Below are 144179 nucleotides of genomic sequence, written 5' to 3'. Positions count from 1 at the left end.
AGCTCCTTCCTTGCTGAGCGGCCTTTCAGGTTATGTCGATATAGGACTTGTTTTACTATGGATACAGATATTTTTGTACCTGTCTCCTCCAGCATCTTCACAAGGTTCTTTGCTGTTGTTCTGGGATTGATTTGCACTTTTCGCACCAAAGTACGTTCATCTCTAGGAGACGGAATGTGTCTCCTTCCTGAGCGGTATGACGGCTGTGTGGTCCCATGGTGTTTATACTTGTGTACTATTGTTTGGACAGATGAACGTGGTACCTTCAGGTGTTTGGAAATTGCTCCCAAGGATGAACCAGACTTGTGGAGGTCTGCAATTATTTTTCCTGTGGTCTTGGCTGATTTATTTTGATTTTCCCATGATGTCAAGCGAAGAGGCACTGAGTTTGAAGGTCGGCCTTTAAATACATCCACAGGTACACCTCTAATTGACTCAAATGATGTCAATTAGCCTATCAGAAGCTTCTAAAGCCATGACATAATTTTCTGGAATATTCCAAGCTGTTTAAAGGCACAGTCAACTTAGTGTATGTGAATTCTTACCCACTGGAATTGTTATACAGTGAATTATAAGTGAAATAATCTGCCTGTAAACAATTGTTGGGAAAAATTACTTGTCATGCACAAAGTAGATGTCCTAACCAACTTGCCAAAACTATAGTTTGTTAACAAAAAATTTGTGGAGTGGTTGAAAAACAAGTTTTAATGACTCCAACCTAAGTGTATGTTAAATTCCGACTTCAACTGTATACTGCCAAATACTGGCCAGCACTTTTAGTTAGGGCCCTGAATTTTTAGTGAACATGTGACATGTCATGCAAAAACCCTGGGCACTATTTATCAGCTATATCTAAGGCACAGAGTTTTTCCTGGTCAGTACTGTTTTGGTTTAGTGACTACCATTAGACTAGAGACTTAAATGCTTTCCCTAACTTGGTGTAAACAAGATGATTAAGTTGTGGATGGCCTGAGTGAGTCACTGCTTAGATAAATCAAGGTTAGGTGGAGTGAAAGAAGAAGAGGAACCTCTGGCAAAGAAAACAACCAGGAAGAGCAATTAACAGAGAGAAAGTGAGGCGAGAAGAGGATGAGTCAGCCATAATTAATGGAGATTTCCTCTGAGATAGACAGCCTCTGTTCTTCTAGAGGACATGGAAACCATTAGCCTGTGAGCTCTCTGGGTACATCAGCATCTCACATTTAGTTTCTTTGTCATACAGGCGATGCCACAGTGCGGAATGAGACTGGAGATATAATTGTAGGTAAGTGGGACAATACTCTGTTCTACATTTGAAAACCGATTGTGTCAAATTTTGTTTGAGGCTCTTTTAACCTGATTTTAAGCGTTGTTCTTTTTTTAACTTTGACACATTTTGCCAGATGGTTCTAACAATGGCTACCTGAAGGTGTTGTCAAAGAGTGGAAACATTGATGCATATGTAGGAGACAATGGCAGTGCAGAACTCCACTCTCAGCAAGGTAAACATAACATTCTGGGTGGATGTACTGGGTATAGAATGCTCAATAGGATGAGCCACATCTGGTCATCCTTCTGAATTGACTCTTTCTCTCTCTCCAATGTTACACCTCTGACCCAGTCTTCTCCTGTCACTGTCTTCCCATCACTATTTTCTCCCTTTTGCTTTCTATTCCCCCCCCTCCTTCTTCCTCCATCTCTCTCAGGTGCAGTGTCTGTGCGTGTCCCCTCCTCTATAAGAGCAAGAGTGCAGCTGTGTGGAATGTCAGTAGAGATCAGCCCAGAGATAGTCCTTCAGCAAGCAGAGAGAGATTCCAAAGATAGCATGACTACTGTCACTGGTCAGTCATCCCTATAAATACTACTGGGACTAAACTCACCAATGAGTTACACTTACTCCTACTATGTTTACTCACCCAGTGAGTATAGTACACAACTGCTACTGTTATTACTAAACCCACCCGATTCCATTTATTCTGCTCTCCCTGTAGGCCATATGAATGGGCAACTCCAGGGTGACCAGTGGATCAGGGCCCAGGCAGACAGAGGCTCCATCACCCTGAAGGCACAGAGCTGGTTTGAGTCTCTGAAGCTAGGCAGCTGAGGCTTCACTGCTACGCCCCATTCCAAAAATGTCCTACCTACCTCCTCTCTACCTACTGAACTAAGTCCTCAGGGACAAGAAGTGTAGACAAGAAGTGTACACATCTCATTGACTGTGACTGTTGGGCAGAGTCCAACCACAGTTGTCTTTCTCGGTTACTGCTGAGCTGACATAGGAGAGGAGAAAAAAAAGAAAAGAGAAAGTTGCCAATGTGGAACTGGGAGACAGATCAGTGATACGATGAAATGAATCGCCCTCTGGGAGCCTTGACACATGCAGACGGAGAACCCCATGAGAGCAGATTTAAACCAAATAAAATCTCATTGATTTCTGTTCTTAATCAATAGTTTTTGTTGAATTTCATGATCAAGTTTAAATCATATCTGTAGCATTGACAACGGCTACTAGGCTTTATTACGTGTCTAAATGCAGTTGCAAAACATGATCACGATCATGTTTCTGCTTTAGCCAACTGTTGTCATGAAATGGCTCAAGCATAATTTACATTTTTTTCACATTTACCTTTATTCAACTAGGCAAGTCAGTTAAGAACAAATTTCTTATTTTCAATGACGGCCTAGGAACAGTGGGTTAACTGCCTGTTCAGGGTCAGAACAACAGATTTGTACCTTGTCAGCTCGGGGATTTGAACATGAATCCTTTCGGTTACTAGTCCAACGCTCTAGCCACTAGGCTACCCTGACCCCCCATGAATCTAGTGGCAGCCAGGCTATTTCAGTCATTGGCTGTTTCTGAATACCCGCGCTTGCGTTTTAAATACTATGCGAAAATAGAAAGTTTGATAGTATGTGAAATGTAAATGTTTTAGCTTTCTTTTAATGGCAGGATGTATATTCATTTTGGCTTTTCATCGAGTAGAATTCATTACACACTATTGAGGAAGATAATTGTATTGTTTGTTATGACAAACCAGGAGAACCTCACTCTTAAGACTTTCTGACCGTAGGGTTGAAACTGCATAATGTACAAAATGTTTTGGGATGCTTCGTAAAAGAATGACAAGTGTTTGTTGTTGCCTTTTATTTTAAACTATTCATGGGGGGTTCAATTTACTTTGAATAAAAAATACTGGGAAAAGTGTTGACATGAACACTGACAATGAAATAATTGAGGCAATTTTGTTTTTTGAATATTATTTCATTGCAAAACTGTTTTGCTGTATGATGTAAATGAAATTCACTAATCTGTTGTAATGCATATAAAAAATCTAGATCCTTTCTCCCACTGAGTTGAAATGTTTTGATGTAAAAGCTTTACATAAATGTATATAATGCATTGATGTTCTGCTAAAAATTAAACATTTCCTAGCCTAAAAATAATCTGTTTTGTGGTTATTCATCTTTGGTCATTCGAGTCAGGTGCTTGACATTGAGTTAAAGGTGCAGTGAATGGTAGGGATTTCATTTACCTTAAATTGGTAGTTGGAATGTATATATAAACTGTATAAACTCAGTCCTGGTGTTTTTGTTTGTCTGCATGGACTGTGTACTCATGTTGTGTAATTGTAGTCCTCTCCACAGGCCTTTATCAAATTCCTATTTTTGTTATTTCTACTTTGTGCTGGCTCATCTTCCTCCTAGGTGTCCTTGCTCTAGTTGGATCATCTGATTGGATACAGCAGTCATAGCCAAACTAGTAGGGGGCTACATTGTTACTGTGCTCCCACTGCTCAGGACTGCAGTCTCATGGCCTGGAAACACGAGTCAATTTTTGGGGGTGTTTGACATGGCTAACTGTAATTCTACACACATATACAGCAAGCTATGGAAGCATTACCTAGTCCATGATGTTGCGTTGACTGATGTCTAGAGGGAGGAGAGAGGAACTGCTACTGAGCCACTCCAGACCAGAATCAAACATGTTATCACAGTAAAATAGATCAGGTTTTGGATGGCGCCCATAGACTTGACTGGCCTCAGTCATTCTGGGGCAGTAAGCAGCATGGTGTGTAGCGAGGCCTGGAGAGCTATGACACAGAGCTCTGACTGCTACCTACAGGAACACACAGATATACTGTCAGAACAACACACACCATAACAAACTATGTGTTGATAATGCCCCTGAACCATCATCTTGACTAATCACATCTTCAGAAACAAACTGACTATCTCCTTTGGCTGAAGAGCTATAATCATTGGCTGATCACTTAACAGTGACCTGTGCCAGATACAGCACTGTATAAGGCCAAAAATGTGTGGATTTCCAAAGTTCCAGGGTTGACCCACAACATGGCCCACAAGATGTTTCTCTCCATGCTGCTGGATGCTGCATCATGGTTTGATGTCACAGACCAATCACATGAAATAAGGCCTGTAGCTTGTCACTTAGTCACGCAATCAGATTCCCTGCAAACATCACCCCGGCAATGAGACTCACCACAACGATAGTTGCCAAGACAATCAACGAAAACTTATACACAGATATGGAACATGAGTCGTGGCACACACACCCTCACCATCCACTCTGAACTTGGTGAGGTTGTCCATCTCAGAGATGGACAGAGTCTGAGAGATGGGCCGTGTTCCATAGGGAGATGGCAGATAGAGAGTGATACTTAGAGTCTAGCTCCAACTGGAGGAAACCAGACAGTGACAGGCAGAGGTCCATTAACTCATTCACTCACAAAATACACAGGTAGCCAATGGTGGTTAAAAAAGATGGTACTACTCCCTAGAAAGAGAACAACTATTGGCCAGAGCCTAAATTAGTTGTCTGGTAGCTCCATACGTACCAGCACACAGTTGTCTGACAGAGTGGGCATGTCATTGAAGACTTCTGCTGCAGCAGACGGCAGCCCGCTGCTATGTACCTGAAACCATCCACTGAGATCTTTAGGGACAAGACACGAGCACGCACACACACATACACACACACGCACACACACTACATTAGAACATTAGAGAGCAGTGGGGTGAGAGAGGGAGCGGGTGAATATGGACATGTAATTTTCAACAAACAAGTTAGCTGCAACCTTTCTGTCTCTCTCTCGCAGCAAAGTACAACCACTTAACCAGCTGGAAAAATGCTGGCCCTGGTGAGAGTCCTTGTTCATGCTGGAGTACATGTGCATGTGGGTGTGTGTGTTGTAATTTAAAACCAGTGCGTAAGCTGGAGCCCCCTCCTTCTCTCTCTCTCTCTCTCTCTCTCTCTCTCTCTCTCTCTCTCTCTCTCTCTTTCTCTCTCTCTCTCTCTCTCTCTCTCTCTCTCTCCCTCCCTCCCTCTCTCCCTCTCTCCCTCTCTCTCTCCCTTTCAGAGCCAGAGAGAGAACCTTTCTCATTCCCCAGGGTCAACATACAGACTTGGAGAGGAGCACACAAACTGACTCCAGTGCAGCCAGGGGGCAGAGGACACAGATGTGTTGGAAAACTGATCTGGATATAGTTAAAGCAGATAGAAGAGGAGACATTTGGATCAGAGAGGACCGCAGAAACTGAACTGAGTGCAGCCGGAGAGATTGAGGTGGATGAGCTTGTGGCAGCCCTTCCCTTTGGCCAGGTACTGTAAGCCTTTAACAGTGAATCTACCTTCCGATAGCTCCTGGACATACAGACAGAGGGGGTTTAAGATCAATATGTGAACAGTGCTGGGCCACAACTGGCTGTGTGTTAGCTTCATATTCATACTGGATGTTCTGAAGGCACCTCTAAAGATCTATGATTTGTAACAAGTAATTTGACAAGTAATACTCCATAGTATTTATAAAGACAATGTGTTCTTTTATCACAGCTCTGCACCTGCAGCCTGTTATCAGCCTGATTCCACTAATTCAAGTCTTCTCACTTTCTTCGATTTGTGTAGGTGTGGGTTTTGGGGTTATGACAATATATGACTGATTATTTGACTTCTGGTAGGGTTTCCCCAGGTGAACGACCAACGTAGGAGGGCAAGAAAGGGGTGAGCGGGTTGGTGGAGGGATGTGAGGTAGGCAGTCGTAAATTGACTGTGGCATTTGATTGGGAGAAGCTTTTTAACCTGAGTTTAGACCTTGATAATCAGGAGGAATCCCAAAAGAACAGCAGAGGAAGGACGGACAGAGAGAGAGAGGAGGAGAGGAGGGACTACCAGAGAAAGAGGGACGTGTAGGTATGTGTTGACAGCAGCACTGACAGTCAGATGGTTAAAAGTCTTTGGAAATGAACTGAAATAAGACTTTATTTCTGCAGATTCATTCTTAGCCAGCTCTGTGAAGCAATTTCCAAAAATGTATTCTCTATGAGCTCATAGGGTTTAACAGAAAACAAAGCCTATGGAATTGCTTTCAGGTGTAAAATGTTTTGGAATATAAACACTAATGGAGAGGGTACAAAGACACATGGTCAAGGTCCCTGTTAATCGAAGGCTGTTCGGGTCAGTAGACAGCTCGTTATTTAACGTCTTAATTTTGACACAAAGACCTGAACGGCCTTCCATGCCTTTTGGGTTTGACAGACAAAGCCTGGTTTGGTTGGTTTTTCTCTCTCTCTGTTTCTCTCATTCATTGTTTCAGCTTGCCACATTATCTCACTACATAACTGGGTTAACAGTATTGGGCAATCATAACTGGCGTACGGTTGAAGTCGGAAGTTTACATACACCTTAGCCAAATACATTTAAACTCAGTGTTTCACAATTCCTGACATTTAATCCTAGTAAAAAAGTCCCTGTCTTAGGTCAGTTAGGATCACCACTTTATTTTAAGAATGTGAAATGTCAGAATAATAGTAGAGAGAATCATTTATTTCAGCTTTTATTTCTTTCATCACATTCCCAGTGGGTCAGAAGTTTACTTACACTCAATTAGTATTTGGTAGCATTGCCTTTAAAATGATTCACTTGGGTCAAACATTTCGGGGTAGCCTTCCACAAGCTTCCCAAAATAAGTTGGGTGAATTTTGGCTCATTCCTCCTGACAGAGCTGGTGTAACTGAGTCAAGTTTGTAGGCCTCCTTGCTCACACAGGCTTTTTCAGTTCTGCCCACAACCTTTCTATAGGATTGAGGTCAGGGCTTTGTAATGGCCACTCCAGTACCTTGACTTTGTTGTCCTTAAGCCATTTTGCCACAACTTTGGAAGTATGCTTGGGGTCATTGTCCATTTGGAAGACCCATTTGCGACCAAGCCTTAACTTCCTGACAGATGTCTTGAGATGTTGCTTCAATAGGTCGACATCATTTTCCTGGTCCTATCACATATCACACTCATATAGCATTATAAGACTAAATAAGCATGCATATACTGTTCCTTGCAAAAGTCTTCACCCCCTTGGCATTTGTTAAATTTTGTTGCCTTACAACCTGGAATTAAAATAGGTTTTTGGGGGGTTGTGTATCATTTGATTTAGACAACATTAAAAAAACTGTAAACTTGAGCATGCATAACTATTCACGCCCACCCCACCAAAGTCAATACTTTGTAGAGCTACCTTTTGCAGCAATTACAGCTGCAAGTCGCTTGGGATATGTCTCTATAAGCTTGGCACATCTAGCCACTTGGATTTTTGCCCATTCTTCAAGACAAAACCGCTCCAGCTCCTTTAAGTTGGATGGGTTCCTGCTGGTGTACAGCAATCTTTAAGTCATACCACAGATTCTCAATTGGATATAGGTCTGGGCTTTGACCAGGCCATTCCAAGGCATTTAAATGTTTGCCCTTAAACCACACGAGTGTTGCTTTAGCAGTATGCTTAGGGTCATTGTCCTGCTGGAAGGTGAACCTCCGTCCCAGTCTCAAATCTCTGGAAGACTGAAACCGGTTTCCCTCAAGAATTTCCCTGTATTTAGCGCTATCCGTCATTCCTTCAATTCTGACCAGTTTCCCAGTCCCTGCCGATGAAAAACATCCCCACAGCATGGGGATGGTGTTCTCGGGGTGATGAGAGGTGGGGTTTGTGCCAGACATAGCATTTTCCTTGATGGCCAAAAAACTCAATTTTTTGTCTCATCTGACCAGAGTACCTTCTTCCATATGTTTGGGGAGTCTCCCACATGCCTTCTGGTGAACACCAAATGTGTTTGCTTATTTTTTCTTAAAAGCAATGTTTTTTTTCTGGCCACTTCCGTAAAGCCCAGCTTTGTGGAGTGTATGGCTTAGGTGGTCCTATGGACGTTTCAGCTCCTTCAGGGTTATCTTTGGTATTTTTGTTGCCTCTCTGATTAATGCCCTCCTTGCCTGGTCCGTGAGATTTGGTGGGCGGCCCTCTCTTGGCAGGTTTGTTGTGGTGCCATATTCTTTCAATTTTTGAATAATGGATTTAATGGTGCTCCGTTGGAGGCTCAAAGTTTCAGATATTTTTTACAACCCAACCCTGATCTGTACTTCTCCACAACTTTGTCCCTGACCTTGCTTGGTGGTGCCCCTTGCTTAGTGGGGTTGCAGACTCTGGGGCCTTTCAGAACAGGTGTATATATACTGAGATCATGTGACAGATCATGTGACACTTAGATTGCACACAGGTGGACTTTATTTAATGAATTATGTGACTTCTGAAGGTAATTGATTGCACCAAATCTTATTTAGGGGCTTCATAGCAAAGAGGGTGAATACATATGCACGCACCACTTTTCCGTTTAAAAAAAAAAGTTGAATCTTTTGAAACAAATCATTTTTTTCATTTCACTTGACCAATTTGGACTATTTTGTGTTTTTCCATTACATGAAATCCAAATAAAAATAAATGTAAATTACAGATTGTAATGCAACAAAATAGGAAAAACGGCAAGGGGGTGAATACTTTTGCAAGGCACTGTAGTCCCTTATAACAAACAAGCCCTCAGAGTTCATTAGATGGTTCATAAAAAATCAAACAGGGCCACTTAACAAACAACAATATGTACAGTGCCTTTGGAAAGTATTCAGACCCCTTGACTTTCTCCACATGTTGTTACGTTACAACCTTATTCGAAAATGTATAAAATATTTGATTTTTTTCAGCAATCTACAGACAGTACCCTATAATGACAAAGTGAAAACAGGTTTTTGATTTTTTTTAAAAATGTATTAAAAATGAAAAACATAAATAACTTATTTACATAAGTATTCAGACCCTTTGCTATGGGACTCACAATTGAGCTCTGTTACATCCTGTTTCCATTGATCATCCTTGAGATGTTTCTACAACATGATTAAATTCAGTTGATTGGACATGATTTAGAAAGGCACACACTTGTCTATATCAGGTCCCACAGTTGACAGAGTAAAACCAAGCCATGAGGTCGAAGGAATTGTCCGTAGAGCTCCGAGACAGGATTTTGTCAAGGCACAGATCTGGGGAAGGGTTCCAAAAAATGTGTGGAGCATTGAAGGTCCCCAAGAACACAGTGGCCTCCATCATTCTTAAATGGAAGATGTTTGGAACCACCAAGACTTTTCCTAGAGCTGGCAGCCCGGCCAAACTAAGTAATCGGGGGAGAAGGGCCTTGATCAGGGAGGTAACCAAGAACCCAATGGTCACTCCAACAAAGCTCTAGAGTTCCTCTGAGGAGATGGGAGAACCTTCCAGAAGGACAACCATCTCTGCAGCACTCCACCAATCAGGCCTTTGATGTATAAAATGTGTCCCTATTTTTTTACAGTAATGACATGTTATTTAAAGAATGTAGTGTTATCGGTAAAGATGAATGGTGACTGTAAATCACATTATGCGACAAGCAGTTTCCCCCTCCACCCGAGTCCCCATGTGGTACTGATTTCACTGTAGCTTTACACCTAAACAGTATTGGGAAGTATACAACAAATGGAATAAAGGGAAAAGGAATGATTCCCTGTAGTCCTCTTAATGTCATGTTGTAGATAATAGTAGTGGTGCTGTATAATCAAGCAATGTCTAGTTTTAATAATCTGACTCCAACTGTCAGTCTGAGTGGTGATGAGCTTCAGAACAGTGGCATTCCCATCAAGGCTAAGCACTTGGTTTACAAAGGTGTTTGTACCTGTGCAAAGTTTGCACCCATTATCAAAAGGGAATGAATGAAAAGCATAAACTAAAGATGTTCTTCCTGTTCTACCGTTAATTCCCCCCCTGGAAGATAAGAGGGTAGTTTGTACCCGTGACAGGATGTTGCCGTTACTCATGTTAATGTTGGAACAGTGGCAGGTTCAGCTCCTGTAGGTTTCTGCATTCACCTCTGAAAGAGGGGGATACAGAAAGAGAGAGAGGTGAGATGGAAAAGCAGCAGAAGGAACATAAGAATGTTTCCAGATGTGTGTGCTTTATTTGAAATAATATACTCAGGAGCAAATACATATAAACACACACCAACAAACAAATCCCTGACTGTGATGAATGTTTACAGGGAGGGACTGGTTTCTGCCAAGACTTGTCTCATCAAGTTATACAAAGCTGTTTTTATCTGGGTAATCTCACCCACATTGATTTCATGGTTTCAGCTGAATTTACTGTCACGTGTAAGTAAAATAAGCAACTGCTAAATGCAGAAAGAATGACAAAACAATATTCGAAATGTTGAAATTTAACCATTGTGTTGCTTTAATGCCATCTCTCAACTTTTTCTCTGTCCCAGTCACTCACACTGTCTGTTTTCTCTCTGTCCCAGTCACTCACACTGTCTGTTTTTTCTCTGTCCCAGTCGCTCACACGGTCTGTTTTCTCTCTGTCCCAGTCACTCACACTGTATGTTTTCTCTCTTTCCCATTCTCCCTCCCTCTCTCTCTCTCTGCAGGAACAGCAGCTGAATCCCATTATATCAGACACTGTCAACATGCAATCCTCCACTCCCATTTTCCAGTAAAACCTCCACTCCACCCACTGCTTCGCTCCAGCTACCCCGAGCGAGAGGCAGCCCCAGCTGGGCTGAGGATGCGTGTGACCTCCCCTCTCCTCCTGGCTCTCCTAGTACTCCTGCTGCTCCCACCACCCTCCCAGCTGAGGAAGGCAGGCCAGGGCAGGCGGCTCAAAGTAGGCAGACGCCTCCTCAGACGGGACAGGTATGGATGGATTCTAGGTGGTTTCTCTCATTTTATATCTGACTCGTTTGAACCACAATGTTTTATTGACTTTATTAGGTGTTATACGTAAGTCTATTTAGCTTCAAATATTATCTACATTAATTATGCTAAAATGTATTGTTCTCATCATTAGGGTGAGAGGTCAGGGGCGCCAGGGCAGGTCAGGAGACTCCAGGCATCAGGTCCCTGAATGCTCAGAGTACAGCGACTCTGAAGACCTCTTCGTGGACTGCCAAGGGCGAAAACTTTCCTCCATCCCCACTGCCTTATGTAATTATAATGCGCTGGATTCTAGCTTATTTACTTTATGATTTTACTGCCTATAAAGATCAAATCGGGACAGATTTAGCCTACTCCTGGACAAAACATCACTTTCAATGGGGATTCTTCACTGAACACGGTTTTTAGTCCAGGACTGGATTAATCTAGTATCAGGTCACTGGCGAGGGCCGAGTGTCTTGAAAAGTGCTTACAGTATCTGTCTTTTTGGCGCGCAAAACGTTTTGTGGATGGTACTGCGCTGCGTACAGAACCACCGCGCACTCAACGTTATGGAGATACATTGAGTTTCCTTTTATATCCACAGAGGGTACTTGAGAAGACTCATGAGACCATATGCCTACTGGTAAAATGCACACGAGGGGCTACTTTAGGGCTACTCTGGGAAGAGCAACATTAAGTTAGTGGTACAGTAACCGAAAAAGGTTGGGAATCACTGGCCTAGGTTATCCTACATAATTGCACACAGAAGCCTAACTCTGTCCAATCTGAAGCACAGAAACATGTGAAAACATTCACTCATTATCTTGATACTTTCGGTTAAATATTTTAGACCCTGCTGTTAATCAAGCAACAAAACAAGCAGAAAACAAATGTAGGCATATTGGATTGGATCCAACGTGGATCAAAGGTCTTCACTGGTGCAATGAACAAAACATCAACATATTCTGGACATTCTTACGAACACCATTTTCCTGCACTGACGGTTTTTGCATCAGGTGCTATAACACAACAGCTGCTTGTCATTCAGAAAAATATTTCCTGGATCAACTGAAGATGGTCGACAATATCACTAGGCCTAACTAAACACCTGGATATAACGCACATCCAACAAGTAGGTATATTAGCCTTGCATAGCGTACTGAAGAACCACGCAAATTAGGTGACTTTCGGTTGGAAGCATTCGATTTTGCAAATCGCATACACAATTTTGGATTTGTGTGCCCATAAAAACTGTTTTTGTCGTAGTCTAAAATACTAATATAAATGGATAAAGTGGTGCTGCCGTTAATAGCGCAACATCTCTTAGACTCAGCAATACTTTTGTCCCGTTGATGGCCCAGTCTATTGGTCAATCAGCTCCCAGTGGTCTGGACACGTTCCTGTCTGCATTGCAGGGCAGTCAATTTTTAATTCAGTCTCCTTTTCATATAAAAAAAATTGCAACTGGTTGCCTGTTGGTACCCCAGCTAGCACAGTGGATTTGGGCCGATTCCGGCTGAGAGTCAGCGCACTCAGCTGAGAGTCAGACCCGGCCGACGTCATGTGGCCGGAGTATGGGTCGCCTTTGGCAGTATTACTTATGGCTAGAATGCGGGGATTGAGCTCTGGCAGATTCCAGTGTGAGTTATCTGGCCCAAATGTATTACTTGGGGCTCGGGCCGATTCCGATATGAGTTATCTAGCCCAAATGTAGTACTTGGGGCTCGGGCCGATTGTGGCTACTCTCTGGCAGATGATTACACAGGCTACTTTATATAATTATCATTTCATTATTGATTTATTTTTCCATATTTTCTGTCATCAGAAAATAAAATTAACAAGTCCTGTTTAAGAAGGATTTTAGTATTTGGATACATTGTGCGAGGCAGTTGATAAGCATTAAAACCTTTGTGGATGGGGCCTCCCGAGTGGTGCAGCGGTCTAAGACACTGCATCGCAGTGCAAACCTCGTTGCTACTGATGCTGGTTTGATACCCATGCCGGCGGGAGACCCATGAGGCAACGCACAATTGGGTAAGGCCGGACGGGATGTCCTGCGGGCCAGGCACATGCACGCTTCCTCCGACATATGGGTGCGGCTGGCTTCCGGGTTAAGCTTGCATTGTGTCAAGAAGCGGTGCGGCATGGCGGGGTTGTTTCGGAGGACTCATGGCTCTCGACCTTCGCCTCTCCCTAGGCCGTACGGGAGTTGCAGAGATAGGACAAGACAATTGGATATGACGGAAAGGGGGTAAAGAATAAACAAATACAATTATTTAAAAAAAAAATGTGTGGATGGGGGTAATTGTGTAAACATTTATTTCAAATTGTATTCTGAGGAGATTCTGGTAAAATGCCGACAAAGTCGGCTGAATTCCGGAACACTGAAACTGCCTGATGTACTTGGGCCGATTCTGAGCAGTCATTCATTTTGATTCCAGGCCGAGTCCGACACCCGATTCTGGGCCAATTCAATCAGTCCCGGTCCCCCGGGAATCAGTTCCTCATTGCTAACTGGGGCAGACTTTACATAGCTAATTTATGCCGATCAATGTATTAGTAGGATTATGGATTACATTTTTCAAGTTATTCATCCAACCCTGTTTTATTTATTCCATCTAAAAGGAAGGCAGCGAATTTGTATTTATTTATTTTATAAAATGTTCTGCCAATATGAACAAATGTATTTTTTGGCATCAGTGAACACCTTCCTAATATTGAGTCGTCGATAAAGGAGTTTACTTCTGCTGCAACCTTCACTTGTAACAAAATATAACACGTTGCGCCTGTGCTTTGCTTGAAAAGTGTTATGGAAATGAAACATAATATCATGATCATTCTTCTTGTCAGCCTGGTCACGGGCTCCAGACCACCTCCTGCTGGCCCGTAACCGTATCCGGGCCCTCCACGACGGGGCCTTCTCTGGCTTTGAGGGCCTGAGGAGCCTGGACCTGCAGCAGAACCGGATCTCAGTGTTGGAGGAGGGGGTGTTCCTGGGCCTGATACACCTCACCACCCTTCTGCTGCAGCACAACCGTCTGGGCACGCTCAGCGAGGAGGCTCTCATCCCCATGCCAGCCTTGCGCTACCTGCGTCTCCATGACAACCCCTGGAGCTGCCGCTGCACACTCGACAGTCTGGTTCGCACCCTGCAGGTGCCCAGCAACCGTAACCTGGGGAACCATGCCAGGTGGGTGGGAATAGAATGTGACACAGGGCTCAACAGAGGTGTCCCAAATGACATCTGTGGGCATTGGTCTAAATAAGTGTACTATACTTTATATAATGGACAACAGAAATCTATGTTCTCATCTTCATGTTGCTATAGCACCTCCCTGTTTAAAACAAATGCTCTACTGAACACAATCTAGGTGTGCGGAGCCAGTTGGGCTGAGGGGCAGGAAGCTGAGACAGGTGGACCCAGAGCTGCTGTGTGTGGAGCTGGAGCCTCCCAGCGACCCCCCAGACCCACAGGGGGAGGACCAGAGGGACTCCACATACCCTCTGCAGCCCATCCCCATCAGGGGCAAGCCTGACGCCACCACCTCCTGCCATACCTACCTGTTCCCCACACCCCGACTGGACTGCAGAAGTAGAGGTGAGGTCACAAACTATCAGACCCAACTGGTTCAAATACTTGAGGTGCGCTTTATTTACACTGAACAATAATATAAACACAACATGCAACAATTTCAAAATACAGATATGCATGTGTTGGTCACAGATGCCTTAAAAAAATGTAGGGGAGTGGGTCAGAATACCAGTCAGTATCTGGTGTTACCACCATTTGCCTCACGCAGCTTGACACATCTCAAGATGTTGCTTGTGGCCTGTCGAATGTTGTCCAATTCCAATTCAATGGCTGTGTGAAGTTGCTGGATATTGGCGGGAACTGGAACACGACATGTCTGGTGAGTATGCAGGCCATGGAAGAACTGGGACATTTTCAGCTTCCAGGAATTGTGTACTGATCCTTGTGACATGGGGCCATGCATTATCATGCTGAATCATGAGGTGATTGCGGCTGATGAATGGCACAACAATAGGCCTCTGGATCTTTTTTGTTCAGTGTAGCTTGCTTGACCAGCATGTAGGGTGGGTGGTATTTGCACTTTTGGAACTATTCCATTGGTTTCATTGTACCATTTTATCTATCTATGTGTAGGCAGACCTGTTTACAGACTGGTTGCTTTTACGCTAGGAAGCGAAGCAGCAGGAGCATTAACAATTGGCAGCTGTAGGTTGTGAATATCTTAACCCAATCAGCATGTTTTATCCAACCTTATGTTTGTGTTTCTCTGGAAATTCACTACAGATGTGGATTACCATAATTAGATAAATTTACTTTGTCAGAGGGCAGGTTAGAATGAAAACAAGAGAATGTGTACATGTGAGTTTGTGTGTAGAGATTGGTATTTGGTATTTTATTGGTATTTTATTTGGATCCCCATTAGCTGTTGCAAAAGCAGCAGCTACTCTTCCTGGGGTCCACACAAGACATGAAACATGACATAATGCAGAACATTAATAGACAACAGCTCAAGGACAGAACTACATAAATACATAAAAAATGAATAAATTATCATTACGAAAGGCACACGTAGCCGACATGTCAATACATATACACAAACTATCTAGGTCAAATAGGGGAGAGGCTTTGTGCCGTGAGGTCGTTCTGTCCTTGAACAAGGCAGGTCAATTTGTTCTTAACTGACTTGCCTAGTTAAATAAAGGTTAAATACATTTAAAAAAAATAAAAAGGTGTTGCTTTATCTGTTTTTTTAAGCCAGGTTTCCTGTTAACTTGAGCAATATGAGATGGAACAGAGTTCCATGCAATAATGGCTCTATATAATAGTGTACACTTTTAAAAATTTGTTCTGGATTTGGGGACTGTGAAAAGACCCCTGGTGGCATGTCTGTTGGGGTAAGTGTGTGTGTAAGAGCTGTGTGTAAGTTGACTATGCAGACAATATGGGATTTTCAACACATTAATGTTTTTTTATAAAAAGAAGAAGTGATGCAGTCAGTCTCTCCTCAACTCTTAGCTAAGAGAGACTGGCATGCATAGTATTTATATCAGCCCTCTGATTACAATGAAGAGCAAGACGTAGCGCTCTGTTCTTAGCCAGCTGCAGCTTAACTAGGTCTTTCTTTGCAGCACTTGACCATATGACTAGACAATAACCAAGATAAGATAAAACTAGAACCTGCAGGACTTGCTTTGTGGAGTGTGGTGTCTGCTTTATTACGGACAGACCTCTCTATCTTTTCAACCATTGAATCTATACGTTCTAACAATGACAGTTTACAATCCAAGGTAACGTCAACTCTTTGTTAACGCTTTCTGTGACTTTATTAGCTGTGTTTGCTGATGCGAATATGGTTAAATCATCAGCATACATGGACACACATGCTTTGTTTAATGCCATTGGCAGGTCATTGGTAAAAATAGAAAAGAGTAGAGGGCCTAGAGAGCTGCCCTGCGGTACACAACACTTTACATGTTTGACATTAGAGAAGCTTCCATTTAAGAAAACCCTTTGAGTTCTATTAGATAGATAGCTCTGAATGGCAGAGGTTGATTAAGCAATAAGGCCCGAGGAGGTGCGGTATATGGCCAATATACCACGACTAAGAGCTGTTCTTGGGCACAACGCAACACGGTATATTGGCCATATATCACAAATCCCCAATGTGCCTTATTGCTATTATAAACTGGTTACCAACGTAATTGGAGATGTAAAAATAACTGTTTTGTCGTACCCTTTGTCAGCCAATCAGCATTCGGGGCTCGAACCACCCAGTTTATAAAAAGCCGTAGCACATACGTTTTTTCAACAACAGGTTATGGTCAATAATATCAAATGCTTGACTGAAATCTAACACTACAGCTCCCACAATCTTCTTATTATCAATTTCTTTCAACCAGTCATCAGTCATTTGTGTCAGTTCAGTACATGTTTAGTGCCCTTCTCTATAAGCATGCTGAAAGTCTGTTGTTAATTTGTTTACAGAGAAATAGCATTGTATTTGGTCAAACAACATTTTTTCGAACAGTTTGCTAAGAGCTGGCAGCAAGCTTATAGGTCTGCTGTTAGAACCAGTAAAGGCCGCTTCACCAGTCTTTAGTAGCGGAATGACTTTGGCTTCCCTCCAGGTCTGAGGACAAAGACTTTCCTCTAGGCTCAGTTTAAAGATATAACACATAGGAGTGGCTATATAGTCAGCTACCATCCTCAGTAGCTTTCCATCTAAGTTGTCAATGACATGTTTGTCAATATTGATCGATAACAATCATTGTCCCACCTCTCCCACACTAACTTTACAACATTCAAACTTGCAATGCTTTTCTTTCATTATTAGTTTTTTTTATGTATGAATATGATGGCTCACTGTTCATTATTGCCATTTCCTGCCTAAGTTTGCCCACTTTTCCAATGAAGTAATCATTAAAATAATTGGCAACATCAAATGGTTTTGTGATAAATAAGCCATCTGATTAGATGAAAGATTGAGTTGAATTTGTATTTCTGCCCATAATTTCATTTAAAATACTCAAGTTTTTTTTCCATCTTTCTTTATATTATTGATCTTGGCTTCATAATATAGTTTATTCTTCTTTTTGTTGAGTTTAGTCACAATTTCTCAATTTGCAGTAAGTAAGCCAGTCAGATGTACAGCCAGACTTATTAGCCACTCCTTTTGCCCCATCTCTTTCAACCATACAGTTTTTCAATTCCTCATCAATCCATTGAGCCTTAACTGTTCTAACAGTCAGTTTCTTAACAGGTGCATGTTTATCAATAATTGGAAGAAGCAATTTCATAAATTCATCAACTGCAGTGTCTGGATGCTCCTTATTAATCACATCAGACAAACAAATATTTTTAACATTATCCACATAAGAGTCACAGCAAAATATTTTGTATGATCTCTTATATACTATTTTAGGGCCAGCTTTTAGAACTTTGGCTTTCCTGGATATAGCCACTGGATTGTGATCACTGCATCCAATGGGTACGGATACAGCTTTAGAACAAAGTTCTGCAGTATTAGAAAAAATGCTATTGACACATGTGGATGATCTTGTTCCTGCAGTGTTTGTAAACACCCTGGTAGGTTGATTAATAACCTGAACCAGATTACAGGCACTGGTTACTGTGAGAAGCTTCCTCTTGAGCAGACAGCTTGATGAAAACCAGTCAATATTCAGGTCCCCAAGAAAGACCTCTCTGTTTACATCACATACACTAACTATCAAGCATTTCACATATATTATTTAGATACTGACTATTTATTTAGATACTGACAGATGTGCCAAGTGAACCTGTAACCACAACACTTCAATAACACTTGACATAAGATCTTCTCTAAGCATTACAGGGATATGGCTCTGAATATATAGAGCAACACCTCCACCATAAGAATTTCTGTCTCTTCTATATTTGTTATATCCTTGTATTGCTACTGCTGTGTCATCAAATGAAATATCTAAGTGAGTCTCAGAAATGGCTAATATATGAATGTTATCTGATGTTAGCAAGATATTGATTTCATGAACCTTATTTCTAAGGCTACATATATTAATATGGGCTATGTTCAGCCGTTTCCTGGGCAGCTTATCAGAGAGAGACATAATATGGAAAAGAGCAAACAAAGCAAGAAAAGAATAGACATTCAGCAGTCTATTAATCAGTTAGTGTGTGTGTGTGTGTGTGTGTGCGTGCGCTGCAGGGTTGAAGCTACGAACCCATATGCTTGGCTCCCTCATCCCTTCCAGACTTCTGAGAGGAAGGGTGGACAATGAGCCTGTTATAGCGGATATAAGCAATGTCCCCACACGGTCTGGCAGCTTTCATGGCTGAGATAAGTTCTTTCCCCTTCTGGCGCACAGCTTCAGGATGGTCCTGGTTGGCTCTTTACAGAACAGCTATCTTGTCCTTGAACCTCAGGAACTTGACCACTATCGGCCTGGGCATGTCACCTGTGCCGGTGGTGGGTTTTCCAGTCCTGTGGGAACGCTCCTCCTCAATATTCCTGTGGTCTATCTTCAATTTCTCAGTGATCATTTCCCTCACTTTGTCCTCAGACTCCGTCCAGATCTCATATGGAGATTCTGCAATTCCGTCCACAAGCATGTTATTCCGCCTTGATTGTCCCTCAAGTCTGATTTATCCGTCATTGTTATCATGGATTCACAGACAGAACTGATGTCCTCTCTCAATGACTTACAGATTGCTGTCATCTTGCCATTCTCCTGTTTCACCTCATCGAGCTGACCCTGGGAGAACTGCAAGCCTGGATCTCAATCCAAGATGGCGTAGCAGTTGGACGTGTGTCTTTGTCTTGTCCCGTGTATATATATTTTTCTTCATGTATATTTTGTAGATGTTTTAATCTAATTTTCCATCTATGGACTGAATATACTCTCCTGCAAACCGCCTCACCCAATGTGGTACGGATCTGCTATTTTTATAGTTTAGAACCGGAACCCACCTCAGGAGCTAGCCAGCTAACTAGCTAGTAGTCAGTTAGCCACTGCTAGCGGTCCTAACAATTAACTCGGACATCAGCCAGTCTCAACTCAGTCAATTCCTGCCAGTCTGCACAGCGCGATATCAGCCCAGAGCATATCGGACTGCTTTTTCTCTACCACATCTCTGGATTTCTACCTCAAACTCTGAACCTTTACACCAGATCATTGCAGCTAGCTAGCTGCTATCCGAGTGGCTACTCCTGGCTAATGTCTCTGTCCCGAAGCAAGCACCAGTTAGACTGGAGCTAGCCTTGAGCTAGGCCCATCTCCCGGCTAGCCAAAGAGGTCCACCAGCCATTTCTTGGGCTACAATACCTCTTTTGCCAATTGGCCTGGACCCTTTACTGCTGACACAGAGCCCCGCCGATCCATCACGACTAGTCTGCCGACGTAACCGTCCGAGGTGGTCTCAACAGGCTCTTCCGGCCCGCTAGCTGTCTGAATCACTGTGTCTCCAGCTCGCCTAGCATAGCAGCAACTACGGAATTGGCTCCCTGACTTGTCTAGTGCTACTCATTGGACCCTATGATCACTCGGCTACACATGCCTCTCCCTAATGTCAGTATGCCTTGTCCATTGCTGTTTTGGTTAGTGATTATTGTCTTATTTCACTGTAGAGTGCTTAGCCCTGCCCAATATGCCTTAAATAGCCCTTTTGTTCCATCCCCTCACCTGGCTTAACTGGTGCCTCTAGAGACAAAACCTCTCTCATCGTCACTTAATGCCTAGGTTTACCTCCACTGTACTCACATCCTACCATACCTTTGTCTGTACATTATGCCTTGAATCTATTCTTCCGCGCCCAGAAATCTGCTCCTTTTACTCTCTGTTCCGAATGCACTAGACGACCAGTTCTTATAGCCTTTAGCCGTACCCGTATCCTACTCTGTTCCTCTGGTGATGTAGAGGTTAAGCCAGGCCCTGCAGCCCCCAGCACCACTCCCATTCCCCAGGCACTCTCATTTGTTGACTTCTGTAACCGTAAAAGCCTTGGTTTCATGCATTATTCACTGCTTTAGCACACTCTGCCAACCCTGATGTCCTAGCCGTATCTGAATCATGGCTTAGGAAGGTAACCAAAATTCCTGAAATTTCCATCGCTAACTATAACATCTTCCAACAAGATAGTATAAGGGCACAAGGCGAGACACAGATGCAGACATAGGAGGCAGATGATTAGTCCAAGATGTTTATTAACAATCCAAAAGGGGTAGGCAACAGAATGGTCGTGGACAGGCAAAAGGTCAAAACCAGTTCAGAGTTCAAGAGGTACAGAATGGCAGGCAGGCTCGATGTCAGGGCAGGCAGAATGGTCAGGCAAGTGGGTATGGAGTCCAGAAAACCAGGCCGAGGTCAAAACTGGGAAGACTAGTAAAGAGAGTAGAACAGCAGGCGCACGGGAAAAATACGCTGGTTGACTTGAACATACAAGACGAACTGACACAGAGATAGGAAACACAGGGATAAATTCACCAGGGAAAATAGGCGACACCTGGAGGGGGTAGAGACAATCACAAGGAGATGTTAAACAGATCAGGGCGTGACAGATAAAACCGCCTAAGGGGGCGGAGTTGCAATCTACTACAGAGATAGAATTCTGCAGGCTGTCATACTATCCAGGTCTGTGCCCAAACAATTCAAGCTTCTACTTTTAAAAATCCACCTTTTCTAGAAACAAGTCTCTCACTGTTGCTGCTTGTTATAGACACCCTTCAGCTGTGCCCTGGACACCATACGTGAATTGATTGCCCCTCATCTGTCTTCAGAGTTCGTACTGTTAGGTGACCGAAACTGGGCTATGCTTAACACCCCGGCTGTCCTACAATCTAAGCTAGACGCCCTCAATCTCACAAAGACAGTACTGTGCAACTGTCTTCATCGACCCGGGCAATGCTTTCGACTCTGTCAATCACCACATTCTTATCGGAAGACTCAATAGCCTTGGTTTCTCAAATTACTGCCTCGCCTGGTTCACTAACTACTTATCAGACAGAGTTCAGTGTGTCAAATCGGAAGACCTGTTGTCCAGACCTCTGGGAGTCTCTATGGGGGTGCCACAGGGTTCAATTCTCGGACCAACTCTTTTCTCTGTACATATCAATGATGTCGCTCTTGCTGCTGGTGATTGTCTGATCCACCTCTACGCAGACAACACCATTCTGTATACATCTGGCCCTTCTTTGGACACTGTGTTAACAAACCTCCAAACAAGCTTCAATGCCATGCAACACTCCTTCCGTGGCCTCCAACTGCTTTTAAATGCTAGTAAAACTAAATGCATGCTCTTCAACCGATTGTTGCCCACACCCGCCCGTCCGACTAGCATCACTACTCTGGACGATTCTGACTTAGAATATGTGGACAACTACAAATACCTAGGTATCTGGTAAGACTGTAAACTCTTCTTCCAGACTCACATTAAGCATCTCCAATCCAGAATTAAATCTAGAACCGGCTTCCTATTTTGCAACAAAGCCTGCTTCATTCATCCTGCCAAACATACCCTCGTAAAGCTGACTATCCTACCGATACTTGACTTCGGTGGTCATTTACAAAATAGCCTCCAACACTCTACTCAACAAACTGGACGTAGCCCATCACAGTGCCATCCGTTTTGTTACCAAAGCCCCATATACTACCTGTAGCACGCGCTCCAGCTGGTATATTTCACTGGTCATCCCCAAGCCAACACTTCCTTTGGCCACCTTTCCTTCCAGTTCTCTGCTGCCAATGACTGGAACGAATTGCAAAAATCACTGAAGTTGGAGTCTTATATCTCACTCTCTAACTTTAAGCATCAGCTGTCAGAGCAGCTTACCGATCCCTGTACACAGCCAATCTGTAAATAGCACACCCAACGACCTCATCCCCATGTTGTTATTGATCCTCTTGCTCTTTTGCACCCCAGTATCTATCACCCCAGTGTTAATGCTAAATTATTATTTCACCTCTATGTCCTATTTATTGCCTTACCTTCCTACTCTTCTACATTTGCACACACTGTACATATTTTTCTAATGTGTTATTGACTGTACGTTTGTTTATGTAAACTCTGTGATGTTGTTTTTGTCGCACTGCTTTGCTTTATCTTGGCCAGGTCGCAGTTGTAAATGAGAACTTGTTCTCAACTGGCCTACCTGGTTAAATAAAGGTGAATTAAAATACAATTAAAATAAAAGCTGTTCTTTAGGTCCTGGACCTCTCTGGTCAGGTCGTCCATTATTTTATTAGTTGAATCCACCAGTATTTGGACAAAACACATGAAGCCATTTTCTTGGTGTTATGACAACTGCTTGTAGAACTCTTTTTGATTGTTTAAAAGATCCTTCACCTGTGATAGAGAGACACCACTGTCCTCAACAGTACTCCTGTTGGCTTTGGTCTTTGTCATGGTAGCTAGCAATGTAGGTTACGTTGTTACTCATCGCAGATCCAGACAGGGCAGGTCACAGGAAAGACTGAAAACAACAAACAGCAGGGATCTAGACAGCCACAAACCCGGGACAATCCACGGTCCCAGCCACAATGGCTAACCGCGTCACGGGCTGCATTCAAGCCCTCAAGAACCCCGCTAGCTTGATAGGCAGTTAGCTAGCAGCTAGGCTAGCTGCTTTGTCAAATAGCTCCTCAGACCCGGCCTTGGTCGCCAGGATCACTGGACAGAGTAGCAGTCCCAGCAACTGATGCCAACTGCTTTGCTGGATCCAAACTAAAATGTTAGCAAGCTACTAATAAACTTTCCAATACACTTTCCAAAACAACAAACCGAGCTCTCCCTCATTCAACAGGAAGTGACGAAAAGAGCTATGTCTTGACGTGGGTTCATGGTTAGACACTATGGCCATGCCTGGTACATGTGTATCTGCGTGTGTATGTTTAGTACTTAGAACCCGTGCTACGAACACAACAGGACAGATGAAAGAAATCACTCCATGTTGCATGTCAGAGAACACGTATCTTTGTGAAAATCTTACTAGACCATGTTACACCACAGGAATGACAAACCCCCATTCCTCTGAGGATTCATACAATTAGAGACAGAGCTGGAGAGAGGGAGATCACGGCTGGCATGTGTCCTATTTTTCAGTCTCTATCACTCTCTTTGACTTAATACCACGGTTTTATATACAGTCGTGGCCAAAAGTTTTGAGAATGACAGAAATATTAATTTTCACAGTCTGCTGCCTCAGTGTCTTTAGATATTTTTGTCAGATGTTACTATGGAATACTGAATTATATTTTCCTCTCTCTCTTTATAAGGGATCAGCGATCTATATGCCAAATTAAAATCAAATCACATTTTATTGGTCACATACACGTGTAGCAGATGTTTTTGCGGGTGTAGCGAAATACTTGTGTTTATAGCTCCAACTAATATCTAACAAGCAATATCTAACAGACTACAATCCCTCTGAAACAATAACGTCTTAATTTTATTTGGGAATAAAGTAAACCACTATAAATCCAGGACTGAGCCATTGTCAGGGCACCAGGGGATGCTTTGCACAGGGCAATCAGAGGAGTTTCAAACTGTCCCCCTACCAGGTTTCCATCTGTCCCAAACATTGGAATAAAACAAGCCTATATTTGGGGTTCTGATGGGGTTCGACAGTTGAACTAAGCTCATGAGGCATTTGGAAGTTATATTCTTCAAGAATCAATGGATACAATTAATTCACAAGTCCAAAAAATGTATGTATGTAGCAATTGCAGATTGCCCCTTTAACTACAGGCATCTTGTTCCATGCCGATCTGTTAGAGGGGAAACTTTGGAAAAACAATTGCGACAGAGAATGACTATCATCCATAAACTCTCTCTGTTATCTCCCTATTCCCCTCTCGGTCTCTAGATCTGGCGGAGGTTCCTGCAGACATCCCATGGGACATGGTTCACATGGACCTGTCCCAAAATTCCCTCCGGTGCCTGAAGGCCAGAGACTTTGTGGAGGCCAGAAGCCTAAGGTCACTCAATCTCAGCGACAACAACTTGGAGGACATGGACACAGGTGTGTGTGTAAGTGAGAGAGAGAGAGAGAGATAGAAAGGGGTGGAGAAACAGAAAGCCTAATTATAATATCAACCTGTTATGAGTGGGAGTCAGACAGGTAGAATATTCCTTAACCAGATCATGGATAAATGAAAACCATATGTTTACTATTCACTGATATCCAGAAGAAACCTATAAACACAGTTGTGTATCCCATCAGCAGATGAATAACACATGGGAGGGTTGAAGCATTTGCATTGCCAGAGAACTAATTCTGTTTGAATCCACAGGACAGTCTTGGAAGTACTTAAAAAGTGAAGAAAATATTATATTGAACTAAAATATAAATTGTAACATACAACAATGAAGATTTTACTGAGTTACAGTTCAAATAAGGAAATCAGTCAATTGAAATAAATTGATTAGGCCCTAATTTATAAATTTCACATGACTGGGAATACAGATGGGCATCGGTTGGTCACAGATACCTTAAAATAAATAGGCCTCATGATCTCGTCACAGTATTTCTGTGCAAATTGCCATCGATAAAATGCAATTTTGTTCATTGTCCGTAGCACATGCCGGCCCATACCATAACCCCACCACCACCATGGGGCACTCGGTTCACAAAGTTGACATCAGCAATCCACTCGCGAACACACAACCGCAGACCACGTGTGGCTTTGAGGCCAGTTTGACGTACTGCCAAATTCTCTAAAACGAATGAACATTCAATTCTCTGGCAACAGCTCTGGTGGACATTCCTGCTGTCAGCATGCCAATTGCACTCTCCCTCAAATCTAGCATTGGGAGAGATATCTGTAGCATTGGGTGGTGTGACAAAACTGCACATTTTAGAGTGGCCTTTTATTGTCCTAAGCACAAGGTGCTCCTGTGTAATGATCATGCTGTTTAATCAGCTTCTTGATATGCCACACCTGTCAGGTGGGTGGATTATCTTGGCAAAGGAGAAATGCCAACTAACAGGGATGTAAACACATTTGTGCAGAAAATTAGAGAAATAAGCTTTTTGTGTGTATGGAACATTTCTGGGATCTTTTTATTTCAGCTCATGGAACATCGGACCAACACTTTACAGGTTGCATTTATATTTTTCTTAAGTGTAGTTTGACCTTGATAATCACACTTCTCTGCTTCTCAGCCTCCCTGTCTGGCCTTCTACACCTCCATGAGTTGGACCTTTCCAACAACAACCTGCACTTCTTCCACTATGGTGTTCTAGAAGACCTCTATTTTCTGTCCCTACTAAGGTTGGGGGGAAACCCCTGGGTCTGTGACTACAGGTGGGTAGAACTACTTTTGGGTAACTCCTAATTACAGGTACAATGCATTTGACCGTGAATCATTCAATGTGTCAATGTTTCAAATGGGCCTGTCCCTCATAAATAAACCATGAAATAAATGGATCAATTAATATTCCAGCATCCACTACCTGGTGTACTGGCTACGTCTGCACCCAGGGGTGACCCACTCTGGCCTGCTGTGCCACTCCCCTCCTGAGCTCAGAGGAAAGAGTGTGGAGGACTATGTTCACTCCTACAACAGAGCCTGCAGCCAGACAGAGCACAGTCAGACGGAATACGGCCAGACAGATCCAGAATTGTGGGTCACATCTATGGAGCTGCAGGAGGAGATGGAACCGGCACATCTGAGAGGACCGCAGAAATACCACGTCACCAGGTTGAATTAACAAACTACCCCAGGATGGAATGACTGACATATTGAACACCTTTAAATTCGTTGTCTTTTTATAAAGCATTCAAATTAATTCTGTATCAGATGGTAAACTTGAACTTTGTTCAATATTGTTGTTCCTGCTTTGTCCCAAAAAACAAGAAATAACAATCCAAGTAGATATATTGGATTGAGCATATGTGAGAATCCAGAATATAAATGTGGTGTGTATAGACCGTATATAATTTGGGAAAGAAAATGGTATGTACAGTATTAGGATGAGCTATATCTAGAATACAATATATACATACACAGTGAGTAAACAACAGTATATAAAACAGAATGAGGTGACCAGCATTCAATACATATTTTTGGGGCGGCAGGTAGCCTAGTGGTTAGAGCTTTGGGCCAGTAACCCGAAAGGTTGCTGGATCGAATTGACAAGGTAAAAAATCTGTCCTTCTGCCCCTGAACAAGGCAGTTAACCCACTGTTCCTCAGTAGGCCGTCATTGTAAATAAGAATTTGTTCTTAACTGACTTGCCTAGTTAAATAAAAATGGCTCTACATAAATGGGGCATTAGTCTGTAGGCCTTGATTTACTGCAGGTCTACTCAAACTTTTCACCCATACTGTTTATGCCATTTGCACTCCCATTGTGAGTCAATCTGAAGCCATTTCATTTTGAGAGCACACAGCAGAACAATCTCTCTGCCCCCATTCCTCTTGCTATTTCCCACAATTATATTAAGATTTTGCCTTCAAAAAAAAAAATACTGAACAAACTGTCAAAGCATTTAGGAGCCCTGCTCCTTTCCCAAACATAGTCATGGCCCAGGAATATTTATTTGGCAAGATGTTTGATTTAAAAAAAAAAAAAGCATAGTAATCTCTGCCAAGAAATACGCCTTTGTGCCATAGCTACTCTGTAACTGCTAGATTCCCACAGAATGGTCCCAGACAAAACAGTCCTGTATAATACTATTATAGGTATGAATTTATTTTATATCACCCATTTCCTAGCATACCCCCACACTAAACATGAACCACTGCTGATTAGTTTCCCTGCGGTTACAACACCCCTGGCCCTACAAATCAAAAACAAGTCACTAAAAATGTCCTTTGCTAGCAGACATAAAACATACAGGGGTACTTGTTATGGGGTAACTGCTTTCAGAAATGGGTCCAATGACACTATCATCCAGAGAACGAGAGAGCCATTCCATCCACATAAACCCAATTCAAAATAAAATTAAAATTAAAGTGCGCGAAGGCTGGAAATAGAATGCATATAGTGTGTGATGACGGCCCATGTACAATTAGCACAAGATGCTGCGCGGTGAAACACCACTTCCCATTCATTTCAATGGGGGGGAGCGGTGAGAGGTGAGAACCGGAGAGTTCTTGGGTCCTTTGGGCGGTGCAAAGGTGGCGTGGGAGGCTAAACTTTTCCCAAATGTATGGAAAGTCGGCAGCGGTGACCAATCATATCGAGTGGCTCCCATGACGAATTTGACACTATGCGACCCAAGGCTGGAGACTTTCTTTAGCAAAGACGGCTGACAAAGATACTAGGATGGAAGCAAATGTAAGTGATTATAACGCCATAACAAATCATGCAAAAAAAAAAAAGTTAATGTAGAGACAAACGATTGATTTTTTTGTCAAAGTTTATTTACGAAAATCGCGATTTGACTGTAACATTCGCCAGCTAGCTGGCTAGCGTTATGGGTGTTGTGACATGAGTATGAAATTGTCATTCTGGCTGTATGGACTCCTGAAACAACCAACAAACCAGGCTGTCGTCTTGTGAAACAGTGGATGTAAAGAATCTAGCTAGCTAAAGCATTTACTGCACATTTAATGTACAATTGTGTAAGCTTGCCTTGCTGATATTTGCCATGCAATACAGATAGGTGAAATAAAGTAGCTAGTTAACTAATTTCTTGCTTATTGTGCAATGGAGAATAAAGAATTTTTAAAAACCTGTATGCCTATGGATGTGTAGCTAGCTATGTAGCTGATCTGTGTATGGACCCTAAAACGTTTGGTATACATATTAGTTCAGAACCTAGCTATGAACCTTGGGCTCCCAGTCGACCCGAAGGTTATCTTAAGAGCGGGTGAGGTGGCGATGACGGGACTGGGGATTGGCATCCTCTCTCACATATAAAAACATACCTTAAGACGAGAGACAGATGGAGAGATGTTTAAGCCTTGTTTTTAATTTTTTTATTCTAACACTGTCAGTTATCAATCATCAGGAGGTGAAATGCAAAACTGACCTTGGATCATTAACTCTGGAACTACTGCATCTCTATTTCAATGTAAAGCATCTCTTTAATAATACTTCCTGTTGACCTGACCAAGTGACCGACAGCTGATATAACCTAGAGGATTTAGGGAGAAGGGGAGAGCGGGATGAAGTGAAGGAGAGAGACTGTTAAGAAAATAAGGTAGTTAAAGAGACATTGTTCAACAGGAATACCTGCTTGTGGCCTCACCTGGTGTCCACACTAAGTGGCTGCAGAGTACTTTATACTGAAAAACATGCAGACACGAGGACAAACAATATAGCATAGAAATAATGAAGTGTCTTACTGTTCTCCATGGTTGGCCCTCTTGCCTATTCTTTGAAGGTGGAAGGAGCCACAGTTATACACCTGAGCCTGCTTACTGCACAACAATCAGATCGATACATGAGTGTGTAGGTGTGGGTTATAGGGTGTCTTGTTCTACATTTTTTTCAATATCGGTGACTTAAAATAACCTGTTTTGTTTTTGTACATATATCACACCCTTACCTACACAGCAACCTCACCTGAGAAGTAGAAATCAAAGGGAGAGAAAATGGAAATTGAAACTGCAGTTGACATAGCTAAGTAAATGGAAGAATACTCTTATTGCAATGTGGATGGGTCTTAAAAGAGCCTTTGGTTGTGCATAGTGTATTCTATGGTGTTGCCAGGGAACAGCACCCTCTTTGAAGAAGTAGGAGGTGAAGATCTCCCGCACACAGATTGCCTCTTGCTGCGTTGTTGGACACCATCCTTGAAACATCCTGCAGAGCAGCAGACTTCTCCTCTGGCACATGGCGGTGAGCTGCAGATCTTCTGGACCTCGTGTTCATCCTCATGAAGTTATGAAGGACATAGGTAGCCTTCACACGCCTGAATTCCTCCAGGAGACAGTCCCAGGTGGCCCTGGTCACCCAACCTTGCAGTGCCCTACACGGTAACTGTAGGTCATTGTTTTTGAAATAATCACCAGTTACAAGGTATCTGTAGGAAAATGGAAGATAAAAATCTAATAATGACATTACATCACCAGGTAATTGTGGATTACTAAAGTATAATATCCCTTATAACAAATCTGTCCTCTAGCGTCAAGTGTAATCGCACGTAAAATTAGTAGTCTATTTTTCTCCAGTCTACACGGAGCAATGCTGGTAAAAAGATACCTTGCGTGGGTCATTTGTACAAAGGAAATTAAGCCGAAACCACACCATCAACGGGGTCAAAATTGCGTGGAGAGTAGTGTCAATTCACATACACCGTGTAGCGTTTGCCAACCTAATTGTTATGAGAATCCATAATAAACAGTAGTATTTATGTTCTCTATGTAGCCCACATTGTGTTCCTTTTGACTCACCTTATAGGGGGACTCCTCAATCTGCAGGGGGCTCTGCCCCCCCAGGAAAAAAACTCAACATTTCAACTAATTTCCGGCAATTCTAAAATATTTAAAAATACACTAACACATGGGATGAATATTTTTTATTTATTTATTACAATTTTTCTGTTTTTTCTTGACCTTTTCTTGTATGTAATGGCAGAGATTAGGGATTAATAAAGTACAACCATGACCATAATAAACAAATCTATGCATTGTTATGAAGACAAGTACAAATATTGTGTCCAAGGTTACGCAATCTGCTGTTTTTACTTACATATTTACAAGTAAACTTGGGTGGGCAGCAGGGGCATTTGCTCTGCTCTGCAGCCCTCCTATATTCTCCTCTCCAGTCATCTCTTCTCCGATCCTCTCCCCTGCTCTCCAGTCATCTCCTCTGCTCTCCTCTCATCTCCTCTCCAGGCAATGACATGTGTTTTGACTTGCCATTCTTCAAGCAAAGGATCCAAAGGCCTTAATGTGCTTATTGTTGACACTAATAAAATACTGGCATATTCCTTCAAGGTCCAGTCTGTCCAGTTGCATGTGACACATGGCCACATTATTTAGCCTTGTTTGACTCATCGATGATCTAAGCCGCCATGTCTTAAGTCTCCTCAGGGCACTAAAACTCCTCTCAGCCTCTACAGAGGAGGCAGGGACGACCAGCAGAAGCCTTAATAAAGCTTCCACCTGACTGAAGAGACCTCTGGCTCCATTTCCTGAATAATGCTAGCAACATCCGAGCTCGTTTGATATGTGTAATTAGCCCCAAACATGGCCAGCTGCACCTGCAGTAGTCTTGAATTAAATTCAGGATACTCATCTACCACCTTGTCCATGTCTCCGCGTAGCAGCACATTTTCAAGCTGTTGCAGCTTGTGGAATCCAGCTTGATCAAACCTCTGAATTGAGTTTTCACTGTGTCCAAGGCGTTGTAGAATTGGGCTCTGTACAGACTGGGCATCCGGATGGATATGGACTGCAGCCTGACTGGTGTAACGCTTTGTAGGCTTGCGGATAGAAGACTCTTAACCATCAATATTTGCACAATCTGATATCTTCGTCTTGGTGTTGTTCCTAAGACAATGTTTCTCCTGGACCATCATTGCAACTGACCTGTAGTTAGTTGGTTACCCCAGTCCAAAGACAGAATATTCCCTAGCACCCCACCCTTTGACCTAACCCTAACCTCAGGTTAAAGCACAGGTGCCAGCCACTAAGCTCAGTTGTGCCAACATTTATGTCGTAGGAACAACACCAACATAGAGATATCAGATCAGTCATCAATATTTGCTCCTTTTCTCACTCACCTCCATGTCATCTGCTCTCCCTGCCCTGTTAGCATCCTCATGCTTTCTCTTTACTCTGAATGCACCAGAGTGACCATGAAATAAATATCAGTAAACAAGTGGTGTTTCTTGCCCTGATGTTCAGGAATGGATTACTAAACATTTCTGATCTGAATGGCAATGATTATTATATCAAGAAACATTGACTCTTCTCTTGTACTACTGTATACTTATATCATCTGTTTGTACTCATTTTCTCAACATACTTTTCTGAGGTCCAAAAAAAAACTGACGAATGTCACTGCCACCCTTCCTCTTGCTCATGATGACATCACTGTGAATGAAAGCTGGGGGGGGGTTGTATCATTTGATTTAAACATGCCTACCACTTTGAAGATAACATGACCTGTTTGACGAGCTCCTTGGCCTTCATAGTGCCGCTTGCTTTGTGGTGCATCTTGCTTAGTGGTGTTGCAGACTCGGGCCTTTCAGAACAGGTGTATATATACTGAGATTACGTGGCAGATCTATTTGACATATTATGTCACTTCTGAAGGTAATTGGTTGCACTGAAATAAAACAACCCAGAAATGTTCCATACACACACAGCTTAATACACACTCATTTTGTGCACACATTTGTTTAAATCCCTGTTGGTGAGTATTTCTCCTTTGCCAAGATAATCCATCCTCCTGATGTGGCATATCAAGAAGCAGATTAAACAGCATTATCATTACACAGGTGCACCTTGTGCTGGGGACAAAATGCCACTCTAAAAGGTGCAGTTTTGTCACAACACAATGCCTCTGTGTCTCAAGTTTAGGGAGTTTGCAATTGGCATGCTGACTGCAGGAATTTAATTTGAGAGAATTTGGCAGTACCTCCAACTGGCCTTACAACCGTAGCCCATTTGTACAATGGCTTGAGAAAGTATTCTCCCCCTTGGCATTTTTCCTATTTTGTTGCCTTACAACCTGGAATTAAAATAGATTTGGGGGGGGTTGTATCATTTGATTTACACAACATGAATACCACATTGAAAATGCAAAATATTTTTAGTGTGAAACAAGACAAAAACAACTTGAGTATGCATAACTATTCACCTCCCCAATGTCAATACTTTGTAGAGCAACCTTTTGCAGCAATTACAGCTGCAAGTCTCTTGGGGTATATCTCTATAAACTTGGCGCATCTAGCCACTGAGATTTTTGCCCATTCTTCAAGGCAAAACTGCTTCAGCTCCTTCAAGTTGGATGAATTCTGCTGGGAAAAAGCAATCTTTAAGTCATACCACAGATTCTCTTTATGATTGAGGCCTGGGCTTCGACCAGGCCATTCCAAGATATTTAAATGTATCCCCTTAAACCACTCGAGTGTTGCTTTCGCAGTATGCTTAGGGTCATTGTCCTGCTGGAAGGTGAACCTCTGTCCCAGCCTCAAATCTCTGGAAGACTGAAACTGGTTTAATCAAGAATTTCCCTGTATTTAGCGCCATCCATCATTCCCTCAATTCTGACCAGTTTCCCCAGTCCCTGCCGATGAAAAACATCCCCACAGCATGATGCTGCCACCACCATGCTTCACTGTGGGCATGGTGTTCTCTGGTTGATGAAAGGTGTTGGGTTTGCGCCAGACATAGCGTTTTCCTTGATGGCCAAAAAGCTAAATTTAAGTCTCATCTGACCAGAGTACTTTCTTCCATATGTTTGGGGAGTCTCCCACATGCCTTTTGGTGAACACCAAATGTGTTTGCTTATTTTCTTCTTTAAGCAATGTTTTTTTTCTGGCCACTCTTCCGTAAAGCCCAGCTCCGTGGTAATTTCCGCTGTGGAGCTGTGCAGCTCCTTCAGGGTTATTTTCGGTCACTTTGTTGCCTCGGATTAATGCCCTCCTTGCCTGGTCCGTGAGTTTTGATGGGCGGCCCTCTCTTGGCAGGTTTGTTGTGGTGCCATATTCTTAAACATTTTTTATAAGGGATTTAATGGTGCTCCGTGGGATGTTCAAAGTTTTGAATATTGTTTTTGCCCAACCCTGATCTGTACTTCACAACTTTGTCCCTGACCTGTTTGGAGAGCTCCTTGGTCTTCGTGGTGCCCCTTGCTTAGTGGTGTTGCAGAATCAGAGACTCTTTCAGAACATATACTGAGACCATGTGACACTTAAATAAAGTCCACCTGTGTGCAATCTAACTAATTATGTAACGTATGAAGGTAATTGATTGCACCAGTTCTTATTTAGGGGCTTCATAGCAAAGGGGGTGTATACATATAAACGCACAACTTTTCTGTTTTTAATTTTAATTTTATTTTTTTAAACAAGTTATTTTAATTTCACCTTAATTTGGGCTAATAGTATGTCCACTACATGAAATCCAAATAAACATTATTTAAATTACAGGTTGTAATGCAACAAAATAGGAAAAACACCAAGGGAGATGAATACTTTTGCAAGGCACAGTAAACGTCAGCTCAGGAACTTCGCATCAGGCTTCTTCACCTGGGGGATTGTCTGAAACGAGCCACCCGGACAGCTGATGAAGCTGTGGGTTTGCACAACCAAAATCATTTCTGCAGAAACCGTCTCAGGGAAGCTCATCTGCATACTCGTCATCCTCACCAAGGCCTTGGCCTGACTGCGGTTTGGCGTCGTAACAGACTTCAGTGGGCAAATGCTCACCGTTGATGGCCACAGGCATTCTGGAGAAGTGTGCTCTTCATGGATGAATCCAGGTTTCAACTGTACTGAGCAGATGGCAGAGCGGTTAGTGGGCGAGCTGTTTGCTGATGTCAACGTTGAGCAGAGTGCCCCATGATGGCAGTGAGGTTATGGTTTGGCAGGAATAAGCTACGGACAATGAATACAATTGAATTTTATCTATGGCAGATTCAAAGCACAGAGATACAAAATCCTGAGGCCCATTGTCGTGCCATTCATCCACCGCCATCACCTGTTACAGCTTGATAATTCACAGCTCCATGTCGCAAGGATCTGTACACAATTCCTGGAAGCTGAAAATGTCCCAGTTCTTCCATGGCGTGCATACTCCCCAGACATGTCACCCATTGAGCATGTTTGTGATGCTCTGGATCATCGTGTTCCCAGTTCCTGCCAATATCCAGCAACAACAATCTTTAATGATTGTGCGAAGTCACAACTTGCAGACTTGTTTCCGTGTTGCTGTGCGTTTTGTTGCCAACCTTACGTCAAGGACCTCAGGACCTCCAACAGCCGAAGCTAAGTAGTAACATTAACATGATGCCTTCTAATTGCAGTCGCTGTATTCATAATATACAGGAGAACGATCACCTTACGGCGAGGATAGCTGTGCTACAAGCCCAGCTTCAGACGCAATCGTTAGGAAAGGGTCATTTCAGTGTAGGAAAGAATGAAAAAGCGTCTGTGCCACCAGTAAGTACAGATAGTAACGTTAGTATAAATCCCCTCACACGGTCCAAGGCAGCCGGACAACTTTCTCATGGTTTCTGGAGGGAAATGCTGTAGGAATGCTCAACTGGTGTCGCTCATTCAGCCGACAGAAACTTTCAACAGGTTTTCCCCATTAAGCAAGGAGTTGGAGTCAGAGGCTGAGCCTTCTCTTGTCTCTACTCCTCCTGTTACGGGGTCTGAGGGCCGAAGCTTCCCACCATTAGCTCTGACCAATTAAAAACTCTAGTCATTGGCGACTCCATTACCCGCAGTATTTGACTTAAAACGAATCATCCAGCGATCATACACTGTTTACCAGGGGGCAGGGCTACCGACGTTAAGGCTAATCTGAAGATGGTGCTGGCTAAAGCTCAAACTGGCGAGTGTAGAGAGTATAGAGATATTGTTATCCACGTCGGCACCAACGATGTTAGGATGAAACAGTCAGATCACCAAGCGCAACATAGCTTCAGCGTGTAAATCAGCTAGAAAGATGTGTCGGCATCGAGTAATTGTCTCTGGCCCCCTCCCAGTTAGGGGGAGTGATGAGCTCTACAGCAGAGTCTCACAACTCAATCGCTGGTTGAAAACTGTTTTCTGCCCCTCCCAAAAGATAGAATTTGTAGATAATTGGCCCTCTTTCTGGGACTCACCCACAAATAGGACAGAGCCTGACCTGCTGAGGATTGACGGACTCCATCCTAACTGGAGGGGTGCTCTCATCTTATCTACCAACATAGACAGGGCTCTAACTCCTCTAGTTCCACAATGAAATAGGGTGCAGGCCAGGCAGCAGGCTGTTAGCCAGCCTGCCAGCATAGTGGAGTCTGCCACTAGCACAGTCAGTGTAGTCAGCTCAGCTATCCCATTGAGACCGTCTTTGACTCGACCTAGGTTGGGCAAAACTAAACATGGCGGTGTTCGCCTTAGCAATCTCACTAGGATAAAGACCTCCTCCATTCCTGTCATTATTGAAAGAGATCGTGATACCTCACATCTCAAAATAGGGCTACTTAATGTTAGATCCCTTACTTCAAAGGCAATTATAGTCAATGAACTAATCACTGATCATAATCTTGATGTGATTGGCCTGACTGAAACATGGCTTAAGCCTGATGAATTTACTGTGTTAAATGAGGCCTCACCTCCTGGCTACACTAGTGACCATATCCCCCGTGCATCCCCCAAAGGCGGAGGTGTTGCTGACATTTACAATAGTACATTTAAATTTACAAAAACAAAAATGACGTTTTCGTCTTTTGAGCTTCTATTCATGAAATCTATGCTGCCTACTCAATCACTTTTTATAGCTACTGTTTACAGGCCTCCTGGGCCATATACAGCGTTCCTCATTGAGTTCCCTGAATTCCTATCGGACCTTGTAGTCATAGCAGATAATATTCAAATTTTTGGTGACTAATATTCACATGGAAAAGTCCACAGACCCACTCCAAAAGGCTTTCGGAGCCATAATCGACTCAGTGGGTTTTGTCCAACATGTCTCTGGACCTACTCACTGTCACAGTCATACTCTGGACCTAGTTTTGTCCCATGGAATAAATGTTGTGGATCTTAATGTTTTTCCTCATAATCCTGGACTATCGGACAACCATTTTATTACGTTTGCAATTGCAACAAATAATCTGCTGAGACCCCAAAGAAGGATCATCAAAAGTCATGCTATAAATTCACAGACAACGCAAAGATTCCTTGATGTCCTTCCAGACTCCCTCTGTCTACCCAAGGATGTCAGAGGACAAAAATCAGTTAACCACCTAACTGAGGAACTCAATTTAACCTTGCGCAATACCCTAGATGCAGTTGCACCCCTAAAAACTAAAAACATTTCTAATAAGAAACTAGCTCCCTGGTATACAGAAAATACCCGAGCTCTGAAGCTAGCTTCCAGAAAATTGGAACGTAAAACTGGAAGTCTTCCGACTAGCTTGGAAAGACAGTACCGTGCAATATCGAAGAGCCCTTCATGCTGCTCGATCATCCTATTTTTCCAACTTAATTGACGAAAATAAGAACAATCCTACATTTATTTTTTATACTGTCGCAAAGCTAACTAAAAAGCAGCATTCCCCAAGTGAGGAGGGCTTTCACTTCAGCAATAATAAATTAATGAACTTCTTTGAGGAAAAGATCTTGATCATTAGAAAGCAAATTACGGACTCCTCTTTAAATCTGCGTATTCCTTCAAAGCTCAGTTGTATATTATATGTAAAAATATATTTTTATTTGTTTAACACTTTTCTGGTTACTACATGATTTCATATGTGTTATTTCATAGTTTTGATGTCTTCACTATTATTCTACAATGTAGAAAATAGTAAAAATAAAGAAAAACCCTTGAATGAGTAGGTGTGTCCAAACTTCTATTTCCAATATAGTCACATTTTTAGACAAAAACTAATTTGTGAAATGGTATACATGCCATGAAAAGCTTTGGCATGTAAACTGCACTGAGACATCAAAGTTGTCAGTGGGCTGTAGTTTAGAATTACTCAGCAAATTGCTGCACAAAGACACATTTTGTCATGTTGCATATGACTGGATAAGTAGAGTAGAGGTTCTCCACTTTGGTCTCAAAACATAATTCACTAATGCACTGTCTAATGCAAGGAATGTGAATTTCTCTCAACGTAAAGACATTCCTAAGCCAACTCAGAGAAAACTGTCTTCACTAACCGCTGAGGATTTTGATTCTTTATGTGTTTATGAATTTATGTGTTGCTTGATCTTGTAAACTCTTATTTGGAGGATCACTTTGAGTTGATGTGCCCCACTTATTTTGTTAGCCAACAATTACAGAATCTCTGTTCTGAGAGGATAGATGTTCTGCCTAAGGTACCTAGAATATCATGCAATTGGCAATGTTTGAGGAAAAGATCATGATTATTAGAAAGCAAATTACGGACTCCTCTTTAAATCTGCGTATTCCTTCAAAGCTCAGTTGTCCTGAGTCTGCACAACTCTGCCAGGACCTAGGATCAAGAGAGACACTCAAGTGTTTTAGTACTATATCTCTTGACACAATGATGAAAATAATCATGGCCTCTAAACCTTCAAGCTGCATACTGGACCCTATTCCAACTAAACTACTGAAAGAGCTGCTTCCTGTGCTTGGCCCTCCTATGTTGATCATAATAAACGTCTCTCTATCCACCGGATGTGTACCAAACTCACTAAAAGTGGCAGTAATAAAGCTTCTCTTGAAAAAGCCAAACCTTGACCCAGAAAATATAAAAAACTATCGGCCTATATCGAATCTTCCATTCCTCTCAAAAACCCTATCATAGCACTGAGACTGCACTTGTGAAGGTGGTAAATTACCTTTTAATGGCATCAGACCGAGGCTCTGCATCTGTCCTTGTGCTCCTTGACCTTAGTGCTGCTTTTGATACCATCGATCACCACATTCTTTTGGAGAGATTGGAAACCCAAATTGGTCTAAACGGACAAGTTCTGGCCTGGTTTAGATCTTATCTGTCGGAAAGATATCAGTTTGTCTCTGTGAATGGTTTGTCCTCTGACAAATCAACTGTACATTTCGGTGTTCCTCAAGGTTCCGTTTTAGGACCACTATTGTTTTTTATTTTTTATTTTTTTATTTTACCCCTTTTTCTCCCCAATTTCGTGGTATACAATTGTTGTAGTAGCTACTATCTTGTCTCATCGCTACAACTCCCGTACGGGCTCGGGAGAGACGAAGGTTGAAAGTCATGCGTCCTCCGATACACAACCCAACCAAGCCGCACTGCTTCTTAACACAGCGTGCATCCAACCCGGAAGCCAGCTGCACCAATTTATCGGAGGAACCACCGTGCACCTGGCAACCTTGGTTAGCGCGCACTGCGCCCGGCCCGCCACAGGAGTCGCTGGTGTGCGATGAGACAAGGACATCCCTACCGACCAATCCCTCCCTAACCCGGACGACGCTAGGCCAATTGTGCGTCGCCCCACGGACCTCCCGGTCGCGGCCGGTTATGACAGAGCCTGGGCACGAACCCAGGGACTCTGATTGCACAGCTGGCGCTGCACTACAGCGCCCTTAACCACTGTGCCACCCGGGAGGCTGGACCACTATTGTTTTCACTATATATTTTACCTCTTGGGGATGTCATCCGAAAACATAATGTTAACTGTCACTGCTATGCGGATGACACACAGCTGTACATTTCAATGAAACATGGTGAAGCTCCAAAATTGCCCTCGCTCGAAGCCTGTGTGGATGGCTGCAAACGTTCTACTTTTAAACTCAGACAAACCAGAGATGCTTGTTCTAGGTCCCAAGAAACAAAGAGATCTTCTGTTGAATCTGACAATTAATCTTAATGGTTGTACAGTCGTCTCAAATAAAACTGTGAAGGACCTCGGCCTTACTCTGGACCCTGATCTCTCTTTTGACGAACATATCAAGACTGTTTCAAGGACAGCTTTTTTTCATCTACGTAACATTGTAAAAATCAGAAACTTTCTGTCCAAAAATGATGCAGAAAAATTAATCCATGCTGTTGTTACTTCTAGGTTAGACTACTGCAATGCTTATGGAATGGTCTACCCATGTGAGAGACGCAAACTCGGTCTCAACCTTTAAGTCTTTACTGAAGACTCATCTCTTCAGTAGGTCATATGATTGAGTGTAGTCTGGCCCAGGAGTGTGAAGGTGAACGGAAAGGCTCTGGAGCAACAAACCGCCCTTGCTGTCTCTGCCTGGCCGGTTCCCCTCTTTCCACTGGGATTCTCTGCCTCTAACCCTATTACCGGGGCTGAGTCACTGGCTTACTGGTGCTCTTTCCTGCCGTCCCAGGGAGAGGTGCGTCACTTGAGTGGATTGAGTCACTGATGTGATCTTCCTGTCTGGGTTGGCGCCCCCCCTTGGGTTGTGCCGTGGCGGAGATCTTTGTGAGCTATACTCGGCCTTGTCTCAGGATGGTAAGTTGGTGGTTGAAGATATCCCTCTAGTGGTGTGGGGGCTGTGCTTTGTCAAAGTGGGTGGGGTTATATCCTTCCTGTTTGGCCCTGTCCGGGGGTATCATCAGATGGGGCCACAGTGTCTCCTGACCCCTCCTGTCTCAGCCTCCAGTATTTATGCTGCAGTAGTTGGTGTCGGGGGGCTAGGGTCAGTTTGTTATATCTGGAGTACTTCTCCTGTCCTATCCGGTGTCCTGTGTGAATTTAAGTATGCTCTCTCTAATTCTCTCTTTCTCTCTTTCTCTCTTTCTTTCTCTCTCTCGGAGGACCTGAGCCCTAGGACCATGCCTAAGGACTACCTGACTCCTTGCTGTCCCCAGTCCACCTGGCTGTGCTGCTGCTCCAGTTTCAACTGTTCTGCCTGTGATTATTATTATTTGACCATGCTGGTAATTTATGAGCATTTGAACATCTTGGCCATGTTCTGTTATAATCTCCACCCGGCACAGCCAGAAGAGGACTGGCCACCCCACATAGCCTGGTTCCTCTCTAGGTTTCTTTCTAGGGAGTTTTTCCTAGCCAATGTGCTTCTACACTTGCATTGCTTGCTGTTTGGTGTTTTAGGCTGGGTTTCTGTACAGCACTTTGAGATATCAGCTGATGTACGAAGGGCTATATAAATACAGTTGATTTGGTTTGAAGAAGAGTTGGACAATATTCCTCAGGCCACAATCAACCGCCTGATCAAAACTAACCAAAGGAGATGTGTCACGCTGCATGAGGCAAATGGTCACACCAGATATTGACTGGTTTTCTGGTCCACGCCTCTACCTTGTTTTTAAAGGTATCTGTGAATTTATTTCAGTTGACTGATTTCCTTATGAACTGTAACTCGGTTGCATTTATATTTTTATTCCGTGTATTTGTTAAATGTACAGTGCAGTTGGAAAGCATTAAGACCCATTGACTTTTTGCATATTTTGTTACGTTACAGCCTTATTCTAAAATTGATTAAATGTTTTTTCATCAATCTACACACAATAGCCCATAATGACAAAGCAAAACAGGTTTTTAGAGTTTTTTGCTAATTTATTAAAGAACTGACATATCACATTTACTGAAGTATTCAGACCCTTTACTCAGTACTTTGTTAAAGCACCTTTGGCAGTGATTCCAGCCTCAAGTCTTCTTGGGTATGACTCTACAAGCTTGGCACACATATATTTGGGAAGTTTAAGCCATTCTTCTCTGCAGATCCTCTCAAGCTCTGTCAGGTTGGATGGGGAGGGTTGCTGCACGGCTATTTTCAGGTCTCTCCAGAGATGTTAGATCGGGTTGAAGTCCGGGCTCTGGCTGGGTCACTCAAGGACATTCAGAGACATGTCCCAAAGCCACTCCTGGTTTGTCTTGGCTTTGTGCTTAGGGTTGTTGTCCTGTTTGAAGGTGAACCTTCTCCCCAGTCTGAGTTCCTGAGCGCTCTACAGCAGGTTTTCATCAAGAATCTCAGTACTCTGTTTATCTTTCCCTCGATCCTGACTACTCCCTCAGTCCCTGCTGCTGAAGAACATCACGATGCTGCCACCAACTTGCTTCACTGTAGGGATGGTGCCATGTTACCTCCAGACGTGATGCTTGGCATTCAGGCCAAAGAGTTCAATCTTGATTTCATCAGAACAGAGAATCATGTTTCTCATGGTCTGGGAGTCTTTTAGGTGCCTTTTGACAAACTCCAAGCGGGCTGTCCTGTGCCTTTTTACTGAGGAGTGGCTTCCGTCTGGCAACTCTACCATAAAGGCCTGATTGGTGGAGTGCTGCAGAGATGGGAGAACCTTCTAGAAGGACAACCATCTCCACAGAGGAACTCTAGAGCTCCGTCAGAGTGACCATTCTCTCCGATTGCTCAGTTTGGCCGTGCGGCCAGTTCTAGAAAGAGTCTTGGTGGTTCCAAACATCTTCCATTTAAGAATGATGGAGGCCACTGTGTTCTTGGGGAACATCAATGTGGCACAACATTTTTTGGTAACCTTCCACAGATCTGTGCTTCGACACCATCCTGTCTCGTAGCTCTACGACAATTCCTTCAACCTCATGGCTTGGTTTTTGCTCTGACATGCACTGTCAACTGTGGGACCTTACATAGACAGATGTGTGCCTTTTCAAATCATGTCCAATCAATTGAATTTACCACAGGTGGACTCCAATCAAGTTGTAGAAACATCTCAAGGATGATCAATGGAAACAGGATGCACACGAGCTTAATTTCTTGTTTCATAGAAAAGGGTCTGAATACTTATACCGTATTAATATATGTTTTTTAAATTTTTTAATACATTTGCAAATATTTCTAAATTTCTTTCCTGTTTTCACTTTGTCATAACTGGGTATTGTGTGCATATTGATGAGGGGGAAAAATATTTGATCCATTTTAGAATAAGACTAACAATAAAATGTGGAAAAAGTCAAGGGGTCTGAATACTTAACAATTGCACTGTAAGTCTAAGAGGAGTAGGCCTTCTCAAACAAATGGGAGATAATCTGTTGATGAAGGGAAAGATGCACAGTAAATTAATAAGAGCTTGAGAAAATCTGCAAGGAAGATGGGGAGAAAATCCCCGAATCCAGATTGTCACGTAGAGTAGGCCAGATGGCTAAACTGGATAACCTAACCTCTATAAAAATAAAAAGATGGCGGAACCGCAAAAGTTCTTCTGTGCAAAGGTGTTTATTTACAAGTGATTCCGGAACAGAAAACAACAGTACTGCCATCAACGTCTACCTTATGGGACAGCTTAACAACAATGCTGCCCCATCCACAGCTCAATCCAAAAAATCCTCCTTAGAGACTGGAGAGAGGCTCCTTTTGTAGGGCTAGCCCCTCCCCTCAGAACAATTAACCCTAATTAATTAATCAATTAACAATACAAACCTACATTTTCCATGAACTAAACATACTAAAGGATATACATTGCAACACGGTTTTAAACAATATCACAACATAACATTTACAACATTACATCATTACTGACAATATCTTTCAATATGCCCATATGCATTAATGAGCCATTTGGGACAGGCACTATAAAGCCAACCCAATTCCCTTAGCTCGGGTCCTTTTCCAGCATACCCAGAAGCTACAGAGATGGAGAGAGAGGAACAGAACAAACAAACAATGCGCTCATCCACAACATTGATAAGTATAATAATTATTGTATCTCTCAAATATGAACATTGACAAGTGTGAAATGCATGCACCAAGACAGAAGTTAAATTGTGTGTCGACCCGCATTGTTAACTTATGGTATAATGGCGCAGGGAGGAGTGATGAATATGTGTGTGCGTTAAAGAACCAAATGCTGCCCGCGGCCAGTGACGGACTTCTACGTCACACAGATGTACAAAGCAGATAGAAATACCCAAGATGACTCAAAGCTGTAATCGCCGCCAAACGTACTTCTACAAAGTATTGACTCATGGGTGTGAATACTTATGTAAATTAAATTTCTGTAATTCCTTTTCAATAAACTTAACAAAATTTCTATAAAACATGTTTTGACTTTGTCATTATGGGGTGGAGATGGCTGAGAGAAAAAAAAATGTAATCAAATGTGAATTTAGGCTTTAACATGGCAATGCAGACAATTTTAGGGGGCCGTGCTACAGACCGCTATATCAGCCAAAAGGCCGTTTTAGCATGGGCAGCACCATTGAGGGCTTCCAGTATGCTTCCACCATTTTAAAGTAGTTAAAGTAGACAACTGAGTGGGGATTCCTTTGTATTTTAGCCTCAATGGCAAAGATGTAAAGCGAGTCCTTCTATCTCTATGGGCGGAACTGCAGGCATTGTCAGCAGACAACAGGATATCCCATTTATGGTAATAAAAAATGACAATCTTAGTGGTGAATCTTTGTGTAGATAAAATGCTTTTTTGAAGACTTATGGTACCAATAATTGCTTCTAATACACTAGATGTATGTCCTTGAACAGATTATTTTAAAAACGAACACAGAAGAAGTTATAAGGGTAATTTAGTTGCAAATGACAGCCTGCAGTACCCCAGTCGGCCTTTAATTTGAGGTACTCAATGAGAGGGGGCAACACTGAGCTACCCTGCAAGATTACCTCCTGGAGTAGCACAAACTGCGCATGTTATGGGTCATCACGAGTTACCACAGCCAGCCACAAAGTCATAAAACCCACCTATTTGTAAAATGTATCTTATTAAAAAGGGATTTAAACCTAACCTTAACCACACTGCAAACCTTATGTTTAACCTTAAATTAAAAACAAAAATCACATTTTAGTTTCTATGAATTTGTTTGATACAGCCTGTTTTAACTGTGTGGCTGTGTTAACTAGTGGAATTCCAGGTTGTCTCCATGAGACACCATCTTACATTTACATTTGAGTAATTTCCAGTGGCGATCTGTTATTTGAGCCCCATTTTTTAGCAAAAAACCCCCCAAAACAGGGCTCGCCTGTTTTGCATGTTATTTTGGCATTAATACTTGTCACATTAATATGCAAACAATTATAAAAAATAATATATATCATTGAGTTAATAAAGCCGCATACAAACATTTTGTTTTGATGAGTAAGTCAGCTCCAAAATGCAGTGTTTCAGCCTAGCTCAGTGCTTTCTGTGGTGGTGGTGGTGGGGCAAGCCAGCAGAAAATACAGAGCTTTGCGCCGTGATTGACTCAGTGTTCTGTCACTCATGGAGACTTTACATCACTGCCAAGTGTAACAGGAGACCTTGAAAATGTTAGCCCTTCGGCTGTTGCCATAGAAGTGCCCATCCAATAAGGCTCAAGGTCATTAGCCACAGATAAAATTACGTCAAATCACGTTATATGTACAAGTAGCTTTGATTGGACTGATCATGTCAACATCATACTTTCACAATCTTGGCTAGCAGTCAAGGCATGAATCAAGTCGATAATCTATTGACAAATCCTTTTTAATCCTTGTCATATGAAGAGAAATAATGAAGAGAAATTATAGATAAAACGTATCGGTGCTCATCGGCTATTGGACATAAACATTACACAACAACTTAGAAATCACAAATTCAACGAGTGGTTTGGAAGGAATCATTGGCAGTGGCTGTGGCTGTGTGGTCCCAAATCTGGGATTAAGGGGCTCTTTTCCAAATTTAAAATGATAAACATTCAACATTGGCCAGGCTGTCAATAAAGCATGATTTGTGCCGCGCTCAAAACAACTAACTCGGAGGACCACCGCGCCATCTTCCTGTTCTAGTGAGCACAGCATGAACAATGTGAGTCCAAAAATGTATAGTACGCTGCTTCATAAATTATGTAATATGCCAGGGAGATATGTATACTGTAGCTAAGAAAGTAATGCTAAGTGTTTGTTGTGTAGTAAGATGTTAGTAGCCCACGTCCCTTGCTCTAATAATTTGGTCTATTTACCCCTATTCATTTTGCCTACTGTTTTGACTGTTCTACTGTAGCCTATAACCTGTTTTAGAGAAATGTAATCATCAAATATTGTAAGAGATTTCACTGTCTGCTTATATGGCCCCTTTATTTATCCTACAGTTCTGACTTGGTGTGCAGGAAGAATCAAATCAAATCAAATGTATTTATATAGCCCTTCGTACATCAGCTGATATCTCAAAGTACTGTACAGAAACCCAGCCTAAAACCCCAAACAGCAAGCAATGCAGGTGTTGAAGCACGTTGGCTAGGAAAAACTCCCTAGAAAGGCTAAAACCTAGGAAGAAACCTAGAGAGGAACCAGGCTATGAGGGTTGGCCAGTCCTCTTCTGTCTGTCCCGGGTGGAGATTATAACAGAACATGGTCAAGATGTTCAAATGTTCATAAATGACCAGCATGGTCAAATAATAGGTCTGGGACAGGTAGCACTGTAAGAACGTCCCATGTTCTGAATTCTGTCGCTGTACATTTTAAAAGTGCTAAACAAGTAGTTATATTGACTGTTACGTCCAGCCTAGCTCGCTCATTAATGTCTTAATCGGAATTAAGAATATCCTCTTATCTGCTTGTCGTCCCCTTATGCCATAGTTTGTACATCTCAATTGTCAATAGAAACCACATCTGTTTAAGCAAGTCAGGCATATCAGCTATGTTTTTTTTTAAGGCAGTAAATGAGGCTGAATTAACTGTTTCTGTGCCAGACAAGGCTCCGCTGACAGCCAGGTGTAGCAGTGGTAAAATGCTGGGACTGCTGTTGGGATAGCTTTCTGTAGACCGTAACAGTTTGTGGGCACCTTGTGTCACCGTTATTGTGCGATTAATGTATTGTTAAGTGTTGTATAGTGTAACTGGTTGTAGACCTACCCACAAGCCATAAGACTCCTGAACACCTAATCAAATGACTTCCCAGACCATTTGTATTGCCCCCCCCCTCCCTTTTACACCGCTGCTAATCTCGGTTGTTATCAAATCAAAATCTAATCAAATCAAACTTTGTCACATGCGCCAAATACTACAAGTGTAGACTTTACCGTGAAATGCTTACTTACAAGCCCTTAAAAATCTGAGGTTTGTAGTTTCATTTAAGTGATTGCCTATCCAATATGCTGTGTCTATGGGGCCAGATTGCACTTCTCCCAAGGCTTCCAGCAGATGTCAACAGTCTTTAGAAAGTTGTTTGAGGCTTCTATTGTGGAAGGGGCTCGAATAAGAGCTGTTTCAACGAGTGGACTAGGCTGAGGCCAATTAGTTGTTTACTGAGCGGTCACGTGGGCACGCCGTTCCTTCTTTTTCCTCTGTAATGAATACGCTATTGTCCGGTCGGAATATTATTGAAGATTTATTATAAAAAGACCCTAAGGATTGATTGTAAACATCGTTTGACATGTTTCTACAAACTGTAATGGAACTCTTTTGACTTTTCGTCTGGATTTTGCGCTCGCGCATTGTGCCTTTGCAATAGTGAACTAAACAAAACGGAGGTATTTGGACATAAATATGGACGTAATCGAACAAAACAAACATTTCTTGTGGGAGTCCTGGGAGTGCATTCCGACGAAGATCAGCAAAGGTAAGTGAAGATTTATAATGCTATTTCTGACTTTTGTTGACTCCACAACTTGGCGGGTAACTGTATGGCTTGCATTTGTGGCTGAACGCTGTTCTCAGATGATTGAATATTATGCTTTTGCCATAAAGCTTTTTTGAAATCTGATACAGCGGTTGCATTAAGAACAAGTTTATCTTTAATTCTATGTAAAACATGTGTCTTTCATCAAAGTTTACGATGAGTATTTCTGTTATTCGTTGTGGCTCTCTGCAATTTCTCCAGATGTTTTGGAGGCATTTCTGAACATGGCGCCAAAGTAAACTGAGGTTTTTGGATATAAATCTGAACTTGATCGAACAAAATGTCACGTCCTGACCTTAGTTCCTTTGTTTTGTCTTTGTTTTAGTTGGTCAGGGCGTGAGTTGGGTGGGCAGTCTGTGTGTTTTTCTTTGTTGGGGGGGTTTGTTTCCGTGTGAGTGTTTGTTGCCACACTGTACTGTTTCGGTTTCGTTCATGTTCACGTTTATTGTTTTGTATTTCATAGTGTTCAGTTTATGTCTTAAAATAAACATTATGGACACTTACCACGCTGCGCATTGGTCCTCCGATCCTTCTCGCTACTCCTCCTCTAAGAGGAGGAAGAATGCCGTTACACAAAACATACATGAATTGTGTAACATTGAGTCCTGGGAGTGTCATCTGATGAAGATCATCAAAGGTTAGTGATTAATTTGATCTATATTTCTGCTTTTTGTGACACCTCTCTTTGGTTGGAAAATGGCTGAATGCTTTCTGTGACTAGTTGCTGACCTAATATAATGATATGTTCTGCTTTCTCCGAAAAGCCTTTTTGAAATCGGACATTGTAGTTGGATTAACGAGAAGTGTATCTTTAAAATGGTGTAAAATACTTGTATGGTTAAGGAATTTTAATTATGAGATTTCTGTTGTTTTGAATTTGGTGCCCTGCACTTTAACTGGCTGTTGGCGAGGTGGGGCGCTAGCGTCTCGAACGATCCCAGAGACGTTAACCAACAGTGCAGTTCAAGAAGAGTTACGAAAATATTTACCAAGTAGACAAAAATAAAAAGTAATAATAAAAAGTAACACAATAAGAATAACGAGGCTATAGACAGGGGGCACCGGTACTGAGTCAGTGTGCAGGGGACAGGTTAGTTGAGGTAATTTGTACATGTAGTTGGGGGTGAAGTGACTATGCATAGATAAACAGCGAGTAGCAGTAGTGTACAAAAAGGGATGTGGGGGGGGGGTCAATGTAAATTGTCCGGTGGCGATTTTATTAATTGTTCAGCAGTCTTATGGCTTGAGGATAGAAGCCGCGGTCGAGCCTTTTGCTCCTAGACTTGGCGCTCCGCTACCGCTTGCCGTGCGGTAGCAGAGAAAACAGTCTATAACTTGGGTGACTGGAGTCTCTGACAATTTTATGGGCCTTTCTCTGACACCACCTATTGTATAGGTCCTGGATGGCAGGAAGCTTGGCCCCTGTGATTTACTGGGCCGTTCGCACTACCCTCTGTAGTGCCTTACGCTCAGATGCCGAAAAGTTGCCATACCAGGCAGTGATGCAACCGGTCAGGATGCTCTCGATGGTGCATCTTAGTCAACTGAGAGGGAAAAGGTTTTGTCGTGCCCTCTTCACGACTGTCTTGGTGTGTTTGGACCATGATAGTTCGTTGGTGATGTGGACACGAAGGAACTTGAAACTCTCGACCCGCTCCACTACAGCCCCGTCGATGTTAATGGGGGCCTGTTCGGACCGCCTTTTCCTGTAGTCCACTCCACGATCAGCTCCTTAGTCTTCCTCACATTGAGGGAGAGGTTGTTGTCCTGGCAACACACTGCCAGTTCTCTGACCACCTCCCTATAGGCAGTCTCATCGTTGTCGGTGATCAGGCCTACCACTGTTGTGTTGTCTGCAAACTTAATGATGGTGTTGGAGTCGTGTTTGGCCACGCAGTCGTGGGTGAACAGGGAATACAGGAGGGGACTAAGTACACACCCCTGAGGGGCCCCAGTGCTAAGGATCAGCGTGGCAGACGTGTTGTTGCCTACTCTTACCACCTGGGGGTGGCCCGTCAGGAAGTCCAGGAACCAGTTGCAGAGGGAGGTGTTTAGTCCCAGAGTCCTTAGCTTAGTGCCCATGAAGCTCCTCACTATGGTAGTAGAGATGTAGTCAATGAACAGCATTCTCACGTAGGTGTTCCTTTTGTCCACAAGGGCAGTGTGGAGTGCGATTGAGATTTGCGTCATCTGTGGATCTGTTGGGGCGGTATGCAAATTGGAGTAGGTCTAGGGTGTCCGGGAGGATGCTGTTGATGTGAGCCATGGCCAGCCTTTCAAAGCACTTCATGGCTACTGACGTGAGTACCACAGGGCGGTAATCATTTAGGCAGGTTACCTTTGCTTCCTTGGGCACAGGGACTATGGTGGTCTGCTTGAAACGTGTAGGTATTACAGACTCGGTCAGGGAGAGGTTGAAAATGTCAGTGAAAACACTTGGTCAGCGCATGCTTAGAGTACACATCCTGGTAATCCGTCTGGCCCAGCGGCTTTGTGAATGTTGACCTGTTTAAAGATTTTGTTTACTTCGGCTACTGAGAGCATTATCACACAGTCATCCAGAACAGCTGGTGCTCTCGTGCATGCTTCAGTGTTACTTGCCTCGAAGCGAGCATAAAAGGCATTTAGCTCGTCTAGTAGGCTCGCGTCACTTTCCCTTTGTAATCCATAATAGTTTTCAAGCCCTGCCACATCTGACGAGCATCAGAGCCGGTGTAGTAGGATTCAATCTTAATCTATATTGACGCTTTGCTTGTTTGATGATTCATCTGAGAGCATAGCGGGATTTCTTATAAGAGTCCGGATTAGTCTCCCGCTTCTTGAAAGCGACAGCTCTAGCCTTTAGTTTGATGCAGATGTTGCCTGTAATCCATGGCTTCTGGTTAGGATATGTATTTACAGTCACTGTGGGGACGACGTCGTTGATACACTTATTGATGAAGCCGATGACTGAGGTGGTGTACTCCTCAATGCCAATGGATGAATCCCGGAACATATTCCAGGCTGTGCTAGCAAAACAGTCTCGTAGTGTAGCATCCGCGTCATCTGACCACTACCGTATTGAGTGAGTCACTAGTACTTCCTGCTTTAGTTTTTGCTTGTAAGCAGTAATCAGGAAGATAGAATTATGGTCACATTTGCCAAATGGAGGGCAGGGGAGAGCTTTGTTTGCATCTCTGTGTGTGGAGTAAAGGTGGTCTAGGATTTTTTTTCTCTGTTTGCAAATTTGGTAAAAATGATTTAAGTTTGCCTGCATTAAAGTCTCTGGCAACTAGGAGCGCTTCTGGGTGAGCATTTTCTTTTTTGCTTATGGCTTTATAGAGTTGGTTGAGAGCGGTCTTAGTGCCAGCTTCATTCTATGGTCGTAAATAGAATGCTATGAATAACATAGATGACAACTCTCTTGGTAGATAGTGTGGTCTATTGATTATCATAAGGTACTCTACCTCAGGCGAACAATATCTCAAGACTTCTTTAATATTAGACATCGCGCCCCAGCTGTTATTGACAAATAGACACACAACCCCACCCATCGTCTTACCAGAGGTAGCATCTCTGTTCTGCCGGTGCATGGAAAATTCCGCTAGCTCTATATTGTCCGTATCGTTGTTCAGCCACGTCTCGGTGAAACATAAGATGTTACAGTTTTTGATGTCCCGTTGGTAGGATAATCTTAATTGTAGGTCATCAATTTTATTTTTCAATGACTGCACGTTAGCAAGAAGAACGGATGGCAGTGGGAGTTAACTCGCTCGCCTACAGATTCTCAGAAGGCTGCCTGATCTGTGGCCCCTTTTCCTGCGTCTTTTCTTCACGCCAACGGTGTAGATCTATCCGTATTTGTTTTTTTTAAACTGCATTGTTGGTTAGGGGCTCGTAAATAAGCATTTCACCTGTTGTATTCGGCACATGTGACTAATACAATTTGATTTATACACGTGCCACGTTCAACCAGTTAGCAAGTCTTAAATGACCAAGTTCCAACTAACACGTGAACGTGGCATATGTACAAGGTATGACAGCAATCCATGCTTTCATTTCGTTATCCTGGCAGTGGCTGGCACTGTTTCCAAATGCTAAGTTTTTAGCATGTGTGGCACAAATCCCATTCAAGACATGGGTCTGATATTAGCATTTTTCAGGCATCATTTTCAAAGCATAGATAGGTAGCTCAATATATGGTAGTTGTGTGGTAAGAAACGGAAGAAAAAAACACCGCTCACTCAAGACTGTCTAACTCTAACTTATAGCAGAGCACTTTTGACACACCCACTACTTTCCACACGGCCACTACATTATTTTCAACACACCTACTTTTCCATACTCCGGTCGCCATATTGGGAGGCAGCTACCCCCTTTTCAAGAGATTTCCTCTTGAATTTTCTCTGAATTAATTTAGTTAGCCAACATGTAATCTTGGTTACTAGGTAAAGGTAAACCGTACAGGGAAGTCTCCAAACACAGTGAGGCATGGCTTAATGTGACCATGCCCCAAAAGACGGTACAGCCATAGGTAATATAGCTAGCTAGAAGTGCAAAATTATCTAAATATTTGTCAACCCATGAAGTTTGCAAGCAGGCCTCATTCTGTACTCAAGTTAAACCATGCCTCGTTGTGTATAAGAGAACAGAATGGGGCCCGCTTGCAAACTTCATGTGTTGACAAATAATTTGCACTGGCTATATTACTTACTTTGAATAAAAAATATATCAAAACATTTTCCTTAAAGTATCATTTTTTGTAAGTACTAATGTTACTGTCCCCACTACAACAACAAAAATACATGTAATTTTGTCCTTTAAATGAAATACTGTAAAATGCCATTAATTCCTGTGGAGGACTGCTTTTCTGAAGACTGTCAATTTGACCAACCCGTGGCTTCAAAGCCTCTCATTGATGAAGACTCAGTGCATTGAAGCCAATTAACCTTTACGGGATCAGTGTCCCTACACCGGGACGGTTGTTGCTAACGTACGGTAATGTGACTAGAATGACATTGTAAGTAACAGCCAACATTCCAGGACATAGACATGTCTTGCTTTTCTGAAGACTGTCAATTTGACCAACCCGTGGCTTCAAAGCCTCTCATTGATGAAGACTCAGTGCATTGAAGCCAATTAACCTTTACGGGATCAGTGTCCCTACACCGGGACGGTTGTTGCTAACGTACGGTAATGTGACTAGAATGACATTGTAAGTAACAGCCAACATTCCAGGACATAGACATGTCTTGCTTTTCTGAAGACTGTCAATTTGACCAACCCGTGGCTTCAAAGCCTCTCATTGGTGAAGACTCAGTGCATTGAAGCCAATTAACCTTTACGGGATCGGTGTCTCTACACCGGGACGGTTGTTGCTAACGTACGGTAATGTGACTAGAATGACGTTGTAAGTAACAGCCAACTTTCCAGGATATAGACATGTCTGGTATGGGCAGAAAGCTTACATTCTTGTTAATGTAACTGCAGTGTCCAATTTACAGTAGCTTTTACAGTGAAAAAAAATGCCATGCTATTGTTTGAGGAGAGTGCACAACAACAAAACACTTAATTTTTTAAAATTTTAAAATTTAACTTTTATTTAACCAGGTAAGCTAGTTGAGAACAAGTTCTCATTTACAACTGCGACCTGGCCAAGATAAAGCAAAGCAGTGTGACACAAAGAACAACACAGAGTTACACATGGTATAAACAAGCGTACAGTCAATAACACAATAGAAAAAAAAGTCTATATACAGTGTGTGTGCAAATGGCGTAAGGAGGTAGGCAATAAATAGGCCATAGTAGAGAAGTAATTACAATTTAGCAGATTAACACTGTGATAAATGAGCAGATGATGATGTGCAAGTGGAGATACTGGTGTGCATAAGAGCAGAAAAGTAAATAAAAACAAAATGGGGATGAGGTAGGTAGATTGGGTGGGCTATTTACAGATGGACTATGTACAGCTGCAGCGATCGGTTAGCTGCTCAGATAGCTGATGTTTAAAGTTAGTGAGGGAAATATAAGTCTCCAGCTTCAGCGATTTTTGCAATTAGATCCAGCCACTGGCAGCAGAAAACTGGAAGGAAAGGCGGCCAAAGGAGGTGTTGGACGACCAATGTGATATACCTGCAGGAGCTCGTGCTACGGGTGGATGTTGTTATAGTGACCAGTGAGCTGAGATAAGGCGGAGCTTTACCTAGTGTAACAGTATAGACTTTAAGTCCGTTCCATCGCCCCGACCTGGGCGCGAACCAGGGACGCTCTGCACACAGACAACAGTCACCCTCGAAGCATCATTACCCATCGCTCCACAAAAGCTGTGGCCCTTGCAGAGCAAGGGGAACCATTACTTCAAGGTCTCAGAGCAAGTGAAGTCACCGACTGAAACGCCACTAGCGCGCACCACCGCTAACTAGCTAGCCATTTCACATCGGCTACACTAGCATAGACTTATAGATGACCTGGAGCCAGTGGGTCTGGCGACAAGAGCATACAGGTCGCAGTGGTGGGTGGTATAAGGGGCTTTGGTAACAAAACGGATGGCACTGTGATAGACTGCATCCAGTTTGCTGAGTAGAGTATTTGGAAGCTATTTTGTAGAAAGTTTGGCGGCGTGAGTGAAGGAGGCTTTGTTGTGAAATAGAAAGCCGATTCTAGATTTCATTTTGGATTAGAGATGTTTAACATGAGTCTGGAAGGAGAGTTTACAGTCTAGCCAGACACCTAGGTATTTGTAGTTGTCCACATATTCTAAGTCAGAACCGTCCAGAGTACGGTTGAGAAGCATGCATTTGGTTTTTACTAGCGGCAGTTGGAGGCCACAGAAGGAGTGTTGTATGGCATTGAAGCTCGTTTGGAGGTTAGTTAACAGTGTCCAAAGAAGGGCCAGATGTATACAGAATGGTGTCGTCTGCGTAGAGGTGGATCAGGTAATCACCCGCAGCAAGAGCGACATCATTGATATATAATATATATATTATCACGGCATCTGGTTTGATACATTCACCTCTGAAGATAAATAGCGTACTTATTTTAAGTAATCTTGAGGGTCCCAGAGATCAAATGTACCATAGTTTGATACAAATATATTTTTATATTCAAATGTAAGAACTGGGTTCTACAGTTTGAACCCCTGCTGTATCTTATCTGATTGTATTTTATTTATTTTACTTTTATTTAACTAGGCAAGTCAGTTAAGAACAAATACTTATTTACAATGACGGCCTAGGAACAGTGGGTTAACTGCGTTGTTCAGGGGCAGAACGACAGATTTTTAGCTTGTCAGCTCGGGGATTCAACGTTGAACCTCTAACCACTAGGCTACCTGCCTCCCCAATTATACCTGAAAATGTACAATTATTTGTGTAAAACTAAGTGAAATACGACTCAGACTCTGGCTTATAAACAGAAGTCCAAACTCTCGTGGTAAGGTGAGCTTAACAGTCAATTTTAGATACTCCACTCCTTTCGACACACCCACTCCGTCATACTCCGGATCGCCAACAACACATACTTGAAACTCATGAACAAGGAACTCCCGTGAAAGGAGCTGGGCGGCCATTGGGGGAAAAGTGTACGGACAAGCTAAATTGTCATCTTCAACCTAGCTCGTAGCATGTGTGCAAAATGAGTTAAATTCGTCATAATCTTTAATTTGGCTAGATGATTCACTTTAAAGATCTGTATTTAGTATTTGAATATCTGTTCATGCGTTTCACTGAATTTCCAGCATGGGCGATGGCAGTGTCATACCCAAGTTCGGTAGTATGAAGGCTTTGCTTGGGATAGTCGCCGGGGCTGGAGCCTCCTACGGGATTTATAAACTTCTCAGTGTAACTAGCTTCAAGGAAAATATAAAAAGTGCCTACAGCGAAAGTCATGGCCCCAAGAATAACTCACCCGGTGGTATAGTTCTGCAGCCAGGGAGCTTGTTAGCTAAGGTGTCCGGGTTGGATGTGGTTCGAGGAGGCGAAAGTCAGGCCGTGGATGTTGCATCAAGTAAGAACATTAGCTAGCGAGGTAACGTTGGCTAGCTAGCCAATAAACTAGCCAGCCAACTGAGACTTTCATTTTGTCAAGCTTACGTTACCAAGTCTTTAGTTAGCTAAGCTAGCTAGTCGGTTTGTTTAAATCATGAATGATCGTGTAGATTATAGAACGCCTTATATACTTAGCTATGTAACTAGTAAATTCGTGCGGTGCCGTGGTTGAGCATAAATCATTATTCTTAACCTCGATTGGCATGTTTTGTCCGCTAGCTAACATGCAGCTTACATATGTGTTGAAAAGGTTGCTGCTAGTCAGCTAGGTGACTAGCTAGCATTGTTGACCGCATGATCTTGTTTTGCTGTTGACAAACTTGCCAGCTAGCTTGAGTAACTAGTGATTCATGGGAAGAGTACTGTGTCCTGTTGTCTACAAGCATTTGGCCAGTTTAAGACATTGCTTCTCTTCCTCAGGTGACATCATCTCTAGATCACCTGGAAGCCTGGAGCCACAACACCTGAAGATGCTCCTGTCACTTCTTCAGGGCAGCCCCAACCCCTCTGACAGAGCCCAGATCCTCATCACTTTAGGAAATACTGCTGCCTTCACTGTAAACCAGGTGAGACAGGCTTCTCTAAAGCTTGTCTGTTGCCTCAATTCAAACTACTGTGAAAAGGTTTCAAATTATAATTTTCCAATTCACATGTTTGGCTGCCCCCTCTGACAGAGCCCAGATCCTCATCACTTTAGGAAATACTGCTGCCTTCACTGTAAACCAGGTGAGACAGGCTTCTCTAAAGCTTGTCTGTTGCCTCAATTCAAACTACTGTGAAAAGGTTTCAAATTATAATTTTCCAATTCACATGTTTGGCTTTCTAGCAGTGTCATTACTCTTTAGTGGCAGATCTGTATTTTCTTGTTATATTCAATTGGTGTAATATTTTTGAAATGTACCATATATTAAGGGATTCAAATACCCATGTTTAATCATTGAGCCCTGTCTGAGTATTGCACATACAAGCCAACTTAATTTTCTACCCCCTCTCCCTCCCAGGATCTCATCCGTGAGTTTGGGGGCCTTCACGTCATAGCTGGCTTCCTGTCAGATCCTGTGCCAGAAGTCAGAGTGCAGACTCTAAATGCCTTGAATAACCTGAGCATGAACCTTAGGAATCAAGAGCAACTGAAGGTAAAACTCAAAACCCAGATTTCTTTTAGTCTTTTGCTTGATTCCAAAGTAAAACATCACCCCTCTAGGCACTTATAGTACATCTGAAAGGATGGATGCGTATCAGCAATATGGGTGATTCCTTACGAAACTATAACAAAACAAGACCACCATTTTAAATTTTTTTTTCACAAAATCTAGGCCTAATCAATAGAAGGGTCCTTTGGAAGAAGGATTGTTTACATATTTTTTACATTTGTATCTTAACGCATAATTGAGAAATAATTAATTGAAGATGGAACATATGTGACATTTTGGCCTTACCCAGGCCTCCTTTAAGAGTCTAATGTTTCATCTGTAGGCACTTCAAAGCAAAAATTGGTGTCATATAAAGATTTACCGCTTGCTATGGAATATGAGTAGTATTTTGATTTCAATAAGTTTTCTTGCATAAATTTATGAATATTGAAAAATATAAACAAGAATATTGAAAATAGTCACATTTTGATTTGACTACGGTTTCAATATATTGTTGAACAGTATATACTCTACACGGCCACATCAAAGTTCCACAGTGGTATCTAATCTACTTTTTTAGAGTTATGATTGGTCTCCCTGTCAGGCTCTACAGTGTGACCATTTTACTCACATATTCACCTAAATGTCTTGCTGTGTGACCTGGCAGTTTTATTTAGGCGCCGCACCAGTGAGCCTATAAAAATGAAGGATTATAGCTTTAATATCTCAAATATTTTAAATTGTACACCTACATTTTTCAACCTTGGTGTAAACGTTCTTCGAGTAAAAAAAAAAGATCAGCGTAGACCCCTGATTTGCAGGATGTGCAAATCAGGAGGGCTATGATTTCCTACTACGCCAATTTCTCTACGTGAAATGGGACATAACTTTAAAACTATCCCACTCTGGAACTTTGATATACCTGTAGAGTATATTAGGTTCAACAATATATATATTTTTTAAATGGCCAATTCAAAAATGGTATATTTTCAATATTCATGTTTATGTTTTTCATATTCATGTGAGAAATACTACTCGTATTACAGAGCAAACGGTAAAGCTTCATATGACACTGTTTTTTTCATTATGGTAAAAATTCACAGAGCCTACCAAATGGCTAGCAGTTATCATATTGCAGATTCTAATCAAATCATTTTGGTTCTTCAGGAAGTTAATTCATTTAAAATTGAGTATCCGAAGATGGTTAGAATTAAAGGTCCCGAAAAGTCATTCTGATTCCAGTGTGAAATAGCCTTTTGAGTGTCTAAAACATCACCCATAATATCTGTTTTGGATAGAAATGCAAAAAAAGTGAGAAATCACTCATGGCTAACTACCAAAAAGTTTTAAAAGACATGCTGAGTTGGCTGGGCGCTTATATTCATGAGCTTGCCTTGACTGAAAGCTCTTTGAAATGCCGCTGTCAAGCAATTTCAAATAAAATGTTATTTGTCACATGCACCGAATAGAACAGGTATTCACCTTACAGTGAAATGCCTACTTACAAGCCCTTAACCAACAATGCTTTAAGAAGTTAAGAGAAAAAGTGTTAAGTAAAAAATAAAATAAATGTAACGTACTCAAACAGCCGCAGTAAAATAACAATAGCAAGGCTATATGCAGGGGGTACTGGTACAGAGTCAATGTGCGGAGGCACCGGTTAGTTCGAGGTAATATGTGCATGTAGGTAGAGTTATTAAGGTGACTGCATAGATTTTATTTATTTTTTAAACAGAGTAGCCTAGTGTAAAAGGGGAGGTGGCGGGCATTTGATTAGCAGTTCAGGAGTCTTATGGCTTGGATGTATTTGTATTTATTATGGATTCCCATCCTGGGGTCCAGCAAAATTAAGGCAGTTTATACAATTTTAAAACATTACAATACATTCACAGATTTCCCAACACACTGTGTGCCCGCAGGCTCCTACTCCACCACTACCATATCGTGTGTGTGTGTGTGTGTGTGTGTGTGTGTGTGTGTGTGTGTGTGTGTGTGTGTGTGTGTGTGTGTGTGTGTGTGTGTGTGTGTGTGTCTGTGCCAATGTTTGTTACTTCAGTCCCCGCTCTGTTCCATAAGGTATTTCAACTGTTTGTTTTTTAAAAATCTAATTTTACTGCTTGCGTCAGATACTTGATGTGTAATAGAGTTCCATGTAGTCATGGCTCTATGTAGTACTGTGTGCCTCCCATAGTCTGTTCTGGACTTGGGGACTGTGAAGAGACCTCTGGTGGCATGTCTTAAGGGGTATGCATGCGTGTCTGAGCTGTGTGCCAGTAGTTTAGACGGACAGCTCGGTGCATTCAACATGTCAATATCTCTCATAAATAAAAGTAGTGTTGAAGTCAATCTCTCCTCCACTTTCAGCCAGGAGAGATTGACATGCTATTAATATTAGCTCTCTGTGTACATCCAAGGGCCAGCCGTGCTGCCCTGTTCTGAGCCAATTGCAATTTTCCTAAGTCCTTTTTTGGGGCACCTGACTACACGACTGAACAGTAGTCAAGGTGCGACAAAACTAGGGCCTGGAGGACCTGCCTTGTTTATTGTGTTGTTAAGAAGGCAGAGCATCGCTTTATTATAGACAGATTTCTCCCCATCTTAGCTACTACTGCATCAATATGTTTTGACCATGACAGTTTATAATCTACTTCCTGCTTTAGTTTTTGCTTGTAAGCAGGAATTAGGAGGATATAATTATGGCCAGATTTGCCAAATGGAGGGAGAGGGAGAGCTTTGCATGCGTCTCTTTGTGTGGCGTGAAGGGGGTCTATAGCCCCCCCCCTCCGTTTGCACATTTAAGATGCTGGTACAAATGAGGTTAAACGGATTTGAGTTTCCCTGCATTAAAGTCCCCGGCTACTAGGAGCGCTGGCCTCTGGATGAGCGGTTTCCTGTTTGCTTATAGCCGTATACAGCTCATTGAGTGCTGTCTTAGTGCCAGCAGTGGTTTGTGGTGGTAAATGGACAGTTACAAAAAATACAGATAAACTCTCTTGGTAAATAGTAGAGGTCGACCGATTATGATTTTTTTTCAACGCCGATACCAATTATTATTTATTTATAATAATGACAATTACAACAATACTGAATTAACACTTATTTTAACTTAATAGATTTTTATTGATCAATTATATTAAGCCTCAAATAAATAATGAAACATGTTCAATTTGATTTAAATCATGCAAAAACAAAGTGTTGGAGAAGAAAGTAAAAGTGCAATATGTACCATGTAAGAAAGCTAACGTTTAAGTTCCTTGCTCAGAACATATGAAAGTTGGTGGTTCCTTTTAACATGATACTTCAATATTCCAAGGTAAGAGAATTTAGGTTGTAGTTAATATAGTATTTATAGGACTATTTCTCTCTCTACCATTTGTAGAGTAGCTATATAAACCACACTCTGCTGCAAAAATCCATTCTCTGATGTTGCTTACAATGCAGTACTTATTTAAAGTAGGCGGAGAATATCATGTTACCATTGGTGTGTTAAAATGAGAGCGTTAGGGTGATGTCACCCTATCCCGCCTCTGGAATCAAAGTGTTTGACATGGGGGAGGGGACCAGTAACTTTATGATCACACTTTATCAATGTAGAAGCAACAGTCATTTTTCATACTTTGGTCATCATACTTTGGTCAGCATTCTCATGAAAAACGTGATTTTGACTGTTTGTGGCCTTTTAAGACCTTCCATCCTTAAGTGTTTCTATACTCAATACTCCATTCAATACCTACCTTCTCTTCAAAGAGGAGAGGGTTTTTAACTACATCAATTTCTTCAGTTTAACAATCAACGTTTCTGTCCTCTGTCTGTCAGGTGTACGTGGCCCAGGTGCTGGAACTAATCGAGATGTCTCCGGTGAACTCTGACCTCCAGATGGCTGCCCTCCGGCTGCTGACCAACCTGTCTGTCACAGATGACCACCACCAGCTACTCAGGGGGTCCATCACCCTCCTCCTTTCTCTGCTCGTTGTTAGCAATCAAGTGTTACAGGTACAGTAGGAGCCATTTATGGACTGTTGTATAGCTTGTGTATATTGGAACTCAAACCAAATGTAATTCAGTGTAAATCCCAGTTATGATTGAATAATGTATTCCTACTTTTTCTTTACAGATCCAAGTTTTAAAAGTGCTTGTGAATTTATCCTCCAATCCTGATATGATGGATGACATAGTGCAAGCTCAGGTAAGACCGACATACAAATACATTTACAGACAAAACAGACACACATGGTCATCAACTCTGATAGGGCCTCGTATTACAATGATGGTTAATTTAGCCTACATTTAAGCTTGAACAATCTAGTCACAAACCAGATCTGTTCTCTTTGAACTGTTGGCTCAGTTCAGCACCTGGGTCTTTGGGTGTGTACATATCATACCTAGTCTCATGGGCCAGACTCTGTCTTCCTTAATATTCCCCTGATGCGCCAGCCTCCATGGTCCTGCTGTGTCATTATTGTTTAGAGCTCTAAACTTGACTTGAGCTGTGTTGCTGCTCTCTGCGTCCTTCCCAGGCTCCAGCCGCTGTGGTGCTGCTGTTTGACGTGCGGACCAGCTCGGCAGTTCTCCTGCGGCTGCTGATGTTTGCAGGGAACTTGAAGGCCTGGAGGCCTTCTGCCCAGGTGGCGGAGGCCCTGAGGAGGAGACAGGATGGCCTGTACCGGGTCCTGCTGGATGAGTCCTCCCAGCTCCAAAGCAAACTGATCCAGCTGCTCTCTCACCCCGACGGGGAGGTCCGAGCCCAGGTGGCCCGTGTCCTCTTGTAGACCCCCATACCGAACCTCAAATCCCGACACAACCTCTCTTACCTACATTATTAATTTAACCTCCAACTCCAACTTGATTTTTCCCAACCTTGACTCCTTTAACCTCCAGCTCCTCCAATCTTCCTAATCCCCAGTCCTCCTTAATCATGCCACCAAACATACATCCTACTTTCAAACCTCCACCCTCTTACCTTCACAACCAGACTTAATCAATCTGCCCAGGCCTGCCCGTGCCTTCAAACACCACCCTGCCCTTCACGCCTTCTGCCAATTTCCACCCAATCTGTGTCCTACTTCTCCACTCCAAACCTCAACCAAACCATCATAAACCTTCACTTCAGTAAAGTCCCCTACAGCCATTGGAAATCTATCCAATTATCTACCGATCAGTGATCATAAAGGAAGGAAGGAGGTGAGGTGGAGAGGAAGCCATTTAATAGTATTGAGACTCGGGCCACCTCTCCCTCCCCTCCCACTCCTCCTTCACTTAGGCTGTAATTTTAGGCTGTATTTAAAGAGGCAGTGCTCCACTTCCACTGTCTTTCCCTCTCCTGAGAACATGTTGTCCACTTTCTCCTGTTCTAGGTGAAGCCCCTTAACTGAAACCCACTGCCAAAACCTTTCAAGCAAGGAGAATGTGTCAGTAATATGCCCTCTAACACCTCACCCAACTAACTGCCCCTGCGTGGTGTGCTGTGCATATGTAATGGAGTTGGTTTGGTGAACCACACTTGCATGATGCGTAAACTTGCCTGAGAGCTGAAGACTTGCAATTGCTCCCCGACCTAATACCTAGGCTTTAACAGAGTGGGCTAACGCATCTTGTGGAGGAGACAATCTGGAGAGGCTGGCCAATCGTTACTGTACTTTGAAGTTACTTGATGCACACAATTTGAATGCCTTGTTGACAGCAGTACAGGGATACACAGCTCCAGTCTTCGACTGTCAAGTCTTGCCCTCTTAAACTATCAATCAGTAACTGATTTACACCTGGGAATCAAAGGTCAAGTTAGGTATATCTGAAATGTGTGCACTAGCAGCTTAACGCTTTCAAGCGGAAGGAGTACTCCCTGCAGACTGCTTAAATAAATTATAGGCTGAAACATTCCGTGACTTGAATTGTTTGTTTAAAGCACTGAGATAAGAAAGACGACAACCAGCTCGTCTCAGGCTTCCTATAAAATCATACAGCTGTTGAATGAGACTGAACCAGGTCAGACCTGAGAGGACTGGAGTTATGGACCCCTGGTGCTGGTGTGTCACACACCGTAGACTGTTTACAGAGGAGCGAGGGAGACTACTGTCACTGATCTCTTGTTTGTATGACTCAATAAATGTCAATGGGGTTTTCCCTGATCCAACAACATTCACATCATCCAAATGGGATTTTTTAGCATTGATCTCATAAGACATGAGCTGAGGCTGATTTGAAGTATAGGCTGCACTGTGCTAGGTTTCTCCAACTCCCAGCACCTAGTTCAGGTAACCGTGGCCAGATTGAAGACCATGACTGGTTCAGTGTTTCCCCTACCCATTGTTTCCCCCCCTCCCCCCTGTATAGTTGTTCCCTGTCTCAACAATTTAGGTGCCAAAAGGCCTGGATGTGGCTTTGGGGGCCTTTGCGCCCCACCTGGAAAGTCATCTAGGGGGAAGACTGGATAAATATAAATATATTTTTTTTAGGTAGGTGTGTCAGTGCTGGTCTGGAACAAAAGCCTGCACACCCAGAATTTCACTGGGACTGGAGTTAGACCTCTCTGGTCTGTACAAATGCTGCAAAATTCTGATGTCGAGAGACTCCGTGTCAGACCCAAAACTATCTCTTCTCCCAGGCTTTTGTGTTTTAGAGCAGAGATGGGAAGATGGTACTGATTTAAAAATACACATCCAACGGTAGCATCCCCTTGTGTAAAGCTTATCTGCTACAGTTATTCAGGAAATATTTATTTTGGATTATTCAATTGTTTCTTGTTTCAACCCAGTTTTGGCCTTCTTAATGTATAGATTTTGTTTTGTTTGTTTTACATTTGTGAGTAAATATGTTTTATTTTAAAGGTGACTGCCTCCATCTCTATCTCTCCATGCCTCATTGTTTGAGCTTGTTATAAATGAAAAGTTGAGGTTCCTTTATTTCCAGTAAAATACGATGTGCAATCTATGCCCTCTAGTGTTGAAGCTGGTAAGTGGTTCAAAGCCAGCATATTATTATGGCACTGTCTGGGTTTCTCTGACCAAGAGAGGGGGGGGTTGTGAATGCTCCCCCGCCACATAGCAAAAGATTATTCATGTTTTCATTCTAATACAACTCTTTCCACAAACCAAAAGCAGTGAGATCACACATATTGATTGTATTGTCAAAGTCAGACCATGTAGGAGCATAACAGTTGATTTAAGCAGAAAGACATTGTCAATCACAGTGAAGGCTCCTCGGAGGAAGGGGAGGACCATCCTTCTCAGTGAATTTCTTACAAATAGTGAAACATTAAATTGATCCTTTTTAGATAAAATGATACTAAATATATTCACGTCACCAAATAACTGCTTAAAACACTAATTGTCAATGAGGGTCTACAGTAGCCTCAACAGCACTCTGTATGGTAGCACCATTGTGTAAACGGAAGACAGTTAGTTTACATCCTCTGGTCACATTGACTTCAATACAAAATCTAGGAGGCTCAATTATGACAACTTCCAGAGGACACCCTCCAACCTATCAGAGCTCTTGCAGCATGAACTTGTTGGATGCATTTGCAGTTTGTTTTGTCTGTTTCCGAGTAAGGATATCTTCCCTTGACTCGACAACTTGGGTAATGGGATGGCTGGTTGAGTGGTGCAGTGGTCTAAGGCACTGCATCTCAGTGGTAGAGGCGTCACCACAGACACCCTGGTTCGAATCCAGGCTGTATCACAACCGGACATCATTTGGAGTCCCATAGGGCGGTGCACAAATGGCCCAGCGTTGTCCGGGTTTGGCCGGTGTAGGCCGTCACTGTAGATAAATATTGGTTCTTAACTGACTTGCCTAGTTAAAGGTTAAATTAAATCAACTCCTGAGGCACTCACATGGCCTTTAACGGTATAAGGATGGCGAAGGATATGGCCAGTTTGTGATACTTTGCTGGGCTGATGGATTTGGGCAGTTTGTTCATTATGGACATCAAAACTGCTGGAGTGAACTCTATTAGCTCCAAAAGAGGAGTCAACATAATTAATGTAATTTCCAAAGCCACAGGGTTTGTAAGGCACTTATTTTGCCCCTTGTTTAACAGGGACTTTGACATGTTTCTCTGAGACAATGTTTGGGACTGTTTTCCCTTTAGATGGGATGGTGGGTGGGCTGATTCTCTGAGTGCTCACATAGCTTCCACTGCTCTGAGGAAAACCTCCAGTCTGGGTAGAGTCATAGCCAACTGATACAGGGTGCTGGACACTGGTTCTGCTGGTCACATATTTGGGCTTCTTGCTGATGGGGACTTTCAACTATTGCTTAGAGAAGGGAGAAGTCTTCTTTGACCCAAGGCCTGGTTACTAGTGGGCTTGGGAAATAAGATGGATTGACGAGAGAAGCCTCTAGGCCAGAAGAGCTGGATGCGGCAGGTCGGTACGTGGGCATTGGGGATTGTTTGTGGGCATTGGGGATTGTGTCATTATTGCATCAAAACTGCTAGAAGAACCATAATAGTTTCCAAAGCGACCTGAATGCATGAAGCTGGACACCGGGTCTGGAGGCCATGTCTTTGGGCTTCTGAATCTGACTGATTGGGACTTTGTTCTGCTGCTCAGAAACTGAATGCCAGAGGGCTGGTAGTTTGTGTGCTTGGGAAATAAGATGTATTGGCTATGGGGGCTGAACTTTGGGAAACTCACTTAGCCACCAGTTCTGTAAGGACCACATTGTACAGAGGAAGAGCTAGAGGGGGAAGGTATTTGTACATTCGCTTTCCTTGACCGCTGGACATTAGGAACTCTCCCCCGATTGCTCAGTTTGGCCGGGCGGCCAGCTCTAGGAAGAGTCTTGGTGGTTCCAAACTTCTTACATTTAAGAATGATGGAGGCCACTGTGTTCTTGGGGCCCTTCAATGCTGAGAAGTTTTTTGGTACCGTTCCCCAGATCTGTGCCTCGACGCAATCCTGTCTCGGAGCTCTACGGACAATTCCTTCCACCTCATGGCTTGGTTTTTGCTCTGACATGCAATGTCAACTGTGGGACTTTATATAGACAGGTGTGTGGTGTGCCTTTCCAAAACATGTCCAATCAATTGAACAGTGGTGGGGAATGTACCCAATTGTCATACTTGAGTAAAAGTAAAGATACCTTAATGGATAATGACTCAAGTGAAAGTCACCCAGTAAAATACTATTTGAGTAAAATTATTTGGGTTTAAATATACTTAAGTATCGAAACTTCAAAGTATAAATCATTTCAAATTCCTTACATTAAGCAAACCAGATGGCACTATTTTATTGTGTATATATACAGTTGAAGTCAGAAGTTTACATACATTTAAACTCTGTTTTTCACAATTCCTGACATTTAATCCTAGTAAAGATTCCCTGTCTTAGGTCAGTTAGTATCCCCACTTGATTCTAAGAATGTGAAATGTCAGAATAATAGTAGAGAGAGAGGATTTATTTCAGCTTTTATTTCTTTCATTACATTCACAGTGGGCCAGAAGTTTACATACACTCAATCAGTACTTGGTAGCATTGCCTTTAAATTGTTTAACTTGGGTCAAACGTTTCAGGTAGCCTTCCACAAGCTTCCCACAATAAGTTGGGTGAATTTTGGCCCATTCCTCCTGACAGAACTGTTGCAACTGAGTCGGGTTTGTAGGCCTCCTTGCTCACACATGCTTTTTCAATTCGGCCCACACATTTTCTATAGGATTGAGGTCAGGGCTTTGTGATGGCCACTCCAATACCTTGACTTTGTTGTCTTTAAGTCATTTTGCCACAACTTTGGAAGTATGCTTGTGGTCATTGTCCATTTGGAAGACCCATTTGCAACCAAGCTTTAAATTCCTGACTGATGTCTTGAAATGTTGCTTCAATATATCCACATAATTGTCCTGCCTCATGATGCCATCTATTTTGTGAAGTGCACCAGTCCCTCCTGCAGCAAAGCACCCGCACAACATGATGCTGCCACACCCGTGCTTCACGATTGGGATGGTGTTCTTCAGCTTGCAAGCGTCCCCCTTTTTTTCCTCCAAACATAACGATGGTCATTCTGGCCAAACAGTTCTATTTTTGTTTCAGACCAGAGGACATTTCTCCAAAAGTACGATCTTTGTTCCCATGTGCAGTTGCAAACCATAGTCTTGACTTTTTTTATGGAGATTTTGGAGCAGTGGCTTCATCCTTGTTGAGCGGCCTTTCAGGTTATGTCAATATTGGACTCGTTTTATGGTGGATATAGATACTTTTGTACCTGTTTCCTCCAGCATCTTCACAAGGTCCTTTGCTGCTGTTCTGGGATTGATTTGCACTTTTCGCACCAAAGTACATTCATCTCTAGGAAACAGAACGTGTCTCCTTCCTGAGCGGTATGACGGCTTCGTGGTCCCATGGTGTTTATACTTGTGTACTATTGTTTGTAAAGATGAACGTGGTACTTTCAGGCATTTGGAAATTGCTCCCAAGGATGAACCAGACTTGTGGAGGTCTATTATTGCCAAGAAATGGAGACAGTGGAGCATGTATTGATACAGTGTGGGCAGTATGAGAGAGAAAGAGTGTATTAGTGTATTTAAACATCTGACCCACTGGAATTGTGATACAGTGAATTATAAGTGAAATTATCTGTCTATAAACAATTGCTGGAACAACTACTTGGGTAGTGCACAAAGTAGATGTCCTAACCGACTTGCCAAAACGATAGTTTGTTAACAAGAAATTAGTTGAGTGGTTGAAAAACGAGTTATAATGACTCCAACCTAAGTGTATGTAAACTTCCGACTACAACTGTATATACGAATAGCCAAGGGCACACAGCCAGGGGTACACTGTTTAGTGAGTCTGCCAGAATAGAGGTAGTAGGGATGACGAGGGACGTTCTCTTAAGTAAGTGTGTGAATTGGACCATTTTCCTGTTCTGCAAAACATTCCAAATGTAACGAGTACTTTTGGGTGTCAGGGAAAATGCATGGAGTAAAAAAGTACATTGTTTTCTTCAGGAATGAAGTGAAGTAAAAGTTGTAAAAAAATATAAATAGTAAAGTACAGATAACCCCAAAAAACTACTTAAGCAGTACTTTAAAGTAATTTTACTTAAGTACTTTACACCAGTGCAATTGAATTTACTACAGTTGGACTTCAAGTGGTAGAAAAACCTCAAGGATCATCAATGGAAACAGGATACACCTGAGCTCAATTTCGTGTCTCATAGCAAAGGGTCTGAATACTTATGTAAATAAGGTATTTCTGTTTATTTAGAATACATTTGCAAAAAAGGAAAAACAAACTTTTCTCTTTGTCATTATGGGGTAGTGTGTGTAGATTGAGGGAATAAAAAATAAACATTTTAGAATTAGGCTGTGATGTAACAAAATATGGAAAAAGTTCAGGGGTCTGAATACTTTCCGAATGCACTGTAACTGTGGCTTGGAACGCTACTCGTCCAATCAGCATCCAGGACCCAAACAAGTTGTATAATAGACCAATACAAATTAGAGTTCCAAACCTCTCTGCCAATAACAGCTAGTTTTCTGTTATTTCCTTCCCTACTCAGACCACTTCCAGACAGTCCTAGCAAAGTTCTTACTTGAGAAACACTCTTTGCTACTAAGATATTTTTGTTTTTAATTAAAATTATTAAAAAAACATCACAGCAAGGTATTTAATTGTTACCGAGAAATGATTTGATGTAACAGCTACATTGGACCTTTTAACCCTCATACTACCAACATATTTTACATGTATTACTAATGGGTCATTTTGACACCAATAAAAAAACTATTGGAAAAACAACAATCATAGCAAACTATCAACCTAATTCTTATCAAAACATCATTAGATATGTAAATAATGTTATCTGAAATGTAAAAAACAAAAAACAAACCCAAACAGACTATTTGACAGTTAATTTGCATATTCTGTCAAACGAAAATATATATTTTTCCCTTAATGTGCATCTTTTTTTCAAAGTGCAATCCACATTTAGCTCAAGTTGATTTTAACATAATTTGATTGTAGTATCATTTAGTTTTCATAATTTTGAAGTAAATATAAATGTTGTCATATTTATGTGGTAAAAGTGCCATTTATTAAAGGGGTGGAACACCAAAATGGGAAATGTACTTTTATTGACAAAAAGTGATTTCATCCATTTATCCTTAGAGACAATGACCAAAAATATGGCTTGGTTTTCTTTATTTACTTACCCCACAGCCAGCATTAGCACCGCTGCTAGTGAAACAATGGGAGTAGTAGGGCTCTAGTAGGTTTCTAAAAGCATGCTCAAATCCTCAATGTCACTTCAAACCAAATGTCATAGTAACCCAAATACCATATAAAGTTGCACATATAGAATATTTGAGGATATTATAGGAATTCTGGTATTTGTATAATATTTCCTGTAGAGTAACTGTTCAAGATCCCCACCCCCTCATTGGTCGTAACACACCTCCATTAAACCTTGTTATGAACAAGCACCACCACCTGAAGGAGGGGGATAGTAAATACTCCAACCTGCAGCTAATCACGCTCTTGCCTCGGGGGGAGGAGGATAGTATGAATAACTGCGTGGGGGCAGCTACTGAGGCTATACCTAAGAGTTCAGGGAGGAGGAGGAAAGCTGTCCCATGGTGGATGGAGGAGTGCGGGGCAATGGTGAGGAGTAGGAACAGGGAATTTAGAGTACTGATTCAGTATAAGCAGGCCCAGGCCATGGTGAGGAGTACTGTCCATCAGGCAAAGTGGTCATGTTTCTGTCGGTCCTGTTACCATTGGAAGGGTGACACCTGTGGGGAAAAGTGTGGGATATCATTTAAGAGGATGAGTGGCATTAGAAGAGAGTGGGATTATCCAGTGTTGATGACTGGGGATGGTATGGCAGTAACAGATGAGAAGGCAGAGATGATGGCCAAAGTGTCTGTCCATGTGCATAGCTCGGCAAATTTGTCAGAGGGAGCAGAGAGAACAAGATGAGCACCCTGGAGCGCTGGATAGGAGGGAGGATTAAATGATGCGTTGTCATACAGGGGCAAGGACTACAAATATGTAGTGGGTTGTTTCAGACCTCCCCAGTGTCTGCACTACAGGTGGAGATGGGGGGATATGCGATTGGAGATTAGGAGACAGCAGCTGGCAATTAATTATTGGGTCAACCTACAGGGACATGGGGTGTCTCATCCTGTGAAAGGGATTTTACAGGCATGCTGGGAACATGAGTGAGGACAGAACACGCGCTTTGGGTGTATGGGTAATAACCAGGCGAGAGAGATGGGACTGTATGGAAGGGAGTTTAGTCCAACGGCAGCTATTCCTGTAAACCCACCATGGCTCCTCCTTCCTCCAGTAGTTGATCTAGAAGTGTTGGAGAGACTACAGAAAGACAGGGAGGGTGATGATCCATCTGATTGGTTTTAATAGACATCTGGATACTGTATATCAGATGGTTCAAAAGATCCAAGGACAGGATGTACTGGGTCAGCATTTGTAGTGCAGGAATATGGGGTGACAGTCAGGAAACGTATTACAGATCATCTGGCTGTATATACGGCGGAGCTGATGGTCATACTGTTGGCCTTGCAGTGGGTGGAGGAAGTCGAGTCAGACAGAATAGTTATTTGTCTCTGATTCATGTACAGTGTTGATGAGTCTGCAGTCCTTTAGCTCACCTAGCAGACAATACCCACTTTATGATGGTCTACAAACCTATGGCGGGATTAGACACATAGGTATACAGAAGATTTACTTGGGTCCCAGCCCCCATGTGGGGGTGAAGGGGAACGAGGCAGTTGATGTACTTGCTAAACAAGCACTTAGTACTGGGGATGTTGATTTTGTTTCAATGACCAAGGCAGAGGCAAAAAGCCTGATATGGAGAGTAATTGTGCAGAGATGGCAGCAGTGGAATAGAGATACTAAGGGCAGGCATTTATTTGAAGTACAGAGGAATGTCGGGGAGGACGACAGGAAGGGACAAGAGGGGAGGCTATTTTTTACAAGATTAAGGGTGGGACATAGTCGGTTGAATAAGACTTTACATGTGATGGGAAAGCATCCAGCAGGAAGGTGGGATTATTGCCAAGAAATGGAGACCGTGGAGCATGTATTGAAACAGTGTGGACAGTATGAGAGAGAAAGAGAGGCTGAGATCTAGTATGAGGGAGGATGTTGAGTGGAACGTCGTTAGATACAGTCTCAAATATTTAATATTTTTTAAGAGAAACAGGGCTGGCAAGTAGGATTTAATTTCTCCCTGTTTCTGGCCCACACTCCAGTACAGTAGGTGGCGGTAATGCACAGTTGGATGCCAACTGCCGATAAACCCCACCGAATAAGTAATCACTATCTTTCATTCAGACGGAACCTCAGAGCTGTTACTGACATTACACACAGGAGGTTGGTGGCATCTTAAGTGGGAAGGAAGGGCTTGTGGTTATGGCTGGTGCGCAATTGGAGAATGGTATCAAATACATCAACCACATTGTTTGATGCTATTCCATTCACTCTCCGTTCCAGCCATTATTATGAGCCGTCTTCCCCTCCGCAGCATCCACTTCATTACCGTCATCTGTTCCACTGTCTGAAGCCTACAAAGATCAAATGTATTCAATAGGGTATACCCTTTCCCTCTTGTTCTTACAGACACACCATTCTGGCAAATCCCATCCACCCACCTACAGACATTTTTGTCAAAATGTCGAAAACTTAATTCCACTGAGATTATGGGCTACTGTGTGTGTAGGCCAGTGACCAAAAAATGTTATCTATTTTAAATTCTGGCTAACACAACAAAATGTGGAAAAGATCAAGTGGTGTGAATACTTCTAAAGGCACTGTAAAAATGTATTGACAAATACAATGTTCCGGTCATAACGATCTCTGATAAGCCTTTGACCAGGGTTGAAGGTCTTTGTGACCTTAACATTGAATTTGTGCAGGACTACACTCAACAAGTTTTCAAAAAAATATAAAATAATAGACACGTATCTATATATCTACTTCTAATATAGCTATCAATATACAGTGGCGGCCAAATATATTGACAGCCTTGCTCTTTTCTTAAATAATTCCGTATTTCTTCTAGAATAAGTGAAAAATGAATCAAATAAAAAGTTCAGTTTCTACACGTTTTTAGTAGATTGTCAACATTGCAGAACCACTAGAAAATGCTTCTTGTATCCATCAATGAGCTTGCTGCACCTTTCTACTGGCAATTTACCCCACTCTTCAGCTGCAAACTGCTCCAATTCTTCAATGTTTGAGTTGTGCCTTCTACCAACTGCTGTTTTCAGATCTCGCCATAGGTTTTTGTTGGCATTCAGATCTGGACTCATTGCTGGCTCCTCCAGGACAGTCCAGTGTTTATTCATGAACCATTCCTGGTTGCTTTTTGATGTGTGTTTGGGTTGTTGTTCTGCTGGAAGACACACAACCTTTAACAAACACCGAGTTTTGGTCACTGGGTTGAACATTGCACTCTAAACTTCTTGATAATCTGCTGATTTCATGATGTCTTGCATATGTTCAAAGCCCCCCCCTTTACCAGAGGCAGCAAACCAACCCCACAGCATTATCGAACCTCCGCCATATTTCATTGTAGGGAGGGTGTTATTTTCTTTTCATTATTAATTTGGTCATTGGTAAACAGAGCTGATCTGTATTGCCAAATAGGTGTAATTTTGTTTCATTGGTCCACAACATTTTCCCAGGATTTATGCTTGTTTAGTTGGGGTTTTGAAAAGTTCAATTGGGCTTTCCTGTGTCTCTTTCAGCAGTGTGGTCTTCCTATGTTACCAACAACCAAATGAAGCATTCATAGAAAATAACACCCTTCCTACAATAAAGCATGGGGGAGGTTTGATAACGCTGTGGGTTTGTTTTGCTGCCTCTGGTACTGGGGGCCTTGAAAGTATGCAAGATTGATAATCCAATAACAATCTTGATAATCCAGTAACAACGCGTGGAAAGTTTTTTTCAGTGTTAAATTAGTTTAGAAGAAAAATTGAATATTTAAGAAAATATATTTAGCCTCCACCGTATAGCATATAATCACACATTTCATTTGGCATTTAACAACCATGTCAATCTTAAATGCTCATAAGGGCTCCACAAGGTCACTCCATCCCTTCCTGTTTTGGGCTAAATTAAACATCTCTTTCCAGGTGATCCCTATTCTGGTCTTGATGGTATTTGAGGGCAGGTACTGTAGTCATAATTGCTAGTCATAAATCATTTTTTACTGCCACACCTGTTTTCACAGTAACTATTGCTGAATATTTACAGTGATGATAAACCACAAAACATGGAACAATATTTCACAGGCAAAATATTTGGATTATTTCTTGCGGACTCCAACTAAATTAACGTAATTAGGAGACTCCTTCCTCCACCATGATATTTAGCAGGTGGTTCCACACTGATACCATGCATGTTTATGAGTGCAATTAAGACCTCCATTCAGCTACTGGCCTTTCCCATGCTGGCATGGCAGTGTACAGCAAATCCAACCCTGTTATAGCCAACCACCCTTAACTTCTTATTTTTGTAACAAATGTGTTGAATACCCCAAATTGTTTACATAGTCAACTTACACACAGCTCTGACACACACACTTACCCCACAATACATTCCACCAGGGGTCTTTTCACAGTTCCCAAATCCATAACAAATGCAAGAATATAGAGCCATTATTGCATGGAACTCCATTCCATCTCCTATTGCTCAAATGAACAGCGAACCCGATTAAAAAAATAGATAAAGAAACACCTCATGGCACCACGCCTCTCCCCTATTTGGTCAAGATAGTTTGTGTGTATGTATTGTTATGTAGGCTTTATTCATGTAATTCTGTCCTTGAGTTGTTCTTGTCTATTAATGTTCTGTACTATTTCATGTTTTGTGTGGACCCCAGGAAGAGTAGCTGCTGCTTTTGCAACAGCTAATGGGGCTCCTAATAAAATACCAAATGCCTTCCCCTGATGTAAATATCTGGTGTTCATCTGGCCCGAGCCAGGATCAATTATACAGTGCCTTCAGAAAGTATTCACACCTAAATAAGTTCAGGAGTAAAAATGTGCTTAACAAGTCACATAATAAGTTGCATGGACTCACTCTTTGTGCAATAATAGTGGTTAACATGATTTTTGAATGACTACCTCATATCTGTACCCCACACATACAATTATTTGTAAGATCCCTTAGTCGAGCAGGGAATTTCAAACACAGATTATGTTTGCAACAAGGCACTAAAGTAATGCAGCTTAAAATGAGTCATGTTATGAGTATGCTTGTAAACGTTAAGGACTGGAGAGTTTTTCCAGGAAGAAAAATAAACGCAATGGAGCTAAGCACATGCAAAATCCTAGCATAAAACCTGGTTCAGTCTTGCTGTCCACCAGACACTGGGAGATGAACTCACCTTTCAGCAGAACAATAACTTACAACACAAGGCTAAATCTACACTGGAGTTGCTTACCAAGAAGACAGTGAATGTTCCTGAGTGGCTGAGTTACAGTTTTGACTTAAATCTGCTTTAATATCTATGGCAAGACCTGAAAATGGTTGTCAAGCAATGATCAACAACCAATTTGATAGAGCCTAAAAGTTGTTTTAAAGAATAATGGGCAGATGTTGCACAATCCAGATGTGGAAAGCTTTAAGAGACTTAACTAGAAAGACTCACAGCTGTAATCGCTATCAAAGGTGAGTCTGAAATGTATTGATTCAGGGTTGATTTATGTATTTTTCATTAATTTTGTTCAAATGTTATCATTTTTTAATCCATTTTAATCCCAGTTTGTAACAACCAAATGTGGAATGAGTAAAGGGGTGTGAATACTTTCTGAATGCACTGTAAATGGGTCAGAATCAAAATCCCATGTAGTGTACATATCAAATATAGGTGGTTATTGTGCATCTCACTTGTCTCACAGTGCCAGACAGACACCACACCATGACTAAACGAATGGGTACAAGGCCTCTCACTGGCTGTCAAATGCAAGCATATGCTGTCTTTGAGACTTCTTCTGGTGAAAGGTTTTGAGAAGTTTGCGGACACTGAGAGCACGCACGCACACACTTACACACAAACGCTTTCTCTCTATGATCTTGCGATGCTCCTTTCCAGTTCAGTATTCACAGATGAGTGGAGATTGCTGCACGTCTTCCTTTGTAAATGTGTAAAGGATGCGCATGAAAGCCCGACGAGCGACCAAGAGATAGGTAGGCATATGCCCACTCAAACTGTATTACGAGGAATGGGAAATGAATAGGAAAACCTTCCCAGTAAAGGTCTACATGCCTAGCCTACAACACAGCCCATATAGTGCAGTAATCACTACGCTACCCATAATTCCATGTTGCCTAATCCGTGAGCGCAGAACCCTCTGCCGTCACACGACAAGGTTGAGCAAGAAGCGCGTGATGGAACCCATTACTATAACTGACTGAGATACTGATTTGTCTCTCTCCAGCCCACACATGTCAACAGACACAGAGAGTCGACGGCGGAGATCAACCATCGACAGTCAAGGTGAGGCCGAGCTAAATAGCCTATTACTGATGTAGCTAACGTTAGTGTTGTGCGATGCTAAACTTTTTTTTAGGCTATGTAAACTAACACACCAGCCATATACTTCGTATCGTCGATGTGCTTTAAAAAAAATCTGTCATATAATAAATAATCCTACCGCGAAATAATACCTACATGTTAATACAAGCACATTAGGCTACAGTGTAATCGCGAAATAATACCTACATGTTAATACAAGCACATTAGGCTACAGTGTAATTTCAAGAAATTGAACAAAGGGAAAAGACAGGTGCATTGCCTATCCTTTTTTGATAATGACTGTGTTACTACTGAATAAATACATTATTCTCGTGGTCACTTAAATCAAAATCTGAGAATAAACCTGTGACGTATGATCACACGGAATACACTACAGGTTAGGCCAAAAACGGCAGATGGCGATATTGAACTGGTTTAATTTTACCATCAAAAGGCGTTGAATGCAGCCAGCAATACACTGGTATCCCCCTTGGACCGGTTCCTACCTACAACGTTCTCCATTATGGCTGAACTAGATTTAATGGAGAGAAGGTATTTTTGTTGTTGTTGAAAATATGCATACTTTCTTTACGAAACACCATTTCCAACCCCATGCTAATGATACTTCCTGATGTCGCGTCCTTCGTTCAACTAGCAACAGAAACAACAGATGGCGGCAAACAGATGGCGGGCATGGGATATGCAACATCTGGGTTTAGTGTTTGCAGGCATTAGCCACTTTAGTTAGCATGGTGGTGGAACATCGTGTTTCATAAAGAAAGTATGCATTTTTCCCCCCGTTTTTTCGCCAGCCTTCTTGCCATTAAATATAGTTAAGGTGGAAATCGATGCAATTGCATACCGAATGGAGGAAGAACCGGTCCACTGGGATACGGGTTTATTGCCTGCTGCATACAATGTAGACTGTAAAATGGAAATGACTCAATATCACCATCTGCCGGCCTTTGGGCTAGCAACAGGTGTGGTGATACAGATGGTTTGTAGGGACTGATGGTTTGTTTACATAGCTGGTTAGAACTAACATAGCAGGTTAGGGGAGTTAACATAGCAAATTAGTAGAACTAACAACGCAGCAAGTTAGGAGAATTAACATGGCAAGTTAGGAGAATTAGGTTAAGGTTAGGAAAAGGGTTAGATTTAAAATTCTAGTTGTCACCAACTGTTGTCCCTGATAGGACAACTAGATAGAGCTGTAGGCCTACTCCGTATAACGACAACCATAAAAACATAAACAGACCATCAGTCCCGACAAAACAGTAGTATTATAACACCGTCACCAACATATGCTCGCACACCTGTTACGCAGGATTTTTTCCCTTGTGTCAAATGTCCTGCTCAGAATTTTAGGATTCATTATGCTGCTCCCCTTTGGATTGAGCTATAATACAGTTTTAATTTTTTTTACTTAACTAGATAGGTGATAACATTGTGGACTTTTTGCTTTTCCTCAAACCCAATTTTGACCTTTTACCCAATCATCCCCAGTCATATCCATAGGAATAGAATCTCATTCTAGTTATGTGGTCATATCAGTGATTGGAGGAAGGGAGGACAGAAGGATGCATTTTGAAAGTATCCGATCAAAGACATAGCCTACTTTGTAGGATGAGTCCGTTGGATACATACACTTCATGACCAAATGTATGTGGACACCTGCTCGTCGAACATCTCATTCCCAAAGCATGGGCATAAATATGGAGTTGGTCCCCTTTTTGCTGCTATAACAGCCTCCACTCTTCTGAGAAGGCTTTCCACTAGATGTTGGAATACTGCTGCGAGAATTTGCTTCCATTCAGCCACAAGAGCATTAATCTTGGGAGATTAGGGCTGACTCACAGTCTGCGTTCCAATTCATCCCAAAGGTGTTAGATGGGGTTGAGGTCAGGGCTTTGTGCAGGCCAGTCAAGTTCTTCCACACCGATCTCGACAAACCATTTCTGTATGGACCTCGTGGACCTTTGTGCATGAGGGCATTGTCATGCTGAAACAGGAAAGTGCCTTCCCCATATTCTTGCCACAAGGTTGGAAGCACAGAATTGTCTAGAATCAAATCCAACTTTATTTGTCACATGCGCCGAATACAAAATGTGTAGAGCTTACCGTGAAATGCTTACTTACAAGCCCTTAACCAACAATGCAGTTCAAGAAAGAATTAAGAAAATATTTACCAAATATAAAAAGTAACACAATAAAATAACAGGTATATATATATATATATATATATATATATATATATTTTTTTTTTTAACTAGGCAAGTCAGTTATGAACAAATTCTTATTTATAATAACGGCCTACCCCGGCCAAACCCGGACGACGCTGGGCCAATTGTGCGCCGCCCTATGAAACTCCCAATCACGGCTGGTTGTGATTCAGCCTGGGTGTCTGTAGTGAGTGACGCCTCTAGCACTGAGATGCGCCACTCGGGAGCCCCCCGAGTGACTAGGTATATACAGGGGGTACTGGTACCGAATTAATGTGCGGGTTAGTTAAGGTAATTTGTACATGTAAGTAGGGGTGAAGTAACTATGCATAGATAATAAAAAGCAAATAAAAGGCTACCTGCCTCCCCATACCAGGCAGTGATGCAACTGGTCAAGATGCTCTCGATGGTGCAGCTGTAGAACCTTTTGAGGAACTGGGGACCCATGCCAAGTCTTTTCAGTCTCCTGAGCGGGAAAAGGTGTTGTCGTACGCTCTTCATGACTGTCTTGGTGTGTTTGTACCATGATACTTTGTTGGTGATGTGTACACCAAGGAACTTGAAACTCTCGACCCACTCCACTACAGCCCCGTCGATGTTAATTGGGGCCTGTTCGGACCGCCTTTTCCTGTAGTCCACGATCAGCTCCTTAGTCTTCCTCACATTGAGAGAGAGGTTGTTGTCCTGGCACCACACTGCCAGGTCTCTAACCTCCTCTCCTCCCTCTCAGGCCTACTGTTGTTGTGTTGCCAGCAAACTTAATGATGGTGATGGAGTCGTGTTTGGCCACACTGTCGTGGGTGAACAGAGAGTACAGGAGAGGACTAAGAACACACCCCTGATGGGCCCCAGTGTTGAGGATCAGCGTAGAAGACGTGTTGTTGCCTGCCCTTAACACCTGGAGGCGGCCCGTCAGGAAGTCCAGGATCCAGTTGCAGAGGGAGGTGTTTAGTCCCAGGGTCCTTAGCTTAGTGGTGAGCTTTGTGGGAACTATGGTGTTGAACGCTTGAGCTGTAGTCAATGAGCTGCATTCTCACGTAGATGTTCCTTTTGTCAAGGTGGGAAAGGGCAGTGTTATTGTATGCTGTAGTGTTAAGATTTCCCTTCACTGGAACTAAGGGGCCTAGCCCGAACCATGAAAAACAGCCCCAGACCGTTATTCCTCCTCCACCAAACTTTTACAGTTGGCACTATGCATTGGGGTAGGTATAGTTCTCCTGGCATCCGTCGGACTGCCAGATGGTGACGCGGGATTCATCACTCCAGAGAATGCATTTCCACTGCTCCAGAGTTTATACCACTCCAGCCATGTGCAGCTGCTCAGCCATGGAAACCCATTTCACGATTCTCCTGACAAACAGTTATTGTGCTGACATTGCTTCCAGGGGCAGTTTGAAACCCGGCAGTGAGTGTTGCAACCGAGGACAGAAGATTTTTACACACTACGCACTAGGGATGCAAGATATATCGGTAAGCATATCTGAATTGACAGATATTAGCTAAAAATGCCAACATCAGCATCGGATTGATGTCTAGTTTAACTCCGATGTGCAAAACCGATGTCAAACTGACGTGCATACCTATATAACGTAGGTAGATGACGTGCATACCTATATAACGTAGGTAGATGACGTGCATACCTATATAACGTAGGTAGATGACGTGCATACGTATATAACGTAGTTAGATGACGTGCATACGTATATAACGTAGTTAGATGACGTGCATACCTATATAACGTAGGTAGATGACGTGCATACCTATATAACTTAGGTAGATGACGTGCATACCTATATAACGTAGGTAGATGACGTGCATACCTATATAACGTAGGTAGATGACGTGCATACCTATATAACGTAGGTAGATGACGTGCATACCTATATAACGTAGGTAGATGACGTGCATACCTATATAACGTAGGAGGTAGATGACGTGACGTGCATACCTATATAACGTAGGTAGAGACCATATATAACGTAGGTAGATGACGTGCAGACCTATATAACGTAGGTAGATGATGCAGACTTATATAACGTAGGTAGATGCATACCTATATAACGTAGGTAGATGACGTGCATACCTATATAACGTAGGTAGATGACGTGCATACCTATATAACGTAGGTAGATGACGTGCATACCTATATAACGTAGGTAGATGACGTGCAGACCTATATAACGTAGGTAGATGACGTAACCACGCCACAAAAAATACAGCTCTACACAGAACAAAAACATAAAAATACTAAGCGCACACTTCCAAGAACTAAACAAGTTGAAGTCGAGCAGTCATTTGAAAGAGTAAGAATATTTCAGCGAGACAACTCGGGCAAAATCCATTAACGCCAAGATAATGAAATTCATTGCCCTTGACAATCAACCATTCTCTGTTGTGGATGATGTTGGCTTTCGCCGACTGGCCGAGCACCTCGAGCCTCGGTACACACTACCAAGTAGGCACAATTTTTCAGGTGTTGCCCAACCGGAGTTACACAGTATTGTTGAAACACACATCCATGAGCTACTTGCTATGGGCGTCACTGCTATTAGCTTCATGACTGACATTTGGACCAGCGATGTCAGCCCTATGAGCATTATGAGTGTGACAGCAGGGGGTCGATGAGGATTTCGTATTGAGGAAAGCCGTATTGCATGCTCAAGAATGTGCCGTTTCTCATACCGCTGCTTCCATTTCAATGGCATTTGAGAACATGTTTGAAACATGGAAACATGAACATTCCCAGCTCCATTCGAACAACTGACCTGAGAAATAAGCTCATCAACTGTGTCTGCAGCAGACGTGATACCCTCGGTCATGGCATTGAAACGCCTGCTCAACAAAACTGCCGACAGACCATGGGGTTAAAACGTACAAAAGTACTCTACAAGAGGCTGTGAACAAGTGATTTGGTGGCATTCTCTCTGAGCCACTTTACTGTGTCGCCACCTTGCTCGATGCTAGGTACAAGACCCGCTACTTCGATGCAGACAAGAAACAGGGTTTACGTGAAATGTAACAGACACAGCTGGACAAGAGGGAAACGGACACAGTGACAGTGCACACCGAGGAAGAGAGGCCACAGACAGCTGAAACTTCACTGCTTGACATGTATGATGAAATCCTAGTTGAGACTGAACAAATGAACAATGAAACAGCACAGCAAGTAAGTGAAATAAATGGGTTTTGATTATGTTTTACTGGAAATGTGGACATGCGTAAATGCCAACTAAATTCTTTTTGGTCAGTGTGTGGTTAGGTTTTATTCAGGGTTACTACTCATTTTAGTCTAACAGGCAGTGCTGTGTTTACGAAGTAGCTCTTTTTCCCCATGGACAAATAATGTCACTGAATGGTAGTGGGTGCTGTAAGAACCGATTACCAGTAAGACACGTCTCACAAGTTTGATCTTTCAGTGTTAAGGACAGGAACTGCCCCTGTTTGTGGCTGGCGGCCTGCTAGTATCAACATTGGATAACGTCCGTCTACCTCGTCTGGTTACAGGAATCATTAAATGTTTATAACATGCAGTTGAAACTGTATGACCTTAAGGGACATTGAAGACATTTAGGCAGAAAGATGGGGAAGTTCAAGAACATAGTTTGTATTTATACTGGTAAAGGGAAGTGATACTAATCCTTCTGTATTTTACTCAAATCAAAGGTTATTGGTCATGTACACAGTTTAGCAGGTGTTACTGCAGGCCTACTGTGACTATGAGAAGCCTTGGTACAGAAAAACAAGTCAGGGGAACATTAGATCACACTTTGGCCTAAGTGCATTGCATGACTGCTTACCTGGATGAATAAAGGTTAAATAAATAGTGTAATGTATTGGGTCATAAAGTTTATTTGCCACCATCAAGCACATTCTGAAAATAACCGACCAGGCAGGCACGCCTGTCTTGTTTCAGGCAGAGTTTTGTCTCCGTGAACAAGCCCAGCTTATGTCTGTCTGTGCCCATCTGTCTGACTGTGTATGTCTGTCTGGCTGTGTATGTCTGTCATGCCTCTCCTCCTCTTCCAGACATGAAGTACAGGGTCATTGTCTCTGACCTACGGTCTTAACATGTCTCTCAAGTTCCACCAGAACACCACACGCTAGACCAGTATTTACCAAACACTTTGGGTCATGGCCAGAACCTCTTGTGCCATTGCTACATCTCCTCCCCTCGTCCACTCCCTGCAGATTCTCCATGGGACCAAGATCACCGGGGGGGGCACCTCCACGGGCCAATGTGTGATCGGCTGTGTGTGGCCAGCCTGCACTCCGAGCTGAGGGATACCTGCACCCCCTCGCTTTCCCCCTCCCTCCTCCCCGGACCAGGTGTCTACACGCCAAAATGTCCGTCCACACACACACGTGAGTCCAGTCACATTTTGGTACTATAGCACTAGGAGAAGAGAGGGCGCTAAGGGTTGAAATGGAACCGGGCCAGAGATGAACTTTTGGTTGTTATTATTAACCTCAATAGAGTTCGATTGTAACATGATTGAATACATCTCACCCTTCAGGACTCAGCGCCCATGCCTCTGAGGATGTATGGGAGGACACCACCAACAAGACCACTATCAGAGCAGAGAACGAAGTGGAGGCCAACAAACTAGCCAACAACTACAGGGTATAGTACAGTATAGTATATGAAGCAGAATCAACAACATTGCAGATGAATGAAAGATTTTGATCCATCCCAGGGTTGCAGCCCTGCACACAATCATACAAATTCACAATACTTACAATTTCAACACAATAAAAACATACAATTTTTTACAAGGAATTTAAGAAAAGTCACTAACAAAACACGATCCTGAAAAACAAACACATTCCTCAGTCAAAAAGTAATCAACCAATTGTCTGAAATGTCCAAGCGACACCAAAACATCCAACTTTGTAGAATTCTAGAGATCATTCCACAAGGTGCAAAATGAACTAAACGCAGATCTACCTAACTCAATGCTGACCAAAAGGATCTCCAGAGTTGGCCATCCCTGTGATCCGGTCTGGTGACTCGTATGTCTGTAATTTAACAGTGATGTAAGGCATGGCAGAAGTTTGCACAAGGGCTTAAAACTAAAATAGAGCAGTGCATTGATCTACAAGACTTAAGAAAATGCATACAGAATGCAGTGTACTGAACCTGTCACCGGTAATAAAGCATAGTGCACAATAATAAACTGTGTCCATTGGCTTCAATACAGTGGCAGCTGCATTCATATACGGTGCATTCGGAAAGTATTCAGACCCCTTGACTTTTTCCACGTTTTATTACGTTACAGCCTTATTCTAAAATGGAGTTTGAAAAAATGAAATACCTTACTTACATAAGATTTCAGACCCTTTGTTAATGAGACTTGAAATTGAGCTCAAGTGCATCCTGTTTCCATTGATCATCCTTGAGATGTTTCTACAACTTGTAAGGAGTCCACCTGTGGTAAATTCAATTGATTGGACATGATTTGGAAAGGCACACACCTGTCTATATAAGGTCTCACAGTTGACAGTGCATGTCAGAGCAAAAACCAAGCCATGAGGTCAAAGGAATTGTCCGTAGAGCTCCGAGACAGGATTGTGTCGAGGCACAGATCTGGGGAAGGGTACCAAAAATGTCTGCAGCATTGAAGGGCACCAAAAACACAGTGGCCTCCATCATTCTTAAATGGGAGAAGTTTGGAACCACCAACACTCTTCCTAGAACTGGCCTCCGGGCCAAAGTGAGCAATCTTGGGGAAGAAGGGCCTTGGTCAGGGAGGTGACCAAGAACCCGGTGGTCACTCTGACTGAGCCTCCGGAGTTCCTCTGTGGAGATGGGAGGACCTTCCAGAAGGACAACCATCTCTGCAGCACTCCACCAATCAGGCCTTTATGATAGAGTGGCCAGACAGAAGCCACCGCTCAGTAAAAGGCACATGACAGCCCGCTTGGAATTTGCCAGAAGGCACCTAAAGACTCTCATACCATGAGAAACAAGATTCTCTGGTCTGATGAAACCAAGCTTGAACTCTTTAGCCTGAATGCCAAGCGTCACGTCTGGAGGAAACCTGGCACCATCCAAATGGCGAAGCATGGTGGTGGCAGCATCATAATGTGGGGATGTTTTTCACAGGCATGGACTGGGAGACTAGTCAGGATCGAGGGAAAGATGAACGGAGCAAAGTACCGAAAGATCCTTGATAAAAACCTGCTCATGACCTCAGACTGGGGTGAACTTTATCTTCCAAAAAGACAACAACCCTAAGCACATAGCTAGGAAAACGCAGGAGTTGCTTCAGGACTAAATGTCCTTGCCAGGCCCATCCAGAGCCCTGAAAATAGCAGCACAGCGACGCTCCCCATCCAACCTGACAGAGCTTGAGAGGATCTGCAGAGAAGAATGGGAGAAACTCCCCAAATACAGGTGTGCCAAGCTTGTAGCGTCATACCCAAGAAGACTCGAGGCTGTAATCGCTGCCAAAGGTGCTTCAACAAAGTACTTAGTAAAGGGTCTGAATACTTATGTAAATGTAATAATTAAGGATTTTTTTGTTGTTTATTTTTATTTATGTTTTTCTCCTTTTTCTCCCCAATTTTATGATATCTAATTGGTAGTTACAGTCTTGTCCCATCGCTGCAACTCTCGTACGGTCGAGAGCCATGCGTTCTCTGAAACACGACCCTGCCAAGCCGCACTGCTTCTTGATACACTGCTTGCTTAACGCAGAAGCCAGCCACACCAATGTGTTGGAGGAAACACCATACAGCTGGCGACCATGTGCATGTGCCCGGCTTGCCACAGGAGTTGCTAGAGCGCGATGGGACAAGGAAGTTCATTTTTTTGTTAATTTTTTAGTTTTAAAGAATTTGGTGCAGATTTGGTGCAGCTTGGTGTAGATTGATGGAGGAAAAAACTATTTAATCCATTTTAGAATAAGTCTGTAACATAACAAAATGTGAAAAACGTTAAGGGGTCTGAATACTTTCCCGAAGGCACTGTATATAAAGTGTAATATTGGGACGCAATATTGGGACGCAAACTCAACATTTAAACTAATTTAAACTCTATATCTGACATGGTACAGGTGTCTTTTTTAAGCCCATGACCATGTGTGTGAGGCGTATACGTTTGTTTCAAAGTAGATTTGTTTAAGACTACCACGAAACACTCTGTGACCCTGATTTAGCCCACTGCAGTAAAATGTTAACATGGTTAAAACTATCATTTTGATATAATGGTCATTCCTTGCATCCATAGCTCTGTCGTTGAATTTGAGAGTTGTTACATTTCTCCAGCCTTATCCCCCGCTTTTCACTGAAATAGTGGTGGGGAGAAGGCTTTGTCATTGTTTTTACTGAAATAGTGGTGGGGAGAAGGCTTTGTCATTGTTTTAACTGAAATAGTGGTGGGGAGAAGGCTTTGTCATTGTTTTAACTGAAATAGTGGTGGGGAGAAGGCTTTGTCATTGTTTTTACTGAAATAGTGGTGGGGAGAAGGCTTTGTCATTGTTTTTACTGAAATAGTGGTGGGGAGAAGGCTTTGTCATTGTTTTTACTGAAATAGTGGTGGGGAGAAGGCTTTGTCATTGTTTTTACTGAAATAGTGGTGGGGAGAAGGCTTTGTCATTGTTTTTACTGAAATAGTGGTGGGGAAAAGGCTTTGTCATTGTTTTTACTGAAATAGTGGTGGGGAGAAGGCTTTGTCATTGTTTTTACTGAAATAGTGGTGGGGAGAAGGCTTTGTCATTGTCATTGTTTTTACTGAAATAGTGGTGGGGAGAAGGCTTTGTCATTGTTTTTACTGAAATAGTGGTGGGGAGAAGGCTTTGTCATTGTTTTTACTGAAATAGTGGTGGGGAGAAGGCTTTGTCATTGTTTTAACTGCTGATTTGCCACTGTACGCAGGGTGTCTAGCACATCACAAGTAGAGTTGTTGAAATGAAAACAAATATTCACTAAATCTGAAGTTAGGAAGTATGTTTTGTACAGTACAGGTTCAAATGAACTGTCTAAATCATGTATGCACATTTACTCTCTCGCTGTGTGTGTGCGTGTGTTTTAGTTTGGATTTAGGAAGTGGAAGAGTCATGTGACGGAGCGTCCCTTTGAGGACAGGTCGGATGTGGTCAAGGAGCTCTATTCAGAGCTCAACGTCATCAAACCACACACAGGTGAGTGTTTGTGTGTGTTTTTTTTGTGTATTTGTGCTTGTAAGGAGGAAAAGTAGTCAACTCTACAGATGTCACTGTGATACTCAGTACAAACCCCGAAGTCCTCAATCATGGCTTGCTGTGAATAGGGCTACATGGCGTCATCACTAATTTCTCTCTGTCTGTGTCTCTGATGTTAGGTCATCTGATCACCTGTGGAAATGTGGTGTATGTGTTGTTGTTTGGCTGGTGGGTGTCTCTGGCCTACCTCCTGGTCAGCATACTGATGTTCATCACCATCATTGGAGTACCATATGGTATGGATCTCCATTGGCAGTACTGTCTATCCTTTGGCAGTACTGTGTTATCAAATTTGATTTGTCACATGCACCGAATACAACAGGTGTAGACCTTACAGTGAAAGGCTTACTTACAAGACCTTAACCAACAATGTTTTAAGAAGTTTTAAGAAAAAATAGATAAGTTCAAAAAATAGAAAATAAAAGTAACAAATAATTAAACAGCAGTAGTAAAATGACAACAGCGAGGCTATATACAGGGGGTATGGGTACAGAGTCAATGTGGAGGGGCACCGGCTAGTCGAGGTAATTGAGGTAATATGTACATGTAGGTAGAGTTAAAAATGACTATGCCTAGATAATAAACAGAGAGTAGCAGCAGCGTAGCCCTTTGATTAGCTGTTCAGGAGTCTTATGGCTTGGGGGTAGAAGCTGTTAATAAGCCTCTTGGACCTAGACTTGGAGCTCCGGTACCGCTTGCCGTGCGGTAGCAGAGACAACAGTCTATGATTAGGGTGACTGGAGTTGTTGACCATTTTTAGGGCCTTCCTCTGATACCGCCTGGTATAGAGGTCTTGGATGGCAGGAAGCTTGCCCCCGGTGATGTACTGGGTCGTTCGTACGCACTACCCTCTGTCGTGCCTTGCCGTGGATGGCTGAGCAGTTGCCATACCAGGCAGTGATGCAACCAGTCAGGATGCTCTCAATGGTGCAGCTGTAGAACCTTTTGAGGATCTAAAGACCCATGCCAAATCTTTTCAGTCTGCTGAGGGAGAATAGGCTTTGTCGTGCCCTATTCACGACTGTCTTAGTGTGTTTGGACCATGATTGTTTGTTGGTAATGTGGACACCAAAGAATTTGAAGCTCTCAACCTGCACCACTACAGCCCCTTCGATGAGAATGGGGGCATGCTCAGTCCTCCTTTTCCTGTAGTCCACAATCATCTCCTTTGTCTTGATCACGTTGAGGGAGAGGTTGTTGTCCTGGTAGCACACGGCCAGGTCTCTGACCTCCTCCCTGTAAGCTGTCTCATCATTGTCGGTGATCAGGCCTACCACTGTTGTGTCATCGGCAAACTTGATGATGGTGTTGGAGTCGTGCCTGGCCATGCAGTCATGGAAGTACAGGAGGGGACTGAGTACACACCCTTCAGCGGCCCCCATGTTGAGGGTCAGCGTGGCGGATGTGTTGTTACCTACCCTTACCACCTGGGGGGGGGCAGTCAGGAAGTCCAGGATCCAGTTGCATAGGGAGGTGTTTAGTCCCAGGGTCCTTAGCTTAGTGATGAGCTTTGAGGGCACTATGGTGTTGACTACGGCTCAACGTTCAATGAATAGCATTCTCACATAGGTGTTTCTTTTGTCCATGTGGGAAAGGGCAGTGTTGAGTGCAATAGAAATTGCATCATCTATGTATCTGTTAGGGCGGTATGCAAATTAGAGTGGGTTTCTGGGATAATGGTGTTGTTGTGAGCCATGGCCAGCCGTTCAAAGCACGTCATGGCTACATACGTGAGTGCTACGGGTTGGTAGTCATTTAGGCAGGTTACCTTAGTGTTCTTGGGTACAGGCACTATGGGAGTCTGCTTGAAACATGTTGGTATGTTGGTATTAGGTGTAAAATGTCAGTGAAGACACTTGCCAGCTGGTCAGCACATGCTCGGAGTACACGTCCTGGTAATCCATCTGTCCCTGCGGCCTTGTGAATGTTGACCTGTTTAAAGGTCTTACTCACATCGGAGAGTGTGATCACACAGTCGTCCAGAACAGCTGATGCCCTCATACATGTTTCAGTGTTATTTTCCTCTAAGTAATTTAGTTTGTCTGGTCGGCTCGTGTCACTGGGCAGCTCACGGCTGTGCTTCCCTTTGTAGCCTTAGATTTCATTCACCAGCTGTTGTTTCCAAATACACAGACCCCCACCCCTTGTCTTACCAGAGGCCATTGTTCTATCCTGCCGAAAATGCTTACAACCCGCCAGCTGAATGTTATTCATGTCGTCGTTCAGCCACAACTTGGTGAATCATAAGATATTACAGTTTTTTATGTTCCGTTGGTAGGATGTAGGTGCTCATAGCTCGTATATTTTATTATCCAATGATTGTACATCTGAAGTAAATCCTTCCCGTCCGACTCATGAAAGAAAAAGTATTCCTCCAGTATTGGGAGAGTAATCACTGTCCTGATAACTAGAAGCTCTTTTCAGTCATAAGACACAGTGGCAGAAACATTATGTACAAAATAAGTTACAAATAACGCAAAAAAACACACACAACAGCACAATTGGTTAGGGAATCATAAAACGGCAGCCATCCCCTCCGGCGCCATTATTTTCGATAATCAATTTTCGATTATCAATTGAATTGGTGGACTCCAATCTGAGATGAAACCTTTGTATCTTGTGGAGGGTGGATTTATCACATACTGCCATCCTAACATATGATTCCTTTAGAAATGATTGGGTCTCTCTCGCTCTCTCTGCTTTTAGGGAAGATGTGCTGGAAGTTGTCTTGGTATTTCTTATGGCCATTTGGGAAGTCCATACAGGAGGTACAGTAATATGTGTTTTGTCCATCATGTTGCTTCCACTGGAAAAGATCAGTTTAGAGGAAGTCAGTTAAAACTGTTAAGATACACCACATCTGTTTCAGCTCCTGTCTTCACTTCCTGTCTGTTTGTCTGTGGTTGCTGTGTAGCAGAAGTCCCTGTTTCCTTTCCCCACCACAAGCCATTAAAGGCAAATGTCCACAACAATCATGTAGACTTAAAGGTCTATGTTATCGAAGCATATAAAATAGCTAGAATACAGCTAGATTGTTGAACATGTGATGACTTATAGGGCAAAGATTAGACAGACAGACAGATAATGTCCTCTAAGAGAATGAATGTTGTGTCTGGGCTAAACTCTCTTGTGTTCCCCTTCTAGTTGGGAGGAGGCGTAGAGAGGTGCTGTGGTAGGTTCCCCCACTGTGAGGCCATCCCAGAGGATGTGGAGGACAATGAGGACACTTCTCCCATCCTCCTGCCATCACCCACTGAAGAGCCCATCCCAGACCTGCTACAGGGGCCACCGCAGCACAAGCCCTACTGGGTAAGAGTCTGATGTGTGATGTGGGGGCTTGTATAGTTGAGGACAAATATGTTGACACCCATGCACTTTTCTTAAATAATTCCCAATATCTACTAAAATACAATATAACAAACTTTTGATCACCACACCTTGAATTTTCAACATTGCAGAACCAGTTTTATTTTTCTGAACTTAAGTTTACACATTTGATTTAGAAAATAAAGACAAATGGCATGGACAATAGTATTGGCACGCCGGCGCTAGTACTTGGTGGCGCAGCCTTTGGCAAAGATAACTGCGGAGACAAACGCTTCTTGTAGTCGTCAATGAACTTGCAGTACCTTTCTGCTAACCTTTCATGTTTGTTTACTTTTTCTTGACGCACACATTTTTTGTGGTCAGCTTCCCTTCACATTTCCCACTGTCAATTGTGAATGATAATTATTCAAGTTTTACTGGTGAAACGTCCACGCAGCACCTGTATACAGTAGCATAGCCTACCTGTGTTTAGTTTCAAACAAAGCACGTATTTTGCCTGGTGGCGTGCGCTGTTGAGTTTTGGCCACATGAGAACATTTCGACCCTTCGCACAATCATCCTAAAATCTCATAAGGATTGGGGTGGTGTCTTTTTGTCTGAGAGTAACTTTATACTATGCTACTATATTCAGCTCTGTTGTGTAGAATGCTATCATTATGGGATACTGCAGACATTGATTCAGCTTTGATCTAACTTTATTAAATGAGCACCATTCGCCATGAGTAGCCTGTTATCTACGAGTAGAGCAGAGACTGTGTGTAGAGTAGAGTGTCATGCGCAGAAGTTTCGAGACCTTTAGCTGTCGTGAAGAGGGGTCCAGAAAGGTTGGATCTGCAGCCACTCCGTGTGATGTATACCTTCTATCTGTCTCCTCTATCCTATGTAGCACCGTGTGAGCACGTATGTGTGGCTGCTGTTGGGTTATCCTTTGCTGGCTGTGGTTCACTCCCTGGCCTGCCTGATCTCCTGGCTGCTGGTGTTCACCATTCCCGTGGCCAAGATGAATGCCCGGACCCTGGCCTCCATCCTCCTCATGCCCCCTGAGAACCTCTCGGTCTCCACCTGCTCAAAGAGGAAGGTAGGGGCAGGGCAGGCAGACAGGGCGCTGATAATTTAAGCATTTAAGCCAGGTATAGCCAGATCTCCTCCTTGGGAGCTGGCTATGCAGGCTTTTGTTCCAACCCTGCTGGAACACACCTGTTTTAGAAAATCTAAGGCCTTGGTGAGCAGCTGATCAAATGAATAAGATTGTCTGGATTAGGTCTCAGTAAAGAAGCCATGTATTATTACTAACTGTAATATCCTGTATGACTTCTAGCCACAGGGTTGTGAAACTCGAGCGCTGCTGTGCTGCTACCACGCGGTCAACTGGTATTACTACAAATACACTGTGGATGGGATCAATGTGTTTGCTGTCAGTATCCTTTATCACAAGGCCTATAGTGTTGGGGCCAAAAGGACTAGGCCGGGGTTGTTTTTGGACCCGTCATTTGATTGACATTTTACATGTTGAATTCCTTAGTCCCTTCATCAGACCTCCTTCCCCTGGTGATAGTGTCCCTGGTGATTGGCTATGTAGATAAAGGAAACCAGTTTGCCAGCTCTGAGGTCAAGTTTGCCACAGCAGTCGGCTCCATCATTCCTCTGTCCTACTACATCGGCATGGGCATCGCCAGGTCAGCACACGCACTCACACACAAATACTGTAGGGGAGAGTGGGGTATGTTGAGCCACCCTTGTTTCTTGGAAACCATACACAAAATGAACAATTTGACCAAATATTTGGGAAGAAGTCATCATTTCATGGAGTCTGAAGGAAGAAACCATGTGGAAAAAGTGGTAAACAGTTGTGTCCAAAAGAAACAGATTTTCACCAAGTCAAATGAATTTATTGTGTTGAGGTTTCGTGATGCTTGTATATAAACAAAAGTAGAGATTGTTCTATACATCATTTGGGGTCTCTTAAGCGTCAATATGAGGTCCTAAACCTAGCATGAAAGTACATCCCTGTAGCCGTGTGGGCTAATAGTAAAAATGTTTGCCTTGGTGTAAGTTGAGCCAATGTAAGAGTTTTCTTCCCAGGTGTAATGCAAGTCATTATCACTGGGATATGAGGTAACAACAGGGCCTGTGTTAAAAGTGTTTAAAAAACATACAAAGTGTTTATTAGGCGTTAAGCCTGTGTTAAAAGATGCTTAACAACCATATCAGTCAGCTGAGACCCCAGCAAAAATGGTCTTTTCATGTATCTAACTTTCAATCAGCTGCATGTCCAGCTCTTATATTTATCCTCACAGTGAAGTGTTTTACAATTGTATTTTCAGGACAACCAGGACTACAAGTAGAACACAACACAATTTGATATTAAACAGTTGCATTCGTGAGTTATATTGACAAATGAGTGCTGTCAGTACAGCAATTGTTTGCTCCCTTGGAAATGAATATACAATTAGTCCGTGACATCTCTGTGGAGTTTGTGACAGCAACTATGTGAGCTTATTACAGTATATGTGTCCTGGGATTTCCTGTGATCTTCTATGTAGAAGAACCCCTCACCTTCTAACGACTCTTGTGAGCAAAACATGTTACCTGTTTGTGAGAGTCTCAGCTTTTCATGGTTAGCTTTTAATGCTTTGTAGCTCAAACCATCCACTCTACAGACGTTTTTGTAAAAAGACCGGGGCCCGGTCTTGCTCAGCCCCCATTAATGGTCGGTATCTATGGATACAGAAGAAATTGATTGATCCAATGGTACAACCCATAAGTATGTATGTAGCGCATACATACTATGTTTAAAAGGGGATAGAAGCCTAAAACACGCTGGTGTTACAGTGGGACTCATTGGGTTAAAATGATTCAAAGACAAAAAAGCTATTTTGATTGTGTTTAATGGTGTTTGGGAAATGAGGATATACATTGTTTCAAAAAGGCAGTAATAATATTTCATTCGGTACAGAAATGTGTAGCTAGCAAAACCCGGGGTAAATTGTGCCAAGAGACAACTTTTTTTGGACAAGCTATGTTTTCAAGACTGTACATGAATTCTGATTTATTTCCAGGGATACACAGCATCCTGACAGATATCTTTGTTAGAATGGAAACTATATTTCCCTTGACAGATTGATGCTGAATGAAAAACAATGGCTCATCTTACCCCACTCTCCCCTACATATTCCCATAAACAAACATGCATACAGTACATGTATACTTGAGGAGCAAACATGACTAGGAATACTCATATTACCCTTTATTTTAAAGCTGAATAAAAACAATTGGCCACAACAAAGTCATATGAACAATGCCCCTTATCCCTTCTGCAGTATCTCTGCCCAGAGCAACTTTGCGGTGGGGGCGGTGGTGAATGCGACCTTTGGCTCCATCACAGAGATGACCTTCTATATCACGGCCCTGCTGAGGGGTCACCGCGCTGGTAATGCCTGTCTGCAGGAGATAGTTAAATCTGCCCTCACCGGCACACTGCTGGGCTGCATCCTCTTCATCCCTGTGAGTCTCTCACACACACACACACACACACACACACACACACACACACACACACACACACACACACACACACACACACACACACTGAAATGTAATACGTCTCTTTTTCCTTATTCCTCTTTTTTGCTTACTCCTCCCCCAACCACCCATTCCTGCTCACCCTTTCTTACCTCTCTAGGGGATCTGTATGATCATAGGAGGGCTGAGACACAGGGAGCAGAGGTTTAACAGTCGTTCAGCTGGGGTCAGTTCTGCCTTGCTCTTCATCTCTGTGGGAGGTGAGTCCAGACCTCTTCACCACCAACTCCTCCCTTCGTCATTACTCCTCACCCCGTATCCAAGACCTTCAACTCTAAACCACAACTCACCTCTAACCCCTAACTCCTTTCTCACCCCGTACCCAAGACCCTCAAGACCCACATATCCTCAAAAAGGTTGTATTCCCCTGGCTTACCCTCTCCTCATCCTGTCTCTGTAGGTGTGTTTGCCCCCACGCTGTTCTCTAAGGCGTATGGGAACCTGGTGTGTGACAACTGCACCAATTCCACAGGGGACAACACCACCAGCGGGTCCTTCGCCTGCCGCAACTGTCACTACGACCTGGTCAGTAACGCTTAGTCATGCTCAATCATCAACCGACACATAGTCAAAATGTAACATTCAATCATCAACAGACACACAGTCAAACTGTAACATTCAATCATCAACAGACACACAGTCAAACTGTAACATTCAATCATCAACAGACACACAGTCAAACTGTAAATCAACAGACACACAGTCAAACTGTTACGTTCAATCATCAACAGACACACAGTCAAACTGTAACATTCAATCATCAACAGACACACAGTCAAACTGTAACATTCAATCATCAACAGACACACAGTCAAACTGTAACATTCAAACATCAACAGACACACAGTCAAACTGTAACATTCAATCATCAACAGACACACAGTCAAAACATTCAATCATCAACAGACACACAGTCAAACTGTAACATTCATTCATCAACAGACACACAGTCAAACTGTAACATTCAATCATCAACAGACACACAGTCAAACTCATCAACAGACAAAGTCAAATTCAAAATTCAATCATCAACAGACACACAGTCAAACTGTAACATTCAATCATCAACAGACACACAGTCAAACTGTAACATTCAATCATCAACAGACACACAGTCAAACTGTAACATTCAATCATCAACAGACACACAGTCAAACTGTAACATTCAATCATCAACAGACACACAGTCAAACTGTAACATTCAATCATCAACAGTTACATTCAATCATCAACAGCTCAATCAACAGACACACAGTCAAACTGTAACATTCATTCATCAACAGACACACAGTCAAACTGTAACATTCAATCATCAACAGACACACCGTCAAACTGTAACATTCAATCATCAACAGACACACAGTCAAACTGTAACATTCAATCATCAACAGACACACAGTCAAACTGTAATGTTCAATCATCAACAGACACACAGTCAAACTGTAACATTCAATCATCAACAGACACACAGTCAAACTGTAACGTTCAATCATCAACAGACACACAGTCAAACTGTAACAAATCAACAGACACAGTCAGTCAGACACAGTCAAACTGTAACGTTCAATCATCAACAGACACACAGTCAAACTGTAACATTCAATCATCAACAGACACACAGTCAAACTGTAACATTCATTCATCAACAGACAAACAGTCAAACTAACATTCAATCATCAACAGACACACAGTCAAACTGTAACATTCAATCATCAACAGACACACAGTCAAACTGTAATGTTCAATCATCAACAGACACACAGTCAAACTGTAACATTCAATCATCAACAGACACACAGTCAAACTGTAACATTCAATCATCAACAGACACACAGTCAAACTGTAACATTCAATCATCAACAGACACACAGTCAAACTGTAATTCAATCATCAACAGACACACAGTCAAACTGTAACATTCAATCATCAACAGACACACAGTCAAACTGTACTGTTCAATCATCAACAGACACACAGTCAAACTGTAACATTCAATCATCAACAGACACACAGTCAAACTGTAATTTCGCAAAGTAACAGAAACACTCTTCTGTATAGTACTGTATCAGACAGTCGTGTGGCACTAAGTATTTCATCTGATGATATATTGTCATCTTACCAACAGAGTGAGAACAACTACACCTTGTTCCACAGCCACATCCAGTGAGTGTTGAGAGGTTCTGCTCCAAATTATTAGTACTTTTTTTGTAACTTGATGATCTTAGTGAATATTAAAAATATATATACTTTTGTAAAGAATTGTGATACTCATCTTTATTTGTGTGTGTATTTGTGTGTGTGTCTCAGGCCACTGGTGTACACGGTCTCCTTCCTTCTGCCTGTTGCTTACATCATTGGTTTAATCTTCACACTGAAGACACACTCACACATCTACGACATTCACGTTGGCGAGGGACATGGTAAGGTTAAAATACACACACACACACACACACACACACAGAGTTATAAACTGTATAAGTAACAGCCATCCATAACTGTGTGTCTGCAGTGACCGGCCACCATGGTGCAGTTGTCCACTGGTCTCGGTGGAGAGCTCTGGCCATCCTCATCATAGCCACTCTACTGATGTCAGCCTGCGCTGACGTCACCACTGAACACATCCAGCCAATACTGAGTCAGCCCAATATCTCACAGGTACACACACACACACACACACACACACACACACACACACACACACACACACACACACACACACACACACACACACACACACACACACACACACACACACACACACACACACACACACACACACACACACACACACACACACACACACACACACACACACACACACACGGTTGTCTTGTCATCATGATGATCTCCCTATAGCTCCCTCTCCTCTCAACCCTCACTCTCCCTCTCATTGTTCATCAGTACTTCATAGGAGTAACCGTGCTGGCCATGGTACCTGAGATCCCGGAGATTGTCAACGGGATCCAGTTTGCCCTTCAGAACAACATCAGTCTGAGGTGGGTCCTCACTAACAGAGGTCATGAACAGTTGTTTTTCCTAACCACATGATCTGACGGGGTAAAAACTGCAATGGTGACCTGTTGGTTAGCAGGAATTCTCTGACTGAAACAAGTGTTTGATGGGGAGTGACTGACTGCTCCTCTGTTGTGTTGCTTTTCCCAGCCTGGAGGTGGGCAGCTGCATCGCTGTACAGGTCTGCATGCTCCAGATCCCCCTGCTTGTTTTATTCAACGCCTTCTACGTAAGACACTACCCCTTGACTGTACCTGTCACTAGATAACTAATCAATAATACAAGTCCAGTTGAGAAAGGAAACACCATGTAGCAGGAGCAGAAACTGGTCAGATTAAATGGAGATCCAACTAAGGTAGGCGTGATTGTTACTAAAGTAGCACCTAATTGGTGCACTCTCAGCTGATGTCAGCTAAGGCGGGCACTCGGATTCCCTTTCTGAATTGGCTTTGCTTAAATTTTCATGGATGGATTTTTTTAGATGGTTTTTTTCATTTGATTTGTCAACTCACCCAAAGACCATAGTTATACCATGGTAGACTATAGAAAATAAATATATTGATGGTAAAAACAGACAAGTCATTTCCTGTGTGTTTGTGTTATGACAGGATGTCGGCTTTGTGCTAATATTCTGTGACCTGCATCTATGGGCCAGCATCTTCAGCGTGGTCCTCGTCAACTACATCTTCATGGATGGCAAATCGGACTACTTCCAAGGTAAGGCGTGACTGGAGGGTTTGCCTCAGAGCGATCCATCCCAACCTGTATGCCTGACTGTTTCTGCATCAGCCTGTGTTGTTCAATGCAGAAACGGTCAGCTACACTGTACACAGGCTAGGGTAATCAATTAACACGTTGAAATGATCCTTGTCCATCTGTTGCCGGTCATCGTAGGATATTGATTATTTGAGCATGATAGAGAACTGCCCTCTAGTGGATTAAGTGTTTAATTGGACAGTTTTCTCCTCTGGTCAGGCACTGCTCTGGTGGTGGTCTACCTCATCCTCCTGGCATCCTACTTCTTCGCTCCATCGCCAGCTGGCTGCTGAGGGACTAATCTGAGCATCATCTTGTTACCTTTTATATCAGCCTAAGTTGCATTTAATGTTTTTTTTAACTTAATTAAGTTATTTATGGAATTGAATATTGTGTGCAGACTGCTAGAGAACATCTAGACATTTCTCTGGACTGCGGTTCAAAAACAATTCTAACAGTTGGTGAAACATTTCAGTGTTGAACACTGTAGTGTCCGCAGTCTCACAACTCCAGCTAACAACATATATACTGTAATCCTCCTGTTCCACGCTACATTTAGTCACTCATCTGTTTCTGTCAAATCAGAATCTACATATTTTCATAGAACCACTTCTCTGAATTTACGCACCAACCAAACCTTAGTACCGTACTACCTTGCTGTTTAATATTATTGCTTTTAAAACCATCACTGAGAATGTTCAATAGAAGCTATGCAAACTGGAGGACAACATTCAACTGTCAAAGAGCAATGATTAGTCGGTGTACAGTTTGGTAAACTTTACACTGGACCTCTCTCCCGGTCTTAGGTTTGTTTTTATTTTTGTACTTGTTTGAAAAACCCTAGGGTGTTTACAGCAGCCTCTGTAAAGAAGGTATTTTTGTACATTTAAAATGTGTTTAGAAGATGTCAAACTTATTTTGTCAATGCTAAAAGTATTTTAATGCAAAGGAATAAATAAATTTAATAGCCAAATGTGTGGGTGTTTAACGAGCCACAGTTGATTTGACGATAAATCAGTCGGAAAGACCTTAAGGATTTGAAAATGTCAAAGGGCCTATCCAGACTTCCAGATCACTATGGTTAATGGAACCTTTTTGAAACGTCAGCCACTTCACTTGTCAAAAGTCTGTCATCCACCCGACCCAAGCATGACAATTATCAAAGTTGGACTTTTTCCTGCATTACAAAATGTATTTTTTACAATCAGATTAATAAAGCACATTAATAAAGCACATAAAGATCCATAGATTAGGGCCTAATGATTTTTATTTCAATTCCCTTGTTTCCTTATGAACTCATAGTTTGTGTACATTTTTCAGAACACTTTAAATCTAGACAGAAATACTTAATTTCATCAGCTGTCCGGGTAGTTGATCTCAGACAATCCTGCTGGGGAAGAAGACAGATGTGGAAGTCCTGGGCTGGCGTGGTTACACATGGACAGAAGTTGTGAGGTCGGTCGAAATTCAACCTATGTGAGGCGGCTTATGGTAAAGAAATGATCATTCAATTCAATTCTGTCAACAGCTCTGGTGGACATTTCTACAGTTAGTGTGCCAACTGCACGCTCCCTCAACTTGAGACATCTGAGCATTGTTTTGTGACAAAATTGCACATTTCAGAGTGGCCTTTGTAAAGGTGCACCTGTGTAATGATCATGCCGTTCAATCAGCTTCTTGAGACGCCATATGTCAAGTGGGTGCAGTATCTTGGTAAAGGAGAAATGCTCACTAACAGGGATGTAAACAAATGTGTGCACAACATTTGAGAGAAATACACTTTTTGTGCCTATGGGACATTTCCGGGATCTTTTTTTTCCAGCCCCTGAAACATGGGACCAACACGTTGCATTTATATTTTTGTTCAGTATAATACAAAGTCAAAACAAGTTGTGTTTGAAAGGGAGTCGGTTAAATTAAATACATAGTACCTGGATTTTCAGGCCAAATAATACACCGGTCAAACAACATTTTTAAAAAGTGCTTACAGTACATTTATTGATTCAAACAATTAAATAAAAAAACCTAAATGGAGTCATGACAGCATCATGATTGCCTTTAATTGTGCCGAGTCGGGTTGTTTGTCCATCCACATTCAGTACAGCGTGTGTAAAGTGACTACATTCACAGGTTGACATGGAGTTCCAAAATCTATTCCATAGATTACCAACAAAACAGTAGACCACTGGGTGTACTGTCTCATACAGAAGCCCACAGTTTCCCAAAAAATTAGAGTTATAGCAAAGGCAAATTTCCCAGTCCAAAATCAACCCTTAGGCACTATCCCTTGATACTTCTCATGATCCTAAAAGATGTGAGTGGGTGTAAGAAACATGTCAGAAGCCAACGCTAGTCTTCCAGATCTACAAGTAGTAGCCAGGGGGCAAGAGGATTGGCATTGATTTCAGACTGAGCACCTGTGTTCTGTGCAGAAACTATAGTATAAAAAAGGAGGACCAGAGGTGACATGTGAGTTACATGCTATCAGTCTAACTGACAGGGAAAATGTGTGGGATATTAGAGATTAAACCCAACATTGTTGAAAAGTTAAAAAGGCAGAATCGTGATTTAATTGGTTTTTCCACCAGATACATCTCCAGTTTGGTTTAATGTTAAAATGACCTGAAGACACTGGTGCACATCTTTAAAAGCAAAAATAGGATAAATGCAGAAGGGGGTAGCTGCAGCCCAATATGACGCCCGGAGTATGGGTGAGTGGGCGCGTGGAAAGGATAGTAGCACTCTGCTATTAGGTTACACCAGAGTTTCCTGGGGACCCCAAGAGATGCACATTGTGGTTTTTGCCCCAGCGCTACACAGCTGATTCAAATAAATCAACAAATGATGATTTGGTTATTTGAGTCAGCCGTGTAGTGCTGGAACAATACAAGACCGGGTGCACTAGTCATTCGCACTGGCTTAAACTGACAGGCAAAACAGTCGAGTGGCAACAAATCTGCCCAATTAGCTGATTCACTTTCCATACACCCACTCCTTTCGACACACCCACACTCCGGTCACCATATTGGGCTGCACCATACCAAATGAGTCTATACATAGTCTGTCCAACCAAATTCACAAGTTAAGGGTTCACTATGCGTGATCGACATTCAGAAACCAAAATAAAAAGAACTAATAGACAGAATGGTTTGACCAAAGGTCAGTAAACAGAATAGGTGGAAGGAGGACAACATTAAAAGATGAGCGAGTGAATGGCTCATATTAGTAAAGCATGGGGGAACAGAGACTGGTGGAGGGCTATATGGACATTTCCATATTGTCAGTGACTAGGAGTAAAGTTAAAAGCCATGCTTCAGGGACACATGCGTGGTAAAAGGAGAGAACTCTACACAACCAATACAGTTGTCACACTGGAAAAAATGATCTGAAAAGGCACTAAATGAAATAAATGGTGAGCTCTTTTCACTTTGGAGCTACAGTACAGTTTCACACCATTCCCCGCTGTGTGTGTGATCAGTGTGTCTAAGAAGTTGTAAGACTCAGGCTCTAGAGAATCACAGTGCTGTCACAGGGGTTCACATAGTCACACTGGCTCAAGAGGTGAAGTATACCGAACAAGATTTGCCCGTCTGTCCTAAATCAATGCCTTGCCCCACCAGCCTTCTAGATGAGACCAATTCGTACATAGCAGCAGCTGTTTCTTTACCAGTGGGCTTCCTTACAGAAAACAAGACACCATGTCTATCAGCATCATGTACCTGGTCTGTCTCCCTCAGGAACCTATACATCACAGTATCAAAAGAGACAAATTAAAAATGTCCCTTTCGGCATTAAGGAAATAAACCACTGAGTTTAAAGTTTCCGCTGTTCCCTTTTGAACAGCATGTGTGTGGTGGGTGGGGGGAGGAATAATGAGTAGAGTTAAGGGCTCTCCATAGTGGTTTTTAGTCTACAGAGCTACGTTTGTGTCACGTTCTAAAAATTCAGCAGCACAAAAAAAAGAATACGTAATACTACGTAGAGAGCTACGCAAACTAACCTCCATCGGCTACGTTGCAGAGCTTTTGCCTAGACTGTAGAGCCCTTTGAAACAATACTCACCATAACGGGTATGATTAGTGTGGTCAGCTGCATGCAAACACATAAAAGGGTGAAATAAGTAGCATTCAGTGAACTCCCAAGTTCTACTAAAACTCCACTCTCCTAGTTGCTCGACTAGTTAAGCCATGGCTAAATGGAATATGAAGGTAAACAAACCCTGAAATACACCAGGTCCCAGGGACTCCAACACAAATTTCAAACATTCCACTTGGGATTTCAAACTCAGTCAAAGTGCACACATTAAAAACTTTATTTTTTTTAAAGGCATCCAATGTTTGAGGATGACCTGACGTTATGTCCACAATATACATCGCTTCTCATCCCTCAGTCCATTCCCAGATATGCCAACACACCTGTTCATTGTTCCATTGGCCATTCAGTCCCTCTGCTCAGCGGTGGCAGGAAAGGGAGTCAACTCAGTTCCATCCACAATCCGTTGGCCTTCACCGCTGTCCTTGCTTTGACCTGTTCCCACGTCAGCCGTGAGGGCATGGTGGTCTACTTGAGGCGCTGGATGAGTGTGTGTGTGAGGCCCAGGCTGAGAAGCTGCAGGGAGGAGAGCTGAGCCAGGCGAGGGAAGGCCTTTAGCAGCCTCTCCCAGGTCAGCTCCAGCAGGCTGGGCACCACTAGCCACACCTTGTACAGAGACCCAGTCCTCCTGTTCTCTGACATGTTCACCACTCCACCATGCACATACATACAGCCAGCCTGGGAGAGGAGAGGGAGGAGAGAGACGTGATTGAAAATCATACATCCAGAAAAGTGTGTGTGTGTGTGATGTACTGACCGGTGTGACTGCAGCACAGTGGAAGTAAGCAGGCTCAGGCATGACGGTGGGTAGCTTGGTCCACTGGAAGGTCTGCAGGTTGATCTTCCACAGGTCAGCTAGGATCAGCTCCCCGTTGTAACCCCCACATAGAAACACCTCTGAGGGGGGAGAGAGAGGGATGAATACTGACTCCCAGTCCATAGCCTAGACTAGGGAAGCAAAGGGACAGTATGTTATTGGTCACTTTCAAAGTTTACCGGTAAACTACCAGAATTTTGGTAATGGGTACTTCAGATTATCACATTTATGCAATTATTTCTGGCCCTATGTGTGGCCTTAGCACATGTAAAATACACAGAGTGAACAAAACATTAAGACATCTGCTCTATCATGACACACTGACCAGGTGAAAGCTATGATCCCTTATTGATGTCACCTGTTAAATCACTTCAATCAGTGTAGATGAGGAGACAGGTTCAAGAAGTGTTTTTAAGCCTTGAGGCATGGATTGTGTGTGTGTGCGCGCACTATTCAGAGGGTGAACGGGTAAGACAAAAGATTTAAATGCCTTTGAACAGGGGTATGGTAGTGGGTGCCAGGCGCAGCGGTTTGTGTCAAGAACTGCAATGCTACTGGGTTTTTCACACTCAACAGTTTCCAGTGTGTATCAAGAATGGTCCACCACCCAAACGACATCCAGACAACTTGACAGCTATGGGAAGCATTGGTTTGGCACCCCCTCTGGCTCGTGTGGTGGGGGAGACCTTCGTGGGCTATTCTCAGCCTTGTCTCAGGGTAGTAAGTTGGTGGTCTGTAGATATCCCTCTAGTGGTGTGAGGGCAATGCTTTGGCAAAGTGGGTGGGGTTATATCCTGCCTGGTTGGCCCTGTCCGTGGGTATCGTCGGACGGGGCCACAGTGTCCCCCGACCCACCCGTCTCAGCCTCCAGTATCTAGGCTGCATTAGTTTGTGTGCTGGGGAACTAGTCAGTCTGTTATATCTGGTGTAATTCTCCTGTCTTATCTAGTGTCGTGTGAGAATTTAAGTATGCTCCCACTAATTCTCTCTCCCTCCCTCTCGAGGATGTGAGCCGTAAGATCATGCCTCAGGACTACCTGGCCTGATGACTCCTGGCTGTCCCCAGTCCACCTGGTCGTGCTGCTGCTCCAGTTTCAACTGTTCTGCCGCTCCAGTTTCAACTGTTCTGCCTGTGGCTATGGAACACTGACCTGTTTACCGGACGTGCTACTGGTCTCGGACCTGCTATTTGACTACCACACATGCTGTCTCGACCTCTGAATCCGAATGTTTGGTACTCATTGCATATCAAATAAGATTTAAAAATAAAATGACAAAGCTGTAAAACATTATCTTAAATATAAAACATCAATTTAGTGAATATCATTGTGTTTAACATGGTTTTAGCATGAAATATCCTTTTTTTAATACATCTTTAATGTATGCGTTTTGGTGCCAAACTGGTAGAAGTTCTGAAGTCCAGAGTTGGAGTTAATTTTAAATTCCATTATTGATTTGATGCTTTTCATTAGCCTATTTTCTCGTGAACCAAAAGCCTATCCCCTAGAAACTAAATGCACAATATGGACACATAAAAAATATATACTATATCATGCCTTTAGAAAGTACTCATATCCCTGGACATCCTGAATTCAGAATGGATTAAATAGATTTTTCCCCTCACCCATTTACTTACACGCACAATACCCCATAATGGCTGTTGATCATTGCTAGACAGCCATTTAAGTCTTGCCATAGATTTAAGCGTATTTACAGTAACAGTCAAAAGTTGACACACCTACTCATTCAAGGGTTTCTTTATTTTGACTATTTTCTACATTGTAGAATAACAGTGAAGACAAACTATGATATAACATATGGAATCATGTAGCAACCAAAAGTGTTACATTTTATATTTGGGATTCTTCAAAGTAGCCACCCTTTGCTTTGACAGTTTTGCAAACTCTTGACATTATCTTAACCAGCTTCACCTGGAATGCTTTTCCAACAGTCTTGAAGGAGTTCCCACATATGCTGAGCACTTGTTGGCTGCTTTTCCTTCACTCAACTCATCCCAATTGGGTTGAAGTCAGGTGATTGTGGAGCCCAGGTCATCTGATGCAGCACTCCGTCACTCTCCCAGGTCAATTAGCCCTTACACAGCCTGGAGGTAAGTTTTGGGTCATTGTCCTGTTGAAAAACAAATGATGGTGGGACTAAGCGCAAACCAGATGGGATGGCATATCACTGCAGAATGCTGTGGTAGCCATGCTGGTTAAGTGTGCCTTGAATTCTAAATCAATCACAGACAGTGTGTCACCAGAAAAGCACACCCACACAATCACACCTCCTCCTCTTTGCTTCACGCTGGGAACCACACATGCGGAGAGCATCTGTTCACCTACTCTGCATCTCAAAGACACAATTAATACCAAAAATCTCAAATTTGGAATCATCAGACCAAAGGACTATTTTCCACCAGTCTAATATCCATTACTCGTGTTTCTTGGCCCAAGCAAGTCTCTTCTTATTATTGGTGTCCTTTAATAGTGGTTTCTTGCAGCAATTTGACCATGAAGGCTTGATTCATGCAGTTTCCTCTGAACAGTTGATGTTGAGATGTGTCTGCTATTTGAACTATGTGAAGCATTTATTTGGACTGCAATTTGAGGCTGGTAACTAATTACCTTGTCCTCTGCAGCATAAGTAACTCAGGGTCTTCCTTTCCTGTGGCGGTCCTCATGAGAGCCAGTTTCATCATAGTGCTTCATGGTTTTTGCGACTGCACTTGAAGAAACTTTCAAAGTTCTTGACATTTTCCACATGAAGGTCAGTCAATGTCTTAAAGTTGTTGTTTCTCTTTGCTTATTTGAGCTGTTCTTGCCATATTATGGACTTGGTCTTTTAGCAAATAGGGCTATCTTCTGTATACCCCCCTACCTTGTCATAACACAACTGATCGGCTCAAACGCATTGAAGAAATTCCACAAATTAACAAGACATACCTGTTAATTGAAATGCATTCCAGGTGACTACCTCATGAAGCTGGTTGAGAGAATACCAAGAGTGTGCAAAGCTGTCAAGGAAAAGGGGGGCTAATATATTTTGATAAATGTAACAATTTTGGTTATTACATGATTCCAGTTGTTATATCATAGTGTTGATGTCTTCACTATTTATTCTACAAAGTAGAAAATAGTACAAATAAAGAAAAACCCTGGAATAAGTAGGTATGTCCAAACTTTTGACTGGTACTGTAAGTTAAACTGTAACTAGGCCACTTGGGAACATTTAATGCCATCTTTGTAAGCAACTCTATTGTACATTTGGGTTATTAGGTTTATTGTTATTAGGTTTATTGCTGAAAGCTGAATTGGTCTCCCAACAGGTTTTCCTCTAGGATTTTGCCTGTGCTTAGCTCTATTCCGTTTCTTTTTATCCTAAAAAACATCTTAGTCCTTGCCGATGACAAGCATACCCATAACATGATGCAGCCACCACCATGCTTATAAATATGAAGAAAGGTACTCAGCAGCGTTGTGTTTGCTCCAAACATAAGGCTTTGTATTCAGGACAAATTTTTAGCAGTTTTACTTTAGTGCCTTATTGTAACAGGATGCATGTTTTGGAACATTTTTATTCGGTACAGCCTTCCTTCTTTTCACTGTCATTTATGTTAGTATTGTGGAGTAACTACAGCATTACCTCCCATAAAGTCACTATTGGCCTCACGGTGAAATCTCTTGAGAGGTTTCCTTCCTTTCCGGCAACTAAGTTAGGAAGGGCGTCTGTATCTTGGTAGTGACTGGGTGTATTGATACACAATCCAAAGTGTCATTAAAAACTACATCATGCTCAAAGGGATATTCAATGCCTGCTTTTTATTTCTACCCATCTAACAATAGGTGCTGTTCTTTGCGAGGCACTGGAAAACCTCCCTGGTCTTGAATCTGTGTTTAAAATTCATTGCTTGACTGAGGGACCTTACAGATGTATGTGTGAGGTAGTTTTTCAAAAATCATGTTACACACTATTATTGCACACAGAGTGAGTCCATGCAACTTATTATGGGATTTTAGCACATTTTCACTCCTGAACTTATTTAGGGTTGCCATAACAAAGGAGTTGAATACTTATTGACGAAATACATCTCAGCTTTTCATTGTTAATTAATTTGTACAATTTCTAAAACACATAATTCTACTTTGACATTATGAGGTATTGTGTGTAGGCCAGTAACAAAATCTCAATTGAATCCAATTAAAACAGTTCAAATGTGGAAAAAGGTCAAATGTGGAAAAAGGTCAAGGGGTGAGAATAGTTTCTGAAGGCACTACATAGGATTTAAAATCATTTTTGCAAGTTAATCAAGTATAAATTACCAAAGTTACCATAAATTACCTGCTATTTACCAATATTACTGAAAATTAACCCTAGCCTGGACACACAGAGCTGATTCCTAGTAAACAGATGTAAAGTTCTTACCCTGCCTGACCTGGACACAACTGTGACACCGTCGTGCGGCAGGATACCCTGACAACAACAGAACACACATCAGTTTACAGGCGTGCACAGTAATGTGTATATGAACAACAGTAGACCCTTATGCAACCAACCTATTTTTTCATGAGGTTTCGTGATAATCTCCTCCCAGGAGTTAGTCTCTAGGTTGTAGGCATGTATCTGAGGGGGAACAGAACGTAAACCCCCATGCTAAAATATGTCAGTAAAACAACCACCTTACATACAGTGTTCTCTCATCCTGTACTGTACTTTGTCTAGGGGATATGATGTCCAGGAAGTCCCGCCTCCTAGGATGTATATTCTCTGTCCATCATGGGCCACCTCATGTCTGTACCTGAAAGAGAGATTAAGATGTGTGTGTGTGGGCGGGGGGGGGACTACCAGAAGATTAAGAGGTGAGGGGTGACTGACCTTTCCTCTGGCAGGTCTGTAGGGGGGTTGTTGGGCTTGAGGTGGGTCCACTCCCTGGTAGTCAGGTCCAGCCTGTGTAGGTCTGTGCTGTAGACGTAGCCTGTCGTCCCTCCAAACACATACAGATAGCCATTAATGATGGCCATGGCCTGGAAGGAGGGAGGGAGGAATGAGGGAGAGAGCATGGTTGTGGGGAATGTCCTTACGGTCAAGTGATTTGTTACATACAGTAGGACAGACTAACAATGTAAATAATTGTGTCAGTTATTTACTTTGATCGAGCCAATGGTTAGGAAAGACAAAGGAAGGAAGTCATATATAGTGCATTTGGAAAGTATTCAGACTAGAGGGTGAACGATTCTGATTTTTCAACGCCGATACCGATTATTGGAGGACCAAAAAAGCCGATACCGATTAAAATCGCCCGATTTAAAAAAATGTTTTAGTAATAATGACAATTACAACAATACTGAATGAACACTTATTTTAACTTAATATAATACATCAATAAAATCAATTTAGCCTCAAATAAATAATGAAACATGTTCAATTTGGTTTAAATAATGCAAAAACAAAGTGTTGGAGAAGAATGTAAGTGCAATATGTGCCATGTAAGAAAGCTAACGTTTAAGTTCCTTGCTCAGAACATATGAAAGCTGGTGGTTCCTTTTAACATGAGTCTTCAATATTCCCAGGTAAGAGGTTTTAGGTTGTAGTTATTATAGGAATTATAGGACTATTTCTCTCTATACCATTTTGTATTTCATTAACCTTTGACTATTTAATGTTCTTATAGGCACTTTAGTATTGCCAGTGTAACAGTATAGCTTCCGTCCCTCTCCTCGCTCCTACCTGGGCTCGAACCAGCAACACAACGACAACAGCCACCCTCGAAGCAGCGTTACCCATCGCTCCACAAAAGCCGCGGCCCTTGCAGAGCAAGGTGAACAACCACTCCAAGTTTCAGAGCGAGTGACGTTTGAAACGCTATTATCTCGCACCCCACTAACTAGCTAGCCATTTCACATTGGTTACACCAACCTGATCTCGGGAGTTGATAGGCTTGAAGTCATAAACAGCTGCTGGCAAACGCACGAAAGTGCTGTTTGAATGAATGCTTACGAGCCTGCTGGTGCCTACCATCGCTCAGTCAGACTGCTCTATCAAATCATAGACTTAGTTAAAACATGATAACACACAGAAATACGAGCCTTAGGTCATTAATATGGTCGAATCCGGCCCAAACGGTTGCCTAAACACTGACTCTGCGTGCAATGAACGCAAGAGAAGTGACAATTTCACCTGGTTAATATTGCCTTCTAACCTGGATTCATTTTAGCTAAATATGCAGGTTTAAAAATATATACTTCTGTGTATTGATTTTAAGAAAAGGCATTGATGTTTATGGTTAGGAACACATTGGAGCAACGACAGTCCTTTTTCACGAATACGCACCGCAACGATTATATGCAACGCTGGACACGCTTGATAAACTAGTAATATCATCAACCATGTGTAGTTAACTAGTGATTATGATTGATTGATAGATATCTTATAAAAAACTAAGTTTAATGCTAGCTAGCAACTTACCTTGGTTTCTTACTGCATTCGTGTGACAGGCAGGCTCCTTGTGGAGTGCAATATAATCAGGTAGTTAGAGCGTTGGACTAGTTAACTGTAAGGTTGCAAGATTGAATCCCCCGAGCTGACAAGGTAAAAATCAGTCGTTCTGCCCCTGAACGAGGCAGTTAACCCACCGTTCCTAGGCCGTCATTGAAAATAAGAAAGTTAAGAACACAGACTTGCCTAGTTAAATAAAGATGTTAAAAAAATATATATTTTTTTTTAAATCAGCCAAATCGGTGTCCAAAAATACAGATTTCCGATTGTTATGAAAACTTGAAATCGGCCCTAATTAAATCAGTCGACCTCTAATTCAGATCCCTTAACTTTTTCCACATTTTGTTACGTTTCAGACATCCTAAGATTGAGGATTTGTATTTAATCAATCTACACCCACAATACCCCAGAGTGACAAAGCAAATATGTTTCTCAATTCCTTCCCAAATTTATTAAACATCAATACCTTATTTACGTAAGCATTCAGACCCTTTGATATGAGACTCAAAATTGAGTTCAGATGCATTTTGTTTCCATTGATCATCTTTGAGATGTTTCTACAACTTGATGATTTGACTCCACATGTGGTAAATTCAATTGATTGGACATGATTTGAAAAGGCACACATCTGTCTATGTAAGGTCCCACAGTTGACAGTGCATGTCAGAGCAAAAACCAAGCCATGAGGTCGAAGGAATTGTCTGTAGAGTTCCGAGATAGGATTGTGTCAAGGTACAGATCTGTGGAAGGGTACCAAAAGATTTCTGCAGCATTGAACGGCCCCAAGAAGACATAGAAAAATGGAAGAAGTTTGGAACCACCAAGACTCTTTCTAGAACTGGCCGCACGGCCAGACTGAGCAATCGGAGAGAATGGTCACTCTGACGGAGCTCTAGAGTTCCTCTGTGGAGATGGTTGTCCTTCTAGAAGGTTCTCCCATCTCTGCAGCACTCCACCAATCAGGCCTTTATGGTAGAGTTGCCAGATGGAAACCACTCCTCAGTAAAAAGACACAGGACAGCCCGCTTGGAGTTTGCCAAAAGGCACCTGAAGACTCCCAGACCATGAGAAACAAGATTCTCTGGTCTGATGAAATCAAGATTGAACTCTTTGGCCTGAATGCCAAGAGTCACATCTAGAGGTAACATGGTACCATCCCTACAGTGAAGCAAGTTGGTGGTGGTATCGTGATGTTTTTCAGTAGTAGGGACTGAGAGAGTAGTCAGGATCGAGGGAAAGATAAAGAGCAAAGCACTGAGATCCTTGATGAAAACCTGCTCTAGGGCGCTCAGGAACTCAGACTGAGGGAAAGGTTCACCTTCCAACAGGTCAACAACCCTAAGCACAAAGCCAAGACAATGCAGGAGTGGCTTTGGGACACGTCTCTGAATGTCCTTGAGTGGCCCAGCCAGAGCCTGGAATTGAACCCGATCGAACATCTCTGGAGAGACCTGAAAATAACTGTGCAGCGACGCTCCCCATCCAACCTGACAGAGCTTGAGAGGATCTGCAGAGAAGAATGGGAGAAACTCCCCAAATACAGGTGTTCCAAGCTTGTAGCATCATACCCAAGAAGACTGGAGGCTGTAATCGCTGCCAAAGGTGCATCAACAAAGTAAAGGGTCTGAATACTTATGTAAATGTTTCTGTTTTGTATTTGTAATAAATTTGCTAACATTACTAAAATTGTTTTTGCTTTGTCATTATAGGGCATTGGGTGTAGATTAAAGAGGGGAAAAAAGCCATTTAATCAATTTTAGAATAAGGCTGTAACATAAAAAGTAAATGGTTCTGAATACTTTCTGAATGCACTGTAGGAGTAATGGAAAATGCCATTACACAGCCCAGGTTTAAAGCTAACCGTTAACTCTCCACAGACCACACGATGTGTCAGTGGGACAGCTCAGGTGGTCAACAGATGAGAGCTCTTTACCTGCCCGTAGATTCGGTTGGGTTTCTTCCCTCGGCAGTTGAGCAGTTTCCAGCGTTTGTAGTGAACATTGCAGACATGGACGTCATTCCCGTTGCTTTCTCCAAAAGGAATCCCAGTGCCCCCAAACACCAATAGATTGTTGCCGTGTAAGACAGCTGAGACACACAGAGAAAAACACAAAACAAACTGTTCAACGGTCTGTTCTCAGTCTGACCAGGAACGGATAATAATGGTTAAGTAAGTTAATTTTGCAATGGATCGATGGGTACATAAAAGGACAGCCAATCTTCAACTTAATCCCTTACCTGACATGGAAGCCAGCTCGGTGGGCATGTAGCCCTCTGTGTGGACCTGTTGCCAGGTAGCCGTGGCGAAGTGAAACCTCCACAGCTCCCTGAAAAGAGGGAAGTCCTCGTTCTCCGAGCCACCTGCCTCCTCAAAGTCAGGATTGTATCCTCCAAACACATACAGGTTGGCATTGTCTGCCACACACCTGTGCCCGCTGCGGGCCGGGGGGGCACAGTGACCTGAGGGGGAGGTGAGTAAAGAGTGGGGTTTCATGGATGGAAGAGGGAGCAAGGGTGAGAGAAGGAGACAGGGTTACAGGGGAATTGTCCTTCCTCTTGCACTTATTTAGTGCCCTTTGTGGATCTCTGCGATATCTTTAAGCAATAGCGCCACCTTTTCTCTTTCTGGTTTTCACCTATTTAGTCCAGCCAGATTCATGAGGGCAGGAACAACAGCGCAGAAGGGGCCGTTATTTGGAATGGAGCCTGAAACATTGTCTAGATTTCAATCTAAAACACGTATCCTACCCTTGTTGACTTGACCGCCACTACATGATTTGCATGGGCTGAAAAGCCATAGATGTGTAGGCCTAGTCTGTTATTTCCCAGCTGTGTGTCACAGGCAGCCGATCCAGAGACATGAGTAAAATAAAATGCAGTTAAGTAATCCAGGGGGTTTCCATCAGATTTCCACCCAGAGCCATTATGTAATCTGCTGCACAGATTACCAAGAACATGGCTGCATAAACAGACCGCTTTCAACAAGCAAATGCTAAAACATTTCTGATTATTTAAGAATCTAGATAAATAGGCCTAGCCATCACATAAGCAAGCATGTGGTTAAAGTACTCCCTATATGACAGGCTTAGGAGAAAGTCTGCATGTTAAATGAATAATGAGCCATATCTTATTGACATACTTCGTAACATTTCCACTGTGGAGGTGGTGGAGTTCACTGTGTGTACTGATTAAATGTCCAGGCATCAGTATGATGAGCTTTGAGTAAACAGCCAAGGACTAAACAGCCCTATGGAATCATTGAGCCTCAAGATATTTTGTTGTTGAAAAGACCAGAGGAATGTTTTTAGTGGAATAACAGATCAAATAGTCAAGTGGATGTACTTTCAGACACTGAGGAAAATAGGAGGCACAGGTCAAGGGCTCTACACTGACGTTCTAATTTATGAGCCTACGTTGAAAAATTTAGGGGCACAATTTTTTTTTTTTTAAAGTAACAAGCTATTTTCTTTGTAGTAATGGTGCAAGCATGACGGTCATGATTCTGCGCTCAGTGTATTCTCCATGGCACTCAGAGGCAGTGGTACAGTGAAGTCATCATTGTAACCATTATCATTTGGGTGATTTTTTTTTCTTCTCCTAGGCGCACGGAGGTCAATTGCTTCCTATAACAATTATGACAATCGTTATAGGAGCAACAACATGACCGACTCACAGACAGAAAAATAGAACAGAGAAAGCGAGACCTCAGAACACTCCATGACAAACGTACATCCAAACCCAGAGACACTGAGGGAGAGAAAGCCTCCCTGGGTCCAATAAAGAAAGCTGAAGAGGATGAGTGACAAGAGGAAAGGAGGAACCAGGGCCAATCAGAGTAAGAGAGACTCTTGCTAAGAGGGATAAAAGTGATAAGAGAACAGGAAGGAAGAGAAGAGGTGGAGTGGACCGAGAACCATTACAAGGGAGAGGAAGAGGCTGTTTAGATAGGAAGAGAGGAGGAAGAGAGAAGGAAGCAGAGTGGTACAAGTGGATTTCCTTGAGTCATGGGGAAACGAGAGGGAGAAGAGAAGCACTGCAGACTGGACAAGGGAGTGGGAGAGGAGGTGGAAGAGCAGATAGGACATTTGTGCTTGACCAACTGTAGGAGACATAGTTGCCATTGAGGGGATTCCATTAATGCCCCGTTCTGGCCAACAGCAGCTCAAAACAAAAGTGACGTACAGTAGGTGAAATATGTGGAGTAATATGTAAGAATGTGTATTTCTATGCAAAAATGATTGAGCTTGATAAATCTGCATGCTTAATCTGCGTTCCCAATGAAACCTAGTTTGAAAATTCAAACATATATTTCATGGAAAAGAGATGTTTCTGAACGATGCTTCATGATGCCTTGTTGACAAGATGACCAAGTGGCGCTGATTACTGTTCAATTTTAACATGGCGCACCCTGCTATCCCTGTTCAACCCGGGCCAGCTTAAATTGAATCCCTCATTCTTTAGTCTGAGGGCACTAGAGTTGCGTTAGCATTGGTCGGTGAAGAGAGAGGTGGTCTTGGCTGCAGTCTCGGGTGTTACAGTTACCCACCTTCTCTCAGAAACCTATTAGGGATGCGGAAGTTGGGGCACGAAGGGGAGAAGATCCGCCGAGCCTGAAGCCATCTTACTCTCTTCTTAGAGCCTGCCAGTCATCACCAACCACAATCACCAGCCATGATACAGACATGTGCACACACAGACACAATTAGCGGAGAACAAAACCACAAAAACATTACAAAAGCAGACAGACCAACATTCCACCCCAAACATAGGCTTTTGGTGGAGTTCAGTTCAAGCCTGCTTAGTGTCTAACCAAATAGGCTAGACAAGTGGCTTGTCCATTGTTGTATGACGAACACACACAGGTACCCTAATATTTATATATTTCTTAATTCCATTATTTTACTTTAGATTTGTGTGTACTGTTAAACACTACTGCACTGTTGGAGCTAGGAACAAGCATTTCGCTACACCCGCAATAACAGCTGCTAAATATGTGTATGTGACTAATAAAATGTGATTTGAGAGAGAGAGACACAGCCTTGGTGGTGAAGCTACCACATAAGTGGCTGACACTACCCAGCCACTCAGTATCTAGAGTATCTTTGACTCGAGTCAAAGATAATTTTCCAACCTTACATCAGTACTTGAGTTGTTTCAAAACTGTAGTTGCCACTGATTGGTCAATACTACAATATTTCCTATGGAAATACATTTAGCTCTACTCAGCAAAGTCAGTAGTACAAATGACTGGCAATGGATTGCACAGAGGGAAAATGTATGCTTCCCACCATTAGTCAGTCTTCTTTGCATGACAGTTGACTTCCGTATCAAGCTGCGCTAACGTTAGTTAACGTTAGCTGGCTAAAATACTTGGTTAAAGTCCAAGCTAAAGTTAATCGCCTGTCTCTAATATTGTAATTCGAAGATATGCCTTCCTAAACAATTACACTGACTCGTTTTTTTTGTTGATTGCCCGTCAGTTAGTTACTTTAGCTAGCTAACTAATTCTAGCTAGGTAGTTTTACATGGATAGCAGCTAGATAGAAAAATAACAGTTCAGCTAGCTACAAACCTGAGTCTCTGATGGGAGGCCTCCCCGACAGTTTCTCGAATTTGTTGAGTTGATACAAGCCGCGACTACATTCACCATCTTCAACAGAGGACATTTTGAAAAGGTAACTAACAGTAAATAAAAACTTTCATCGATTGAAATGATGTCGCAACAAACCGTGATAAGGACAAAAAAAAACTAAACACCAGTTCGCTAGACATGCATCCACGTCAACTTGAAACGTCGTCCACGCCAGATGAAATGCTCCAGCCAATCAGATAATCGAGAGGCATTCAAGAGTTACAGCATTCTAAAACGTTGGGAAATGGGTTATAAACTGTTTGCAAACAAACTTCCAAGCAGATGGGTGGTAAATGTAGTCAGGGTTAACAGGCGGCAGCTAGTCTTACTGGTGTCCGACCAGTCGCGGTCAGTGCCGTTATTATGAGGGAGCATGGCCTATTTCTGTTACAGCATATTGGATGACTTTTATATTCCATTAACCCAGTTCATGTAACATTGATAGTTTTAGGCTACTACATGATACTAAAATGTTCCCTGTACCCATATTGAGGTTACTACAACCTAGCCTATCAATGAAATTCTACAACGTAGGTGAACTCAGGTCGAGAGCAAATTTTGAGCTGACACATTGACAGACAGTGACACATTCAATACCACATTGCACACTCTTGCCTGCGTCTAGCTGATCTGGGGTGTAATCATTAGTCTATCAGTTGCAAATGAGAGTATCTATTGGACAAATACAGGTATGGTTACCCCCGTTTAGTTCCATTTAAAAACTTTTTTCAACAGAATTGGCGGAATGAATACACCCCTGATCACACTTAAATTCTGTTCACTTTCATGGCAGCTACGTTGTATTCCTTCTGGCATCTATGTGAAACGGCTAGCTAGTTAGCGGTGGTGCGCGCTAAATAGCGTTTCAATCAGTGACGTCACTTGCTCTGAGACCTTGAAGTGGTGGTTCCCCTAGCTCTGCAAGGGCCGTGGCTTTTGTGGAGCGACGGGTAACAATGCTTTGAGGGTGACTGTTGTTGGTGTGTGCAGAGAGTCCCTGGTTCGCGCCCGGGTATGGGCGAGGGGACGGACTAAAGTTATACTGTGACATATGCACTCTCTTCTTCTCACCTTTTCTCTTTGTTTGTGGACTTCAATGCACAACACATTAGCTGTATGTGACCAGGCAAAAAATAAATTACAAGCCAAACCATATCATAACCGCTACACACAGCCAACATAGTTGTCGCCATATTAGCTAAAGTAACGTCATAGTTAACAAAGTTAATAGAACTAACTTGTGAGTAAACCTGCTACAATCATGCATTAACGTTACAATGTATAGTCAGTAAGCAGTTTAGCACTTACATCGGTGGGCCCCGGTGGCAATACATTTGTAAAACCAAAAGCTTACACTACCTTGGCTTGGAAGATGTCCAGTGTTGTGTTGAATAATCATAGCCAGACAGCTAACATAGCATCCTTCTGTTTGAGCAGGGTGTTTGAGAAGGCTAACCTAGCTAGCTGCATTTACTAGCTAAGTGAAACTGAAAGTGAAAAAAATAACAATCTCTCTCTCTTGCTTCTCCTTCCTGTTTGAAGAAAGTAATTTGGTCAAAACTGTTCAGCTATTGTCTTTCTCTCTCTTTGAGTCAACTACTCACCACATTTTATGCACTGTAATGCTTGATAGCAGGTAGCCTAGTGGTTAGAGCATTGGACTAGTAACTGAAAGTTTGCCAAAACGAATCCCCGAGCTGACAAGGTAAAAATCTGTCGTTCTGCTCCTGAACGAGGGAGTTAACCCACTGTTCCTAGGCCGTCATTGAAAATAAGAATTTGTTCTTAACTGACTTGCCTTGTTAGGTAAAAAATAAAATAAAAAAATAGCTGTAGCTTATGCTTTCCGTATTATATTCATTCTTTGATCCTTTGATTGGGTGGACAACATGTCAGTTCATGCTGCAAGAGCTCTGATAGGTTGGAGGACGTCCTCCGGAAGTTATCATAATTACTGTGTAAGTCTATGGAAGGGTGTGAGAACCATGAGCCTCCTAGGATTTGTATTGAAGTCAATGTACCCAGAAGAGGATGGAAGCTAGCTGTCCTCCGCCTTCACCATGGTGCTACCCTAGAGAGAGTGCTGTTGAGGCTACTGTGGACCTTCAATGCAAAACAGTGTGTTTTAATCCATTATTTGGTGACGTGAATATATTTAGTATAGTTTTATCTAAAAATGATACGTTTTTAAATGTTAAATTTTTATGAAATTCACTGCCGAGGATGGTCCTCCCCTTCTTCCTCCGAGGAGCCTCCACTTAGTCCGACACATAACGAAAAATACATTACAGACAAAATACTTTTAACAAAGCAAATTTGAGGAAAGCTCTTCTAAAGTTCTATCAACACATTGACTGTAGTACTTGCGCTGGGAAAGCACTCAACCACTGCTATTCTCTCTTCCTTCTCTCTAAGGCCTTCCCCCACCCTCCCTTTGGCAAATCAGATCACAAATCAAATCAAACGATGAGTAGCCTAGTGGTTAGAGCGTTGCAAGTTCAAACCCCCGAGCTGACAAGGTACAAATCTGTCGTTCTGCCCCTGAACAGGCAGTTAACCCACTGTTCCTAGGCCGTCATTGAAAATAAGAATTTGTTCTTAACTGACTTGCCTGGTTAAATAAAGGTAAAATAAAAAATAAAAAAGACCCTCACAAAGTTTTACAGATACACAATTGTTGGGCTGTATCATTGTCTAGTACGGCAACCGCACTGTCCGGGAACCGCAGGGCTCTCCAGAGTGTGGTGCGGTCTGCCCAACGCATCACCGGGGGCACACTGCCTGCCCTCCAGGACACCTACAGCACCCGATGTCACAGGAAGGCCAAAAAGATATTCAAGGACATAAACCACCCGAGCCACGGCCTGTTCACCTCGTTATCATCCAGAAGGCGAGGTCAGTACAGGTGCATCAAAGCTGGGACTGAGAGACTGAAAAACAACTTCTATCTCAAGTCCATCAGACTGTTAAATAGCCATCACTAGCCGGCTACCACCCGGTTACTCAACCCTGCACCTTAGAGGCCGTCATCATATACATATACATGGAATCCCTGGTCACTTTAATAATGGAACACTAGTCACTTTAATAATGTTTACATACTGCTTTACTCATTTCATATGGATATACTGTATTCTATTCCAATGTATTTTAGTGAATGCGACTCCGACATTGCTTGTCCTAATATTTATATATTTCTTAATTCCATTATTTGACTTTTAGATTTGTGTGTATTGTTGTAAATTGTTAGATATTACTGCACTGTTGGAACTAGCAACACAAGCATTTCACTACACCAGCAATAACATCTGCTAAATATGTGTATGTGACCAATCAAATTTGATTTGGTGTGTGTGCATCTATCAGTTACACATACTAAAACATTATCAGTACATACACACAACAAGTAGGTCACATGGGGGAGAGCCATTGTGCTTTATTTGTTTAAAAAAAAACAGGTTTGCTGTTCACTTGCGCTATATACAGTGGGGCAAAAAAGTATTTAGTCAGCCACCAATTGTGCAAGTTCTCCCACTTAAAAAGATGAGAGAGGCCTGTAATTTTCAACATAGGCACACTTCAACTATGACAGACAAAATGAGGGGAAAAAATCCAGAAAATCACACTGTAGGATTTTTAATGAATTTATTTGCAAATTATGGTGGAAAATAAGTATTTGGTCAAAAACAAAAGTTATGAAAATACCCCAGTGCTGTAAGTTGACTATGCAAACAATTTGGAATTTCCAAAAACATGATCAATCAGTCTTTCCTCAACTCATGCATAGTATTAATATTAGCACTCTGATTACAATGAAGAGCAAGATGTGTGGCTCTGTTCAGGGCCAGCTGCAACTTAACTAGCTCTTTCTTTGCAGCACTTGACCATATGACTGGGCAATAATCAAGATAAGATAAAACTAGATCCTGCAGGACTTGCTTTGTGGAGTGTTGTATCAAAAAAGCAGAGAATCTCTTTATTACAGACAGACCTCTTTCCATCTTTACAACCATTAAATCTATATGTTTTGACCATGACAGTTTACAATCTAAGGTAACACCAAGTAATTTAGTCTCCTCAACTTGTTCAATAGACATACCATTAATTACCAGATTCAGCTGAGAACTTAGGAAATGATTTGTACCAAATGCATGTTCAGGGCCAGTTTATTACTGGCCACCCATTCCAAAACAGAGTGCAAATCTTTGTTAGCCGTGGTTGCTGATGCGTATAAGGTTGAATCATCAGCATATATGGAAACACATGCTTGGTTTAATGCCAGTGTCAGGTCATTGGTAAAATGTAAAAGAGTAGAGGGTCTAGAGACCATCCCTGGGATACTCCATCCTTGACATGTTTTACATTAGAGAAGCTTTCATTAAAGAAAACCCTCTGAGTTCTGTTAGCTAGATAGCTCTGAATCCATTTTATGGCAGAGGTTCTCAACAACAGGTCATAGTCAATAATATCAAAGGCTGCACTGAAATCTAACAGTACAACTACCTCCATCTTCTTATTATCAATTTCCTTCAACCAGTCATCAGTAATTTGTGTCAGTGCAGTGCGTTGAGTGCCCTTCTATATAAGCATGCTGAAAGTCTGTTAATTTGTTTACAGAGAAATAGCATTGTATTTGGTCACAATTGTTTTCAACAGTTTGCTAAGAGCTGGCAGCAAGCTGTACCTATGGTGAGGGCTCGCTGCTTCCCCAATCAAAGCCCTGTATTAACACAGAGGTTGGCACTAAACTAAAGGACAGGGCTACTGCACACAGAGATATCGCAGACAACCCTGAGGCTATGGCCGAAGACAGGAACAAGTACAATAAGTCCCGCTATGACCTTCCCAGAGTTATCAAACGAGCAAGAGGATAATATAGGAATAAGGTTGAATCCTACTACACTGGCTCCACGCCCGCCATATGTGGCAGGGGCTACAGTCCATTACGGATTACAAAGGAAGACTCAACCATGATCTGCCCAACGATGCTTCTCTACCAGATGAACACAATGCATTTTATGCACGCTTTGACAACAACAACATCATGCCGGGTGTGAGTGCCGTCACCGACCCAGAGGATTGAGTGATCTCGCTCTCCAAGGCCGATGTGAAAAAGGTCTTTAATCAGGTCAATACCCTCAAGGCCGCGGGGCCAGATGGAATTCCAGGGCACATTCTCAGAGTATGCGCAGAACAGCTGGCAGGCATGTTCACAGTAATTGTCAACCTCTCCATGTCCCAGTCTGTAATACCCACATGCTTTAAGATGACCACCATAATTCCTGTCCCCAATAACTGTAAGGCTTTATGCTACAATGACTACCGCCCTGTAGCACTCACTTCTGTAATCAGGAAGTGCTTTTGAGAGGCTGGTTATGGCACACATTAGATCCATAGATGACGCAATCTCAATTGCTCTTCACACTGCCCTCACCCACTTAGAAAAGAGCAATACCTAAGTGAGGATGCTGTTCACTGACTACAGCTCAGCGTTCAATACACTTGTCCCCTCCAAGCTCGTCACCAAGCTTAGGACTCTGGGTCTGAACACCTTCCTGGACTTCCTGATGGGCCGACCCCAGGTGGTGAGGGTAGGCAACATCACTTCCGCCACACTGACCCTCAACACAGCAGCCCCTAGAGGTGTGTGCTTAGTCCCCTCCTGTACTCCCTGTTCACCCACGGCTGCATGGCCCTGCACGACTCCAACAAATTCATCACGTTTGCTGACGACGGTGGTAGGCCTGATCACCTGTGATGATGAGTCAGAGTACTGGGAGGAGGTCAGTGACCTGGCAGTGTTGTGCCAGAACACCAACCTCTCCCTCAACGTAAATAAGACCAAGGAGCTGATCGTGGACTACAGGAAATGGGAGGGGGAGCACGCCCCCATCCACATCGACGGACCGCAGTGGATCAGGTCGAGAACTTCAAGTTCCTCGGTGTCCAAATCACTAAAGAATTAAAATAGTCCAAACACACACACAGTTGTGAAGAAGGCACAATAGTGCCTCTTCCCCCTCAGGAGGTTGAAAATGGGCACTCAAATCCATAAAAAGTTCTACAGCTGTGGCTCTACAGAGGGTGGTGCGGACAACCCAGTACAACACTGGGGCCAAGCTCCCTGCCATCCAGGACATCTACAGTACATTCGGAAAGTATTCAAGTGTCTAAATACTTTAATGCACTGTATTTCAGGTAGTGGAATAGGAAGCCCGGAAAATCGTTAAAGACTCCAACCACACTAGTCATAGACTATTCTCTCTGATTTCGCACGGCAAGCAGTACTGGTGCATCAAGTCTGGCACCAACAAGCTCTTGAACAGTTTCTATCCCTAAGCAAGACGACTGATATATAGTTAACAAAATAGCTACACAGACTGAGTTAACCTTGTATCCTCATTGACCTTTTTATTTGTGTCTCTACGCACACTCACTGGGCCCTACACACTCACTCCATCATCTGCTCACTCACACTATCACGACTCAGGATATGACCCAGATGCAGACACAGGAGGCAGATAGTTTGATTCTCAGAATATTTATTTCACAAAGGGACGGGCAAATGACAGCTCGAGGGCATGCAGAGGTTCGTAATCCAAGGCAGAGTCAATCAGGGACAGAACGGCAGGCAGGCTTAGGGTCAGGACAGGCAGAAAGGTCGGAACTGGGAAGACCACAAAACAAAACTTGAGAAACTGGAAAAACGCTGGTAAGACCTGACATAACAAGACGAACTGGCAACAGACAAACAGAAAACGCAGGTACACAGGGGATAATGGGGAAAAATAGGAGACACCTGGTGGGGATTTGGAAACGAGCACAAGACAGGTGAAACAGATCAGGGTGTGACACACATAACATGCACACATTTATACTGACTCTACACACAAGCACACCCACTCACATTCAAGCTGCTGCTACTCTCTTTATCTTATATCCTGATGCCTAGTCACCTTACCCCTATACATATCTACCGCCATCACTCCAGTATCTCTGCACATTGTAAATATGGTATTGGAACTGGCCCTGTAAATAATATGCTTACTTACTTATTGTGTTCTTCTTATTTCTCATGTGTTTTTTTCTAGTATTACATTGTTATTGATTATTGCATTGTTGGGTTCTGAGTTTGCAAGAAAGGCATTTCACTGTACTTGTGCATGTGACATTAAAACGGTCAACTTTAAACTGTTAGAACCAGTAAAGGCTGCTTTACAATTCATGGGTAGTGGAATGAGTTTGGCTTCCCTCCAGGCCTGGGGAGTTTCCTGGCCATGGACCCAAAATATCAATGTTTTGTTCCCTGAGCCACTTAGTTATCACTTTTGCCTTATGGCAAGGTGCTCCATCATGCTGGAAAAGGCATTGTTTGTCACCAAAATGTTCCTGGATGGTTAGGAGGAGTTGCTCACGAAGGATGTGTTGGTACCATTCTTTATTCATGGCTGTGTTCTTAGGCAAAATTGTGAGGGAGCCCACTCCCTTGGCTGAGAAGCAACCCCACACGACGAACAATGCCTTTCTCAAGGTCTCAAGATGCTTTATTGTTGGCATGAGACAGGACTGATGGTAGCGCTCACCTTGTCTTCTCCGGACAAGCTTTTATTTTTTACAGATGGCTCAAACAATTGGAAAGGGGATCAATTCCGGACGACGCTGGGACAAATGTGCGCCGCCCTTTGGGACTCGCAATCACAGCTGGTTGTGATACAGCCTGGAATAAACCAGGGTCTGTAGTGACCCCCCCTAACACCGAGATGGAGTGTTTTAGAACGCTGCACCACTTGGGAGCCCAGAGTTAATAAGTGTTTTGTTTTATGATGTGTTTTCACCCGGTGCCATGGTTCATAAGCATTATTTATCATAGTAATTTTCATTCGCTGTGTGTAGAAATTCTCCTTCGCATCTGTGGGAAGAAAACGATGTCGATGGTTGTCGTGTCTATTAAGTCTATTTCTATGTTCCAATGCCGCTTTCAAGTGATAGTTGGAACTAGGAAACTCGGAAATAGCTAACTGTTTGTAGTTATATACATGGGTTTTCTACAAATCAGCAAGTCGGACATTACCGAGTTTCCTAGTTCCGAATAGTACATGAACACGACACAAGCTCTCCTCTCTCTTCATTGAATGTCGCTTAGTTGGGATTGATGTCACTGGCGGAGGGGTTGTTTTGTTCAGGACGGGACAGACATTTGTTCAGAATTAGGCAGAGAGAGAGAGTAGACCTGATGTGCGCTCAGTTCGCTGAACGTTTGCTACGTTACGGAACGGTTTGAACTGAACGACACGTTCCACAAAATGTTATTGTACGTTCTTGAACAAACTGAGGTACGTTTGCTCTCGTTCTGTGCGTGTGGCTTGAACCAATGAGTGACGTATTTGAAGAGCAGTGGACAAGCTGACAGCGCCCCCCTTCCCGTTTCAACTGGTCGTTCAGTACAGTACTGTTTCCGTTCAATTGAACGTTCCAGAACGTAAAAGCGTAGTTACTGAACGCAGCCCTTCAGACATTTGCTAGTGTTGTTGAGAGAAAGCGAGGAATGTTGAAATATTTCGTTCGATGGACAAACTGAAAAGGCAGAACATATAGTTCGAATAGCTTGCCTCATCGAAGTAAAGTATCGAGCTAGCCAAGGAATAACGTTACAAAAATGTCTTCGCCAAGTCCAGGCAAGAGGCGAATGGATACCGACGTGGTGAAACTGTATCCTTTTCTGAGCAAAAACAACAGACAGGCAAAACAATCTTTTTCGTCTTTAGCTAATCATAAATTGTAGTGACAACTATCTACAACTTTTGTAATTACTTGTATTGGTTATTGATGACACAAATAACTAGCTAATACAGTATGTTGTGTAAGCGAACAATAACGGCTGTTGTTGGGTTTTATGACAACAAAAGTAGGAAACATTTAGTTCTGATCAGGCATCACACGATTCGTTTCAGTTAGCAATAGCTGGGTCAGATCTAGGCTAAATATTTCACCCTCAATAATATATGCTATATAGTTGTTTGCTCAGATCAGAAAACTTCCCAAATGTCGTCCAATACCTGTAGTTATCATTTATCAAGCTAATTAGCGTGCTTAATGTTAGTGATGCTTTCATCAACCCTTGGTTGTTTTCCACAAACCCTGATTTATTTTATGGAACACATAGCTAGCTAGCTGTATCTCTTGAACGACGATGACTAGAAAAGCTAAACAATGACGATGGCCTTGTAGGCACCATTTTCTGCGTGCAATCGGTCGTCCGTCCTTTTACTGGCCTTTCTTTCCCATCTAAGCTATTTCGCTTGCTATTATATCTCGACCTTGTGAAGTCATTCACGTTGACACTCCTGCTGTTATAACGTTAGCTGCATGATTAACCATCAGTAATATTGCATCGCTCTCTTGTTTACAAATCGTTTACATGTCCCCTTGCCTTGTCAAGTTTGCCAGTGTTTTTGTTTTTAACCATTTTGATTTTCCAACCTTGAGTCATGTGGAAATTATGTACTATAATAATGGGGAAATGTTTGTGTTAAATGTATTTCCATCCTAAAGTAGTACATGTTGTAACTATGTTTTGCATTTCCCCAACGCTAACTACGATGTAATGGTATCAAGTTGAATTCCGAATTTTATCAAAGTTCTCATTGGCGCTAGTTAACGTTTATTGTATTTTTTTGTATTTAACAAAATCTTATTTACAATGACGGCCATGTTCCGGGGCAGAACGCCAGATTACCTTGTCAGCTCGGGGATTCGATCTAGCAACCTTTCGGTTACTGGCCCAATGCTCTAACCACTAAGCTAACGCTACCTGCCGCACCAAATTGTAGCCCTTTACACCAAATGATCAGATTGTAGATGGACATTATAGTTTTTTATCTAGCGCTTAGTTTGTGAAATTTGCCTAAAAGGTTAGGTTTAGACAGCGTGAGTTGAATTGTTTTGTTTTTGTGCTCCTGTAGCGACAGCTAGCGCCCTGATTGGTCAGCCTGTTACTATCCGGAAACTGTTAGGGGGCGGGACTAGATAAACGGCTGCTCGAGTGACAACAAATGGGTGGTGCTATCGGGCTCCTTGCTCCCCTCCTCCCATTGACGTTGACAATTAAAATGGTTCAAATAAAATTATATTTGTCACGTACACGAGTTTAGCAGATGTTAATGCTTGTGCTTCTTGTTCAGACAGGGCAGCAATATCTAACAAGTAATGTCTAACAATTTCACAACAAATACCTAATACACACAAGTCTTAGTAAAGGAATGGAATTAAGAATATATAAATATATGGAAGAGCAATTGTCATAGATTGAGATACAGTAGATGGTATAGAATACAGTATATACTTGGATTTTATCAACCGATTATGATTTTTCAACACCAATACCGATTATTGGAGGGCCAAAAAAATCAATTAATCGGCAGATTTTAAAAATATATATTTGATTTATTTGTAATAATGACAATTACAAAAATACTGAATGAACACTTATTTTAACTTAATATAATACATCATTAAAATCAGTTTAGCCTCAAATAAATAATGAAACATGTTCAATTTGATTTAAATAATGCAAAAACAAAGTGTTGGAGAAGAAAGTAAAAGTGCAATATGTGCTATGTAAGAAAGCTAATGTTTAAGTTCCTTGCTCAGAACATGAGAACATATGAAAGCTGGTGGTTCCTTTTAACATGAGTCTTCAATATTCCCAGGTAAGAAGTTTTAGGTTGTAGTTATTATAGGAATTATAGGACTATTTCTCTCTATACCATTTTGTATTTCATTAACCTTTGACTATTTAATGTTCTTATAGGCACTTTAGTATTGCCAGTGTAACAGTATAGCTTCTGTCCCTCTCCTCGCTCCTACCTGGGCTCGAACCATGAACACATCGACAACAGCCACCCTCGAAGCAGCGTTACCCATTGCTCCACAAAAGCCTCGGCCCTTGCAGAGCAAGGGGAACAACCACTCCAAGTCTCAGAGCGAGTGACGTTTGAAACGCTATTAGCGCGCACCCCGCTAACTAGCTAGCAATTTCACATCGGTTACACCAGCCTAATCTCGGGAATTGATAGGCTTGAAGTCATAAACAACTGCTGGCAAACGCATGAAAGTGCTGTTTGAATGAATGCTTACAAGCCTGCTGGTGACTGAGCAATGGTAGGCAGACTGCTCTATCAAATCATAGACTTCGTTATAACATGATAACACACAGAAATATAAGCCTTAGGTCCTTAATATGGTCGAATCTGGAAACTATCATCTCGAAAACAAGACATTTATTCTTTCAGTGAAATATGGAACCGTATTTTATCTAACGGGTGACATCCATAAGTCTAAATATTCCTGTAACATTGCACAACCTTCAATGTCATAATTACGTAAAATTCTGGCATATTAGGCGGCCCAAACTGTTGCATATTCACTGACTGCGTGCAATGAACACAAGAGAAGTGATACAATTTCACCTGGTTAATATTGCCTGCTAACCTGGATTTCTTTTAGCTAAATATGCAGGTTTAAAAATATATACTTCTGTGTATTGATTTTAAGAAAGGCATTGATGTTTATGGTTAGGTACACATTGGAGCAACGATACGCACCGCATCGATTATATGCAACGCAGGACATGCTAGATAAACTAGTAATATCATCAACCATGTGTAGTTAACTAGTGATTATGATTGATTGATAGTTTTTTATAAGATAAGTTTAATGCTAGTTAGCAACTTACCTTGGTTTCTTACTGCATTCGTGTGACAGGCAGGCTCCTTGTGGAGTGCAATATAATCAGGTAGTTAGAGCGTTGGACTAGTTAACTGTAAGGTTGCAAGATTGAATCCCCCGAGTTGACAAGGTAAAAATATGTCGTTCTGCCCCTGAACGAGGCAGTTAACCCACCATTCCTAGGCCGTCATTGAAAATAAGAATGTGTTCTTAACTGACTTGCCTCGTTAAATAACGTTTAAATAAAGGTGCAACATTTTTATTTTATTTTTTAAATCGGCCAAATCGGTGTCCAAAAATACCGATTTCCGATTGTTATGAAAACTTGAAATCGGCCCTAACTAATCGGCCACTCTAGTATATACATCACATGTATTTGTCACATGTGCTGAATACAACAGGTGTAGTAGACCTTAGTGAAATGCTTATTTACAAGACCTTAACCAACAATGCAGTTTTAAGAAAATATGTACAAAAATATATTTAAAAAAGTAAGAGATAGGAATAACAAATAATTAAAGAGCAACAGCAAATAACAATAGCAGGGCTATATACATGGGGTACCGTGTGGTGAGATATGAGATGAGTAATGCAAGATTTGTAAACATTATTAAAGTGACTAGTGTTCCATTTATTCATTTACACAGATTTCAAGTCTGTGTATGTAGGCTGCAGCCTCTCTGTGCTGGTAATGGCTATTTAACAGTCTGTTGGCCTTGAGATAGAAGCTGTTTTTCAGTCTCTCGGTCCCAGCTTTGATGCACCTGTACAGTTTTGAGAATGACACATATTAATTTTAACAAAGTCTGCTGCCTCAGTTTGTATGATGGCAATTTGCATACACTCCAGAATGTTATGGAGAGTGATCAGATGAATTGCAATTAATTGCAAAGTCCCTCTTTGCCACGCAAATGAACTGAATCCCCCAAAATTTCAGCCCTGCCACAAAAGGACCAGCTGGCATGTCAGTAATTCTCTCGTTAACACAGGTGAGAGTGTTGACGAGGACAAGGCTGGAGATCACTCTGTCATGCTGATTGAGTTCCAATAACAGACTGGAACCTTCAAAACGAGGGTGGTGCTTGGAATCATTGTTCTTCTTCTGTCAATCATGGTTACCTGCAAGGAAACGTGCCGTCATCATTGCTTTGCACAAAAAGGGCTTCACAGGCAAGGATATTGCTGCCAGTATGATTGCACTTAAATCAACCATTTATCGGATCTTCAAGGAGAGCGGTTCAATTGTTGTGAAGAAGGCTTCAGGGCGCCCAAGAAAGTCCAGCAAGCGCCAGGACCGTCTCCTAAAGTTGATTCAGTTGCGGGATCGGGGAACCACCAGAACAGAGCTTGCTCAGGAATGGCAGCAGGCAGGTGTGAGTGCATCTGCACGCACAGTGAGGCAAAGACTTTTTGAGGATGTCCTGGTGTCAAGAAGGGCAGCAAAGAAGCCACTTCTCTCCAGGAAAAACATCAGGGACAGACTGATATTCTGCAAAAGGTACAGGGATTGGCCTGCTGAGGACTGGGGTAAAGTCATTTTCTCTGATGAATCCCTTTCCCGATTGTTAGGGGCATCCGGAAAAAAGCTTGTCCGGAGAAGACAAGGTGAGCGCTACCATCAGTCCTGTGTCATGCCAACAGTAAAGCATCCTGAGACCATTCATGTGTGGGGTTGCTTCTCAGCCAAGGGAGTGGGCTCACTCACAATTTTGCAGCCATGAAGCCATGAGTGGGCTCACAAGAACACAGCCATGAATAAAGAATGGTACCAACACATCCTTCGAGAGCAACTTCTCCCAACCATCCAGGAACATTTTGGTGACGATTAATGCCTTTTCCAGCATGATGGAGCACCTTGCCATAAGGCAAAAGGGAGTACAGGAGGGGGCTGAGCATGCACCCTTGTGGGGCCCTAGTGTTGAGGATCAGCGAAGTGGAGGTGTTGTTTCCTACCTTCACCACCTGGGGGCGGCCACAGGGCAAGGTTTAGATCCAGGTCCTCGAGCTTAATGATGAGCTTGGAGGGTACTATGGTGTTGAATGCTGAGCTATAGTCAATGAACAGCATTCTTACATAGGTATTCCTCTTGCCCAGATGGGATAGGGCAGTGTGATGGCGATTGCATCGTCTGTGGACATATTGGGGCGATAAGCAAATTGGAGTGGGTGACCGGTAAGGTGGAGGTGATATGATCCTTGACTAGTCTCTCAAAGCACTTCATGATGATAGAAGTGAGTGCTACGGGGCGGGGCGATAGTCATTTAGTTCAGTTACCTTTCCATTCTTGGGAACAGGGACAATGGTTAAGGTATAGGTTTAGGGTATGGGCGTCCAAAGAACCCCGGACAGCACTGACCTACACTAAACCCTGCTTCCACAGGGAGCGGATGGGGGGCTTGGAATAGACAGGCCTAGCTACTGACTTCCTATGAAAACAATCCGTTGGAGATGATTCAGTGTGCATGTCAAGGTTTTGGAGAAAACATTAGATTTTGTTGTTGCAAACGGTTGGTGTCTTTTGGATAATAAGCACTGTAGGGTTTAAAGATATCTAGTAACCTAATCTCTCATGACGGTGTGTGTGTTTTCTGATGTCTACTCACTCTATAGGTCAGGATAGACTACCTGCTAAATACACCTGGGAAAACATGCACAATGACATTTCCCCTCTTTAGTAAAGCTATTGCATCCTCCTCCCACCCCCCTAACATACTGTCTGTTTTGAAATCAATGCATGGATATCATGAGTAATTGCTGCCTTCCTGGGCAGTTCTCTCAAGACATTAATATGAATTGCATAAATAAATAATGAACAGTACAGTAGGCTAAACATCAAATGAGCAGTGGCCTATTGAGTGCCATCGCTGTGAGGAACATGAATGTGTTGGAGAGGGAGAGATACTTTCATGATTGTGTGTCATCTTGAGATGTTTGTTTTTTGTCTTAGCATGTTTTGTGTCTGTGTGTGTGTGCGCGTGCATGCACGTGTGTACTTGTGGGTTTATACACGTGTGGGTGTTCCTGAAGTTTAAGTGGGGGCTGGGTATTGTGGTAAATCTGTCCTTTCTTTGTGCCTGCCAAATCCGCATAGTCTGTTGTCTCTGGCACTTGATCTTGTATATTAGTATGTGAAGCCTCTGCTCTCTTATCTGATAAGAGAACATTGTAAAGCCTGGTAGAAAAACCTGTACACAGTAAATCCAGTGTTTTTAGCCCAGCACCAGTGGAGAAATGTGGGCTGTGCATGATATACTATATACACAAAATTATGTGGACGCCCCTTCAAATTAGTGGATTTGGCTATTTCAGCCACACCTGTTGCTGACAAGTGTATCAAATTGAGCACACAGCCATGCAAGCTCCATAGACAAGCATTGGCAGTAGAATGGCCTTACTGAAGAGCTCAGTGACTTTCAACGTGACACCGTCATAGGATGCCACCTTTCCAACAAGTCAGTTCATCAACTTTCTGCCCTGCCAGAGCTGCCCCAGTCAACTGTAAGTGCTGTTATTGTGAAGTGGAAACATGTAGGAGCAACAACGGCTCAGTTGCAAAGTGGTAGGCTACAAGCTCACAGAATGGGACCGCCGAGTGCTGTAACGCGTAGAAATGGACTGTCCTCGGTTGCAACACTCACTACCCAGTTCCAAACTGCCTCTGGAAGCAACGTCAGCACAATAATTGTTCGTCGGGAGCTTCATGAAATGTGTTTCCATGGTCGAGCAGCCGCACACAAGCTTACGGTCACTATGCACAATACGTCGGCTGGAGTGGTGTAAAGCTCACTGCCTTTGGACTCTGAAGCAGTGGAAACGCGTTCTCTGGAGTGATGAATCACGCTTCACCATCTGGCAGTCCAATGGACAAATCTGGGTTTGGCGGACGCCAGAAGAATGCTACCTGCCCGAATCATAGTGCCAACTGTAATGTTTGGTGGAGGAGGAATAATAGTCTGGGGCTGTTTTTCATGGTTCGGACTAGGCCCCTTCGTTCCAGTGAAGGCAAATCTTAACACTACAGTATACAATGACATTCTAGACGATTTGGTGCTTCCAACTTTGTGACAACAGTTTGGGAAAGGCCTTTTCCTGTTTCAGCATGACAATGCCCTGTGCACAAAGCAAGGTCCATACAGAAATGTTTTGTTGAGATCGGTGTGGAAGAACTTGACTGGCCTGCACAGAACCCCATCGAACACCTTTGGGATGAATTGGAACACTGACTGCGAGCCAGGCCTAATCTCCCAACATCAGTGCCTGACCTCACTAATGCTTTTGTGGCTGAATGGAAGCAAGTCCCCGCAGCAATGTTCCAACATCTAGTGGAAAGCATTCCCAGAAGAGGGGAGGGTGTTATAGCAGCAAAAGTGGGACCAACTCCACATTAATGCCCATGAATTTGGAAAGAGATGTTCGACGAGCAGGTGTCCACATGTAGTGTATACCAGCCACTCAGTGTGAGGGCATGTCTTTTGTTTACTCCAGGCAGCAGAGGAACAGGTAAATGTAGAGTATGCTCAATGTAGAACACATGACTGTTTGTCATGATGACCTCTGGGGACTGGTTCCATTTCAGGCCCTAGTCCCTTCCCTTTGTACCTACGGACTATTTCAGTGTTTGGTATTGTCTGTGTGCACGCATCAGCCCTGGGCCCTAGGGGAAAGACAAGACAGAGATGCATTGTAGCCAGCCTTATTTATAGGTCCTGTCTGTTGTAGGTCACAGTCACTGCTGACTGCCGTGATCCCATCCTTTAGTCTAGGCCAGTGTTCTTCAATCCTGCTCCTGTTCAGTTGTTCCTAAACCCAATAAAAAAAACAATTTTCTTGATGTTGTGACTTAAGCCTAGCTGCAAACCAAGACAGACTGAACATAATAGATAGATAAACCAACAAATACATGGCTGACAGCTGCATAGGAGCGACTCTGACGTTGGGGGGGGGGGCAGTTTTTGCTACCGGGGTCCGGGAGCATGCCCCCAGATTTTTTGTTGTTGAAAAACAGGTTTTAAATGCAAATTTCTAGTGACGTTTGAGTAAAGGATATAGACAAATCTGGACTTACAAATGGGCAACTTTACAAGGCTAAGGGGGGCCTTGCAGAGGGGTACTTACTCTGATTACAGTCCAATCAGTCTTAGGGCCATGGCCGTTCATACTGTACTGAATGCCAGTGTGACTATTACTGTGGATATATTTCATTAAATTAATTATCTCCAAGATGTTTTGAGTGGACAGGCAGTCGTTGATGCAGAAAGAGAAGAATAAGATCAGGGTTGAGGGACATCAGGGATAGAAAACCTACAAGGGGTGGCCAAAAATGGAAACAAATAATGGAAAAGAAGATGACAATTGGGTGACTAATCATGCACTTTCAGGTGAGGGCATTGTTGTCTTTCATTCATCCAGGTTCATCCATTGTTTAGGTCCCCCACCTGTACCTTTTTAACACACAGTAGAGGGGGAGATTTGAAACAGTCTTCAGATAGGCTTTAGGAAGATAAGTTTGACTAATTAACAAGAATAGCAGAACGGCAAATGTAAATCAGCTTTCAGAGAATTAATTTAAAATTGTTTGCGTTAGGGCATGGCTGTGCATGCTTCTTATCCACAGAGGCCCAGTGTGGGTGCAGGGTTGTGTTCTAACCAAGCATTAACACACCTGATTAAACTAATCATGTCTTGATTGAAGTCGATGATTCGTTGATTAATAGAGTCAGGTGTGCACTGGTTGGCAAGAATAATAGCCAAAGTCCACATTTTTCTGTGGATACGATTGGACACCCCGCTGTTATGAGTGCTACATCTGTGATGAATAGCAATGATCAGTTTATCAGGGGCGATAATAGGATCAAATATTGCATGAGAAATGTCAGTTTGGAAATGAATTAAAATGTATTATTTAAGAGGTGGACTCATTTGGAACACCCAGGGACCTTTAAAGGGTACACTTGGTAACCCATTAAGCCCACTCCAGACTTTTCACACATTTTCATCAAATATTTGTATGTCTTTTGTAAGTAAATTTGTAAGTAAAGTAAACTTCATATGAGATATTATTATTTCATTTGCTCTCCACTTTCCTTACAAACATTTCTATATGTTAGAAATATCTAAACCTATATTTTGTTGGGCTTACCCTACTGGTGCTCTACATACTGTATGGTTTGAAACTTAATGTAATATTTCCAACTTATGATAGTTGTCATACTGTAATAATAACCAGCAACAAACTGTTTTAATTTGAAAGAAGTTAGGCATGAAATGTCAAACAGAAATGATTGTCTCCACTCTACACAAAATAAAATAATGGCTGCCATTCTCCTGCATGAAGCTAACACATGCAATACACCCTCTAGACTTAAGATGCTGTCATTACATCAGAGATCAGATTGATTGACACTATGACTAATCACCAGTCTCTGAACTCTATGCGCTTGAAGAGGTACTTCTCACTATCCTGCCATGACCCTATGATGGAGACTAAGATAGTATGTAGCTAGCAAGTATTCTTGGCTTCAAAACTTTCACTATCAGTTTATCACACAGCCAGAACTATCCAAACCAAATAGTATTTGTCACATGCTTCGTAAACAGCAGGAGTTGACTAACAGTGAAATGCTTAATTACGGGCCCTTCCCAACAATGCACAGAGAAAAATATTTTTTTATTGCTCACTCTAATTCATGCTGATACATTTTTAAAATAATCCATAGGCCTAATGGACACATGCTCAAACTTGTACACTTTTGATAGACTTAGAGACGACTGAATATTAGTCTATGCCACTCTGACATTTCTCATCCTAATATTTATATATTACATAATTCCATTATTTTACTTTTAGGTTTGTGTGTATTGTTAGATATTACTCCACTGTTGGAGCTAGAAACGCAAGTAATTCGCTACACCTGCAATAACATCTGCTAAACATGTGTATGTGACCAATAAAATGTGATTTGATGGGGAAAGCTGTAGTTGTATCTTTATTAATGTAAAGATATAAATGAATCGTATTATTGTATGTAGTAGAAAGCGATGGGTTACAAGAAGCCTACATAACAACCCATAAAGTGACATTTTACATTCATATGTGGCCAGTTATGTAAACTTTAACATTGATTTATCCTGCAATAGATGTTGTTCAATTGGTAACTTACATTTTGTTCTTCTTCTAATCTAAAAGTCTAACTGAATGTAATCAGATTACGTTAATGAGTTTGGTTCATCCAAAAGTTACATTACTGATTACAATTTTGGACAGGTAACTAGTAACTTTAACAGATAACATTTAGAAAGTTACCTACCCAACCCTGGTGATGAGTCAAAAGAGTTCATGCAAAAGGTGGTTGATGCAGATAGTCCGGGTAGCTATTTGGTTAAATATTTAGTCTTATGACTTGGGGGTAGAAGCTGTTCAGGGTCCTGCTGGTTCCAGACTTTGGTACCTCTTACTGTGTGTTAGCAGAGAGAACCGTCTATGACTTGGGTGGCTGGAGTCTTTAAAAAAAAATGTATGGCCTTCCTCTGACGCAGCCTGCTATAGAGGTCCTGGATGGCAGGGAGCTCGGCCTGATGCATTGTCATACCAAGCGGTGAAGCTTCCTACCATCCAGGACCTCTATACCAGACGGTGTCAGAGAAAGGCCCTAAAAATTGTCAAAGACTCCATCCACCCCAGTCATAGACTGTTCTCTCTGCTACCGCACGGCAAGTGGTACCGGAGTGACAAGTCTAGGTCCATGAGGCTTCTAAATAGCTTCTACCCCCACGCCATAAGACTCTTGAACACCTAATCAAATGGCTACCCAGACTATTTGCATTGCTCCCCCCCTTTTACACAGCTGCTACTCTCTGTTGTTATCTATGCATAGTCACTTCAATAACTCTACCTACATGTACACATTACCCCAACTAACCGGTGCCCCCTGCACATTGACTGTACCGGTACCCCCCCTGTATATAGTCTCGCTATTGTTATTTTACTACTGCTCTTTAATTACCTGTTACTTTTATTTCTTATTGTTATCTGTATTTTTGTTTTAAACTGCATTGTTGGTTAAGGGCTCATAAGTAAGCATTTAACTGTAAGGTCTACTACACCTGTTGTATTCAGCACATGCGACTAATAAAGTTTGATTTGATACAGCCAGTCAAGACGGTCTATGTTACAGCTATAAAACTCTTGAGGGCCCGTGCCAAATTTTTTCAGCATCTTGAGGGTGAACAGACATTGTCTTGTCTTCTTCACAACTGTGTTGGTGTGTGAGGACCATGTTAATTCCTTAGTGATGTGGACACCAAGGATCTGAAGCTCTCGACTCGCTCCACTACAGCCCTGTCGATGTGGATGGGGTTGTGCTCGGCCCTCCTTTTCCTGTAGTCCACAATCAGCTCCTTTGTCTTGCTGACATGGAAGGAAAGGTTTTTGTCCTGGCGTCACTGACCTCCTCCCTATAGACTGTCTCATCTTCATTGGTGATCAGGCCTATCACTGTCGTGTCATCAGCAAACTTAATGATCGTGTTGGAGTTGTGTGCGGCCACGGAGTTGTGGGTGAACAGGGAGTATAGGGGACTAAGCACGCACTCCTGATGCCCCCCGTGTCATTTAGACAGGTTACCTTGGCGTTCTTGGGCTCATGGACTATAGTGGTCTGCTTGAAACATGTTACAGACTGGGTTAGGGCAAATGTCAGTGAAGACACTTGCCAGCTGGTCAGCGCTTGCTCTGAGTACCCGTCCTGGTAATGCCCCGCTGCCTTGTGAAAGTTAACCTGTTTAATGGTCTTAGTCGCATCGACTACGTCTGGAAAAGTTGGTGCGCTCATGCATGGATCAGTGTTGCTTGCATTCTATGCTCGCATTGATGCATTTAGCTCGTCTGCTAGGCTTGCGTCACTGGGCAGCTTGCGGCTGGGTTTCCATTTTGTAATCCGTGAGTTTGCAAACCCTGCCACATCAGACGGGGTTCGCACAAGGTGCTTAAAGTACTTGAATTTGGCACTCTAAAATCAAGTTGGTACAAGAAAAATACTTGAATTAAAATGAGAGGAGAACAGATAATGATCAAATATGTTTATGAAAACGTATTGGTCTTGCAAATGTAATTTCTAGGCAGACAACTGAGTTTTATTTCCTCACGTGTTTCACACTGTGGTTTCCGGGCAAGCTCGCTCATTCCACCCACACTGCCACTCAGCCAGGCAGGTATCGAACTGACTGATTAGGTGCTGCCAAACCTCACATCAATAGCTAAAATGTAGATTCAATCCTGCCTTTTGTACATATTTAATTAAAAAAAATATATATTTTATTTCAGTTCATGAAACATGATTACATTTGATATTTTTGTTCAGTATAGTTTACCCACCTTTTTACCACTACATCACTGAACCCAACCATCCCACACCGCATAAGGTGCAGAAAAAACAACTTTGACATTGCGAGCATGAGTGAATTGGCCCTGAAGAGCCACATGAAAGGGGAAGGACACAGCACTGCATCCTGCGCTAGCGGCAGTTCTACATCAACTTTTTTCTCTGCAGCAACCTCCCAGAGTTTTTTTTTTGCCAATCACCTCAAGGAGCGCAAACGATATTCCGCTTTATCAAGCAGCAGCCATGCTCCTGCTGTTCTGGTGACTGTTCACATGCCGTTTTTTGTAGCTATGAAATAGTAGATGCCCAATAAAATCAGTCATTAAGCTGGAATTGTGTAGTAATGCTAATATGAAATGTGTTCACCAGTAGGCATGTACAAAATCTCTGCTCATCACTACTCAAATTACAACATCATCAGTACTGACTTAACACTCATGTATGTAGTAAAACCATTTATTATTGAGTAGAACTTGTCAGGTAGTGTTGAATACTAACTTGTTTTTTTCATAAGGTTGTGGCAATATACTGGCATCTGGTGGCGACTAGAAACAATTGCATAATATGAACTATTACAAATTGATAGTGTTTGAAAAAGTACTTGAATTTGACTTGCCACTGTTTGTACGAACCCTGGTCAGAGACGGCGTAGTAGGATTCAGTCTTAGTCCTGTACTGGTGCTTTGCCTGTTTGATGGCTCGTCGGAGGTTGTAGCGGGATTGCTTATAAACGTCCGGATTAGTGTCCCGGTCCTTGAAAGCGGCAGCTCTAGCCTTGAGCTCAGTATTATTTTTATTTTTTTCCACCTTTATTTAACCAGGTAGGCCAGTTGAGAACAAGTTCTTATTTACAACTGTGACCTGGCCAAGATAAAGCAAAGCAGTTGACAAAAACAACAACACAAGAGTTACACATGGGATAAACAAACGTACAGTCAATAACACAATAGAATAATCTATATACAGTGTGTGCAAATGTGCTGAAATAATTACAATTTAGCATTAACACTAGAGTGATGGATGTGCAGATGATGATGTGCAAGTAGAGATACTGGGGTGCAAAAGAGCAACAAAAAAAAGAACAGTATGGGGATGAGTTAAGGTGGGCTATTATTGATTCTGTCTCTCCGCAACAAAATCTACAGAGCTGAGATTGTTGTATGCCCCATATATATAGCATTCTGTTGGTGGCAAGAATTGTATGTAATCATTTAAATTGAAAAAGTCAAGTGTATGGAATTGGTACATCGAAAATCTCCTGCCATTTATTTTGCAACCCGGTCCATGAAAGCAGCAGCTTTAGCCTTTATCTCAGTGTGGATTTTGCCTGTAATCCATGGCTTCTGGTTGGGATAATTACGTACGGTCACTGTGGGGACGACGTCGTCGATGCAATTATTAAAGAAGCAGGTGACTGATGTGGTAAACTCCTCAATGTTATCGGATGAATCCAGGAACATTGTAATCTGTGCTAGTGAAACAACAGTCCTGTACCTTAGCATCCGCATCGGACCACTTCCATATTAAACGTGCCACTGGTACTTCCTTTTGGAGTTTTTGCTTGTAAGCAGGAATCAAGAGGATATAGTTTCTCAATATGTAGACTAGAATTAATTTGAGAAGCAATCACACTTCCCCCACTATTACCTCACACTGCAACTCCCATTCACTAAACCTTCTTTTAGCCAGGACAATGGCAACAATGGAGAAGAAACAAGATATACACAAAGCAAATGTTTTACTTTAACTATCAGCTAGCTACATGTGAATAATAATCTAGCTAGCCAGCTTGTTAAACAGGCTAAAATGACCTAAAACTAATGTTATGCAAGGTCAATTTTCCGTGGGTAGCTAGCTAGCAATTTAGCCCTATTGACATACTATGGACCCATTCACTAAACCTTCCAGTTAGGACAATGGCAACAGAGACAAAATAAAATACACACAAAGCAAATATTTGACTTCATAACTATCAACTATGTCCTCCATGGCTCCTATGCCCTTGGTGGTTGATACAGAAATGAATGAGATTAAATAAAAACTGAAGTAAAATCTTCTTCATGTGGACTGGAGTGGCGAGTTAGATCTCTAAACATATGTTATCTAGCTATCTCTATGGCCCTATTCCCATTACGAGATATGAAGGAGCGGAGTTGCAGAAGAGAATTCTACTTTTTAATTCACATTAAAGCCTTGCCTTTCGTTGGTCAACACAACAGTCTTGGTCTGCAGCTCAAATTGACCATAAATATCGCAGTAGGCACTAGCCAGCACAAACTATTCAACAATGACAAACTTTTCTTCTGAAACATATTACATTATTAAATAATGCAACCAAACCATATTACGCTATTGAATAATGCAGCAATTCACAAGCATGTATGTGCAGTCAATTAAAGGGTTTATCTTCTCATCTGTAGGCTACACTCATTACATTTTAGCTTCAAGACAAAAGCAAAGAGTTGCTGTAACAGCATGTCTTCATCAAGTAACGTTAGCCTATAAGAAATGACAGATTAACCCTTTCACATGCATGTACAAGTATAGCACCTTACAACATTACAACAAACCAGGCTTAATTTTTATCAATATCATGCAAATCATTACGTGGTTAAAGCAAAATGCGACTAAAAATGTGTGTATAAGGGAATTCACCGCGACCAAGCTTTTTATTTGAAAGCCCATACCTGCCACCCAATTTTTAAATGTATTTTTACTGAACTGCCACATGATTTGTCAATGTACACATTTAGTCTGTGCTTCAGTCTGATCAACTGTAGCCTACTGATAACATCCACAGCTGCAGGTAGCCTAGAGAAGCCTATGCGCTCTGATCCCATCTGGGCCTGGGGAAACGTAATGTCATGTTTTTGTAGCCTAAGCTATGAATTTCTAGCCTAAAATAGGCACATTTATTTGTGTTATAAGAATTTGATCAAATTTGATGTATATTCACACTGATGGCTAGGCCACCTACAGCTTTATATAAAAAATGATTGACTGGAATTAATAAATTAACACAGTAGTGATGACATACTGTATGAGTATCTTTTTAATTGCAGATGCAAAGTCCTACGCAATGCCTTTGCAATACAGCGAGCTCGGCCCTGTTCTTTTTTTTGTTGTCCAATCACATTTGTCTGTTTTTGGGTAAAGGGTTTTAATGTTTTCATCCTCCCTAGGGTAGGGGTTTTTCTAGGTGTAAAAATAAATAAATAATCATATGGCCTGATTTAGAAAAATAATCTTGTCCCATCAAAGCCCATATAAAACTGTTTTTTTATTTTTACAGCTGATTTATTACCATGTAATTCGCTACAACTAGGGTGGGAGTTGGTTAGGTTAGCCCCCAGGAAAACAATTCATACACTCCAGGACCTGTGGTGCCACATCTGAAATGACCAAACAATGTTATAAAACATATCCTGTTTTACATGTTTTTGGTAGTGGGATGGGTTTCCATAGTTTTACATGGCTCAGTGCATCTGGTAGCTACTGTGACAATTTCTGTGTGTGTGTGTGAGAGAGAGAGAACCTCATGTTGTTAGACCCAACTGTCCCAGGTGGAAATGAAACAGACTTCTAGAGCCATAGTAGTTTCTCATCTCCGTGACAACCCTAACACACACGCAACACACTGTTGTTGCGCTGGATGAGAGAACCACAGAGATGAACTACTATCAACCCAGGAGCTGTCTGTCACTAAACAAACTCCCACTGTTGTCCACCAGACACTCCTTTAGCCCTCCTCCTCTCCGTTTTAGGAAAGTGTTTCATTCTCTAAGCATCCTTTTGTACCTTGTGGCATGATCCAGAAGTTAAGTTGTGTCGTGCTTTGTTGAGCTTATTTGCTGTAGAAATATAGAAAAGACACCTCATGTGTGATGGATGGGTCTAGATGTCATTGGTGTCCAGTCGTATCCACACTGAGGGCCAGTGCATCTGGCAGCTACTGTGACAATTTCGGAATGTAACACGCTGTTGCTGCAATTTCAGATAAAAACTCAATAAAACAAGTCTCAAATATTAGGAAAATGTCTACATTTCAGCTCTGCTATTACTATTTATACTACAGGAGTGTTTGATCAATGAGACAATTGTGTTTGCCCTGATTCAAGGGGGGCAACTGTCAGGTGAATGTTGTCCTCTGCCCCCGGAAGTAGGGGTTGAGAAGTAGCAAGTAAGCAAGTTTACAATCGAGTAATAAGTGTAGCCGTCTTTAATTTTACGAAATGTTTAGTAAGTTTGGAGAGTCTCACTCTCTTTATTTTCTTCTCTCCCATTCTTTTCCCTCCCACAGCCTCATCTCGTTCACCCAGGTGAACTTGAACATTGGCCAACTGAACTGTCTCAATTCATTGGTCAAAACAATACAGGGCACAGGTGTCAGAATGTGGAAGGTGTTTCCATCCATAGACCCTGGTGACTGATGCCCAGCATGTAGCTCCACAGCGGGGGTCCTCATCAGGCCAGAGCATTGTCTCCCAGAGGCCTAGACTAGTTGATGGGACACTGGTGCTTTCCTATTGTTTTGGTTCCTATTCTCCCAAGAAGAGAAGCTGATACCCACATTTGGTTAGTTCTGGGTAGAGCCTGAGGGTGTTTGGTCATTCTGGTTATTGTGTGAAGTTGGGCTATTTCTGGTTATAATATGACATTGTTTGTTATAAGAGAGTGAGGTAACGTATTAGTTATTTGTGTGGTTAGTTTTGGTTAGGGTAAGTGTTTGTGTGTTGGCTGAGTCTGATCACTACATTATTGATCAGACACCACGGCTGGCATTATCAATCCTATGTTTGACCTTAGCCCAGAGTATCTCTCTCTCACACACACACTGGTTCTACTGACCTCAGACCAGGGCTGAGTCCCAAATGGCACTCTATTTATTGCACTACTTTTGATCAATACCGTTTGGGACGGAGCCCAGTTCACCCAACTAGTTGGATTCTGATTGTGGCTCATTTTAATTGGCTTGTTTTACTTTCATTTAAAATGTGTGTTGTTTGTACTGTAGCCTTCTCGTTAGTCACGTTCAGTCGTGTCTTTTCCTTAACAAGTGCTCAGCATCGAGAGCAAGCATGAGGTAACCATCCTCAGCGGACTCAATGAGTTTGTGGTCAAGTTCTACGGCCCACAAGGAAGTAAGTGTTTTCATAAACAGCCTAATGACTTCCGCTGGTTTCTCACTGGGCTCATTGTATCTATGCAAAGATCTGTATGGTAGGCTATATGGAGGCAATCTTCCTCCCTGTGTGTGTGTGTGTGTGTGTGTGTGTGTGTTTCTAATCAAATGTTGTTTTTTAGCACCGTATGAAGGAGGTGTATGGAAGGTGCGAGTAGACTTACCAGACAAATACCCCTTCAAGTCTCCATCTATAGGTACAGTATCAAAAATGCATCTGTCAACAATCTCTATGTAATAGAAACTAATAACATAACTGGTTAAAGCATTGTGGAAATTACAATAACACAGGTTTTCTATGAAAACTAACTTTATTGTTCTCCTCACAGGATTCATTAATAAAATCTTTCATCCCAACATTGATGAAGCGTAAGTTCATTTTGATGATATCGTTTTAGTAGTTTGCAACTAATGTACGGTATGTTGACGTATAGGCCTGGACAATCTTATCAGTTATACATCATGTTTGTTATATCACAAAATGCTGCTCACAATTCTGTTTATTTTCTGCTCTCTCATCTCCCCTCTCCTTCAGGTCAGGGACTGTGTGTCTAGATGTCATCAACCAGACGTGGACAGCCCTATATGGTGAGTAACAGTTCAGAATTGATTTCAAAATGGACACAATGGACATGCTACCACTTCAGTTTGGAAATGTTTGAAACTCACTGAATGGTTTGTTCCATGACATGGGTACATACTGTACCCTTTCTCTATGATCATGTCTGGGCTGGTGGCTGCTGGAAGCAGCTGTGAGGAGCTGACATAAGAGCGACCGACTAGGAAAACAGGTCTACAATGTCTCAACTTAGTGTTTATAAGGCTTTTATATGGCTCGCCTTGTGAATAGCTGAGCATGATTGCCATACAGAAGTTCCTATCATTGAAAACTGAACTAGCAATTTAACCGTACAAGGAATTGACCTTGTTACTGTGATTTGAACTCTTGTTTCAACGATTAGGAACACTGTGTCAGTGGGACATACCAGACGTGGCATTATAATGTCTTTTTTAGCAGGGTTTTAACATGACTGAAACAGATCACCCGTTCTGGTTTGAGTTGTTGGCCCATTCACTGCTTGTAGCAGATAGGCTGTTGTATTGATGGTGAGAGCTGAACAGAGACCTAGTAGTCATTTGTCATGACAGGACTGGATATGAAATGCAAAATTGTGAGGCCAACTAACCTCCAAATGAAATACTTGTGATGTGGCGGGGTTGTTTTGCAGTTCAACTTGTACGGTTGTACTAATTGTGCAATTAGTTGTGCAATTAGTACAGCTCATTGAGTGTTTACCTTGAGTCAAAGGTTGCACATTAGCACCTCTTTAACCCCCATAATGTAAAACACTGGTCGTCCCTCCTCCCCTTGCAGACCTGACCAACATCTTTGAGTCATTCCTGCCCCAGCTGTTGGCCTACCCCAACCCCATCGACCCTCTCAACGGAGACGCTGCCGCCATGTACCTGCATCGGCCAGAGGACTACAAACACAAGATCAAAGGTGAGGCACACACATATACATATACATACACACACACACACACACATATATACATACTGTATATAAATACACATGCATACTGTATACACACATATACATACTGTATATACATACACACACACACACACACACACACACACGATCGACTGTCTGACTCTTTTCCTTCTCTCTGTTCCAGAGTATCTCCAAAAGTATGCGACAGAGGAGGCTCTAAAGGAGCAGGAGGAGGGAGGTGACTCCTCGTCTGAGAGTTCCATGTCTGACTTCTCTGAGGATGAGGCTCAGGACATGGAGTTGTAGTGAAGGGCTGGCAACCGCCCTCCCCTCAACCACACGGACTATCATTTCCTAAAGAGCAGAAGCAAACTATTATATTCATATTTAAACAAGGCAATTGTTTTATTACTAAACAAACAATGATTTTTATGGATTATATGTATGAGAAGTGGCGGTGTGAAATGTCAGTCTCCCCCTCGTCTAGGTATTCTTTATTACTTACCCATAGCCCTCTACCAACACCACCCCACCCACATTATTACCCCCTCCTACCCAGAAAGGAGTGCAGCATTCCCATGATCCTAGATGCCCTCCTGCGGTCTGGATGATATTCTGATTAACCCAACCATGATGGAACCGACGATAGGGTGAGAGCAGAGCATCATGGGAAGACAAGACTGTCAGACTGTCATTGTCATGACGGAGACAGGGATGGAATGTTTACTCAGTACCCCCTCCCCACCACAGTTTAGATTTTTAATTCTCAGAATTGTTCTGTATTTGGTGAGTGAAACACTGTTTCATCAGTTACAGCTTTTTTTTCCCTCCCCATGCTCTACCAGAAGCTCTGTCTCTAGTGCATGGCCCCCTCTCTCTGGAGTTATTACCACAATGAGGAATTACACCATTTCGAAAGTCATTTTCTGCCTTCCTTTGGATGGGGTTGGAAGCTACCATCAGGAACAGGATCATTCCTTCCTGAGGATCAGTTGGTGGGTTTCATCCAGATCCACCTCTCCAATATGGCTGTTGTTGACCCATCTTTCAGGCCTTGCCCCAGAGGCCAGTATGCAAGCCTATCAACCCACCACACCCTGGTTGTCATAGAAACTGTTCTGTAAACACGCCTTTCACCCCGTAGACAGGAGCACCAGCTCACCAACCAAAGACAACCTACCACACCACTTAACACCTGAGAGAGAGAGAGTGTGTGTGAGAGAGAGAGAACCTCATATTGTTAGATCCAACTGACCCAGGTGGAAATGAAACAGACTTCTAGAGCCATAGTAGTTTCTCATCTCCGTGACAACCCTAACACACACAGCATGACACATTTTTGTTGCTCTGGATGAGAGAACCACAGAGATGAACTACTATCAACCCAGGAGCTGTCTGTCACTAAACAAACTCCCACTGTTGTCCACCAGACACTCCTTTAGCCCTCCTCCTCTCCGTTTTAGGAAAGTGTTTCATTCTCTAAGCATCCTTTTGTACCTTGTGGCATGATCCAGAAGTTAAGTTGTGTAGTGCTTTGTTGAGCTTATTTGCTGTAGAAATATAGAAAAGACACCTCATGTGTGATGGATGGGTCTAGATGTCAGCGGTGTCCAGTCGTATCCACACTGAGGGCCAGTGCATGACCAGGCTTCATTCCATCCAAGCACTAACACACCTGTTTGGACTTCTCTCAGTCTTTATGGAAGACTATGATTAGTTGAATCAGGTGTGTTGGTTGGTACAGGAGCCACATCACTGGCCCTCTGTAGATAAAACTGGACTGCCCTGATCTAGGGGTTGGATTGGGTTGTTGTGTGGGACTGGGCTGGGAGGTGTTGAGGGGTACCTGGGGACTTGTTGGGTGTAGGGGAATTTTGCCTATTGCTTGTGTTCAACTATAATAGGTATTTGACTTGCGTAGTGCTAGTTAATGTGCCAGATGGTGAATCCTATTATAATCTATGGTTTTATTCCTTCTATAGCAAGCTAGTTTCAAAGCGAATTGTCCTGTAAAGGTGAAGCATTTAGTTTTAATTAGATTAGTTTTTTTCTTCTCCTGATTTGAATCTGATCCTCCAAAGGAATGTTGCATCTCTGTATCCTTTCTCTTATGCAAATGGTCTCTTCTGTCTGCACTGTCAGTGTGCAAGTGAACTTATCTAGCCTGGGTGTCTGGCTGTTTCTGCTGTGGCCAACTCCTTTGTTCACTGTTGTGACGTGATGTTGGGCTTAAGCAGAAACACTGTCTGGCACCCAGGCTAGATGAGTACAGCTACATACCCAGACTGGCAAGCAGTGTTTTGGGTTTTTCAAACTTTGATCTCTAACTCAGCAGCACCACATTGGGAGTGCTCCAGGATTCTCCTCTCCTACTATTGTGTTCATGGAGAGGTTGGTCAAGGCTCATCAACTTACACAGGGTGTCCCATTCATGCCACAGTACAGTACATGGGCCCAATCATATCCCCAGATTGGTGTGCTTAATCCTATGATATTCTATAGGGCACATTCTAAATGAGACTTTCAGATAGAAATGCAATGTGAATGGGTGTCTGTTCCACACAATAGAGGATATTGTCCATTCTGTACATGACAGATCTACCTATGATTTTCTAAACATTGTGCATCAATTCAATATGCTACTAGTGACATGTACAGTAACTGAAAAGAGTTGGGGTCCTAAACTTTAGGAGCCGGGTGTTTATTACTGCCATAATAATGTGGACCCTTTGCTCAAAGCAGATGTCATAATGCTTCAAAACACTGCCGTAAAGCCTGTTACAGGGGGGTGTACTGGCCTCTTGTCCCAGGTCACATAAGACGAGATGTCATCTGTATTTCTTTAAGAAAACTCATCATAGCTTTCATTGGGGACATCCTAGTCATACACAAGAATTGAATCACAATTGATTTAATCCCTTTGTTTTCATTTTCACAAAATGCAACAACTGTCAAATGTATAATAATATAGTTAACATAATTTGAAGTATTAGGGTGCAGGGTGACGTTACAGATGACAGAACAGGCCCCACACCGCAGTCCCACATGACGGTGAAGCTATTGTTGATATTTGTCTGTAATTTGTCTTTTGCCTCCATTAAACTAAGAACAGGAGAGTCGATGAGACAGGAAAATTGCATTTCTTTGAGAAATTAATGCATTGAAAAACATGCACTGTCTGTACTGACATGGGAAAGCCTCAGCATTGAGATGGTTCAAGTTAGCATTAGCATCCTAATACATTATGAGTGTAGTTTTAGCATTATGCCAACTGTGTCTCAATAACATGGGCACCAGACACTGTGGTGTATTGTAATGGTTACCACAAGAGAACAGCCATAGTGTGTAACTATGTTGGCTATTAGCAAATTGAGCATAATTTGAGGAAAAACATGTATTCTACACATTCAACTTGGCACAAAAGCAGAACAACGAACATCTGAAGAAAATACATAATGTCTGCTCTCACTGTTTGATGAGTTGCAAACTTGTTGGAAGCAACCATCAGTGAGTGGACAGGACCCTTTTCCTTGAGCTATTTAGCGTCAGGACACATTAGTCATTACAGTATGTGTATTCACTCCCTTTCAATAATGAGATATATACTGTATTTGAAGCGTTATTTGTTTTAATCCTTTAAGGATGTAGAAGACCAGAAATTCCCACATTTTTAAAGGCAAATAAGTTAATGAATAAATGTGCTTCCCTTGTAACTTTAATAAATAAACAAAAATATGAAAACAAACTCCTTTAAAATCATCTGTTTTACTACTGGTTTGGTCTGATTATCTCCACTTTCCCTGGAGTGTACAAATGCTCACTCCACCTTGTGAGTTTTAAAGCATTTTGATTGGTATAACTATGGGCTTGATGGATTTTTCATCATATTTCTAAAAGACTGAGCAGCACCAGAATCAGAGGGGCGACAGGTAGCCTAGCGGTTAGAGGCAAGCCAGCAACC

The 144179-nt window shown here is 42.4% G+C and overlaps 6 protein-coding genes across 16 annotated transcripts in view; 5 read left to right on the top strand and 1 right to left on the bottom strand.

Moving 5' to 3' along the window:
* fam185a (family with sequence similarity 185 member A) overlaps positions 1 to 3420 on the top strand; it is an 11373-nt gene extending 7953 nt beyond the window's left edge. For both annotated transcript variants that reach the window (XM_024423744.2, XM_024423745.2), the window contains exons 5-8: positions 1223 to 1264; positions 1383 to 1481; positions 1686 to 1820; positions 1971 to 3420. In XM_024423744.2, coding sequence (XP_024279512.1) covers positions 1223 to 1264; positions 1383 to 1481; positions 1686 to 1820; positions 1971 to 2083 — 389 coding nt within the window. In that variant the 3' untranslated portion in view covers positions 2084 to 3420. The remainder of the gene's footprint in view (positions 1 to 1222; positions 1265 to 1382; positions 1482 to 1685; positions 1821 to 1970) is intronic.
* Positions 3421 to 6100: 2680 nt separating this feature from the next.
* On the top strand, positions 6101 to 28237 carry LOC112252488 (leucine-rich repeat-containing protein 17). Its single transcript, XM_024423743.2, has 8 exons — positions 6101 to 6187; positions 10762 to 11026; positions 11181 to 11317; positions 13880 to 14219; positions 14401 to 14627; positions 24418 to 24573; positions 25717 to 25858; positions 25998 to 28237. Exons 2-8 carry the CDS (start codon positions 10899 to 10901, stop codon positions 26263 to 26265), a joined length of 1398 nt encoding a protein of 465 aa, XP_024279511.1. The 5' UTR covers positions 6101 to 6187; positions 10762 to 10898; the 3' UTR covers positions 26266 to 28237.
* Positions 28238 to 42711: 14474 nt separating this feature from the next.
* On the top strand, positions 42712 to 62632 carry armc10 (armadillo repeat containing 10). Of its 6 annotated transcripts, none has more exons than XM_042323225.1 (7): positions 42720 to 42752; positions 55094 to 55194; positions 55355 to 55399; positions 55675 to 55809; positions 59623 to 59799; positions 59921 to 59992; positions 60324 to 62632. In XM_042323225.1, exons 1-7 carry the CDS (start codon positions 42728 to 42730, stop codon positions 60573 to 60575), a joined length of 807 nt encoding a protein of 268 aa, XP_042179159.1. In that variant the 5' UTR covers positions 42720 to 42727; the 3' UTR covers positions 60576 to 62632. The 6 variants fall into 6 exon arrangements, with proteins under 6 accessions (XP_024279509.1, XP_042179159.1, XP_042179160.1 ...); XM_042323226.1 differs by lacking the exon at positions 42720 to 42752 and adding an exon at positions 53917 to 54207; XM_042323224.1 differs by lacking the exon at positions 42720 to 42752 and adding an exon at positions 53917 to 54632.
* Positions 62633 to 74121: 11489 nt separating this feature from the next.
* cax2 (cation/H+ exchanger protein 2) lies at positions 74122 to 96368 on the top strand. Its single transcript, XM_042323220.1, has 20 exons — positions 74122 to 74277; positions 80706 to 80879; positions 81032 to 81138; positions 84550 to 84658; positions 84838 to 84954; positions 87425 to 87486; positions 87863 to 88027; positions 88932 to 89123; positions 89364 to 89463; positions 89580 to 89721; positions 91366 to 91549; positions 91728 to 91827; positions 92028 to 92152; positions 93753 to 93790; positions 93935 to 94047; positions 94137 to 94282; positions 94529 to 94623; positions 94790 to 94868; positions 95248 to 95356; positions 95615 to 96368. The coding sequence occupies exons 1-20, from the start codon at positions 74226 to 74228 to the stop codon at positions 95686 to 95688; spliced, it is 2283 nt and encodes a 760-aa protein (XP_042179154.1). The 5' UTR covers positions 74122 to 74225; the 3' UTR covers positions 95689 to 96368.
* Positions 96369 to 97365: 997 nt separating this feature from the next.
* LOC112252484 (kelch domain containing 10) lies at positions 97366 to 112623 on the bottom strand. Of its 5 annotated transcripts, XM_024423736.2 has the most exons (10): positions 112372 to 112621; positions 111346 to 111438; positions 109038 to 109259; positions 108733 to 108887; positions 105180 to 105328; positions 105018 to 105102; positions 104861 to 104927; positions 104730 to 104777; positions 100245 to 100384; positions 97366 to 100165 (listed from the first exon to the last, which is right to left on the bottom strand). In XM_024423736.2, the coding sequence occupies exons 1-10, from the start codon at positions 112463 to 112465 to the stop codon at positions 99956 to 99958; spliced, it is 1263 nt and encodes a 420-aa protein (XP_024279504.1). In that variant the 5' UTR covers positions 112466 to 112621; the 3' UTR covers positions 97366 to 99955. The 5 variants fall into 5 exon arrangements, with proteins under 5 accessions (XP_024279504.1, XP_024279501.1, XP_024279505.1 ...); XM_024423733.2 differs by having other exon boundaries at positions 97366 to 100384; positions 112372 to 112622; XM_024423737.2 differs by lacking the exon at positions 111346 to 111438 and having other exon boundaries at positions 112372 to 112622.
* Positions 112624 to 120611: 7988 nt separating this feature from the next.
* On the top strand, positions 120612 to 143337 carry LOC112252483 (ubiquitin-conjugating enzyme E2 H). The gene is made up of 7 exons (XM_024423732.2): positions 120612 to 121140; positions 138603 to 138679; positions 138843 to 138917; positions 139050 to 139089; positions 139256 to 139308; positions 140096 to 140224; positions 140403 to 143337. The coding sequence occupies exons 1-7, from the start codon at positions 121088 to 121090 to the stop codon at positions 140522 to 140524; spliced, it is 549 nt and encodes a 182-aa protein (XP_024279500.1). The 5' UTR covers positions 120612 to 121087; the 3' UTR covers positions 140525 to 143337.
* Positions 143338 to 144179: the final 842 nt, after the last annotated feature.

The sequence above is a fragment of the Oncorhynchus tshawytscha genome, linkage group LG06 (genome assembly GCF_018296145.1).
Source record: "Oncorhynchus tshawytscha isolate Ot180627B linkage group LG06, Otsh_v2.0, whole genome shotgun sequence".
Taxonomy (NCBI): domain Eukaryota; kingdom Metazoa; phylum Chordata; class Actinopteri; order Salmoniformes; family Salmonidae; genus Oncorhynchus; species Oncorhynchus tshawytscha.
This window is presented reverse-complemented; position numbering and strand designations above follow the sequence as displayed.

Excerpts from the sequence above, each read along its gene's own strand:
- LOC112252488 (XM_024423743.2), top strand. The coding sequence starts at position 10,899 with ATGCGTGTGACCTCCCCTCTCCTCCTGGCTCTCCTAGTACTCCTGCTG. Across the intron at positions 14,220-14,400 it reads AACCTGGGGAACCATGCCAG|GTGTGCGGAGCCAGTTGGGC; the intron begins GTGGGTGGGAAT and ends AACACAATCTAG. Across the intron at positions 25,859-25,997 it reads CCCTGGGTCTGTGACTACAG|CATCCACTACCTGGTGTACT; the intron begins GTGGGTAGAACT and ends TTAATATTCCAG.
- armc10 (XM_042323224.1), top strand. The coding sequence starts at position 54,365 with ATGGGCGATGGCAGTGTCATACCCAAGTTCGGTAGTATGAAGGCTTTG. Across the intron at positions 54,633-55,093 it reads GGCCGTGGATGTTGCATCAA|GTGACATCATCTCTAGATCA; the intron begins GTAAGAACATTA and ends TCTCTTCCTCAG. Across the intron at positions 55,400-55,674 it reads CTGCCTTCACTGTAAACCAG|GATCTCATCCGTGAGTTTGG; the intron begins GTGAGACAGGCT and ends TCTCCCTCCCAG.
- cax2 (XM_042323220.1), top strand. The coding sequence starts at position 74,226 with ATGTCAACAGACACAGAGAGTCGACGGCGGAGATCAACCATCGACAGT. Across the intron at positions 89,464-89,579 it reads GATCAATGTGTTTGCTGTCA|ACCTCCTTCCCCTGGTGATA; the intron begins GTATCCTTTATC and ends TCCCTTCATCAG. Across the intron at positions 94,624-94,789 it reads CAGAACAACATCAGTCTGAG|CCTGGAGGTGGGCAGCTGCA; the intron begins GTGGGTCCTCAC and ends TGCTTTTCCCAG.
- LOC112252484 (XM_024423733.2), bottom strand. The coding sequence starts at position 112,465 with ATGTCCTCTGTTGAAGATGGTGAATGTAGTCGCGGCTTGTATCAACTC. Across the intron at positions 111,439-112,371 it reads GCCTCCCATCAGAGACTCAG|GCTCTAAGAAGAGAGTAAGA; the intron begins GTTTGTAGCTAG and ends GATGACTGGCAG. Across the intron at positions 108,888-109,037 it reads CGAGCTGGCTTCCATGTCAG|CTGTCTTACACGGCAACAAT; the intron begins GTAAGGGATTAA and ends TGTGTGTCTCAG.
- LOC112252483 (XM_024423732.2), top strand. The coding sequence starts at position 121,088 with ATGTCTTCGCCAAGTCCAGGCAAGAGGCGAATGGATACCGACGTGGTG. Across the intron at positions 139,090-139,255 it reads CATCCCAACATTGATGAAGC|GTCAGGGACTGTGTGTCTAG; the intron begins GTAAGTTCATTT and ends CCTCTCCTTCAG. Across the intron at positions 139,309-140,095 it reads GACGTGGACAGCCCTATATG|ACCTGACCAACATCTTTGAG; the intron begins GTGAGTAACAGT and ends CTCCCCTTGCAG.